The following is a 129,093-nucleotide window of genomic DNA, read 5'->3' on the forward strand; positions in this document are numbered from 1 at the left end:
AGGGAAGAGACCGATCCAGACCCCAATAAAACCATGGCAATGCTGCCAATCTACTGCAGCTCTGACCTGACAGAGTTCAGAGAGTTGTTCTTAACTACAACATCCCACCCTGTGTTGCAGAGATGATATCCTCCCACACATGTTGATATTGTTCTCCAGAAGGCGTGTGGTTTTTATTGTGCTGGTAGAGTTAGATGAAACTAATGAGTCAATGGTCCCACATTTTTTAACAGATGGTTGAGATACAGCACTTTTGATTTTAGTCAGCTGATGTGCTCCAGTGCCTCTGTGTTTTGGACTGCTTGGGATTACACCTGCAGGGAACAGAGGCTTAAAATGTCTGTGGATGCAGGTTTTGGAGTGATGGTCCTTGCTGCAGGAAGCCTTCCATGGGTTTTAAGACCCTTCAAGGAGAGTGGTGTCCTTGAAAAAGAATAAAATGGTGTCCTGAGAGTGACTGGGACATCCTAATTAGCCCCACACAGAGAGCAAGTTGACTGCCAGTGATGTCAACCAGATTTTATTGCACACCTTCACCCTCTCTCAAGCCATGATGTTCTTATTCATGCTGAGCAGTACCTCTCTGAGGAAGCAGTCACTGGTTACAACAGGACTACTCATGGCAGGCACCAATACTCAACATGAGTAAACAGCTGTACGTGTGTGATGGGATGTACACGGCTCTTCAGAGGCCTCTGGTTTGCAAGTCCAGGAATGCATGCACACTAATGCCAAATTCCAGATTAATGCCCTCAAGGTTGTGTTGGCATATCTGCAGAGCCAAAAAACAAGGTGTTTCAGTGATTTTAGTTGGGAAGGTTTCTTCTCCTCTATTCTGAACTGATTTCCCTCCGGTCGTTTTCTGGGTTCTGTTGACTGAGCTTAGAAGCTAGGAGAAGACATGTGTGTAAAAAATAGACCTCATGGTATCTGAATTCCTGCTTGGAAGTGCCCATACTGGCAGATCAGAGCATGGCAACCAGCTTGAGGACTGCAAAAGTTGTCAAGCACATTGCCATGCTTAATTTTGCCACTTTATGGATGATTCTAAGGAGTGTATTTGTAGCTTCCTGTGTTGACTGTGTAGAAAAGCCATCACAAAAGAGCTGCTTGACATCTTGGCCCCATTATGCAGATTGGTCCTTGCACCTCTACGGCCTCCAGGGCAGAGATGTTGGGCTGCCAAGTATGGCTACTGTCACCTGCAGGCACACCCCAACACCACCGATTTTGGGCTCCTCTGGCACTCAGTCCACAGGTATTTCAATAAATCCCACTCTGAAGCGTTTCAGAGGAGCTGGGAATGGGTGAAAGGAAAAACTTTGTTAAGAGAATGGAAAAATCCCATTGCCTATGCCCTCTCCATAGACTCCTGGAGGTGGGAGGGTGCTTTGAGTGGCATTTGTAGAGGCTGCCAGTCCCACATAATTCACGTAGGAAGTTTCTCACTGTTACAGTCTTCAGGGACATTTCTTCCCCCTTAGTGACCTAATTTTGGTGAATGAGCAACCGTTTGGAAGGACTTTCCTGCCTGACTTTCCAACTGCAGCTCAGAGCCAGGAGGAGCAGGACCCAGGTTCAGAGCCTCCCTGGTGGCACATGGTCCAGCCAACCCAGGATTCTGCCTGGGAGCCCCCTTCCTCTGGTGTCCTGCTGTGTCACAAGGTGACACTCCATGGACAGAATGTTGCTGGAATAAATAGATCCTTAAGATATTAAAGCAGCCTAAAGCAAGCTTCAGATCCCACTGAGAGTAACTGGATGTGGCTCACTGAACTTTCATAGAGCTTTGCCAAAAGAAAGTAACATTTTTTTTGCACAAGGCACATGATTTTCCTTTGAAAATATGTTTACAGAAGAGAGCCCATTGCTTCATCAGTCAGTGAATCCTTGATATTTTCATTTATGTGGTTTCTTATTCAACACGTGTTTGAATCATAAGACTTCTGCCCCTTTATCTGAATTTATCTACTGGGAGCATTTTTAAGAGTGAAATGTCAGGTGCATGCCAGACATGCAACAGTTTTTTCTCTGCTCCCCGACTCAGTTCTCTGGAATTTCCCTCTGCTTCCTTCTCATTTTTCATGTCCTCTTTCTAGCAGAGAAGAGATACAGGCTTTTCTGTGACCAAGGGAATGCAGTGAGGTCCTAGGACCAGCTCCTTGCTTAGCATCTTTAATCCATTGACATCACACCAGGAGATCCTTTTGTCTTCCAGATGAGAGTCTTTGAAGACTCCTCGTATTTTGTTAGCTGGTCTGTTCTGGTTTGGTACTGGAAGGCTCCCTGCAAGCTTTTGATGGGTCTAAAACCTGTCACCAGCTGGTTGTGCTGCTGAAGTGTTTTTCAGGTGGGTTTTTCCTTGGTTTTATTAACATAACAAAGGAAGGGACAACCAAACGAGTCAGGAGCATGGGAAGCTGTAGGTGCACACCCAGACCTGTCAGCAAGCACTCCTCTTGCCCCCTCTCTGGTCTGGATGTCTCTGGTTTCTGATCTCTTGTGCTGCAGCTGCATGGAGATCTGAGGATGTGGGCAAAGCTGGAATGGGAACAGAATGTCATTACTTGTGGTGAATTATTTCTTCATGTTGAGAGTAGGAGAGACTGTAAATATATGCAATGGCACAGCATTAACATACTTCTCTCTTCACAATAATAATGCAATTTTCTAGAAAAATCTCATAGAAATCCAGTACAGAATTTGGATAAGTGAAATAGATATTTGTTTTTCCCACATTTAATTTTTCACTTAAAATATTACACCTAGGTGTCACCAATAGCATGATGCATGGGCAAGAATGATGACAAAGAATAAACATGGGGGTGGTGTGATGCTGAGCAGAGGCAGCTTGATGTTTGGTGGTTTAGGCAAGGCATGTTTAGGACCAAAACACTGTATCTAAAATATATGATCTTGCACATATGCCCCTGTTAGCTGCCCCAGAACGTTCTCCTGGCTGCTGTGTGCACCGACATCACAGGCAAACGTAGCTGCTGGCATTGATGCCTGTGTCACATGCAGTGTATGAGAACAGGGCAACATCTGGCAGTAAGTACTTCAGGCCCCCGATCAGAAAATTGAGTGTAAGAGGAAATGTGGTGGTTCTGTTGCCTCCTGGGTGCTTTAAAAATAAGAAAGACTCAAGAACAAAACTATTTCTTAATGAGGCCTACATGATCTTTCCAGTATTAACACTGCAATGAGCTCAGACAGCATCTCCCCAGAGTGCTGACGCGGGGTTTCAGATGTGTCTGCAGTCAGCAAAGGCATCACCCTGCTGCTGAGGTCCAGGGCAGAGCCCTCTCCATCGCCCAGAGAGCTGAGGGACTCGGTGGCTTCAGCTCAGCCACACAGCAAACCTGGGAAGGGGACACAGCAGACCTGGGAAGGCCAGCACATGGTGACATCCTTTTTCCTTACTTTTGGATGTGCTGAATTTTACTGGTGAAGCCCAAGCTGGGCAAGAATCCTGTTCACTCACCAGCAGTGGAAGAGGAGCTGCAGTGCTAACGGGGCCTGTGACTTCCCATTAATTACAAGGTGCTGTGATTGCACATTTACATTTGCTGCTGATGACAGTGTCTTTCAGAAAAAGGTATAGAGGATTTTACATGACTTTCAGCTGGAACACAGTGTCACCAACACTCACTCTCCCAGGCTGGTGGAGCAGTTCTGATTGCTTGCAACACTTTATTAATAGACTTGCTAACATCAAGGAAAGGTTGATGAACACTTAGGATACAGGAAAGTGCCAGTGACTGCACTGGCAGTCACTGTGCTGCTTGTGCTGCTTCTGCTAATAATGTGTAGAAATTATAAATAATGTATTTTTATTTTCTGTCTGAGACAAGTAAGTGTCACCAATGGGTGGCTTTTTCTTGGCCTTTCACAACAGCATTCAGCAGCCCTGACCTCTCTGATGCTCACACCAAGGCGGGGGCAGGGGATTGAGTGCTTCTTGCTCCATGGTTTGGCAAGAGTCAATTTCTGGTAGCAGAAACCTGAGGGCTTTCACGCCTCAAACAGAAAGAGGCATGAATTTCTTTTCCCAAAGAAACCGTTATTCCAGAGGTGATGATTAGTCTTGGGTGCATTGTTCTGGAGGGGGTTATGAATTATGAGAGTCGGTCTCAACCACGTATTTGATTCTATCTCAGCAAGGTACAACAAGGCTGTCCTCAGCAAGGACATCACAGTGGTTTGAGTAGTGCTTTATGCACTTGCAGTGGATGAGAAATACAGCTGGTTAAAAACCCTTCTTCATGGGGAGGAAGATGATTTTCCATGAAAGACTAGACAGGTACTGAGGTGCCTTGTAATCACCTGGCATGAACAGAATAAAATTTAGCTCTTTATAAGAAGCAGGACTTGAGTTCCTGGGCTTGGACAGCACCTTCTCCAGGCTCTCCACACAGCTTGAGCTCTGATCCTGCTTTGCTTGTAGCCCCCAGTACACCCCTGGATCCAGTAAATCCAGCCACTGTTGGGGGAAATTAGGTGACATAGGCTTTATCAGCTCCAGACACAGCAATCTACTTCAGAAATACAAATACCTCTCCCCTGATAGGGATCAGGTCTAACTGACACAGGAACTCCCACTGGTGTGTATCAGAGCATCTGTGAGCCACAACATGGAGCCTCCTCTTTGCCTTTATTGCAATTTAAAAGATTTCCAGAGGTTCTGACAACAATCAGACTAATTAGCTGGATGCAGACAGGGGTGTGAGGCAACTACTGGGCTCCTTGATCCTCAAGGCTGCTCTGCACTGCTTGGGTGCCACAGGCAACCAGGTCTGTAGCAAGGGCAACCCGGGTGAGCACGGGAAGGTGGATTTCAGGTAACTTTGGCTACTCTAGACTCAACCCTTCCAAGGAGGCTTGACTGGCTGCTGAGCAAGGCCTTTGTGCTGCAAATAACTTCACCTCAAGGCCTGCTGTGCAATGATTTTCCATGGATACCACTAGACAGTTTCTTCCATTCCCCCACAGCGGTACAGAGTGTACTTTTTGCTTCACTTTACCCCAGTAATGGCATTAACTGCTGGGAAAGCAGACACCATGAGCTCCAGGTCTGGCTTTCTGACTGACGAGCTCCTTGGAGAGGAGTCAGCTCACTTCAGCCACATCCATGAAAGCTGCTCTGCCGGATAACTGAGGCCATCTGAAGCAGTTTGAGTACCCAGTTCTCATGCACTACATCACTGGGCAGGGTGTGGAAGGCTAAGCCGTGTGTCTGCTCATGGATTCAAGTCACTGAGCTCTGCACTGCTTGGTCCAGGCTGTGCTATTCTGTGTCAGCTGTCCCCACACAGAAAGGAACATTGGTGCTTGCCAGAGGACTGGGCTGGCACTGACGGGAACGAGTGCTGGATGAACACAGAACTAAGGGAATTGTGGGGGAACAGTTGATGGAGGGATGCAAACAGAGGGGCAAAACCACAAAGGCATTTTACTGGGTAAGCTACCTCGTTTTTTGCTTCTTGTGTGCACATATTTGAAGCAAACATTTAAACTCCTCCCTGGATTTGCACTAAGGGAAGGGACGTCCCTTCTTCATGGCTGAGTGGCCTTTCTTCACAAGCAGGACATGGGCCTGATGGATTCACATTCAGCACATTGGGTTGGGCTAACAGGCCTTTAACTGCCCTTTTCTTAATGAAGCCTTGTTAAAGAAAAAAGAATCCTCTGGAAAATTATCCTTTCCAGGTGGATGAGGCAATGACATGGCCTTACAAAGCCTGTTCAGATCAAATGGCAGCCTGCTGAGACAATAAGGGAAAAAAAAGTATTACAGCCCTGTGGGGATCTGAAGTAGGCACACATCCTGAGCAAAGCATTTTATGATCACTCAAAAAGAGTTTTGGGAAGTTTTTTTTTTTTATATATGGGCAGTTTTGATCTCAGCTATACATAGTTTTGGCCCTTGATGCTGCCAATTACCTCTGTATGATATGGATTTAAAATACTTGCTACACTGTCTTGCTAGCTGAAGGCATCCTTTTTGTACATCCAAGAGTGTGAAAAGTAGCACCAAAAAATTCAGCAAATTGGCCTTTATCCTTCAAATCCTCTGCTTCAAAAACCTCACAAGTCTCAGCAGGCTTTATATACTAAAGACTTTTTTATTTTGCTTTGGATTTGTGATTCTCTCAATGCTTAATTTTTGTGAGAAGACAAACTCTTTAGGTGGTGACATAGAAATGTGGAAATATAGCAGATGAGGGGGGAAAAAAGGGATTCTGACTTCAGGTGGAGAATATTTTAGTATTTATTAGAATAATATTTGATATTCTGATTTCAGGTGAGTGAGTAATTGAAGACATTTGAGGAGGGCTTAGTTTCATGATGTGTGTGAAAAGGCCTGTTGGAAAGCAGAAATATAAAAGTCTCGGTATTTGAACTCCTTGTGACTACTAATATTCATATTTCTAATGTTAAAAAAGTCTTATTCTCTTCAGGTAGTGCTTGTAATGAAATATCTCAAAAGACACATAAAGCACAGGAAGCATTCATGGGATTGTATAGAAACAGAAAGGCTGAGAAAGTTTTCACTGAAAAATCTTTACTTTTTCCATTCAAAACTATTATTAGACAGTGGGAAAGGAAACAAACACCTTCCCTGTAAATTGATGAGATTGTATACTTTAAAAATGGACTGTGATTTTAGTCTCACCTTTTGTAATAGGATTTTTGGGAAGCAAATGTAGACCTGAGTGTTGTTGACATGAAGATGACTCAGTCTCTCAGGAAAGCTGAGGAGAATAAGGCACCAGAGAGCAGGGCTGCTGGGCCAAGTCCCCTGTTCTCAGTGCTCTTTGCTCCTGGTTAAAAGCAGTTTCTTGCATGTCTCTCCAGGTTGTACTGGTTTAAAAACAACAGGGGAAGTTTGGCAGAGGTCTTCAGTTTGCTTTTCACTTTAAAGCAGTCCAGTTAAACCAGTGCCAGTACTTAGGGCAAATGTATTTAAACCAGTTAACTCTCTAATCAGTTTAACTACCACTGATGCTGTACTGAATTACATTAAATCAGCATAAGTGAGAGTTTAACCTGGTTTATCTACGTCTGCTCTGGCCTTTGCACCAGTTTAATTAACTGGATTTGCAATGCTGTGTTGGCCAGATGAGGTTTGGCCTCACAAACTTTATTCCACAGAGGTTTACTGAGTTTCCAGCCCTTGTTGCCAGCTTGTCCATGGCCGTGTCTGAGTGCCAGTCTGTGATACCTGCTGGGCTCCAGCTCTGGCTGCCTCTGCTCCCTTCCCTGCCCACAGAGAGCTCAGCAAGTTGAGCCTGCCCTCCTCGAGAAGCAAGGCCCAAATGATTTCCCACTGGAGGAAAAACGCTCTGGTCCCCAGGAGCAGCTGATGACACGCAGCCTGCTGCCAGCTCTTCTGACCCCGTTCTTGGCCTTGGATTTGTCATTCTCAAGGCAGTAGTTCTCAGAGCTGTTCTAGCTCAGGAGAACCTCAGCTTTCACTCAAAGAAAAGGCCAACTCCCTACTTCTCCCCTTGCAAATGCACAGTCACCACTTCGGAGCTGACTGGGTGTTACTGGCTGGAAGCCCAGTTCAGAGCCTGTCAGATCCTGAACTCCAGGCCAGGGACTGAAGGCAGGAGTCCCCAGACTCTCCTCTCCATCCTGCAAGTCCTGTCCCTGAATACCTCCCCAGACCATGCAGGACTGACCATTTGTCCCTGCAGAGGCAGCTGTGACCCCCCACACACCCTCTGTTTGAACCCAGGAACATCTGTCTCGAGCACCAGGCTCAGTCTCTGGTGTGGAAATCATGAAGGCAATTCTTTTGATGAAGAACCAAAGGGAATGACTTAATCCCAGTCTAGGCTTTTTCTTTTTTCTTTTTTTTTTTTTCCCTAAAGCCAAGTCAGAATGACATTGCTCTTCCAGCTTCTGTTTGTGCCACCACTGCTGTTGCTAACCAATGTCATGAGTTAGCATCTGGAAAGAGGAACATGTGAAAATCAAAACAAGGATATTGAACAAGAGAGATTGTCCAGTTCCCCCCTGAATTCTTCTGTTACCTATCCAAATATGGCAGAGATGAAGAAAGGGAGGACTAGGAATTAGTGAATGATTCATTAGAGTAACATAATTCATTCGGGAGCCCCAGCTGCAGAATTAATCTCCTTCAGTTCTGCTGATAAAACCACCCTGGGACTGACAGGGTTTCAGACTTTGTTCCAAACTGATGACACATTCTTAGAAACTATATTTTAGAATATGAACTCTCCTTATTTCTCCTGCCGTCTTCGTGTAACAAGGGGGCCCATTTTCAATCTGAGAACTCCAAACTTTTTTCTAAGAGAAGCAAATGCAAACTTTGGCATCTTGTGTGGGGCAGGCTGTGGAGAGCAAGGCTGTTCTGCTGAGACATGGGGTAGCTGGCCTGTTGTTCTCCCTCATAAAACAATTTTTGGATTCCTTCTCAAAACATCTGGTTCTTTCTGGCTGTCTAGCAAAGCCCTGCATGAAAACTGACAAAGCTTGGAAAAATGATCTCGCTGTATGTGGCTGCTGGTTTTCACATATGTCAGAGATATGTCATGTGCTGCTCTTGAGACAATCAGGCTAAATGATAATTCTTTGCAAAACTGTACCTGGTATATGCACAGCAAAGCAGCAGTTAAATGTCCATGAGTTTCATCCCTCTCAGGCATTTTCCACCCTAAATGGAAGCAGGATTTCCTGTCTGTTACACTTCTGAGGTCCTGTCTATAGAGAGCTGAGAGGAGATTGGTTTCTTTTCCTTAGTGGGGAAAAGGAAACACTTGGTTTGAAAGGAGAAAGGGTGAAAACTGCACCTTATTGGAGAAAAAGCTTAAACAGCATTCAGGGTGGGCAGAAACTGTGATTAAATAAAAGTGTGTGGGTATCACTGGGAGGTGGAGGGAGCTGAAGTCCAAAAGAGGGAAAATACACCTTGCCTGGGCAAAGAGATGGGATGGCAGCTGGGGAAGGAAAGAGATGGGTGACAGGCTGGGGGTCCCCAGTGTGGCTGGAGAAAAAGGAACAAGAAATGAGAGTTTGGAGATGGGAGATTTTAACTGGCATTATATGTGCTTGGTGGAGCAAAGAAATGGGACAGGGATGTTCCTGTGAGACTACAGAATCTCTCCATGGCTACTGAAGGCTCTCACTTAAATGCCCCCTTTCTTTAATACTCAATACTGAAAGCTTTTACCAAGTCTTCTGCCTTGTAGGGAGATAAAGAATGATAACAAAGTGTTGTCTTTTAGTCTGCAGGGGTAAATTGCATTCTCTTCATGAATTTCACAGTGTACAATGCAGAGTATGAATGTAAAAGTCTGGGAACTTTCTTCAAAATTAAATCACATGTCTGTTTATTTTTTATTTTGAATAGCAGCATTGACTGCTTCCTATCCTCTTCACATGAATGCACAAATAGTTGGTGCGGGGGAATTCTTGCAAACTGGGAACTCTGCTGAGTTGTGTGTCAATTTTTTTGCCTACTTATAGAGATATCAATCTATGTTGTTGCTCCCTGCTGTCAACTAGAGATCCCCAGACTGTGACTGGAGTAACATTACTGATGGAAGAATCATTTTAAACGGTACTTGTAGGCTAGAAGAAGAAGAAAAATACAAATTATTAGAATTATAAGTGAGTATATTACAAATAAGGGAAATGCAAAGGGTAATGGGGGGGAAAAGTAGCAGCTCTGTTCAATGTGCTTGCTGCACATTAAATTTTGTACCCCATGGTATCTGAAAAGCATTGCTGAAATCACAGGAAATACTGGTTCAGAATGAGGAAGAGCTGTCAATCCCGATAAACCTTTCTCAGGAGCTGCACAACCAGAGTCCTTCAGTCTCCTGAACCTTCGTGCTGCTTTCTCACTCTTGATGGGAACCCACTCTGAAAAGGCGGATTTGCCTAATAAGCTGAACACATTTTAATGGCTTTAGCAAAATCAGACCCATCATTTGAAAAATAACTGAACAATGCTAACCCAGTGTCTGCATGGCACTGAGGAGCCCAGATACAACTGCTCATGGCTTTTGAGGGGGTTGTGTTAATTTGGGTGAAAAATGAGACAGAAGTGTCACATAAACACTGAGACTGCCTTTATTGCTGGGTTAATTTCCAGCTCTGGAAAGGACTTAGCAAGGACTTGCTTTCAAACTGAGCACTCCCTGTGAGCCCTAAATCTGAATACAAGGCAATCCCTTATGAAACCTGACTTTACTTCCTAGAGAGTGTTTGGGACTTGCTTCTAGGCCATTGTCCTTTTTGGAGTTACAATTCTACAGAAATTCTTCCTGGTAAGGGTCTTAGTAGGGTTATGCCCATGATGTGAACGCTAGATTGAAATTCGCGTTCTGCCACTGATTTGATGTTTGACAAATGACCCTTCCATGTTTGGTTTTACACTCTGCCAAACTGGATAATTGTTCATGCTCACCTCCCTAAAGCAGTCTGACATTCATAACTGGAACTCAATCAAGAGAGCTGTACAGAATTCCAGCTCTAGAGAGTAACTATAGAAATCGGAACCTTGCAGCAACACAATAGTCACTTCATCTTAAATTTTACCTGATATGTATTTTGGGGTTAATTTAATTTTCTTTATAGCAATGTAATTGCAATATTGGCAAAATAAAATTAATTTTTAAGCACCGTTTTTGTTTTGGGGCATGCTTACGAATTAATATCCTGCTTAGGCACAGTGGAAGTATTGTTCTTTCACCCTGAAAGATGAACTCTAAAATGATATTATAAACACAGATGACATCTATTATGAATAGAACACTTTGTATGACTCAGCAAAGCAGTGTCAAGGTCCCAGCTAGCCCAGGTGCAATGAGAAATTGCCTCGATCTGAACGCCAGATAAAACTTTGCATTGCACAGAGGTTGCAAGACAGAAACAAAAGATCCATGGTCTGATGAGAAGTAAAGAAGATTCCTTTCTCCCTGGGTGCTGCACACAGCTCCTTCTGAAGCTGTGGTAACTCAAGTGAAGCAGCATTGCCTGGGATATGTATTTGCATAAGAGATCTTTGCTCTTTAGAACTAGTGCTATAATTAAAACAGAGCTGAAGGCTCATAAGCTGTACATTTTGAACAGCAGAAGAGAATATCTCATTTTTACACCTGGAAAAATAGAAGCAAAATCATTGCAAAGAGATGAGTCCTGCTGTTTACTGCCTTCATCAAATCATGGAGTGATTCCTCACTTGTGAAAATACAGCTCCTCAGCAACACCCCCTAACCCACAGAGGCTCAGGCTGTAAATGTAGCCTAGCAGTGGGTTTATTCTAAATTGTTTTTAATTGTTTGTTGGTTGCCTTTTTTTTTATCCTCAAAGCACTGTTAGCAAGCCTACTCCTTTATCGAGCCATCCCAGCCATCTGCCAATGTGGGCTCAAAAGAACATTCTTCAGGGCATTATCCAATTTGTTGTATCTGATTCATTAAAGTAATTACATTTGCTATTAAGTCATTGCTTGGAGTTTGGCAGCTGCATAATAATCTGAGACTTAAATTTCTGAAGCAGGCTAGAATTCCTGGGTTTATTTTATCAAATCCTCACATTGCCTGAAATGAGCAGGAGTCCTGGCTGCCCAGGTGTGAGCAGTCCCTGGTGCAGCACTGAGCAGCTTTGGCAGTTGTGATGGAGGAAAAGAATGTATGGAAAAGACACTTTTTCTGGTTTATCTGGTGTGCTGGAGTCACTGGTGTTCCACTGGCACAAAACGAGTGGTGTGATTTTGGCTGTGCCACGATGGCACCACAATTATTAGGCATCAGTTATCAACAGCATCCTCAAATGTCCCAGGCCTTTGAGTTGTGCTATGACTTCATTAAGTGAGGCCAAAGCTCAGGGAAAATGCTGTGAATGAAATTCCCTATGGAATTTCTGTACTGAGGGGGGGCCCCTGCCATCCTAATGTCACAGTAGGTAAGGGGACAGGACACAGCTGGGGAAGGTTTCTTGCCCTCTGTGTTGTAAAGGGAGATTAGAGATGTCCTGAGTCAGTCAGTGCTGATAGAAAGCCCCTCGTGAGCACAGGGACAGAGCCCCATTCCTGAAATCCATCTTCCTGCAGCACCAACCCCCAAACTGAAGAAAACAACGAAGGCCAAACAGGATCATTTAACAAGTTCTGAATGGAACCCTCTACCTCCAGGGTCTTTGAACCCCAGGAAGGACCAACACCATCACTCACAGGGGCTGAGCAGGCACAGGACATCTCTGATCCCTGACACCATCCAAATGCTCCCATGCTGAGACCTCCTTGCCACCCTCCCACCCAGCCCTCCTCCCTTGGTGCTCCCTGGGACTGGCACCTGTGTGGGTACAAAGGTGGGTGGCAGAGGCTCTTCCCACCTCCATGTTCTGAGGTTATCTGCTCTTAGTGTCCCAAACGTGCCAGGAGCCAAACTGGAAGATGAGATGGCATTAAAACATTTCTGCTGGAAGTAACTGAAGCCCAGCTGGCTTTGAATGTTCCATTTTACTGAACCTTTTTTTTTTTCCATGTTTATGAGCTTTGGACTCTTGAAAAAAGCAGATAAAGTTCAAAGGAAGCCACTTAGAGCTGTCAGTTCTGGGAACTTAATTGGAGAAGTGCAAAGTCCTGGGATTGCTTTTGTACCCGTCAAAGTAAGTTACAATAAATGTCCCACGCTCTGTCACTGCTTGATCTCTGCTGTGGGCATTCAAACCCATCACACCCTCCCCTCTAACTGAACTCCTGGCAGGGCTGATTCCTGGGTCTGCAGCAGTGCAGGAATGTTGTCTGCAGCTTGTTCCCAAGGGGAGGTGAAGAGCCCTTTGTGCTGGTCTTTTCCAGTACCTGAAGGAAGCCTACAAAAAGACAGAGAGGGACTTCTTCCAAGAGCCTGTAGCGACAGGAGTCAAACAGAGAGAGCAGGTTTAGATGGGATAGGAGGAAGAACTGTTCCCTGTGAGGGTGGGGAGGCACTGGCACAGACAAGCCGTGGCTGCCACGTCCCAGAAGTGCCCAAAGCCAGGCTGGACGCGGCTTGGAGCACCCTGGGACAGTGGAAGTGTCCCTGCCGTGGCAGGGGGTGAACGAGATGGGCTTTAGGGTCCCCTCCAACCCAAACCATCCCACCATTCTGTGCTTTTAGGGACACCCGCAGCGCTTTGCGGAGGGCGAAGCCCAGGCCGCCGCTGCTGCTGGGGGGGTGTGGGGGGGGGGCGCTGCGGGCAGCGTGACGTCACGCGCGGCACCTGTGCCGTCAGAGCAGCGTGACGTCAGAGCGGGGGCGGGGCGGCGCAGGGAGGGGGCGGCAGGTGGCGCGCACGGCCGGGCCGGGAATGGGAATGGGAATGGGAACGGGCTGGGAATGGGGCGGGATGGACGGGGCGGCCCCGCGCTCGGGCTGACAGCGGCGGCCCGGCGCGGCCCTGCCCTCCCGGCGCGGCGCGGCGCGGCGCGGCGGGACTTGTAGTGCGCGGCGGGCGGAGGCGGCCGGGCCGGCCCCGGGGCGGACTACAAGTCCCAGGCGGGGCGGGCGGCGCTGTGTGTGAGCCGAGCCAGCGGCGCGGAGCGGGGCGGGCGGGCGGCGCGGCGGGGCTCGCTCGGCGCCGCAGCCGTAACCTCCCGTCTCTCCCTCTCGCAGCGGCCGCGGCGACGATGCAGGCGGAGTCGGGGATCGTGCCGGACTTCGAGGTGGGCGAGGAGTTCCACGAGGAGCCCAAGACGTACTACGAGCTGAAGAGCCAGCCCCTCAAGAGCAGGTGGGGGCGCGGGGCGCGGGTCCCCGCCGTGCGCGGGCGCGGAGCATCCCCGCGGCCGCCGCTGCGCAGCGGGCCGGCCGCCGAGCGCTCCGTGCCATAATAGCGGCGTTGTTGGCGGAGGGCGGGCCGGGCCCGCGTTATGTAAAGGGCATTGTTGGCCGTGCGGACCCGGCTGTCAGCCGGGGCAGCTCGGCTGGGAGCGGGGGCGAGGCCGGGGCCGCGCCTGCCCCGGTGAGCGCCGCGGCCGAGACCCCGTCCGAGCGCGGAGCTGCGGAGGGTCTGGTAGCCGCAAGGTCTTGTGGCGCCTAAGGTTGTTCGTGATTGTTTGGCTTTTGGTTGAGGTTTTTATTTTGTGTGTGTGTGTGTGGGGTTTATTTTGGGATTTTTTTTTTGCGCCCGAGAGTGTGTTTGGTAGTTGCTTAGGGAGTGAAAACTTTTGCTAGGTAGGTCACTTTCTTCCTAGAGTGGTTCTTCCCTGAAATAGACTCTGTTTGCTTATCTGGAGCGGCTGCATCGCGTAGATACGCTCTGTAAAGGAAAATAAGGCGGTCTGTGTTTGTTTCCCTCCCTTGTGGGCTGTTAGCGATCCGTTGTCCGTCCTACTGCTGGAAACAGAAAGTCAGTGCTCTCCCGCGCCTTGAGCATCCACCTTGTCAGCTATGGCACGTTTTTCCCTCTGTTTTTTCATTCAGAAAACCCTCCATTTCACCTCAACACGCTCCTTAGCAGCACTCTGCTGGATATAAGGTCATTGCTGCAAGTGTACCGTGCCTTTCATCAGGTCTGTTGTTAGCCTGACTCTATATTTACTTTTTAGTTTTGAATACTGCTCTTCATACGTCTGTGTATAGTGGAAAAATAAATAAGAATGTAAATGTTAAAAAAAAAAAGGTGCTAGAATGAGTTTGGATTGTACAGCCTGTGAGACAAACTTCAAAGTAAATAAATGACTTTTTGATAATTTTCTGAATCTTTCAGAAATACTGATGGTTTGTAGTAAGTGGTGTTAAAAATTCTGTTGCTGTCACAAGGGCTTACGGATGTGGGGCCAGCTCCTGTGGCCTGTCTTCATGGCAGCCCTGCCTCATGTTATACCCCTGCTCTTGCTCAGAAGTGGTGCAGGTAGTGGTGGTGATGTACAGCCTAACAGGCCATCCAGCCAAACCGAAGTTGCCAGAACTCCTTTGCTCCCTAAGGTTCTGCAGGGAAATTGCCATTACCCAGGTAATTATCTGAGAGCCAGGCTAATGTGCAGAGCAGATGGAGTTCACCAGCACTGATGGGCTCCAGCTGTGATGGAGGCAGCTGAGAGACACACAGGGCTTTGGGTTTAGTGCTTGCGTTGCCAGTGGAGTGCAGCAGTCATGACTGCTGTGCTGTGGCCCAATAGCCCTGTTTGTACCAGCTGTGTGATCTAACTGGTGTGCAGGAGTTGTCCCTTTGTGGCTGTCCTCTCTGTAGTCAGCAGTTTGTCTGTGCTTTCCTGGTGTGAGCATGGATAGCAGGTCTGCACTGGAGCTTAGGTGGCAGGTCTGCATTTGACATTGCACAGATGCTGCAACTGCTTTTAATTCCTGTGGCTTGATGCTTTGGGACCCAAATGCAGCCTTGCATTGTGCACCTCTCTCAGGGAGAAGTGAATAAACTCTCTAATGAAGCACTGGAGTATTTTACTGTCTTCTAAATGTTGTCACTTCAAACCTCCCTGGAGTGAATTTCCCCAGTTCATCCTTACCTGATATTCCTGCAGAGACAGCACTGCCCACCCTTTGGGTTTAAAGGGGTCTGTCATCCTGACATCCTGGTGGTGCCTCAAACCAATATCTGCCCTGATGTTTCCAGGACAGCTTTTTGGAGCAGTGACCAGCTCATACCAGTCTGCCTCGTGTCCCTCCACATGTAGCCATGTGTGTGAGAAGAGGCAGCCCCGAGGGTGGAATAACAATCCATGGTTTTTCTGGCAGATAGTGAACTGACATGTTAACCTCAGTGTGGAGCCTGCCCAGCTCACGTACAGCTCGTACCTCGAGGGACAGTCTCAGCTGTCTTCCTGGTATTGTGGGAGATGAAGATGCAGAGGAGTCAGGGGCCCTGCCAGGTCCATATAAACCTGTCCCTGGAGCCAGGCTGATAAAACTTGACGATAACAGGAGGCAGAAGTTGCTCCCAAACCTGTTTGTTTCATGATCATATCTCAGAGGACTTCTGTAGTCCTTCAGCTTTGCTCAGGCCTGGAACCAGTCTGACTGATGATTATCGAGGGTATCAGCATCATTCTGCTGCTTTCTCTCGTGAATGTAAATCAGGAGTAATTGCATAGCAGTGAGTGGAGTAGCAGCAGGTCAGCGTGGTGTAGTTGTGGGACTGTGGCCATGGGAATTGCCTTCTTACCCTCTCCACAGCCTGGCTCTGGAAGGGTGCCTGGGGAGCAGGCAAACCAGAGCTGATGTGAGGAGCTGAGTAAACCGCAGTCTGCTCTTTTCCCTGGTGAGAAGTGCTGATTTCCTAGCAACATTCAGGGCTTTCTCTGATCTTTCTAACCATAAGAGTTGAGAAGCATCCTTGGCTTACTCATAGCAGCTGAAATTGTGAGTACAGAGAAAATTTCATCCTGCTGAGAAATAGGTAAGAATGTCAGTGCTCTGAAACAAGAAGAAACAGTTTTGTTGACCAGTTCAACTCAGCCCTGCTGATACTGGTGTCCTTCTCTCAGTGAAACTCTCCTATTTGCTTCCTCCCAGATTGCTTGTTTTCCAATATGTGACATCCAGTTAAAGATTTCTCCTCTCCAGTATGCCTTCACAGTTATTCCATCCCTGTTTCATAATTCAGGTCTGCAATCCAAAGCCGCAAGGGGTCCAATAATAAAAGCTTTTTGCAGTAAATACTGTACTAACTTAGGCCAAGCCACAATTGAATGCTAGAGGCCAAGTTAAAATGTAAACCCAGCAAAAGCTTTAATCACAGGGGGTGGAGAGGATGCATGAGGCTGAGACAGATCAGTCAAACCCATACTTCCCAAACCCTCCCGACTCATGAGAAGTTGGATCCTTGGGCAAAGTAATACCTACATTCATGAGATCTCTGGAATTTGCCATGGCTGAATGTCTTTGAAAACTGAGATGATGTTTCAGTTGCTTTGGTTTCTCCAGAGTCACTTTTCTCTGTGGGAGGAAAATGGGCTTTCAAACTACCCAGTAAGACAATGAGGTTTTTTTTTTCCCCCTCATATTCATATTTTATTCCTCTCCTGCCATATTCACAAAGTATAATAGTCTTAATCTACAAGTACATACACTTAAATATGTATGTGTTTATGTAATGAACAAGCAAATAAGGTTTGTTTCCTGTTACAAGCAGTGTACAATGGAATCGATGGAGTTTTATTACCAAAAGTAAACACAGGTCCTGACGTGTCTGCACGCAGTCAGCAGGGCACTGGAGGATTGAGTTACTCTCGAATGTGGACACTTTAAATCATTTGGCAATGTTTTGGATGTCAAACTGGTATCTGGAGGTGAAGGCTGTGCAGCCTGCCATTGCACAGGGCACTCTGAACCAACCCAGGTGTGGCAAATGCAGTAAAGTTTTCTATATTAAATTGATTTTCTCCGTATTTTTTGTTGTCTGCAATGTGTTTCCATTTGGTTGGTCTGTGTGCCATTGCAAGCTCCAGCAAATTATTGTCAGCTGTTGTAATTTACTGCCATGCTTTTAATAAAATCTGCAGATAAATTACTGCTATTTGTGCCCTTTTCTGTTGCCTGTGTTTTTCAGACTGTTTAAAAAGCACCTGAATGATGCAGTTACTGAAGTATTTTTAGTGGAAGAAAACATTAGGAAATGCATTTAATTTGCATGATAGTTACTTAGGAGGCTTATTTTTGTTTTATGAGCAATAACATTGGGATGTAGAGTTTGTCATTATTAAAGCAGTGATGCCTTTATAAAATTCTCTTCATTCCTGCTGTCCAAAAACCTTTTCCTTTGTGCAAACCTTCAATATTTTACTTGTATCAGCTGGTGCCTCATCTCTCTCCAGTTAGGACCCTCTGTAAAGCATTCCTTTTTGGTTTTTTCCTCTTATCTGCTCAACGCTGAAGTTTTGATTTAGTTAAAGCTTCCCTTTTAATGCACAATGATTGTTGAGGAAATATTAATTTTGCCAAATAGACACACATTTTTAAAATGTATGCTTACTCTGGAGCCAAAGAGGACTCTTCTAAAGTGCCCTAGTGCCTTAGCCTGCAGATGATCAAATTTAATTTTGTAAATGAACTTTGCAGCGTGATTGAATTTGAACTTGATTACATTAGGCTTAACATTGAGTTTGTGCCTTATTGGAGGTAGTCTTTTCATATTACTGCTATTTATGGATCTTGTTCGAGTGTTTTATATTCTGGTTGGGTTCTGCAATGCAGTTTGTTCAAGCTACTGCTTATATCTGTTCCAGTTGTGCAAGAAGTGGAAAATATCCTTTATTTAGAACAGGTCACATGTTCTTGCATCCAGGAACCGTGTCTCAGTGTGATTAAAAAAAAATCAAAATGTATCTTGGAGGAACAGATTTAAAAAGTTCCTGAAATATTTTTCCGTCTGTTACAGAGGAACATTACATATTTTAAACTAAAAGGTAATAATAGCTGAGCTGGAAGTGCTACGTAGGCCAGCACTGCCTGAAATCAGTGGTAGAAGTCTGAACCGACGTCAGTGGGAGTAGAGCTAAGCCAGAAGTATGTCTCTGAAATCTCTCTGGTAACATTTTTGTGACTGAGTCAATAATTCCATGTTTATTCTGCACCTCAAATTCGCTGCACTGGGAAGGAAACCCTCACCACATCTTTTTGTACTTTTTTATTTTTGAAAACAGTCTTAAAAGGAAAGGCTGCTGTTGGAGTGTCTGTTGTATAAACACGTGGAGACAATAAGTGGTATTTCCGTATATTTCTTTACGCGGGCAGCCGATGCTGCTCCCTGTCTGTAGCACAGCATTTGCCATGGTGAGAGATCCTGGGTGACCTTTTCTCTCCTGCAAAACTCTCACTCTGCTATTTGCAGTAGGCCTTTGCTATTTAGCAAGGAAACAGAAATAGCCCATGAAATTCAGTTCAGCATTTGCTTTGATACGAACTATTGAGCGTCACCTTTTTGCTTCCCTGGCCTGCTTTCCTCGGGAGGGTTTTGTGTGGCTGCCAAGCTGATCAGAGAGGGCACAGATATTTTGAGGCTGAGCTGGCTGCACTGACTGTGCATCTTTTAGCAAGCACATGTGTTTGCTTTTTATTTATCAAGCTGCTGGCTGCATTAGTTGTGTACAAGTACATATGCATTCTGCTTGAAATAAATCCATACTTTTCTGGGGAGCAGGAAACTTCCCTAGCTGGCTGCTGTTGGTTTGCAGATTCCAGGTGATAATTTGAATCAATATATTCTGTCTCTTAAAAGGCTGAAAATAAGCCTGTGCAACCCTGCTGATGGAGAGCTGGGCTGCCCCTGGTAGTGCTCATTTCCCCACTTAGAGTGGAGGTCATTTCACAAGCTTCTGGTATAGAATTTGTGGGGCTGCTGTGAATCCATCCACTGTCATTAACAAGTAATTGCAGAGCCTCTTGTGCACTGTGTATGTTTTTATTTGGCACTTAGGGCAATGTATCAGAGGTCCTTCCCAGCACGGTGGTAGGCAGCATGACAAATTCCTCCTGTACGGTCTGGTCAGGATCTAGGAGAAAACTGGAAGTGAGAGCAGAAGAGATTTGCAGATGTACTATTTTACAAGCAAATTCAGCCACTTGAACATGTTCTCTGATTAAAAGTTGATTGGGAAAAAATCAGTACAGCTGCTTAAAAATGAGGGTACAGGAGAAACCTGTTCTGACACTTAATGATGCTGTCCTGTTCTGCGTTTGGTTTTAAAAGCAGCATGCTTGAAGACTTACAAAATGAAACAGAAGGAATAATTTTCTGTTTACTTTTCTGCTAAAAAAAATTGAAATTGTGTGTTGGCTGTTAATTGTCTTCTGTGAACAATCTGCTGTTTCAGTGTTGGGAACAAAATGAGAGTCCAACTTCCATTAAGCTGGTCAGGCTCTTAGCCATTATTGTCTGTCTCGTTCTATTTTGGATTCAAAAAGTTTTTGAAATACACAGGCTGTAACGTTTTTGCTTGGAAAAATTAACTGTCTTTTAATATAATTTTTGCTGGAACAAAGACAACATGATTAAGCAGCCTGGCATGGTAGATTTTGCTGGACAGTTAACTGTTGCATCACTATCATATTATACAAGAACTGTGATGATTTATTTTTTATAATCTCTAGTTAAACAGTAACAGCACAACTAATGGCTTGTGTGTAGTTTTACACTTCATTTCATACTGGAGAGAAAAAAAAACAGCACAGGAAAATGAATTTTATTGCATATTCACAATATAACTATGCCACTACTTTATCTGCAACAGCTGTGAAAAACCTGATGCTGCTTTGAGTGTCAAGATTGAAATATTCAGGTTCACTGGAGCCAAAGTCTTGGAAGAGGTTATCCTTGTTCTCCAGTCCATCTGGGGCAGAAGTTAAGTGCAGTTTTCTGTGTTAGGCACCCCAAGGCTCTGCTTGCTGTGGGTGGGCACTAACAGTGTGGGGTGCCTTTTGAAAGGCTCTTTTTCAGTCTCTTTGCCCAGAAATTCAGCTTGTGACTTGCATAGGCCTTAGTCACTGTTGCCTGTGGGCTTTACCTGAGAACAGGTGTTTGAGAGGTCACAGAAGTGTCCAGGTGAAACAGGATAGTGTGGGTGTCGCTGGTACAGGCACAAAAATGGTGACAATTACTAAGGAGGGCTTGCACTACAACTCTCAGCTAATACTTCAACACTAGTATGTGTTGGATGGAGCCCTTGGATGGAGCTCGTTTTTTCTGGTAACATCCCTGCTGCAAGGCCTGCTGTAATGTTTGTGTTAGCAGCTTTCTGCCAAGCATGCAAGCCAGGGGCTGGTGGTTTTTAGCTTTTTTTCTTTTCAGCGGTAAGTGATTATGTAGAAACACTCTCTGTAGGCTCCCCCCACCCTGACCTGCTGCTCGCAGCTGCTGCATGGACTGGACTGGCAGGTTGAAGGGCAAAATTGTGTTGCTGTGATGTATAATTACTTCTTCCAGCATGAGCCAACAGAGCAGCTTGCTGTGATGATTGTTACGTGTACTGCTATGTAAAACAGAATGCAAGTGTAATGTGGGGTTCGGGCTAGTATTTTAATGTTGTAATTAGCAGCCTCTAACCGTAAACAAGTTTTTTTTTAAATCAGTTCCCATGAAGATTATTCCTTTACAATACAGGCGGACATACATTTGCAGATGTGGGGTTTATGAATTCTGTGTTCCATGCAGAAATGAGCATCAAGAACAAACAAGTGCCTTTTTTTCAGACCCTTTTTCTCTTAATCTAGAGCACCTCAGGTGCAGTGTCAGGTGGCTGGAGCCCAGTCCTGCAGTTGGTATTTCATAGGGGTATTACAGCTCAGGGAAACAGTTGCATTGGGGACGATGCTGCAGCTGCCACCTCTGGGAAGACTTGGATTCATCCTCCTCAACTGCTCCCCAAAAAACACTGATCTAGATTCACAGGTAGGTTGCACCTTCCTTTGTGCTGCTCTTCTGGCACCAAATGGGTGTAAACCCACCTGAACCTGCTGTTTGGGCTGGTGTGGCTGGGGAGAGCTTGTTGGGGATCTGCTCTTCTCAGACCACCCTGTGAGGCTGCTTCTGAAGAGAGCACTGAAAAGTTGGAAGGATGTCTGTGTCTGTTTAAACCTACAAAAACAATGTTTGTGTGCAAGGATTATGTGCCTGGTTTGGCCTACTGTTACATTAAAGAATTTATTTGGGGTGAATTCTGAGAAGATCTGGGTGAATATTGGTATTTTGGGTTCCTGGAAAGATGTTGATAATCTCTGAGATATTTAGGTGCTGGAATCTTGCCAGTTTTAATGTGTTAAAAGCAGCATGATGATAACATAATATATTGTTAAAGCTTGCCTGTAACCCAAATGCTGAGATGTTGTCTCTTTTCTTTGCAAATATGTGACCACACAAACTGCTGGAGGAATGGGGGAAACAAGTTGGACAGGGGAATAGGAGTCTGGAGGTGGGAGAAAAGAAACAAGAAGTGGGAACAACCAGAATGTCCCAAGTGAAGGATGCTTAGTAGGATGGAGACTGGAGCAATCAATGAGTGTTACTAATCTTACTGCCAGCTGTCCTGTTGTAACATATAAACACATAAAACAGGAACTGCTGTGATCCTTCCTGGAAGAGAAGCAGCCAGCTAGAAAACTTGGGCTGGAGGTGCTGTTTCAGGGTGAGAAGATGGGAGCAGACTTAGGAAGCTGTCAGATGGTGAGAAATTGGGAATATGGGCAAGGGGAACATGTGGTTCTGGGCCTTCAAACTGGGAGGTCGGAATAATGCCATAGAAGTGGAAAAGGATCTGAGTGGGAGAGCCTAGCTGAGCATGTTTTGTGCACATGTACTATTTCCTTTCAGGATTCTTTGGGTTTTTATCTAAATAAAGGAGAGAGCTTGTATAAAGTATGACTTTGGAAATGCTTTTTCTGGATGTGTCGCTGCATGGTAATATGCAGCTGTAAAGCCAAATTAGGCATACAAACCCTTCCTGTAATGTTTGTGAATCTCGCTCTGGATAAAAGTTGCAACCTGAGAGAGTGAAATCAGAACGGTATTGACATGTGTACACATGCAGGAGGGAATGATCTTAGAGAAAAGTAAAGGGAAAAAAAATTAGGGGCTGTTCATTGGAAGCTGGAAGGATTTCAGGGGCCTTTGCGTCTCTTGCCCTGTGTCCCCTGGATGCCATTAACTACTGTGTTTGGGTTTCTGCTCAGTCTAGCGAGCTTTATTTTATTTGTAGCAAATATTTACGACTCTGCCCAAGCTCAGCCAGCTAAATGCACATTCCAGCTGTTAGTCTGTCTAGTGAAGCCACAGGCACGGTTCACAAGAGTTGCTGGGATCATTTATTTATTTATTGCTGTTGTATCACGAAGGTTGCTATCAGATAAATAATTATTCCACCCTTGGAGAAGGTACATTGTAAATCTGCTAAGCTGCTCCTTTGTTTGTTAGGCTTGTGCATAATGAGTTTGGAATTTAAGATTAGTGGTGTGCTGTGCAAAGTGCTCATTTTGTGACCTCATCTCGGCTGGGCTCGCCTGCCCCTCCACCTGTCACATCCTGTTGGACACTTGGGGCTATGTTCATTAGGGGAGCTTTGGGTTAGCCTTGCGTCATCCCATTTTTATGTGTTCTGCTGCCTAGTGGAATTAAAAAAAAAACCCATGAGGTGGGTGTCTGGGTGTTAAAGAACTCGGGGTTGCTTCAAAGTGAATGCTGGCCTGGAGTTGGGGAATGCCTGGGTTGTCCAGGGCAGGCTGTGAGAGGCTGCTGAGCAGAGTTGGGTGTCAGGTCCAGGGGAGCTGTTGCTAAACCCTCCTCGCAGTGATGTGCCCAGGGCAGATGTGCTGTGACAGAAATGAGGAAGAGCAGGTAGTATGACATCCCCCTGTCCCAGCTTTGTCCACTCAGCACATAGAAGTTTGGAGTTCCAGTCCTGACTGTGACTCAAGACAGAGGATTTAAAGTGCCCACTGTCCTTGGGAGTGCCCAAACCAATAAACCATGGGCTTTATGAGGTGTCTTTTTTTTGCAGAAGCTACTCCATTTTGCCTTGTATATTGTTGTTTGAACCTGGTAGGGGCAGGAGTGACTTGGTGTAACACAAGGGAGAGAATATTTTCATGGGATATTTTGACTTTGCTCCAGAATATAGTTACTGGTACAAAGTGGAACCAGCTCCACTGGAAGCAAGTAAGATGTGCTCAGAAATTAGATGGTTTTCAGCTCCATCTAAAAGGTGGTTGTCTCAGTCCCAGTCGCTGAGGTCACAGCATGACATACGGGGACCTGCTCAAAGTAAGAGTGATGATATCTGGGGCAGAGAGAGTTGGATGAAGGGAAGGAGTCCTGAAATGGTGCAGGAAGGCAAGGAAGTTGAAGGGTGATATGGGTTCTGATGCCCAAAAGGCCTCTCAGAGTGGTGTGTGTTGGTGAAGCAGCTTCAGGCAAAGGTGGGTATTAAGAGTGACGACAAATGTACGTTAGTTCTTAAGAGTGCTTAATTTTTTAGGAATGTGAAGTCATTTGTGGTACAGCAAAAGAAGCTTGAATCTGTGTAGAAACAAGTTACAAAGGAGTAAGGTGAGTAAGGCAGGAGCTGAATTAAGATTGTCTGTATCACGAACTTGTTTTTTAATTTAGCTGGTTGCACAATTTACAGTTTCAATCTAAATTGCAAAACTACTGTGCAAGTGATAATTTGGTTCCCAGCTAATGCAACATTTGATACTGTACAAAGCTGTGCTGTAGGGGCTGTTAGCCCTGAAGATACTGTGGGCCAGCAAGGACTTTGTGTTTTTTAAGTGTGTCAAGTAATGTAGAAAAGTGTGAAATGGATCTGCCTGTTAGGAAGCTCTCAAAGGTGCTGGAGCTGCCCCTACAACAAAACCAGGGTTGGCTGGAAGGGGCTTGGTGCTGCTGCTGGACATTTTCAGAGCTGGAGAGGGTGTCTTCCTTGCAGCTTTTTTGGTATTTCCCAAGGAATTGGCCAACCTTACTTTTACAGCAACCTCCTGCTTTCTGGGAGAGATCCCCCCAAGCAGGCAGTAATTGCTGTCTTTGCAATACAGTCCTCCTTTGTGGAGGAGTCATAATTATCCCTCACTTAGCCTTTCTAATGAAGGTGCTTGTAAGAGTTGTGCTGAGGTGCAAAGATGTCCATAAGGCAAAGTTTCCCTGTCTGTGCCTGCAGTGGTCTCTTGTCCCAGTATGGGGCGTGTATTCCTGGTTCTCAGGTGGGATATTCAGGCACTTGCTCTTTGAGACTGGAGACCATTTGACTTTTTGCCTTGCAGCACCACTTGAGACTATAAACAGACCTGCAGAGAGACAGGTCCAGTGATCTTGTGTTCCTGAAAGCTGCTCTGCTGTGCTGAGAGGCACTCTGGTCACCAGCTCTGTGAAAGGAAGCTGCTGAGAAAAGGTGGCTCTTGCAGTGAGCTTCAACCAGGGGCACCTGATGGTGGCTTTATCAGCTGCTGATGCTACCATTTCCATCCTCAGAGCTCTTCCTGGGCAGCCTGAAGAGCTGTTTTGGGAAGGCACAGAGGGCAGCTGGCAGGGTCCTGCTCTCCCCAAGGACTGCGAGAGCACCGCTGCGCTGTCGCTGTGCTGCAGCGCTCAGCAGGGTGGGGATGGGGACAGCCAGCAGCACTGCATGAGAAAACACACTAATGATCTAAAGAAGAAATACTTCAGGGATTTCTTCCTGTTTGAGAAACTCGGTTTAAGTACTGAGCTTTCTCACTGGGCTGTTTTCTCCTCTCAGTTTTGGGGTGTACTCAGCAGGATGGTGCTGGTTTGTGTGATAACCAGTCCCATCCCCTGCTGTGGGATAGCTCCTGCCCCGTTGCTATGAAACATTTTAGTTAGATGCCATGTGAAAGGGATGAATATCCATCTCTGACTGCAGAGAGATTTTTTTCGTGGCTCATCTCTTGCTGATCAGTTTTCTGATTCTGCTGGTAGTGGATTTGAATGATTTCAGGTGTTGTCGTGTAATTATATAGATGCTTGTTTCCCTATCTGTAATTTAATTCCTTGCTTTGAGATTTGTTAAATAGCATGGCACAGAAAATTGCAGTATCTCTTCTCATATCTTCTCAGTGGGTTTCTTTTCTGTGGCAAGGACTTTCACAGCCCTTGAAATTCTAAATCTGTAATCACTATTTAATCTAAGGCAGTTTTCCCTGTGTTTAAGAGCTGCAGAATCAGGCTGTGCTTTGGAGAAAATAGCAAATTTGCTAAATTTGGCTGCTTGCAGAGTCATTCAAAGTACATAGGTTATTCAGCAGGTGCTCTTTGGCTTCTTGTGCTGTAGGGAATGCTGTGTTTTGGAGGTTAAGTGGGTGGGAATGCATGTAGCACAGGAAAAATTGAGTGGTTGAACTGCATGCAGTTTATTTGGTGGTGCTTACTGCTGCAGAGCACCCCTGGCAGCAGAAAGATGGGTCCTTTAGAACTGCAAGATTGTATTGATTGTGCTGCATTTCTGCTGGAACAAAAATATAATGGGCTCAGCATTTGCACTTTCCACTTGTGCATTGTTTTCTGTTTATTTTGTGTATTTAGAAAACGCTATGCTTTGCAGACTGCTGGTTTAGTATTTTCTGTGGAATGAAAACCATCTGGATAATTTAACTGAATTTTATTGAAGTTTTTGGGAGCAGGCTCTTTTCTGTTTCCTGGCATCTTGTTAGAAGAAGATGAAAATTTGAGTTAAAACTTCAGGGAGGTGTCTGATGTGCTGGAATTTTAGAAACAATTTGGGCTTGTTTGAGGTTGTAGAAGTAATTGAAATATTAAAATGATGTATAGTGTCTCCCAAAAGCATTCTGCCTGAGCAAATCCCTGAATAGACTGTCCTCCCCCTAAATGTACTTTAAATCCTTGGAATAGTGGGAGCTGCAAGCTAAGAAAGCATCCAGTGTTCAGGATGAGGCTTCTTTGAACGAGATCAGACTTAAATGCCAGCTGAAGTTAAGCATATGTTTAAAGATCTGCCTCAATCAGACCTTTGTTCAACACAACACTTCTGTGTAGTCTTTATTTCAGAATCCTAAGTAATTCAATTGGTTTTGTACTAGTAGTTTTCATCTTGTTGCAGCCCCAGGCCTATAACAAACACAGGAGGGATCCACCAAGCCTGAAGCATGTGAGCTGTGCTGCTCAGAGCTATTTGTGCTTCGCTTTCGGCTCATGGGTTGAGCTCAAATCCACGTTGTTGGATTGGGAGAAAGTGTTCAGCATATGGCAAGATCCTAAATCTGATGTACTTTCGAGCCTGACACTGTGATTTTAATATGTTCCACTTTCACTGAAATACTACTTAGCAAAGTGAAAAATCCCACTAGAAAAAGATAAATTCATAATCTTTTCAACATGAGATGCAGAATTAACTGAATTTTGGTATATAGTCTGTTTAGCAGAGGATGATAAGTATCAACTGGTTTTTATTATTTTTTTCTTTTTGAAAGACTTAACTGCCCATTTAGTTTCTAATGTCCTGATGATAATGTTTGAGATGAGTATTTAGATCTACACAAACTAGCCTGCTGTTACAGGGAGTGCTTGTGTCACTTCTCTGGAAAAGGAGCTCGATAGGACCACAATTTTCTGGATCCAAAACTGGATTGTTCTCAAAGCCAGCCACAATGTTGTTACATTTGATGCTGGGTGTCACAGGGGCAGGATCTGAAAGTTTGGAATACAGTTGTTTCCCACTGTCTGAAGCTTTTCCCAGACTCAGTCACTGATGTGACACCTCTGCAGATCATCTTGTCCAGCTCCACTGCTCAGAGCCTTGTCATGCTGGATTTTGAGTATCTCCAAAGACAGAGACTTCACAACTTCTCTGGATGACTTCTTCCAGTACTGATGACCCTCACAGTGAAAAAAGTGTGGAGCCTTTTTTTTGTGTTTTGGGTTATTTTTTGAGTTATACATAAACTGTTTCCTGACTTCTTTGTCAGAGTGCACAGAAGATAGACTATGCAGGAGGCTGCACATCTCCCCTAGCTGCATTCCCTCAGCTTTGCTCTTTGAAGTAAAACAAGGTGCTGCATTTCTTAGCTAAACTATTGGATTTTGTCCTAAAAACAATGGATTGTGCAGGTCAGGCTTAAGACCTGGTGGGCAAAACTTCTGCATCCTTCAGTCGTGGCTCAAGGGCTGCTAAGTTTTCTTCCTCATTTTGATTTAGCCCTATTTGACACAGTTTAGTTTTTAGCTCTGCCATTGCCCATTGTGGATGGATGCAAAGCACCCTACAACATAACCTTGCATTTAATGAGTAGTTCAGCCTCAGAGCAGAGGTTGTGTCCAGTGCTGCAGAACTGTGCCCTGGTGTTGTTTGTGCAGAGCATTCGACAGATGCTCATCACTTGCGATGTTATCTGGACTGTTTAACATGTATAATAATTCCACCAGGCTGTTGACTAAAATATTCCTGTTCTTTGATGCACCAGCACTAACTTGTCTGCTATGAATTCATACACTGAAGTTGAAATTACTTCCAAAATAGTAAACATGAACTTTGGCCATTTCTTGCTCTGGGATAATTCTAGAATCTGTTCCTCGGTGAGCCGTGCACAAAGTGGCTTTCTGTAACCTGTAGCTGTTTCTGTTCATCAGGACAGCACACGATGCATTTTGGCCAAGCTATATTAAATATGTATCAGATGGAATTGAGCATCTAATCTTTAGCTGGGACTGATCTTGTCTTGGCTCTGTAGGACTATGCTTTAGTTTCATGCAGATAATTTTTGACAGCTTCAAGGGCCAACAAACTGGAGATTTTAAAGAATATGTTCTTTAGCATAAAGAAGATTTTATTGGAATTACTGGAAAAGTTTATTTCAGAGATGTCTTCCAGGATAAAATGAAGTGTAGCAATTAAATAAAAATCTTCAATGACACTGTGAATAACGAGCAAGAAAAGAGTGCTATGTCCTGCCATAGCAGTCTCACTTGATTTACTTGGTATCAGCCATCAAGGTGACCATGTTTAGTCTCCAGTCGGTGTTTTCTGAGGCTGCCTTAATTTCTTTGTATTCTCCGGCTCTGACATGTTTGGATAATTGCAGTTGACTGGCAACAGCAAAGCATCACATGTAGAAAATAAGCCATATTTACTGTTCCAGACTTCGTTTCTTTTGCATTTCCAATAACTGTTGAGAAATAAGCAGAAAGTTACAGGTGATTTTCCAAAGCAGCATTTTTTGGGGAAGAGATGAGATTTCTTAATGCCATCTAGAAGCTCCAGAGGAACCCAGGACCCTGTAGATTCAGTGGTTCTTCTTACTTCATGATATTAGATGAGGATGGTATTAGCATTTATGCAATTCTTTTGGGCTTTTCTTGTGTAGATGAGAGTGTCTGTGGATGGTTAACAGTGAGCAGCAATACCTGCATAAGTCAGGATACTTATGGCATGGTTAGCTGCTCAGTGCTTTGGTGACAGAATTAACACCGTGTGTATGCTGAATGTTGGCAGATCTTGATAGCAGTTTTTGCATCTACCTGTAATTCATGAAGTGAGAGCTCTTTTTTACCCATCGCTTTTTGTTGTCTCCTCATGTTTATCCCAAGGCGTGTGGTGATGGCTTTTCGTTGTCTCCTCATGTTTATCCCAAGGCATGTGGTGATGGCTTTTCGTTGTCTCCTCATGTTTATCCCAAGGCGTGTGGTGAAGGCTCACCACCTTTTCCCAAGGTGGTGTGGACGAGGCAGGTGAGAAGCAGGTGGGGGAGAGGTTTGGACATCTGCGTACAAAACCATCACAAAATGGCAAATGCAAGATTCGGGGTCAGGAGTCCTTTCCCTTGTCATCTGTGTAAAATGTGGGATCCTGGGAGGTCTTAATGTGTGAGCTGCAGCTCGAGTAAAGCTGTTGGGGCAGTTTAACTTTGCAATGCTTAACTTCAATTAAGTTGTCAAGTTTAGCATTGCTTTAGGCATTAATAGAGTTTTACTCTCACTTAAAAATCTGGTTTAGTAATTAACCTCCATTTTATTCTGGAGTTCAGAAGGTGCTCATTTAGTGCAGCAAATCTAATGTCATGTGAATTAAAACATGAAAGATATGCAGTAATGAGAAACTGAAACAGGGTAGTGCAGAAATTTGATTATATGCAGTTTACAGGGAGCTGAGTTCTTAATGAGAAGTGTATTAAAGGCACAGTCTTGCCTCTGCACTTGCAAGGTTAAGGGATGTTCTGAATTAAATTGGGAGTTAGTAGTGGAGCTGGTATTTGTCACATTGCACACTGAGTTTTTGTTGCACTGAGGTTTTATTGTACAGCTGTTTCTGAAATCTGGACACGGGATGGCTGTGACTTTACAACTACCAAAAGGCATGAGGCATTTGCAGGGGCTAGGAGAGATGTATAAAGATGAAGATCCACTTTTCTGTTCTAATGGAAGTTTGAACCCCAACTCCAGCATATTCTGCAGAGTTTATTGTTGAAGAGAGGCACAAAAGGTGGTACCTGAAGGAAAAATTACACCTGCTGGCAGCAGAGTTGCCATGAAAGTGCACTTTTACCAATTTGTCATTGTCGACTTCAGAAATGTTGTCTGTGAAGATGCAGAAGGCTCAGTGTTTTCCAACCATCTCCTCTCTGATATAGGTATGTGAAATCAGAGGCTTTGTCTTCACTATCATTTGAGTGATTTGAGGTAAAAAATAGCTTCTTATCACTTACTTAGCTCCTAGATTTCCAAGGCAGTATTGTGGGGGAAAAGTTCACCTCACGCGTGTCAGAAGGACTCTGCACTACGCGGGTGTGGTTTTGTGCTGCACCTGATCTCTGCAAGGTATGGCTGTGCTCAGTCCTGAGAAGGACCTGGGCTGCTAAATGACTGTAAGGAGAGTTGGTTTATCTCACTGATTCAGTGGGAAGGGACCACACATGTTCAAATATGAAAGGTTTTCTGTCTGCTGACAGAGCTGACTTGCGCTATGGCCACACAGTTACAAGACCCAACCCAAGAGAGGATTGAGAACCAGACTGTGGGCCAGACTCCTCCTGCTGTGGCAGCTTGCAGTTATGCTGGGTTGGATGGAACTTAAAATTGTGTTGCTGACCTTATAAAAACATGGTAAAAATCATGTGTGAATTGCATGGTTGCTGGCCTGTGGTTCTTTCTTTGTATTCAGTTGAATTTTGCTGTCTTAAAACCAGCATTGCAATAGAAAGTGTGACAAGTACCACGCTTACAGCAGTGGCACCTTTACCAGTGAATCCAGTTTGAGGACTTTGTGTCTGATTCTTGACATACTGAATTTCTCAAATGAACAAGAAGCATATGCCAGTGGTCTGTTAACCTGCCAGGGTTCTCTTCTGAGCTTTATGCTTACTCCAGAGGAACCATGACCCAAAAATACAGGCTCACCGACCTAATAATCTTACAGCCCAAGCATAGTTGAGTTAATTCTGTGTAATAATTTACTGCTGTCAGCTCTACAGCAGGAGTTATCTGTGTGCAAAGTCCTGGTTCACAGCAAATACCACGTAATGCAGGTTAGCACTAACCCCTCTGACTACAGACTAAGCTGAACTGTCTTAGAACATGCTGGCTGTTGTCTAACCACACACTTGGCTGCTCTGTCTGCTCTGCTGCTGGATAGTAACTTGTTTAGCCAAGGGATTTTGATGGACTGCTGGAGTCCTCCTGCCACCATGGAGGCCTGGAACCATTTGTGTTGACTGAAGCTGTGATGGCCTGTGTTAATCCATTTTCCATGGAAGACAGAAAGTGTAGATAAAGGATGAAATGGGGTTAAATTCTTCCAGTGAGTAGCTGCTGCTGGTAACTGTGGACTAGTTTGACAGGGTTCACATCTGTGTTAACTTTCAGAAGACAACATGAAGCTATTATGTAGTTACTACCCACTCCAGGATCTGCACATCAATTAGGAGAGGCTGCTTACTCATGCTCCTCAAAAGTTGTGCCAAAATAGCTATTACATTATGTCAGAGCCCATATTTTCATCCTGAACAATTAATCAGAATATAAACCTTGTTTCTCCTCAGCAGCTTTGAATGTAGACCTACTACTTTGATACATGGTGCTTTCAGCTGCACTGGTTGAAGAGGGCTCCTCTGCTGTTGACACACATCAGGGAAATTGTGATGAAATGTGATATTATTTTGTCAGCAGTATATCTGGGAAGCTCCAACAACACCATGTTCTGTAAACAGCTTTAGTTCCATGTGTTATGACTTATTCTACTGTAGCACTTCGGGTCCCTGCTCGGGACGCAGCATCCCGTGCTGCTGGTAGGTGCTGTGTGAGCATGAGGGGAGGTGGTGGGCTGCTTCACAGCAGCTCTGCCATCTCAGAATAAGCCACAAGAAGCAGATGGCTGCAGGGGGAAACAATGAGGCAGAGCTGTCAGCGTGATGGGATGGAGTCCTTGCACGCCCACTGCCTTGCTGTTGGCAGAACCCTGCTCCATGTCCTGCCCTGGAGAGAGCTCTTGATGGACTTGGTTGGGGCAGGTACACTTAGAGGTATCACTGAGGATTTTCCTTTGTTAGTGGGATAAAGCACTGAGCAGGTGTTGTTGGAGAAATGTGGCATTGTTGGTGACCAGCTTCCAGCTTTCCTTCTCGAGAATCGGGAACCTGGGACTCTGGATCCCAGCCCTGTCCCTTTGGGTATTTGTGGTGGTGTATTAGAGCCCAGAGATTGATGGCAGCAGGGCCTTGGATACGTGTAGGGTCTCAGGTAAGATGTGACATGTCAAGGAAGTGATGCCTGTGGTGAAGTGACAAAACCTGTTGTAACGAAAGCAGAATATTTGCTTTACTGATGCTTCTGGTTTTACACGTGGAGGAACATGGAGACACATTTGTCTCCTCATTTTCCAGGCTGTTCTCCTATAAGAGCTGCCTGATAATGCTATTCAGGAGCTCCTCTTCTGGAAATATTTGTACTGTGCAGCACAAGACCTGAATGAGGATTCTATACAGAAAACAGTACCATCATGCTGATGGCCAGACTAAGCTCTGTGCTGTAATTCTTGATCCTAATTCACAATTTTCTGTCTTTTTTGTCTTTTGCCAAATACCTTTAATGCAGGGAACATTGTAACTCAGAAAAGGTGGAGTATGATAAAAATAGAAGCACTTGCTCCAGTTCTTCCATATGTTAATGACTGGATTTTCAGGCAAGAGATTTCCAGTGAGGTGTGCCAGCAGTCTGAATACCTGCATGTGCTGTGGCCTTCTTTCCATGAAAAAGCTGTTTGGATTGGAGACAAGGGTGAGGTCATGGGGAGTTTGGTATCTCTAAATTGGATTCAATTTTGTGTGATTTTATAAAAAAAAAAATTTATTAAAAAATTAAGTATTGTAATTCCTGAGGTACTTGCAAGGTTCTTGCTTTGGAAATTCTGTCTTGCTTCCATTTATTTCTTCTCCATTGTAAAATTGTGAGTACCTAACTTCAGCACACTGGAGGCCATCTGGAAATAGCTGGAGCAGGCTAAATTGCACGTTACTTTCGATAAAAACTTTTCAAAGACCCTTTCTCAGGGGAAAGGGAAGGATGGAAGCCTGGAAAAAACGTCAATAGGAAAACCAGAGAGAGATTAGGGTTCAATAAATAGGAAATTATGGTAATGTTTTCATTGAAAGAAAATGCACAGGCAGAGATATTAGATGATTGAATACAAATGTTGAACCATCAAAGTGGTCCCTTGCCAGTGCCTGTTCTCTTGGTTTATTCTTTCTTCTACCAGCTAAAGTATATGACTTCAAGATGCAAATCACTTTTCCATCATTTCACAAGATACCTACCTAGATTAAAATAAAAGTAAACACATTAAATTAAATGATACAGGCTTGTAGGGAAGGTAATAAGCTTAAGCAGGTAGTTAACACATGTTTGGTATGGAGGTAGATTGAACTGGAAGGCTCAAAGATTGGGCAGTTTCACGGACAAACCAGACACTGAGGGCAGCTGGACTGGGCTTGCTCTATCCCTTATTTAATGACTGTGGATGCTGGAGGGGAGCAGAGCACAGAGAGTAGCTGGGCTTGTGCCCTTTCCCACTGGAGACAGGGTGCTGAACAGGACAGTGTGACTCTGCCTCTCCCATGCCCTTGCCCAGCACCTGGGATCTGGATACCACTCAGCCAAGCTCTGGCAGGTTGGATGTCTCGTTCCTTCTTTCTCTCTTTGTTTCCAACCCAGGAACAACTCCTCAAAGTGTGGACTAATGAATCATTGCAAGTGCTTGATGTGTTGGCAGCTCCTTGCCACCCAGCTTCACACTCTGTTCTGCTGCTGTAATTTTAAGAAACTATTGGAACAGTGCCCTCCTCCCCCAAAAAAAGTCTATCCAGAGATCTGGGAAGTAATGTATGCAGTCCTCCCCCAGTTTATTTGTACCAAGCCATTTGGGTAGGCCTTGGTGTTAGTTTTAGCAGCAGAGCAGGTTCTAGTCAAGGAATCAAAATCTTGGGTATAGTTTACCCTGAGAAGGTAATTGAGGGAGTTATTCCAGAATTGATGAAAACAAACTCATCTGAGTTGGGAGAATCCACTCCAAGGCACCAAAATCTCCCAAGTCCATAAGAAGGAGTTTTGCTTTACATGGGGTATTAGTCATTATCCTGTCAGTTGTGTTTGGTAGTTTGAATTAGAATTTATGTAGCAGTCTCTCACGCCAAGCTGTGTTCTGTGTTCATCTTTGCATGTACAGGAGACTTGCTTGTTCTCCCAGTGTCTTAGTTTAGTTGAAAAATTGAAATCTGTACTTTCATCAACTATATGTCATACTGTATTTGACTCACAAAGTCCACATCATGATGTACTTCAGTGTGCACGTTAAAACAACTTAGTCCAGTGTTTCTAAAAGTCTGTGGGGAGCAGATGCCTTGTGAGGGGGACCTGTTTTCCCTTGGCTTGGCTGTGGGGTCAGTAGGTTGTATTTGTGCTTTCAGCAGAGAAGAAATAGGGAATTATGGAAGTCTGTGGTCTGCTCCTGACTGGGTACTCAATGAATCTTTGAGTTTCCACCCACATCCCTGTAACACCTTGACCCTTTGCTTTCTGAAGCAAACCACAAGTCACATTGCAGGTGAGCCTGGCCAGAGGAAGAGTTTCCGTTTTACAGAGGGGTGAAATCAGGGACAGTGTTTCATCTGGAAGTTGGGAACTGGGCCTTTCCTTCAAATCCAGAGGAACAGTCCCCTTCTCCAAGAGCTAAAACCCTTCTCTAGTATTTGAAAAGTTGCCTGCTCGCCTCTGCTAGTGTTCCTGCCTTTTATTTTCCTCCATTTCTGCAGCGTCAGGAAGAAAAAATAAATCTGTAATCCAAGTAACATCCTAAATATAGAAGTGCTAGTTTACGAATGAGAAGTCTTTCTGATGGCTTCAAAATGGTTTTGTAATAAAAGGAAATGTATTTGACACTGCCAGAATTTACAGTCCCACCAGAGACTTGTGAAAGAACTGCTATACCAAACAGCCTGGGCTGGAATGGAGCTTGTTGACACGTAGGGGTTACTGAAGGGTATTTCTGGCTGTTGCCATGAGGATGGCTTAGCAAGAAAAAATACCTTCTCTGCGACTACTGTAGGGCTTGTCTGTACCATCAGCTTTAAGAAAAAGTATTTTAATGGATGGTGGTTAAAGGGGGAGGCCGCTTTTCAAAATTGGTACCAGGATATGGCCCCTAAGAGCCAGGATGAAGGGGTTCTGAGCAAATCTGGTGTGGGTGGTACAATCTAATACTGCTTTTGGCTGTCTAACTGAGTAAAAAACAGTTTTTCTGGAGTCCCTGCAAATTTCAGGCTTTATTTTTTTTCTCCCTCTCTTTCTCCAAAATCTTTCAAACTTAGAGTCTCTCATATGTTCAGTTATAATTGCAGGAAGATGTCACAGTGGTCTTCAGGTGCACAGAGACCCTTCTCAGCCATTTGATGAGATTTCAGCTGTGGGTTTAGAGGTGAATGGTCTTATTCCATTTGATAGCAGTTATTTACAGCAGCATCCAGAGATGCAGTTCTGTTTGGCACTTAGAGGCATAACCACAAAGGAGTTAGCAAAAATGGGTAGTTTGCCATGGCTTCTGCTTGGTCTACATTTGGAGGCACTGTCAGAGTGTTGGGGAGAGAGGAACCTTCTACCCAACTTCTGAGAGTGTCCAAAAATAAAATGGGAGGACTTAAAAAAGTGGCTGATGATAGAAGGGAATAAATAGCCTGTAATGAACTTTTCCCCTGCCAAAAGTAAGAGTGAAATAAGATGGCTAAAACAAGTATTGGAAGCTTGATCAATATAATTGTCTATAAACTGGTGATCTAATGCTTCATTGCCTTCAGAAGAAGTTCCTGTCTTATTCACTGTCACACACGAGGTTTGCACTATATTATTTTCATCTGCAGGCCTCTTAAGGGCTTTATGGCTTGCCTGGGAATCCTATGTTGCTGCATGATCAGAAGAAAATGGAATGTCATGGGATACAGAACATGGAGGATTTGCTTAAATGTTTTCCTAAAGATCAGCTCCCCATGCAGCGGTTTAAACAGCAAAACCCCCGTTTTAAAGCTTTAGTTTTCATCCACATTTAGGCCTGTGATTGTATAACCTGTTTCTGTGGGTGCTGGGGCTCTGCTCTTCTTTTTGCTGTGATTTTAACTTGAGGGCTTCTGCTGCCCTAACACCACTGGCTCTTGTTGAGTCCCCACTGTGCTGGGGACCACCAGGCTCTGCTCCCCCTTGATACGCAGTGAAAATACCTCCACGAGCTCTCGGAGATGTTTCAGGTTACATAAACCAGGATTTAAAATAGTATCTTTTTCACAACATTTGGAACACGTGTTCGTGAATATAAATTTTCAGCGCAGTGCCAACAGAGTTAGTTTAACAGATGCAGAACTCTGTTACTAAGTATAGTTTCTGCAGTTATCTCTCCGCACAAATTTCTCCCTGGGCATTTGCTGTGTGCTTATCAACACTGCAGATGATCATATGCATGTTCTTTTTTTTCAGAAAACAGTCTGCAAGCTTTCTGCTTTCAGAAGCTATTGAAAGCACGTTCTTCTGAAGCCACATTGAGTTTCAACTGATGAATCAGATTTCTGCATGGAAAGATTTGGGTACAAACACAATAAGAAAATTTAGCAATACTTTTTTTTCTTGTGGTTTTTTTTTCCATTCTTGCTTTCCCTTGGTAAACAGCAACACTTGCTGGCAAGAATGGGAATAACAGATCAATCTGCTTATTTTCAGTTGTCGGATTCGTGTGTGTCAGTCATCCAGCTCTTTTCCAGCTGTTACCCAATGGGAATTTACCTGGTGGAGTGGAAGATTTAGTATCTTGGCAAAAGATCAGACTCCTCCTTAGTGACATTAAGCCCACAAGAGAACCTGAAGTCAGCTTCAGATTTTATTTCAGTGAAAACCGAATTCTTGGAGTTTTCCCACCAAAAGAAAATGCTCTCATGAGTTAGCCAAACGGGATTTGGTCACCAGTAAGCTCAGGAAACTGTATTTAAACAAGAAAGAGGGAGTTAATTGAAAGTTGCCTGTTCCTCTTTTGCCAAGCAGCAGGACTTTTGTAGGGTGTGAAACTGTGGTTATTAGCCAGGGTTGAGGGGGTTTGTCTCATTCATTACCACGCACTGTTAAGAGTAACTCTTGGTTCCTCTGTTCAAACGATGCCTCTGTTGCCAGTGCTGTCAGGAGATCTGCTTCATTAAAAAAAAAACAAAGTCCTGGGCTTGGTATGTTAGTAGCCATTGAAGGGGAACATAAAAGAAATACAATAGGAACAACATACTGAAAAGAAACACGGCTTTTAAGGTTGTTGAGTGCTTAATTCTTTTGTAATAAAAGAGAATTCAAGTGCCCACACACAGTAAAAATAGGGCTGGGGAAAAGAAAGCATCAAAACTAGCAAAAAGGCTTTGGGTTTGCTGAAGTAAAAGGGAAAAATGGGGAAAAGTATCAAAACCCCCTAAAACTAACTAACCAAAATAAATAAGAAAACCTTTAACCAGACAGAAAGCCCACCTTGTTTTGGTGGAGGTTAAAGGATGTAACTTGATTTGCCATGATGTACTTTCTGTCCCATCACATCTGACAGGTGGCAGTGGAACATGGAGGTTCTGCATCAGGTGTGAACACTGCAGAATTACTTGTCTTCTGTCTGCTTTGATGTCCAGTAACTTATCAATGGATATAATTTTAGGGAAACATTGGTGTTGAGGTTTTACGTCTCTATTTTTGTACACGTTTTAGGTTTTGTTGTTAAGATTGTGTTATTTCTTGTAGGTGGGACAGCACAGTCCTAAATCTTTGGCTGATTAAGGAAAATAAAAGAGTTTCTATGAAAGTGTGTGGAGTGATGTGTGTGGCTTTGCTTGGGAGAGGGAACCCTTTGCCTGGCTCCTGTGGACATCACTGCTGTTGGGTTGTTGCTGGGGAATTGCCTGAGTTGGATGTGCTTGGGTAACTCTGAGGCAAGTGAGCATCTGCTAGAGTGGACACAGCTCTCTGCTTTGGGAATAGCAGGGGATAAGCTTCCCTAATAACTGGGTTTTTTACTTTCTTTTATTGAACTTGGTAACAGCTGTTGTGAAGGTTGCTGGGATTGGTGGTGTGGTCTGTAGTGTCAATTCTCATTTTACTAATTCAGAGTTCAGTTTGTTGGCACCACTGGCTGTGGTAGGTCCAACCTCCCTAGTTGTCCCTTCCCCACCCCGCTGGTTTCAATGAAAAACGGATTTTTCAGCAACTTAAAACTTTTTCTGTAGGTGCCATTTCTTTCTACTCACCTTTTTCAGACTTCAACATTTGTGGTGCAAAAAAATCTGTGCTGGGGTATTTTCAGGATTCCCTAAACAAGGAACTTCTGCTCCAAGTCTGGCCCTTTCCTTGCATAAAGACCACCTGTGTTGTTGGATTCTGCGTGGATTCATCTCCTTAAAGTAACTTTAGGGGCTGCTGTTGGGAGAAGAAAACATTGCTGGGCCAAGGAATCTGGAGCCTGCTGTCATGTACTTTACTTGTCTGCGCCTGGGGGCAAAACTGATTCCTGAAGTTGTGTAGGACTTCCCCCTTGAAACAGGGAGTAGGAATATGGGGAGGCAAGGGAAAGGTTGGGATTTTCCATATCCTTGTGCTTAATTTAAGACACTGATTCAGCCAGCCAAGGGAGACAGTTTATCTGTTCAGCTCTGGTATAGGCGTTGCCTCTTCTTGTGCCAAATAGCTTTGAGGATGGGAAGAGACGACATGGTCCTTCTGGAAACCTGAGAAGAATTTTGGTAGTTAAAAAGAAATAAAATAAACTTGAATCTGCTGAGTTTGCGCTGCCATTTACACCTACTAGAAGAGAACAGGGATTACAGCAGAGTTCAAGAAGAAAACCTTGGACCTATGAGTATGTAATATTAAGGAAGCCTTTTATTTCTGACTGATCTCTGTACCTTGGTATTTTCATGTCTCCTGGAGAAGGCTACTGTGTGTGGTTTGTCCATCCAGCAGCTGTGGTAACCCATAACTCTAAAGTGTTGGCCTGTAGGTCTGAGATTAGTGTTGAAATCTGCAGGTTTATTTCTGAAACACGATACAAATGTAACAACTTCTGCAGATCAGCTATAGATTAGCAAATACTTGGTGAGTCATTCCTTCCCTTTGCTGCCTTTTTTTTTTTTTTTTTTTTTTTCCCCTTAAGCATGTCATAAACGTTTAGGAAAGCTCATTCATCCCAGATAGGTGTGAAATCAATCTTTGATGCATAGGGCTGTGACTCAGGGAGTGGAAGCAAAAAGACTACATGGTGTAATGTCTGCTGCTATGCTCTTGCCAAATGCCATGAGCTGAGGGGGAAATCTCTCCTGCACCAGTTTGTTTGGGAGATGCTTTGAAGATTATGGATCTCTTCCATGTAGCAGACACCCAATTAACTGTGATTAGGAGTGTTGTAGGTAATAGCTCTGCTATGAGGATGAAGAGAAGATGAGAAAGATGAATAGCACAGGATGTGCAGGTATTGGCTGGATGTGTGAGGGGAGGTGATGGGGTATTGGGAGTCTTTTTCCCCGTGGAACAAGACAGCAGGGGAGAGGAACAAGACAGCAGGGGAGCGTGAGACATTCCAGCCTGGAGGGAGCTTTTTCAGGAGGGTTTCTAGGGCAGGTGTCAGCAGCCTGGCTGGGAGCTGATGTCAAGGTGAGTTTCTGCTTCATCTCCTTGCTCTGGCTTCAGTCCCTCTCTTTGTTGTGTATGTGCCTTTGGCCCTTCTGATGGAATAAGTGGGACTGCATCCCTACAAGATCCTTGGGTCTTTTATGCAGCACAAAGGGGAACTCAGAACCTTTAGAATCTGTCTCTTGCCCATTCTTTCTGGCTTGAAATTAAGTATGTCAAATATCTTTAGCTGTGAGAACTTTCCTTATCCTTCCATGTCCATCTTCTGTCCCCAGGATGCTCCCCATCCCTTTCTTCTCATACTTGCTCTTTCAGCTTGGAGGTGGGTTTGTCTGTTAGTAAAGGGAACTGGCTTCCATAATTTCCTACATGTTCTTCACCTTTTTCCTTCCCATCTTAGAAGTCACTTTTCCAGATTTGTCTCGTGTTACAGCCCATCTGCTTCCCCTTCCCAAAGCTTTTGCTGTGTCCAGCAGATCAAGTTCCATTATTGTTATCTTTGTGAGCCATTTAAAATGATTTTGTTAGGGAACTGTGCTGTAAGTTGAGAGATGGCAGAGAATGGGTGTCATGTTTTTACAGCTCTTGGTGGCACACAGGAGCCTCTGCATTGTTCCCAGTGGATGCCATGTACTCTGGAGCTTGCTGTCCCAGGCACAGATTCTGTCCAGCCTCTTGCACTCGGGCAGCTGAGGCTGATGGAGCAGTTCTCAGGGCTCTCTGGAGTGCTGAGTGTGTTTGAGCAGTGTTGCTGTTCTGTAATTGCACGGGGTGGACAAACAGGCTGCTTATTGCTCCTGTGATTGCCCAGGAAATGTTCTGTCAACTCCACCCTTTTTTCCCTGATGTGTAGCACATCCCTCTGATCCAGTGTTGAGCTAAGCTGGAGAGGGGAGCAGAACACGGGGTGAGTCATCTCACAAAGCTTTTGCAGCAGGTGTCTGGCTGAATCTGCTTACCTGCCTTTCTTTCCTCATAGTCATTTTTTGCTCCATCTCTCCAGTTTCTTTGGGTTGTTTAACAAGGTGCTCTTAATAGAAGGAGACTTACTAGGTTATTTTTTGCCATCTGTCTTCCATTCTTTCCCTCGAGATCTTCAGCTTGCAGTGCAGGAGATAAATTGGCAGGTAAAGATGATTTTGAGATACTTTCTGCTGCAACATTTCTATGGCAACTTCATTCAAAGAAAGTGACAGGGAAGGGTCAGCAGAGCAGCACCTGGGGAGGAAGGAGAGGGAGGACTCCCAGCCACAATACTGTTTCAAGTAAAACTTTATATTGGCTTTGTTGCATCAAAATGAGTTGACCATTTCATATGGAAAAGATATTTCTCCTTCCTTCAAAGGGAAGAAGAGATTCACAGTATGAAGTGGTTCAGGCTTTTTTGTCATTATTAAAAAAGACAAACAAACCTTTTGGCTAGCATCTATTGTAAGGACTGCTGCTGTCTCCTGGCACTCTTCTGTCTCCCCTCATGTTTCTTATGTTGTCTGTCTTCTATAATTAAAGTTTTTCAGGACATGAGTGGTCATGTTTGCTATTTGTGTGGTGCTGTTTGTACAAGATGCTGATTGATGTTGACTGCTCCTGTGCTCTGTGGCAGTGCAAACAAGTAATTAAGTAGCAGATAGAGATTTGGTGTATGTATGAGTGAATGTGCATAACCCCCCTGATATGCTAATATGAAGGGGGAAATACAGAGCTTTAGGTTTTGTGACTTTGATAAATAAACTGTTTTCAGATAGTGGATAAAATACCCAGTGTGCTCAAGGGAATGTGGCAAAATAGAAGCCTGAGCACAGGAAGCTGTCAGGAATTGCAGACACGAGTCATTCAGTAGCTGCTTTGTTTGATACTTTTAAATGTTATTGTAACTTTTTATGCAGATGGACAAACCTTTACCCATTTAAACAATTAATTTTGTTCAAATGTCAGTAATAGAGTGTATTAATGCTTTTGGTCCTCATCAGTTTTTTACCAGTCAGAAAGAGAAAGCTGTAGTAGGGTCTCCATTAAGTCCATTTTGATATAAGTCCACTCTTCAACTCCTCCATCACTGGATAAATGCTGAATGGTTTCTTTTCACAACGTAAATCTTTAAAGGGAACATAACTTGTTGGTGGAAACCATCTAATTAAAAGTATTAGGAGCTGTGTTTATTTATAACGTGTATGAATAATTATTACTCAAAGTCTGGGTATTATTTTCTTGGGAAGTCCCTCATTAGAAACTCTGCATCATCAAGGGTGAACTGCACTGTTACTTAACCAGTTTCGGTTTGCGTCTGGGCAGAGGCACCAGAAGAAAGCTGCAGCAGCAAAAGGAACATGCTGTGAATATGAAAGCAAATTTTCCAGCATCCCAGCATTTTTTGTAATTATTTTTATATATGTGTCTGGAGCTTAAGCACTGGCAGTGCTGAGCTGCTTGAGCAGTGCAATGTTATGTGTGTGGAGTGTTGCTCTGGGTGGTGCAGGGAGGAAGGGGGAGAGCAGTCAGGGAGTGGGGGTTATTTCCTTCCCTTAATGCCAGTGCTGCTGAGCATCTCTGGGCTGCCATGCACCTTCTGCCAGACTGCACTCCCTTGGTGCAGCTCTGCTTGGATTATACATCCAAGCATTTGGCTCCTCTCCATTTCCTTTAGAACAGGGACCATTGTTTGCGCTTGGACAACAGTGGCTGTGTTTTCTAATTCAAAAAATGCCTTATAGAAGAGGCCTTTATCATCATCCCTGCTTTGCAAATGGGGAAATAAAGAGAGAAGGGAGCAGCTTACCCTCAGGTGATGGAGATGAGCAGCAGTGAGGAGCAGGATCCTTGTCCTTGCCAAGTCCTGTAGTTATTTCATCTGATGTTAGTGCCATCAAGTAAAACTCTCCTGTGAGCTTGTAAAATAAGAGTTTATTGCAAAATATTTCAGAACATTAACAACCTTTCCCTCCATGCAGCCATAACTGGATTAATTGCAATTACTGGTAATCATGGCCTTAAGCTGCTGGCAGTGATATTCTTTGACAGGTAGGGATAGCTCAATAGTCAGTGCTGGAGCTTGGAGTTGGAGAGGCCTGGCAGACAATAGCAGCAACAGCAGGCTGCTTCTCATCCTTCAGGTTCCTGGGAAGGGAAGTTTCTGTACTGTCTGCTCATGGCTGGGGCTGGGAAGTGCTATTCTGGTGGTCCCGTGCATGGAGAGTGAACTCTGACTAGCTCACTTTGTGAATCTACTCTTTAGATTTTGTTACACAGCACTTGTCCTTTCCTTAAACAGAACAAAACCAAAGCCTTTGGGGTTTCTTGTCCTTATTTCCTCAATTCTTCAATGTTGTTTTTTTCCTACATTACTTCCCTTTTTTTAAGAACTGATGGTTAAGTTCTTCCTGAGCCTGTAAATACTCATCTCCTGTCCCATCTGTCTATCTCTACATACACCCTGACAGCTATTCTTCCATCTTTACTACAGCGATACTCAGTTGTGCTGTTCTTCCATCTTTACTACAGCGATACTCCGTTGTGCTGTTCTTCCATCTTTACCACAGCGATACTCCGTTGTGCTGTTCTTCCATCTTTACCACAGCGATACTCAGTTGTGCTGTTCTTCCTTTTTTACTACAGCGATACTCAGTTGTGCTGTTCTTCCATCTTTACTACAGCGATACTCCGTTGTGCTGTTCTTCCATCTTTACTACAGCGATACTCCGTTGTGCTGTTCTTCCATCTTTACTACAGCGATACTCAGTTGTGCTGTTCTTCCATCTTTACTACAGCGATACTCAGTTGTGCTGTTCTTCCATCTTTACTACAGCGATACTCAGTTGTGCTGTTCTTCCATCTTTACTACAGCGATACTCCGTTGTGCTGTTCTTCCATCTTTACTACAGCGATACTCAGTTGTGCTGTTCTTCCATCTTTACTACAGCGATACTCAGTTGTGCTGTTCTTCCATCTTTACTACAGCGATACTCAGTTGTGCTGTTCTTCCATCTTTACTACAGCGATACTCAGTTGTGCTGTTCTTCCATCTTTACTACAGTGATACTCAGTTGTGCTCTCCTCACTTTCCTGGCGCTGCCTTTTTTTGCCTCTTACCTCACCTACCCTATCTCCTACCTTTCTCATGCTGCTGATGCTTCAGACTCCACCTTTGCCACATCCCTTGGGATGGTTCCTCACCCTCTGACTCTGTCCTGACAGCTTCTTCTCTGCATCTCTTCTTTTCTTGCATTTTTCTGTGCCCTTTTCTCCTGAAGGAGGTGGCCTCTTGTGCTACATTCCTCCTTTTGTGTTATATTTTCTTCTCTTCACTTTATTCTCTGCCCTCTCTTTTTACTATTGAAGAAATGAAATTTCTGTAGCTTTGTGCCTTAATAGCCAGGTTCTTTGTGTTTTCACAGTATAAAGGAATCCCAGCTCTACCTCTCTACGGTATAGTTTATTGTACAGCACAAACCAAGGGTAATCCCCACAACTCTTGTATTGTGAACTTACTTAATTTGGGGAGCAAAGGATAGGAAAATAATACAGAAACAAAGACTGGTAGTAGTAGCTAGAAATTCAGCTTGCAGGACAAGGAGAGGCTGCTCTCTGTATTAAGAACTTTTTGTTCAAAAGTGGAAATTGTAAGGATTTTGCTAACTGTCCACTTTTGAGACCAGGCTAGGGTGGAGAGCAAGCACTTGTGGCAGGACATGTGTTTGTTTTGTGTTCAGGATAGGGTGACAAGTGATTCTGACCTCTCTGTCACTTCTTTTCTTTTATCCTCTGTTTGCTATCCATTAATCCTTACATCCATGACCCAAACTAACCATAATGTGTGCTTTGTAGCTGTCATCTCACTGTGATTTATTTCTGCCTGTTAGCTCAGAGCTGTTTGCTTCTGTGGCTAGAAGTGGGGTAACCAGGATCTAGCATGAGGGCTGTACTGCATGATGCCAGTGATGTTAAAGCATTGCTGTGTTTCTGTCATGGAAGAGGAGGAATTCAGCCTTGAATTTGCATGTTCCCATCATACAGCAAAGGAAAACTGAATTGGAAGCTGAGGCTTGACTGTATTTTTCTATTCTGTTCATAAACTATTATTTCCTGTCAGCCACCTCCTCCCTCCCCAAGACTAATAGAATTTAAGCAGTCAGCTTTCCATCTAAGAACTGGGCTCCTAAAAAATGCAGTGGAAATGAATCAATTAATGCCTTAAGAACTTTACCATAGAAACATCTCAGTTCTTCCACAATAGCAGCATTTTTCTTGGTTTATGCAACGAGTAGCATGTGAAAAAAACCCTGTGTTGTAAAGATGATCCCCATGTTGGCATGCTATTGCAACAGCAATGCACTTCATGGTATTTTAGGTTTGGTCAGCCATCAAGCAGTGTTTTCTGATAGTTTGGTAGTTTTCCTTAATCATGTGATATTGTAGATGCTGGAACTGGAATAAAACCATGCAGAGCTCACAGGAGAGAAATGGCTTTGTCCCGTGCCCTGTCTTGTGTGAGAAATACCAAAACCAAAAAGGTGTGTTTTGGAGCCTGGTGGTGGTGTGAGTGCTGTGAGCACCAGGAAGCCTAATGAAGAATTTGTCTGCTAAAAGCTTGTGCTTCCCCCTCCAAGTGTTGCTGTTGATCGAAAGAAGCAGTCTCCTTGCAAACTCTGGAATTGCTCATGCCCTGTGATCGTTGTGGCTGCCAGCACATCGCTTTTTGTTATTATAAGAATATAACTTTTGATGTCTTGGCCGAATGTGTTTGTTCATCAGCTGCTCGTAACAAGTACTTTGTAGATCTGCATCCTGCAGGCATCTGTCCTGGTTTTCTTTATATTTAGGCAAGGCAAAGGAGCTGTACTGAATACTGTCAAGATTGACCAAGGGTGGTCTGGGCCATCTCCTTTGAGTCTTGGAGTCCTGGCCCAGGATCTTTAAACAATGACTTTTCTGTGTGAGTGCCCGAGTCCAGCTCCAGGTTATCTGCAGCCTGTCATTCTGAGTGTTGGGGGGTGAGGGGTAAGAAAGACCAAGCTGGAAGGAGGAAAAGAGGATAGAGACAGGCAGGCAACTTTCTGTCTTGAAGCTCAAAGCCTGACTGAGGGAGGAGATGTGAAGAGTGGGGGCTTCTGTAGGATTTGCTGGTTTGTTTTCTACATAGACATTGATACTTGTGCATAGTCAGTGACTGACAGTGCAGCTGAAATCAGAGGCAAGTGCTGGGGTCTCCCCTCTCCCCACCAGTGCTCTACGCCGTGCAGAAACTGGAGAGATCATGAGTGTTTTCTTCAGGAGTTTTGGGAAGACTTGCTGTGTCAAGATGTCTGTGCTGCAGTGTCTGGTGGCCTGAGTGACACTGCCAAATGGACTCCGTGCTTGAGTGGCTCTGACCACTGGCCAGATCTTCACATGTCCGAAGGCTTAGTCACCTATTAGGTGATGTTTTTGAAATATTTTTATTTTAGTTTATTGAACAAGGCTTCCTAAATTATTCCAAAACCTATGGAATATTGTTTGTCCTTAGTCCAATAGAAACAGTCATTTTAAAGTATGTAGAGAAAATGTTTCTCAAGATATTCTCTGATATTTCTGTTGACTGAAATTGCTTATTAATTTGGTGATGCAGCAAGGCTGCTGTCTGGACTAGATCATCTAATACACCCTCTACTGCTCTGCTCAGTCAGTGTGTGTGTTTCCTTAAAAGTGCTACAAGAAGCAGAGATATAGCTGGAGCACCTAGTCTGGATTCAGGGACAAAAATAAACATGACATTATTATATTAGACTTGGCCACAGTTCTGACTGGTGGTGTACTTTGATAACTTAGACATCTAATATTTTTAAGCAGACTTTAAGGTTCACAGGCTTTTCTAGTTAGGTGGATAAGCCTTTCTCAGTCAGTTTTTTCTTTGATGTTCTTGTTTTGGTGTTTGTATCCTTCTCTTAAGGCTGCAATTACAGAAAGCCAGGTTTGTGCTTTTCCCTGCTCATACCAAAGTGGCACTTGGACACAATGCCCTAGCTGCCAGCTGCAAATGCTTTTTTTTTGGTACAGCAAGGTCAAAATTACACAGACCTGCAATCAGCTCGCTGTGCTACCTTACTAAAGCATTTTTGTAGCTCTCCTACCTCCCTTCGTGCACTGAAACACCTAAATTTAGAAACGCTGAAGCCCAAGGGTTAGATTGTGCTGTGAATTTGCCACAACTCATTTGGTGTGCATTAGGCCCATTCAGACAGTTCAATGGCAGTTCCCTTTCTCCTGCTTGTGTTTTGGGAAGCCACGGGCTGCTTGCCAGCAGAGTTTGGCCACTGGGCTGCTTTGGGTCCATGTCACTGCTGTTACTCCCACTGCTATAGCAATAGCTGTATTTATATTTGCAGTATCGCCAGCTACAGCCTTTCTATTTTAAGAATCCCTGGCATGCTGTAGCCTTTCCAGAACATGATTTGCACTCTTAGGAAGAATGAAAGATGTATCCAGCAGAAAGGAGCAAGCTTGCAGAAGTTTGGATGTACATCAAGTTTCCTTGGGGCGTACCTTAAGAGAAATGATGGCTGGTTATGAATTATGACTGCTAGAAGATTTCTGCCACTTACAGAAAACTAACAAGGATAGATTCTGACTGATTCTGATTAATTTTTTCCAATGCGTATACACTGTTCGAGTACTTCTTGTTTTCAGTTCTGAATAACTATTAAATCAGTATTGTGGATTTGTCACTGAAACTGGTGTTCAGTAAAGAAGGTGCTTCTCCAAGCCATAATCTTTTCCTAAACTTGCTTAAAGGTGATAGAAAGTGCTCTGGCACACTGGCACTGCTATGGAATAGCAATGTGCTGAACAACCTGTGTGTGTGCACGTGTTGGGTTTGAGCAGGAAAATTGCTGAAGGTTGAGTGTTGTTTCAGGGGCAAAAGGGGAATTCAGCCACTCAGTGCAGTCAGATTTGATCCATTAGTGTTTAAGAAGGCAGTCAGGAAATTTGCTGCCTCCACATGAAGTTCTGTGCTTGATGAGGAGAAGAGAACATGTGTAAGGTTTCAGTGGTTTCTTGTTGGCTCAGCTAACTGAATTTTAGTAGTTGTCAACATTATTAAAAGCTTACATTATATCTCTAGTTAATTCTATTAAAAGAGCTTGGCTGGGATGAACGTTCAGTCTCCGAATCTCTTAAAATTACTGCAGGTCAACAGACAAACTTACAAGGATTAATAAAGGATTTAACAACAAGGGCCTAGAGAACAAATGACTTTTGTAGAGCCCATGTGGCAATACATGCACAGAGGGGTTACTGAAGAGGATCAAGAGTCTTGTTGCAACTATAAATGTTCTTATTAATCTTTCCAGTGGGTGATGCAGTGCCTGGGCCACATCGTTCTTGAGCCTGTGGCTGGAACCTTTCTAATGTGGATGAACCAAATACTTTTAAGTATATGACAAGTAAATTAAGAGACAAGGATTGAATGTCACCGTTTCTGGACCAGAAATAATTTGGGTTGGAAGAGACTCCCAAAGGTCTTCTGGACCAAGCTCCTTTGTCTGACCCCTGTGCTTTGCCCTTCTAACAGCCCCAGCTCTAAACCATCTTGGCAGTGAGCAGCCAGCCAAGGAACCAAGACAGGCCCACTGATTTCAAAGGTATTTCCTTTTTGTCAGAGGGCTCAGTCATACCTGGGCTGTGGGGCTGCTGCCTTTCCTTCCTAGTGCCAGTGCCGGGCACTTCCCAATGCACTTCACAGCCTGGATGTTCCAGGTTTCAGAACATTCTCAGCTGTACTGATAGGTACATCGTGGGTGGGAAGAGTTTGTTTCCTATTGAAGAAATTAATTACTGGTAACTTCCCACATTCTTCTTTCTCGGTTTTGTCACTGAATATTTTCCAGGACCTGGCGGTTTTTTTCCGGTAGCAGTTTTGGCTGGAAAAGCTATAGGCTGTTTCTCAGTGCTGTTCACTCAAAAGCAGCTAATATTAAGAGGAAAGCTCATTTGCATTTTCAGAACTTGTGGATGATTAATTTTTTGGTAGCACAGTTTTTTTTTTTTCCTTTATTTAAGTGCTAACAAAATATGTGCATGTACAAAAGCTGTGTTTGAGTGCACAGAGATTAAGCCAGCTAAAAATAGCGACTTCTGTGACCCTGCTGGAATTTTCTTTAAGCTTGGAAACACTGAAGTGTGTGTTTTGTCAGATTTGAATCATGAACCTTGAAGAAGAGCTAATGACTTCTTATTTCTCACCCCTAATCTTCAACTAGAGCATTCTTTATGTGAACAGCAGATCAGTCTGAAACTGTACCTCAGGCTTCACTTACCTTATTTAACTTTGCTTACTTGCTTTGTTCATTGTAACATTTTTTTCTGCTCCAGTGAGTGTGTTTATGAAAATCATTATTTTCAACCCTTATTGTCTGACCCATGCAAGCTGTGCAATTGTTACTGTGAGTGACAGCTCCCCAAATCTGCCTTATTTTCTGTTGTACTTCAAACCAAGCTTTTCCTCTTCAACATCTTGTAACTCTTCCCCTGATGAAATGTGTGGCCTTCTCTGATGCTCCATCTTGTTTTCCTGGCAACTTAATGAAGAGTTTTTGAGCTGGGACTAAATGATCAACTCAGGACAAAAGCTGTATTCTCTGCTGCCTGTCCTGGTGGATCTGGTTGTAGGTAAGGGATGGCAAAGCTCTGGTTTGCTTTTGGGGCTGAGATTCAGTTCTGGCCTTCAAAAGTGTTACTAGGATGTGCTGCACCCAAAGTGGCTGGGGTGAAATTAGCATTGCAATTAATTATGTTTTATCATCAAAAGGTCAAAAAGTGATTGAAACGCCCCAGTTCAGTTGAAATGGAAATGTTCTGTTTGCAAGCAACCGTAAAACCTTGCGCGTCCCTTTTTGATGCAGATTTTCTTTCAGATATATTAGTATTTAAACTATAATAGATGTTTTAGTAATTGGTTGAATCCTCGCTTCAAAAAATCTTTTCTTTATATTTGTCTCTCTTTCTGTGTAGAACAGAATTGCAAAAAATAAATTCCAGTGCTTGACTAGCTCTTGCTTGGCATGAAGTTGTAGAGCACTTAAAATTCCTCATACAACAGCTTTAATTGCTTGCTAATCTTGCCTAAAGATTGGCTGAGAATGTCGGCTCAGTTCTCCTTTTGCTTATTCTCAGTAGCACAGACTGCAAATGCTTGGGGAAAATGTATGGGTGCGTTTACTGCAGAAGGTGGGTGAAGGGGTATGGAAACACTTGCCTAGAGGGCAAACTGTTGACGTTTTAGTAGTTGGTTATTGATCTCTATCAGCAGCCTGACAGTTGTATGCCTTTTGTAGAATGAGTTAATAATTTCTTGGTGTGGTGCAAAATCAACACCCAATTGACCCGAGCCCCTGAGTGTGACCTCTGTGGAAGGGGATGGTGTGAGATGCTGGGTTGGTGTGAGATGCTGCTCTCAGCACGTCTGCTCTGCTCCACGGAGCCCTCCTCAATGAGCAGCTCTTCTGGACAAAGCCTGCCCGATAGCTGTGCCTTCCTCTTTCCTTCCCACGTTGTGCTGGGCTTTGATGAATGTGTTAGTGCTCATGTTGGTGGCTGTTCCCTTTTTTTAGAAACAAATCTTACCCACAGTAACTCTATATCCACGGTGAGTAATGGAGAAATCATTGCTCGTTAATGATTCACTTGCAGGTTCCTGTATTGCTCTTGCTCACTCACTGGTGTTGCTGTTGGCTCCTAAGTGTTGCTCAGCCGAGCACTTAGACCTGATTTTCACAGTTTCAGTGGTGGTGTTGTAATGACAGGGTGGTGGGTGGCTGCCCTTGGTTACTGGTTGTCTGGTCCAAAATGTATCCCTCCAGAGCTCTTCCTGATGATGCTCTTGGCAGGATTGAAGAACTTCTGTGCTGTTGAACCTTTCAACTGCTTGAAGACCACTTTTACCAGCTATTTTTTATTAGTTTGCAAAAACTGTTGTTGAGTGTTTGCTTAAAACCACCTCATGATTTACCTCTCCTGCTGTGTGTATCCCCTCTGTGCTCAAAAGGTTAAATACTAAACTTGAAATTTCCATTTTGAACCTTATTTTCAGGTAGAGTTCTTATCCCAGCCTCTCCAAAGTGTTTGTTTTCTGTGTGCACACTTGGTGATCCACTTTCTTGGGAAATGCCAGTGCTTTGCTGCTGCCCTTATAGGAATGGTGCATCTAATCAAGGAGCAAAAGCAAACTTCAGCTTTTAAAAACTCAGAAACAGAATTCTGAAGGATGCCTGGGGTCACAGAGTCCAGTCCTTTGTCTTGGTCGTGCCTGTCATATCCTCCCTAGGCTGATTGAGTTACGCAGACAGAGCTTGCCTAATAATTCAGCTTCCTATTTTGTAACAGTCATTATTGTAGGCTGTTTCATGGTGCTATTGTTCAAATAAACTAAGGAAAAAAATAAAAAAGGGCTCACACAAGAACAAGAGGATGCTTTCGATGCTTTTGGCTTGGTTACTTCCTGTGAAAAAAAACCATTTGCCATGCAATGCTTGGGATAATTCAGCAGCAGTCAACCCAATAACAGAAATTAATAAGCTAAAAACCTCTAGGAGCTTTAGGATGGAAAAATGCTGTGGCTTGATTTTGAATATTCAGCAATTTTTTTTTCTTGATGTCTACTCACCTTCCAGCATGGGCAGCCAAAGCTGAGTGGCTCCGAGTCATTTTTCAGCACCATTTGTAGGATAACAGAGGCTTTGGGCTTGGTTGTGCTGCCTTTCAATCCACGATTGGTGTAAAACCTACACCCCAAAAAAAGGAAGGGAAGAGACATGGCCTTTGCTTGGCCATGGGCATGAGTATGGGAGGAGCAGGAGGCTACAGCAGACCCCAGGCCAAAGGGGGTGTGTGGTGGGAGGCTTTATCAAACAAAGCCTGGCAGACTTGGGGTGATTTGGGACGCTGTTATTTTTATTGCTTTCAGAAATTCCTGTAACTGATTTGATTGCAGAGAGGAAAAGCAGAATTTTGTACCGACAGTAGTTCTTGTGGCTTTTCTTGTTTCTTTTTCTCACACAAGGGAAGGCTTTCCTGCGGTCATTCTCCCACTGTCACTTCACAGCAATGGCTTTATCCCCTCTCTGTTTTCTTCCTCTCTTGCTGCCCTTCTCCACTTTCTCTTCCCCACACGCTGCCCTTTCCCTGTGTGCCACCTGTTTGCTCCTGGCACAGTCAGGGCTGGGCAGGAACCGGGAGCTGCCCGAGCTCCTCTGCCTCCCTGAATCCATCAGCTCTCCTGCCAGGGAGCTCAGACCTGCCTCTGCCTTCCAGTTTGTGCAAGAATATCTCTGTTCAGATTTATTTTTTAATTGAACTCCCAATGTCTCAAATGAAGGAGCACAAAACATGATTTAAAAAAATTTTTTTTGAGGGAAGCCCCTTTGAGCAGCCTGAGATCGCTCCACATCATGTTGATCACAGAAATTGTTCCAGAGTCCTGGGCCTAAGCTCATATGGGAAAACGGCCCTGGATCAATGAAAGAAAACATTCAGCAATGTGCATTTTATACAAGCATTTAAACTTTTTTTTTTTTTTTTTGGTTTTGTTTAGTAATAAAAGGAACAAAGCTATTATTAGTGACCATGGGCTTGGGAGTTTGCTAAAGCAGCAATAGTTACTCATCTGTTTTCATTTGCAGAAGTGTTCTAACAAAGGCAGCCACAAATGCAGCAGCAGGGTTAGGAGGTGGATGGTAGGAGTGGAAGTGCAGTTTCTGGAAGCCAGTGCTTACTGAGACCTTTCTGTTTAGTCTTGGTTCTGTGGCCACCAGGAGCTCAGGTCCCAGGGAACTCTTGCCTTGCCTTGGATTGAAACGTGAAAGGATGAATCCCCTGGGTAAGTCTGTGGTCTTTTTTCTTCTCTGAGCTGCAGCAGAGCTCCACAGAGCAGTTGTCCCTCCTGGTGCCAGCCTGGGGTTGTGCCTGCACGTCAGTGCCTGCAGCTGGCTGGCAGGGATGGAGGAGAAGCAGTGGTATACGATCATTTTGTTTTTAGTTTTCCCTCTCTCCTCCTGGCCCAGGTAGGAAGAAAATAGAGAAATTACCTGACTTGGAACCACAAAAAACTCCAGTATTTTCTTGCTCATTTCTTTTTCTTTTTCAAACCAGCTGAACAAGCGTGCACAAAACCTTTTGCATGTGCTTTCGTGTGCAGCCAGCTGGGGCAGGGTTTGCTCTGTGGCAGATGCTGTGGACTGCAGAGCTGACTCTGTGTGTGGTGGGATCCACGCTGCCTGCGAGGGCAGTTTCCTCAGGTGCTGCAAGGGCAGGCAGGTTTTTGGCTCAAAATGCTGTGCCGTGCCCGAAGATTCTATGGGAAATCAGAATGAAATAGTGCTATTGATTTCCTTGGGTTTGGGACCATGTCCCACCTAAGTTTGGTTGTGATGTGCTGAGTACGTGCCTGAATTTAATGCTGGAATTAAATGCTCTGTGAGAATTGCTGTCTAATAATCTCAACCAGCCTCTTTTTCTCACAAATCCTGCAGCAGTTAAAAGTCTGATTTGCAATTTGAGTTTACATCCTGAGGTTGCTATGACAAATACCACGAGAAATATCTTGAATAAGTAACAAATTACAGGAATTGCTGTTTTCCCACATGTCTGCGTGCTGAAGATACAAACTTAAAACCATAAAATTGCAGAAGACCTAACTGGAAAGGAGAGATGCAGAAAGAAAACCCTTGTTAGTGCACAGGGATCTGTCGGGGCAGCTAAGTCACAACCTAGAAAGTTGCAATTATTTTTCTAGTGTCAGAAATGATACTGGGATACCAGATAAGCAGGGGAGGAGTCATTGAGCTGCTTTATCGTGCTGCTTACAGAAATTTGAAATTTAGCATGATAATTGAATAAAAGGTCTTATCTGTAGTTACGGTTGTTAATGGTCAGAAACTGCCATCTAAGAGGACAGATTATGTAATTTGCACCAACACTGTAAATACATTTTTTTCCCCTGGATTTCATGCAAACATTTTTTAAAAAGCAAACCTTCTCTCTGCACTGAGTGAATAATATTTTGGTTTCAAAGATGCCAAACTTTGGGAAGTAGACTGATAAAATAAGAAAGATGTCAAATTTGGTGATATTTTTACACATGGCATGTTGGAAGGCTTTTTTGGTTTTTAGGAGTGGGTTATTAAACTATTTAATGGGTTATTAAAATTTTTCATTTTCTAGTTTTCTTTTTTTTTATTGGTTTGAAGGTTTTGCAAGCATAATAAAGTATGTAGGCACAAAAGTTTGAAGTGACCTGGCACTAAAGGGAACAAAGAAACCTTCACCCTCTTGAAACAGGATTCTGCACACAGAACTCCAGTTTGCTTGGTTTTCCTCCATGGCAAACAAATTTTTGAAGTTTACTTTGGCAGGAATTCCCACCACCATTATGTTAAACAGAAATGGAAGGGTGTTTCCAAGCAGCATGTTTCTTTGTTGCCATGAGGAAATACAGTTTTAAATCTGTTTTCTGTAGGCACTTTGTTTTGTTTTTCATTTCCTTGTCTCCTTCCCATGCGTCTATAGCTTCCCAACACCACTGGGAATCCTAGAATTATAGATTGGTTTGGGTTGGAAGGGACCTTAAAGATCATCCATTTCCAATCCCTGTGCCATGGGCAGGGACACTTTCCACTAGACCAGGTTACTCAAACTATTTTAAGATAAATTGTTATATTCATTTTTTTTAATTGAAATGAGGAAAGAACTTCGTTCTGGCTTGAACTTCACTGTTTACATTTTTTTGCATGTGAAATGTTAACTGATACAAAACTGCCTGCAGGTTGGGATCCACCTTAGATTTGCATATTTGTTTTTTTTTAGTACTATAAGGAACTTTATTACATTTAATCTCAAATGAAAAATGATAAAGAGGGTTTTTGCTGTAGAAAACCTATCAGTTTTCTGCCAACATATTTTTTTTTGGTGCTCTAGTGATTTTGGAAAACCTTATAGAAAACCCCTTGTGTATTGCTTCTTGGAGGGTAGTATTTGAGAGGTTGATAAAATGATGCTGTTGTTGAATAATGCAATGAAAAAATGATAAATCTGGGAATTTTTGTGCTTAAAACCTGTTTTTTCACCAGGTTAAGGCTATTCAGCCCATCCCTGCTATCTCCAGCTGTTATTTGCATGTGGACATGGAAAAGGATTTTTTTCCACCCTCTCAAACATTCACTGGAATCACAGTAGCCTTTTACTACCTTTTTATTTTTAATGGCATTATATTGAGATTTTTCTTAACTAAGGAGTGGTACAGTTTACCTGAAGAAGTAACTGTCAGGCTGGTTTTGGTGCCAGCACCTCCCTTCTGGCACTTGCTAAAGCTTCATCTGCATTTTTTGTCCCGGGCCACCACAGTACCAAGGTCTTGGACCTGGTTGAAAGCCCTTTGGCCTGGGAACTGCTTTATTCTGGCTGACTCTGCAATCCCCAATTTACCTGATGCTGGTTCTGCAGAGGCATGTGGTGGGATGGGTGGAGAAAATTGATTATTATGGTTTTTTGCCTAGGGCTTTTTTCCTCTTGTTTCAGGGAATTTCTCAATCCCAGACTGTAAAGATTTAATGTGCTGGCTTTTTAGTAGTACTAAACACTTGTAAGATTTTTGAAAACATACATAATCACTCAAATATTAAAGACTTCAGTTTCAAACAACTTGGATAAAGACTTAATTTAATCACAAGAATATATTAATGTATTTGCTCTGCTTTGGGTTTTTTTCAGGGTAACCTTTTCAGCTTAGCATTGCTGTGTATTTTTGAGATCATCTCTGATTTTCCCGAGTTACTTTTAATAAATGATTTTAGCAGCAGGAGCTAGTGTAAGTGTCCTTAGAAAGCACTTGCTCTGCCAGACAGGAAGGTGTTTTTCAGGTTCCGTACTTTGGTTTTATGTACTTAATTATTGCTTTTTTTCAGAATAAATTAGCCTGTATTAAAAGCACACTGGAGGCTGGAGTTCTTTGTTCCCAGGCTGGAAATAACATGGTCAGTGAAGGTGTTTTCATTATGCTCCGCTCTTGAACTTCAGGGGAAATTTTGGATGGCATGTTCAGGATGTTGAACAGTTACAGGCTGTCAGAGGTTTGGGTTTTCATGCTGCTGTAACAAACCGAAAGGTTCTTCTCTGCTAAGCCTGTGAGCAGGTGTTGTAAGAGCCTGGCAGCTTCAGTTATGTCAGTGCTGGGTAGGTTAACAGGACATGGCTGTTGGCTACAGAGGATGGAGCATCTGGGATTCAGAGATGTGGTTTCCCCTTCTGTCTGTACTGCCCAGGCTGTGTGTCCTCAAGGGGCTCTGCTCTAAAGCCTTGTGTTGGAAGCCAGTATGGGTGATGGTGGCTGTTGGACCCTCCAGCTGCTGTCTTGCCTTCAAAAGATATCCCTCTTAAATCTGCTATGGATGAAACCTGCTGCTCTGCATGCCTTCTGTCTACTTTAGGACGTCTCTTTTTGTAGTAGCTATTTCTTGAGTTTGTTTGTTTTGGGGGAACCTCTAATCTTTAATTTAGAAAGGAGGGGTTGCATTTTTGAGGTATTATTTGCTGCTTTAGTTCAGCACGGTGTATATGAAGGCAAGTGCTCCTGTGTGGAATATTCCAGCACTTCTTCAGATCCGTCTGCTTTGCCAAAGAGTTTGCTTTGCTCTGCATCTGTCCTTTTGGCTGCAGGGCATCTTCTGTGTGCAGGAAATGGCTGGACATGGCACTTGGTGCTGTGCTTTGGTTCACAGGTTGGTGGTTGGTCAAAGGTTGGACTTGATGATCTTAAAGGTCTTCTCCAACCTTACTGATTCTGTGATTCTGTATCCTGCAATTCATTGCTGGCTGCTTTATTCCACAGTGACCTACTTTGATTAGGCAACCAGTCTTTATTTGCAAAGGAGCATGTTGTTCCTTCGCCAGTGCTCCAGCTGGAAATGGTTTCAGATCTGAACTTCTCAGAATGAGACTGCTGATACCAATTTAATCTTGTTCATGGCTGGTTTATATCGCTTGGTGATGTGCCAGGGTTGTTCTCTCCTGGGTGTTTGTTTCTATGCTGTATTTATAGACAGCAACACTCACTCCTGTCAACCTCCAAACTTTTCTTTAGCTTCCCACTATAACGTGGGCTTGTTTCCCTTGTCCCCTCGATTTTAGCTCCATGTTCTTGGGCATGTTGCCCAAGCAGGAGCCCTTGCCCACATGGCACACACTGGCTTTGCACTTGGAACACCGTGCTTCTCCATCCTCTCTGGCATTGCCTTGTCTGATGCAGCCTGAGGCTGCTGCTTTTTGTGCTTTGCAGTGCTTGGCCACTTGTGACATCGGGAGTGACTCATTCCCCTGGGCTCCTCTCAGTCCCATTGAGTTTAAACTCATCAGGGAAATACAGATGATGTACCATATCCTGTTGTGCTTTGAAAGATCCTAATGGAGTTGTGGCAGCTCACCAGAAGGATGAGCTGTTTCTCTTGACCTGTGATCTGAAACAATACAGACCAAATCCAACAGATACAAATCAAGGGGAATTTTATCCATGAGTTGCTTCCCCGAAGTGTCAGTGGATCCAAGGCTGGAGCCTGAGCAGAGGCGTTTGGAACAGATGTTTCAGGTTAATAGAGAAGAGACTGAACAGCTTATTTTGAAAGAAAATAACTGGGAATATGAAGAGGGATACAGGAAAGCCAGTGAGCAATTCAGGTGTATAATCTGGTAATAAGCTTAAATGCTGTCCCTTTATAAGGGGAGGAACAGAAGTGTAATTTGACTGTGGTGTGAGCTCAGGCAGTGCCTTGCAGCCATGGTAAAGGCTAGTGGGAGCTCAGCATGGATTGGGACTTGGAATTATTGAAATCTTCCATTCTTCAAAGATGGCAAAACAAGGCTGTGTTAAAATCAGAGAGCCAGGAGGGCACGGTGAGAGCCCAGGTCCTCGCTGGCATCTTGCTGCTCCTGAAGCCACTGCTGCAGACTCTTTATTTGGGGTGATGCTGCTGTTTCACCCTTCGCCTCTTTACCCTTTTTATCCCAGCTCAGGGCACTGCCAGAGGGCTGGGGAAGAGGGGACAAAGCTCCATCTAGTGTGGAAAGGGAGATGTCTGGGAGCTGGCCAAATGAGAAATCCTACAGAAGCTGCCTTCCCCTAGTCCAGGCATGGGGGTTGTTGGTTTATTTTGGCTGTTTTTGTTTTGGGGTTTGATTTGGCAGCTTGTGTATAGGATTGCAAAGTGCTTTGGCTGTGCAAGTGTTAATTGAATAACTCTGGCATTGACAGCTGATGTTCATTTTTGGTACTCTGAAGGTGTGTGCAGGATAATACTGGCTTTAATGCAACTTTAAGTAGTCTGTAGTGTCAGTTCAAGGCAAATTTAAATATATATCCTTCTACTGAGATTAGGAATTCTGTAGCCAGGTTGTAGCTGTATGAAGGGAAGTGACATAGAAGTTTAACACTTCTAAGGCAGAATATCTTAGTTTAAGATGAAGTTCAAGATTTGTACAAAAATAAACTATGGTAAGATAGATGATAAAAGCTGTTATCCATTATACTTGCATTATCTGCTTTTAAAAACAAGAAAGAATAGCAAATAATCTTGTTTGTTCTGGAGTTTGTAAAAAAAAAAATTATTTTCCTCCCCTGAATACTTGTAAAGCCAGTTGCAGTTCCTGAATGTGGAAGGGAAAAATATTTTCAGTGTATTGAATATATATTGGCAACTAAGTATCAGGCAGACACTAAATTTCTGAATTCAATAACGTTTGTATGAAAAAAAAAAGCTACTACAGGTTAATCCAGATTTCTTATGTGGGTTATGAAGGTAACAATCCACCTTATTCTTATCCAAGCACATGCTGCTTGTCCTCCTGCCTGCAGTACGTCAGTGCCAAAGACCACTGGGCAGAATTGGTCCCTGCCCGAAGTGGTAGAGCAGTGTCATCTGTGGGAACCTGGGATCAAGCATCTCTGTGGGTTTTCATTGATGTTTTGGGGGTTTTCATGATTTCCAGCTTGTTGGAAATATTGGCCTGCCTTTTATTTCCAGCGTGTTGGGAATACTGGGGTTTGTTCCTGCTGGAGGAGGATCATGAGGAATAGAAAGTGGTGAGTGCAGAGAAGGTGAAGTTTTCTTCCACACTGGTAGGCTGAGGTGCAGGCATGGTTTGTAGCACTGACTCTTCTGAGCCAAGAAGCTGAAGAAGTGGCAGGGTCACTTTGCTCCAGCAGCGTGTTTCCAAGCATTTGTTTCCCCCAAAGGTGCAGCTGCAGGTCCTGACAGAGAGCTGCTACAATACTGCTTTTTAGGGACAGCAGTACAGTTGGCTGCTGGGCTCCAGCAAGTCTAGAGCCGCACATCATTTCCAGGTGACTTTGCTGCATGTTTATGAACCTGGCTCACTAATGTAGCACTGTACAGTCGCCTGCTGAAGCCTGAAGTAACAGAAGGTGTGAAATGCTGCTCCACAAAAATGGTGAGTGCTCCAGCAGGTACTTTGCCAAGGTCACAAATGCTAAGTAAACCAGATTAAACAAAACCCTGTTGCAGGAATGCATGATTAACTATAGTCTTTGCAGGATTTATTGGTTATAAGCTAAGCCCTGCCTTTATTTTTTTATCCTAGTAACTAAGGCAGATGTGAACTTCAAGTCCAGTGAAACATTTTTTTGGCTCCTGCCTCTGTTTACATGATTCAGGAGTTCGCAGTAGTTCCACAACAAATATAGCTTTGAACAGAAATAGCCATTCAAGTGCTGTGCTTCTGGCAGTGCAGAACAGATTAGGAGGGTCTAACAGAAAGGCTTGTAAATAGTTTTGAGTTGGCTGCTCTTTTTTCAAAAGTAAACCAAGGGCTGTAATGTATTTTGAAAAGTAAGAAGTGCTGTTCCTGCTACAAGTGGCATGGACAACATGGCTCAGTTGTCACTGAACTGTGCAAAACATGGGCTGTGCTGAACAGTTTTACTTGAGAAAATCCCATTTTCTAGAAACTCAGCAGCTGTGTTAATTTTTGAGATTGTATTTGGTTGCATAAAGTTATTTCTGAAGATTGTTCCTGATGTCTCCTCTTTGAGATGTCTTATGTGCAGCATAAGACGTACAGAGCAGAAAGGTGATTGCAAAATTAAATTAAGGCTGTGTATTAGCAGGGCCATATTTGAGGTGTTAAAAGACCTATAAATAGGTTAGGGTGGATCTTTTTGTATATATTTTTGACTTTGTGAAATCAAGAAGTATAAATGTTGCTTGCATGTTTTTATTTTGAATGAGACTTCATTCTGTACCGTGGTTTTCATTTGGTATTTCTTTTATTTACATGTGATCCCATGTTTAAGTAATTATTTTCCTCATTCTCTCTCTGATGTTCATGAGCAATTTCTGGCTTGAAACAAGATGCAGAATTATTTTGATGAGGGAAGAGGAGGAATTATCATAAAAGTCCTTGGAGATGCACTTCCCCAGTGCTGAAGGCTTTAAATCAATGCCAGATATTTCTGTGAAAGACTGCAGTTCCTGCAAATGTGACAAATTCAAAACAGATTTTACAGCTGTGGGAGGGCAGGTGAAAAGGTCCCTCCAAATAATATTTGCACTGTCCTGCCCCAGCCATCCTGCCCCACAGGGCACGCTCTGGGGTTGTAAGCGCACAGAAACTGTACCCAGCTTTGGGAATCCCCTAACTTGGGATTTGAGAGAGGTACTGCTGACAGAAGGGCTTTTTACTGGGTGTGCCTGTACTGAAGATGCTGCTGACAGCATAGCAATGATGCCTGATGAACTGAGGAGGTTTGCTTCCTCCAGGAGCCTTGTTTTGGAGTTCTCCCATGTCAGGGATGTTGTGGGGGCATTGAGTGGCCTAAGCAAGGGAATTGAAGGCCACCTGTCTTTAGTTGTTTGCAGTTGGGCAATTCCTCCATTTTGCTTCACCTCAATTAGCAAGTTTGTAAACATAACTAATGTTTCCTTACATGGACAGCTGGAGCTTATCCCACCTTCCTGTCTGTGCTGTGAAAACCCAAGGCAGCAAGTCTGGCACATCTGTCCTGCAATTGCAAATAGTAATTGCAGTGTAAATATCCAAGTGGTTGGTAAAGTAACTTGTTGCCGAATAAGGGCTTTTTTTACTCTCACCCCAAGTTGTTCAGCTTGCACAATCCTCTTTGCCCCAATAACTTTTCCACAAATAGATAAAAAGGTAGAAGAAACATGAACAATGCTTAAGGGACTCTACAATTGAAGTTTGTTCCAAGCATGGGGACGCTGAGGAATTGGTTTATGCAGCCTGGGGAGTTGCTTTGTTAGAAAGAAGAGTTGCTAAAGACATTTGCTGATCTGATCAGGTCCAGTAATGAACAGCTAGTGCTGTGGCTGGAGACTGAAGTGAGAGTTTGCATAATATCTGTCCAAGACTGGTTTAATGTTAAAATTATTACAGTGATGGGTTGTTTGTTCCCTTGCACGTTGTTTTTAGTGTTGTGAGCAAGTCCTACGTGCTGATAATGCTGACATACCAAGCACAGAATTCATTGTGTGGATCTCATCATGACTATTTGGAATTCTTAATCATTTAAAGCAAGTCTTCCATAAACACTTTCCCTTTTGCTCCTCGAGATCCTGTTTGCTCAGCATGCCAGAGCGAGGATGTCATCTGCAGGAGAGGAGATGAGATGAGGCTTCCAGCTGCCTCATCCTCTTTGGAAGGCGTTGAATAGTGCTGTAACAGTGGAGTCAATAAGCAGAAAACCTTGGATGAATGGAAGGGTTTAGGCTGGGAATTGCTGGTCCTGGTAAGCCTTGAGGGACACTTTTTAGCAGGGAAGGAGTCTGGGCGTGTGAATTATGGATACAAGCTGTGGACACTACATCACTGAGCCTTGCCTTCTGCCTAAAACTGCCTCTGTGAATAAACTTGTTATCCAGCTGTGGAATTATGTAGATAATTTCTAAGCCAAGATATGATAGAAAGGTGCTGTGAAGCCAGACCTGGGCACTGTGTAGTTGTAAAGTATCAAAAATTGTGGTGGTCATACGTCATCTTCCCTGTCAGCGACAGTGTTATCATCGCTGTTTACCCAGATAAAAAAAAGGTAAATTCTGCATTACAAAATCAGAAACTACAGAGATTGCTAGCGGAGGAGCCTTATCTCCTCGCTTTTTCTTTTATCACCTTTTGGTTGTTTTAGCAATCTGGCTTTTTGTTTTGCAAATTTATGTAGAGCCCTTTAGAGAGGGAAGTGCCCATAGATGTGGCGTATGAAAAATGGTTTAAAAAGCCTTTAACAAGGTCAGACTTTTAAGTGAAAGGCAAATCTGCATCATGCCTTTTTTTCTTCTTTTATTTTTGGTAACATTTTCTCTAAGTTTGTGATGGAGACTTTTAAAGTTTGAGGAAAAGCATCAAACCAATATTGGGTTATGCAGTCATCTACATTTTAAATTCCTCTAGCCCTTCATGGGACGTTTTTGGGAGCTTGAGGTATTTGTGTAGCTGCGTGTTCTTTTCCAGCCTGTTTGAGCCGAGGTGGAGCTGGGGAAATGGTGTGTGCGCTGTCACATCGACTCCGTGCCATTAGAGATGTAGTTCAGGCTCTTGAGAGATGCATGTCCAGTGGTTCCTAGGTGGAGGTTCGCCTAGGTGAACCTTGAATGCGAAGAAGTTACATCCCAGAAAACAAATTTGTCTTGCACCCACCCTTTCCCTTCATCTTTTTGGCGATAAAGATCGTGAGAAAACGGTGCTGTTACAGACAGCCCTTATCCACTGATGGTGTTAATGGCCTGATCACACCCCTTTTAATTAATGAATGGGAGAAGTGCTTTCAATGCCAGCCCGCGTCTTCGGTTTCTCCCATTCCTTGCGGGGCGGTGAGGGTGGTGCAGCCCCTGGGATCCGCTCAGCCCACGGCGGTGCCGGGAATTTACCCCGGGTCCTGCGGATCCAGGATCCACCCATCAGGAGGCTGTGCGGCGCTCCCGTGCAGGTGAGGCGGGATGCAGCAAGATGCTGACTGCAAACTCCTGGGCTGTTTCGGAGTCCTTTCGTGGTACCCCCTGGCCGTGCCGCCTCAAGCCCCTTGTTTTCTCCTCGGTAGGTGCTGGATTGCACAGGTCTGCAGTGCCGGGAGCCGCTGCTCCGTGGGGATTGGAGTTGCCAGGTCCTTATCTGGAGCCTCCCCTGGAGACACAGCCGGCCCGGGCGCTGCTTGGCTTTCACCCGGGGGTGCTCAGCACAAGCCCTTGGACACAAAATTTGGGGGGAAAGATGGAAGCTGTCCAGATGTTCATGCCCTGCTCCTTTGACAGCCTCTGTCTGTGAGTGATGCTTTGCCGGGGCACCGTGAGCAGATGATTGCGGGGTTGGTTTGGTGTGGTGGAGGTGGTGCTCTGGGAATTGAGGATTACTGTGCTTGGGACTGTCCTCTGCAGAGCCACAGCAGCTGGGCTGACCAGCTCGGGTACTGACGGTGGCTTTCAGGAGGGGAAGACTTCAAATATATGTACATATTTATGTCTCTTGTTCTGAAACTTCATGGAAAAACCACAGATTTGGGCTAACAGAGGTTCAGTTTCGATGTAAAAACACTTGGTGTGTTATCACTGTTAAAATATGGAAGTCTTTGAGGATACTTTAGGTTTGCAATTTTTCATCTCCCTTTTATCAGCAATAGTAGTAAAGGATTGTAAAATGTGACCTTTGCAGCTTCTGGATCGAACCTCTTAATTTTACCTTGTTCCTTAATCTGGACATGATCAAGCTTTCCAGGCTATACTGCAAGCTGTGTCCCCAAGTAAATGGGCATTCAAGCAGATCAACTTACGGCATTTTATTAAGTCAACACTCATGCAAAAGCCACCTCCAGAGCTTAATAATTATTTACTGAGTGCTCCTGGGTCATGAGAGAGGTTTTCATTAAGTTCAGAAAGCATTATGTTCAGCCACTTGTGAAGGTGTGTTTTAAAGACAGGAAGAAAAATGGAAAACTACTACATGGTGTACAACAACTTAAGAAAATTCTGAGGATTGAATATTTTTTTTTGTGGGGTTATGTTGGAGGGGTTTTGTGTGTGTGGTTTTTTTTGTTTGTTTGTTTGTTTGTTTTTTTTTTTTTGAAGCAGGTTGGTCCCCTGAATTAATTTGATTTTAAATTCAGCCCTTAGCTCCTTGGTGTAGTAGGTGTGCATGGTGGATGGATGTTGCAGGGTTCTGCCTTCCCCACCCAACCAGGTGCACTCAGTGCATCCAGGCAGATGGGTGGGTGCCTTTTGGGCTGTGTTCTGTTCTGTGGGTGCAGCCCATGGTGCAAGGCAAGCAGTGCAGGTCAGGCTACAAAAGCATTTGGAGGCACAGAAAGCATTTACCTCGATGGTGGAGCAGGGTCAGGCAGCTATTTCTTTAAACATGTAACCTTCAAATGCGGAAACCTTTCATGTAGGAGCCTGAAATGTAGTCCTGGCTTTATTATAAAGGCTGATAAAGGTCTCCACACCGTTTTTGTAACTGCTTTGTCCTTGGCAAGTCAGGACGTAGGAGGGTGCCAAATCTTGGGCTTGTTTTTTTTTGCAGTGATACTTCAAGCAGCGCCAGGCAGTTGGCGCGGCGAGCTGAGCGTCGCTGTAACCCACAATCAATTATTAAATGTTAGGAATGAAGTACAAAGTGCTCCAGGGAAAATGCTGTAGTAGTTGCAATCCCGTACCTTGGCTGAAGGGGAAAAGGGATTGTGTAGAGGTTTTTTTGTTGTTTGTAGACTTTTTTGTGTTTTGTATTAGACTTTTTTTTTATTTTTATTGTGGTGGTGTGTGCAATCTGGCTCCTCCTTGCATTTATTTTTTTTTCTTTTGCTATTACTCGCTTTTCTGCCACTCCTTTCTGAGGCAAACAGCATTGCTGGCTAGCAGGTCAGAAGCTAATACAGACATTGTTGCTTCAGCCACATATACAGTCCGGGGAACAAAAAGTTTCTTGAGGTTTTACTGCTTGGTAGAGAGGTTGAAAACAGAATTTGTACAAGTCAACTTTAATTTTGAAGAAACTCTAGTGATTTTCTACAAGTGATGTTGGGAGCTGAGTGCTGGTCTCCTCTTAAAATGTCTTCTGGAGGTCAAGTATTTAAGTATCCACCATTATAGCATAGAACAATCTTAATCTTTAAAGCAAGGAGATGAGAGGTTGCCAACATTTCAACTCAAATGTGGATGCCTTTATTTTCTCTATGAATAATTATCAATGGGATAAGGGTAAGACATAAACAAAAGCGTTTAAATCTGGTGTTATTTCTTATCTGTGAGATCTGATGTAGCTCTGTGGATTTCTTGAGGTGCTAAATCTGCTTTTCTTGGCTGATTTCTCAGTGGACTAACCCATTAAACAGTTGGCATGAATGGAGGGAGGAGAGCAGCAGCCTCCCTCTTATGTGCCATTTCTCAGTTAGGAGCAGGGTAGTCCATCCTGCCCAGAAGAAGTGGCTTTGAAGGCTCTTTGTCTAATTGTCTAAGAAACATTACATTGGAGATTTTTTTTTCTTAAAAATATTCAAAAATAGTTAAAGTTTCTAAAGTAGTTAAAAAGCGAATTTGAGTTAATTTTTTTCCACTTCAGAGTTTCCAGAGTTTCTTAATCAATGCAGAGATAGTGCAAAATAATGCTTGTACATCAGATAACTCATAACTAATGCATGTGAACCAGAGCATTTGTTTGATCAATTTATAGAATCTGAAAACAAAACTGTCCAACGAAAGATGAGTTTTTCTTTTTGCCCAAGGGGACAGATAAAATAATCAGTAAACATCTGGGAAGGTTATGGTTTCTGTGGGTCGATGACAACAAAATCAAACTTGATTTTAATGTGATCAGTTGCCTTTTATTATGTAATGGTTACCTGCATAATAACTCATGTATGCAGTAGCTAACATTTCCCAGGCTTCTGTGCAAAGGATATGTAATTTAAACTATTTAATAAAGCTTTATCACTTCATGATTAATTGGATTGCCTCATGACACATAACTAATAACTCCCAGTCTGTATTGCACTGTGCTTATTAGAGTGCTAATGGATAACTGGTTTAATCATGTGTCAATTAAAAGGATGAGTCGGTTTCATTTATTGCAATTAGATGGTTTCCATAAACTGTTTGCAGGAAGTATCTGAATTGCATTGTGTATTAGCTGTGTGTGGGCTCTGCTCCTGGCTCCACGTAATCTGGGGGTGAATCAGTTTGTGTAGGGGAGTTTTGGATCCACGTGTCCACTCTGGATTGCTCTGTGGTACATGGCACCGAGCGTGGTCACGAGAGATCTGCCCGTGCGCAGCATGTAAGGGTCAAGAAGCTTTAAAAATGACCATTTTCAAAACTCTCTGGATGAAGCTTTTGAAATAACAAGTTTTTAATCGCTTCTTTGGTTGGAAATTGAGTTTCTGACAACCCTCCTGTTTGCTCTGTGGAGGTACATGGTCATGAAACCCAAACCAACCATCTTCTGTTCCTTCTGTTCTGTGCTTGAGGAGCTGAGCAGACATGGTGCAGAAGGGAAGCTGGATGGGAGAATGACCTGTGTGATGCATGGGACAGACTTAAAGGAAGATATACCAAAGTTTCAAAGTGTTTTCCATGTTTGATCAGTGCCACTCATGGCAGGTGGAAGGAATGCTGGTGTGGGGAGACTGTCATGCACACAGGAGGAGCTTTGCAGACACCTGGGAATAAAAGACAGGAAATCTGTCCATGTTCCTTCCCAGTGCTTGTAACAGAAGCATCTGGTTAGGCAGGCAGGTGTTGTGCAGCAGCTTTTATCCCAGAATAAGCATTATTTGAGCTCACCTGCACTGATGGTGTCATGGTTGGGTGCCCATCTCCCTTTCCCAGTTCGTAATGGGTAGGATAAGAGGAGACGGCCCCAAGTTGTGCCAGAGGAAGTTTAGATTGAACATTACAAAGAATTTCTTCACTGAAAGAGCTGCCAAGCACTGGAACAGCCTGTCAGGGAGATGGTTGAGTCACCATCGCTGGAGGTATGTAAAAGACACATAGATGTGGCACTTGGGGACATGGTTTAGTGGTGGGCTTGGCAGTGCTGGGTTAATGGTTGGACCTGATGATCCTGGAGATATCTTCCAACCTAAACAATTCCATGATGCTGTGGCAGTAGCTGCAGTCTGGCAGCATGTGGCTGTCCACACTCTGCGTTCAGGGCTCCCCTGCCTCTTTTCCATGTAAAATACTGAGCAGAATTGCAGAAGAAATAAAGCCTGGGAGCATCTTTGTCCTTTGGGGAGGAACTTGGCAGAACAGCATTTTCTGGGACTGTTGTCTCATTAAAAGACACAATACTTGAAGCTTTTGTTTACCATTTTTGATCAACAGTAGAGCCCTGCATCACTTGCAGGAAGCTGGAAGGACACTTGGTGCAAGTAGGTAAAATAGTTGTGTGAGCAAGATGAGCTTCCTGGCAGGAGCTGTTTGAAATGCTGTGGAAATAATTTCTCCTTCTTGCTCCTTCTCTTTCCCCAACATTTTTGTATATAGGAAGGTTCTTCTGAGATGGTTTCCAGCACACTTGGCTTTGGTAGGCGGAGAAACAGTTCAAAATGCAAGAAGGTGGGAGGAACTGCTGGGTTACCAATTTTGCAACATTAGGTATCTGTAAAAATTGCCAGTAGCACACAAATGAGAATGCTGACAAGTGTGGTACAAAATTGGCCTTTTTCCAGCATGAGGAGAATGAATCCTTCCCTGAATGCAGCATTTGGATGGCTTTTTTTTTCTCATGTATTACAGTGGTCTCTGAGATGGGATGCACAGTGTTATTAGTGGGCAGAAAGAAAATACGAGCATTTCAGCAATACATGTATATAGTTCATAAATAAGTACATTTATTTTGGGGCTGCATGTTCAGACATTCCTGGTAGGAATGTATAATCAGAACAATTGGGAGACCACTGATCTATAACTATCCTGGTCATGGAAATAAAGCATTTCTTCGGTTTGGAAATGTGAAAGTGGTTTAGATGTGCAGCCAGAAAACAAGCTGCTGGATTTAGATGTGAGAATGCTTCACCCTTAATTGAAAAGGGAGTGTTTTTTACAAGTATCACAGTCAATGACTTGTCTTGAGCAGCTAATTAGTACGATTATTCCACAGCTGCCTTAGTTTCACCACAAAGGTTTTCTCTTGTTTTATCAAAAGGATCAGTGTCTCTGTGAATGTTTCAACATGACAGGTCTTAAATAGCAAGATGGTCCCCTGCCTCCCTGCCCCCAAAATGTGTGCTCTGGAAGAGCGGAGTTTGATCTTTTGGGGCAGTAAGCGTGGGTTCTCCTTTTTTTTTTTTTTTTTTTTTTGTTTCTGTCCTGAACTGTGTTCAACATCAGTCCTAAAAAAAGCCAGAAAACTTCCAGCAGAGCTGACTCTGGCTGTCAGAGCACAAGCAGTGCTCGGTGCCCGCAGCTTCCGAGCAAGACCTGGAAGGGATGCTGGCTCCCAGACTTGTGTGTCCTGCCAGCATCCTGCAGGTATCTGCACTGGAGCCAGAGGTGGGGGTTTCACGAGCAGCTTCCTCCTGGAGCCAGGAGGGTTACTGCTGGCTTGCCAAGGCATGGCCCATGGATTTTGGTTCTGTGGGCTAAGAAAATGATGAGTTGCTCTAGAAAGTGTCCCCGCAGTCCATGGTGAAGTCCCATAGTCTGTCCCATGCTCTGCTTGCCAATGGCTTAGATTTACCTCTTAGGTGGTGAAGCTGTGCTGTGTGCTGGCTTGGGCCAGCCTGTTGCTCTTTGTAAAATATGACTGGAATATAGCTGTTATCATTGTTTATTTTGCCTGGTTTTTGTATCTGACGGTGCTTGGAAGATGCTGGGGGGGCTGGGGTGGGAGTTGGGTTTTTTGTAGAGGTCTGTTTTCTAACTCTGAAAAGTCACTGCCAGCAAGCCCAGCCCTAAGGTAGCATTATGCAGGAAATAAGTGAACTATGTTTTGTTGTGTTTTCATGGGAGAGATAGATTTACTTTACTTTGAGCTAGGTCATTGGACTGGATTATTACCCATACCAATCATTAGACTTGCTTCAGCTCCTTATTATTATTTTTCTTCAGAAAAAAAAAAGGAATAAATGTGCCTACTACTGTCTATAAAAGCATTTGTTTTTCTCGTGGGCGGTTGCTGTAAAATTTGAAAGAGCAAATGGCTCTTTACAGCTGGATGTTGGCGTTTGGGGAATGGTTTGGCTGTAGTCAAGTTAAGGCAGCCTCAGGTGGCTGCTAAGTACCTGAAGTAGGTTGGCTCTGAATTCCCCTCGCGGTGCCGCGGATCCTCACCCATCGCGCCCCACGTTCCCCTGGGACTCCACCAGCTCTGGCCTGGAGCTGCCATCCTGCTTGGTGGAAGCTGAGCTGTCTTTCTCTGGTCTTCCCACAGCAATTCCGAGCATCCTGGCGCTTCCAAGCCTCCCTTAAGCTCCTCCAGCATGACCTCACGAATCCTGCTCCGACAGCAGCTCATGCGTGAGCAGATGCAGGAGCAGGAGCGTCGGGAGCAGCAGCAGAAGCAGCAGGCAGCCCAGTTCATGCAGCAGCGAGTGCCCGTGAGCCAGACACCTGCCATCAACGTCAGCATCCCCACCAGCCTGCCCCCCGCCACCCAGGTGCCCATGGAGGTCCTCAAGGTACGCACCTTTCCGCTCAGGAGCTCCTCAAAACCCGCTTTATTTCACGGGAATGGGGTTCTAGGCATTTTCGGCAACCAAGTTTTGCAAATAAGCTGCGCTCTTGGCTTAGTTTGCAGCTTGTTTTGTTGGGCTGGTAGCAAAGAATGGAAAAACTTTTTAAAGAAGTTTGTGTAACTTTTGTTTCCTTTCAACTTTGAGATCTCCGGAGCGAGGTTTTATAACAAAACTTAAGTTTTCCATCGTTTTCCCTTTGGAAAATGCTTCTCCATCTTTCTAGTGCTTAATTACTTTCAATACAAAGAAATTATTAGTAGATAACAAATCAATGTTTTGGTTTTTAAAGGAAAACAGTGAAATAGTTTTGTAAGATGGAGTCAAAACTCTTTACAAAAGAGCTCCTCAGAAAGCCTTAATCTGAAATATGGGTGAGTTTCCAGCTACTTGCAACGAGTCTTTGTAATCCTTTTTTTGTTTAAATGACTTGTTTGCTATTAGTAGCTTTGGATTCCTTGTCCCACTGGAAACTGTGGGAGCTTGTTAGTGTCCCTCTGTCAAAGGGGATGTAGCTTGCTAATTACTCAGGGAAAAACGTGAACAGCTATAAGAAAAGAGATAATTTCACGCACTGCTTAAATTCAAGTAGGCTGAAGCACCGTGAAATGTGTGAGTAAAACAATGTCAAATGTTTTGGAGAAGTTTGCTGACATATTTCATGAAAATATTATTTTCACCAGTTTAGTAGAGTTTGCTCTGCTTTATTGCTGGATCTTTTTATTACAGTTTGTTGTTTAGTCAGTGAGCATATTCTTACCACATAAGTTAGCTGAGCTTGGTGACAAACTGCTTGTGTTGTGCTTGTTGCTGTTGTATACCAATGATAGCAGTCAGAAATTCAGTTTTAAAGTAGACTTGCTGGCTCAGGATTTTGGGGGGGGTCTGTGTGACAGGTTTATGGGGAAAATACGGGATACTTCAATTTATTGAATCTGCGTTATGGTGTTATGTTGTCAGCACAAAAAGTAGCACTTGATTTGGGATAGTAGAATCATAGTCCAGTATGTGATCTAGGAGCAAAAAGGCAGCAGTTGAATTTTGAACTCTGTCTCCATACACACACATTTCCATTAAAAATTAAATATAATATTCTTTGAGCACGTGGGCATATGTCTATAGTAAAGAATCTGAAATGTCTGGGAAGAATAGTTTTGTTTAATGTTTGTGTATTACTCACGATGTTTGTGTATAACAATTTCTTCAGCTTGTTTCTAGGTTATGCCTGTAGTTATAATTCAGATCCAGCAGATGTGTAGGTGCTATGAAATATGCTTTTTTTTGTGATGCACCTAGCTAAATAAGCATATATTACATTTTTTACATCCTTTCATCCTAATCTGCTATAAAATGGATTTTAGGGTATTTTTTAAATACTGTGAAAACTTGTAGGAAAGTGTTTATTTTTTGATGATATTTTACTGATCAGGAAGGAGCATAACACCTTGAAGAAGCATTAGCTGTTGTCATTATTGTTCATTTTGCAAATGCCTCTTTCTGTGGGAGAGGAGGGAAGGCAGCCCTTGATTTCTGAGGGACAAACTTCAGAAATCTCTGCAGCCAAAAGATGATGCAAATGGGCTTCCTGGGACCTGGCTTGTCACAGGATCTGTGTGCAAAGCTGTAACCTGCTGGAGCATTGCTAGGAAACTTCACCCTCAGGACTTAAACCTGACCCCTCCTCCCTTAGGATTCCAAAAAAGGTATTTGTCCCCCATTTCCCTCTGATGGAGAAGGATCTCCTGGAAAGAGGTAGGACACCTCTTGTCCACTTGTCTTTAGCCCAAATAAGAGTGCATGACCCTGTCAAATAAAAAATTAAGAGTATGTGTCCTTAAGCGACTTGTAAAATAAAAATAGGTGCTGGCAACAGGTATCTTTTGGCAATGGAATTCCATTTTGAAGGGGATAGTTGTGGAAATATGAGCAACCTGCTGGACCAAAATGATGTCTTTCTCGTCACCTACATTTCCATAAGTAACAGTCAAAATTGGCAAAACCAAGTCCTCTTGGACTCTGCCTGTGAGAGGAGAGAAAAACTGCAAAACTGAGAAAAACAGCAAAACTGCTTCGCATAGTTTTGCTGAATGTGTTTTTGGTGGAGGAAAGCATTCACCCTTTTACCCTTACTCATAACAGTGGACCAGTTCTGTACAAAAAAAAAAAAATTAGTACAAAATTCCAGGTTTGATGTCATGATCTTCCTGAAAATTGCCACTGAGGCTTCAGTGAGAGTAAGATTTGGTGAAAGAGCCATATAATTTTCTTTGTGGTTTTGGGTGGGATTGTTTTGGGTTTTTTCATTTTTTTGTGGGTTTTTTTTTTTTTCAAATAGGATATTTGGCTCAAAAGCTGAGATTAACAATAACTCAGGATCTTCCTGGTGCCAGTGTGCTGACAGCCAGCTCTGGCTGCAGTGACATCATTTCCCTGCAGCTGCTTTTTACACTTCAGTTGTTTTTTAGCTGTAGACAAATTTTCCATATGAGCTGTACAGAAATTTTAATAGATAGGGAGCTGAGTTGCTAGCTTTACTATCTAGATGGTCTGGATTTAGTGGCCTTAAAGAATGAGGTAGACAAAAAGGGGATTTTTACACTTTCAGAAATGTTAACCTGCAAGGCAACTTTATTTAAAAGTGATCTTTTTTCAATGTTACTTCATAAACAAGACCAAATCTGGCAGCTGGTTTTGTGTTTGTTTGTTTGTTTTGGTATTTTGCATCAAAAAATCTCACTCTAAGCCTGTTGAATTTGTCAGTATTTAGTGGTTTTAATTATGTTGTGTGACTTGCCCTTTCACCCATATCTCACAGTGTGAGAAGGAGAATAATACTTGCATATCTGAGGATGGTAATTCAGAATGACTGGTTTAAAAAGAAGACAGAGGTGTTAATGAGCTTGGATTTTATATTTGTTTTCAAGATGTCCATTTAGAAACAATACAGAAAGAGAAATATGTACTAATCTATGTCACGTTGCACAGGCATCTCCAAATTGCATAACATAGTATGCTCAAGGCCATGTGAATAAATGGGATTTCATTTTCTTGAGTAATGACTTCTCATTGCATCACTCCTCTGCCAAGTAATGTAGCTTGGCAAGGTAGGAGATGACCTGCTGGAATTCAAATTTTGCATTGCCTTGTGCTGCCTAATTAAGAGATGGACTGGGAGTAGGTTTGATGCTTTTGGAACAGTATCTCTTCAACTCTAATAGCAAAAGTAAGATTTGTTACAGCTTGTGGTTATACTTCTGCAGAGCTGGGGGTGGCTTCATGGGCTGGCTTGTCTTTGGGCACCTTCTCATCCATCTCCAACACTGCAGAGAGATGTCACCAGGAATTCTTTGCTTCTGCTGCAATTCGCCTTCTTTCTCTGCCTTGGAAATAGGAATATAACATAAAAAAATATTTACTGGAGTAGTTTCAAGCCCTAGCAAATCCCATTGAAGATGAGATCCCATAAGGACCCATTCCTTATGTTTTTATTTATTTATATTTAAAAGGATTAGCATCTTTGCAAAGAGTTCATCTTAAAACTGAATTGTAGGTGTGCTGTGTGACTTGTATTGCTTTGCCTGATATCTGGATCAAGCTTACTGTATAGAAGAAGTACGTCACAATCCCCTAAATGCTTCGAGCCTGCCTGCCCAAAAGCCAATGTGGCATTGCAGGAGCTGAGGCTGGTGTGTGCCCTCCATGGGAGCAGCAGCACAGGAGCATCCTCAAGAGGCAGCAAAGGAGGCTCAGGGCCAGCACCGGCCCACAGAATTGCAAATCAGTTCCACTGAAAATATTACCAGTTCTTGCAGGATTGAAAACATTACTGGTGGGCAGCTGACACCCAGCCCTCTGCATGTGTCACTAAGCAGATGGAAGGTGGAAAATTAAGGGTGAGCATTTCTTCCCTCTGGCCCTCCACGTTACTTGTTGGCGTTTCCCGGTGCGTGGATGTGACACTTGCTGTCATGTTTCTGATGTGATGCACCAGGTCATGGGTTTATGGAACCTAAACTGGGGATGTGCTCTGCGTCCCTGTCTCTGTGGCTGGATGCAGATACTCCCAGGGATGAGGTTGCTGCACATCTCCTTCTTCCTGAGTGTTGTCAAACCAAATGCATAGCAAGACAGAAATCTGCTGGACTTCTCATACCTCTTCCTCCTTCTTTGTCTGCCATTGGGGTTTGAAGAATGTAACTCTTCTTTGGCACAGATGGGGAGATGCTTGATACTACTGCCAAGAAGAGCCTCAAGGGCTGCAGTGGGAGGCTGCAGTGGGAACCCGTAGTGGTACACGTTTCTTTAGAGAGCTATATAAATGCTTTGCAGGTAGTAAGGTGAAAGCAGGTCTCCTCACCAGCAGATAATGTAGTAGGTCCATTTCATCCTCTTTTAGCTTGTTTTTGGAGAATAAGAAAACAGTTTCATTGCTCCAGGGGATCTGGAGAAGGTGGTCCTGCTTTGGGGACATGTTGAGGTCTCTGCTTTCTGGACAAAAATCTCTACTTGTGCATATACTGCCAGCTCTTGTTAATAGGGCAGCTCACCCCAAAATATACACATGTATATTTTATATATATGTATCTAAAACCATATATATGGAAGCATAGGCCCACAAACTCATTTTTAATGTTTGTCATTAAGGCATTTTAATAGTCTATCTCTATACAACAATGCTTATAGTATGCTAAATATTCAAAAATTTGTCTGCCACTAAAGCCCTCACTTCCGATTCCCCCTGCTAAACTGGGTTTGTGTCTTCATGGTAGATGTTAATTGCTCTTTTGGTGCCAGAATTTCATCATGGCCTTTCTTTCTTGTCCTAAGCAAGGTGAAACTTTTTCAAAGCCTAGAACCAGATCCTGTGTACTGGATTCCCTCTCTTGCTTTATTATTCCAACATCTTTGCCCACCTCATGGTAGCACTGTGGGCTGAGCACTGCTGATACCAGTGGCTGTGGTTGTCTCCTGCTCAGTGCCATTCCATCGATGTAGTTTGTGCTCATCTTTCCCTTTTCCCACTTTTCTGAGTGGACAGGAGTGCAGGCAGCCAGCCTCGCCTCTCTCCTTCACCCTCATGTCCTTACTCATTCCGACTTTAAATGTGCCACCACAATAATCTCTGCATCAGAAACCCTGTATTTCTTCATTTTTGAAATGCCAAGCATTTCTTCTGTTTGATTTTAATGACAACTGGACACATATCAAAAAAAATACCTCCTCCTATTCTTTTTCCAGTGCTCTTATTCCAGAGTGTGACCTGTGGAAGCTCTGCCTGGCAGGAAATGCTCAGCAGCTGGCAGTAGTGTTCTTGGTGTAATAATTACCATAAGACTTCATTGTGTGGAGGACTTATCTCACAGTTCTGAAGAACAGAACAATGGGATGGCAAGATAAATGTGTGGTAGTGCCTGCCCCAGCAAATGTGTGTTTGTGGACATGCTTATCTGATTGAAAGTTAATTTAATCTCACCTGACAATGGTAGATAGTAGTGTGTGCTGGTGTGTTAGGTAAGCCTGGTGTGTATTTGCAATCAAGAACTTAGACAAGTGATTTGCCAGACTGAGTCTTGGTGTGCTGCAGATAAAACATTTAGACTAAGGTTACTTACTCTTGGTGACATACCTTAAGTCATCAGCAAATTCTTCATAAAGAAGAACTTGCACTTAACTACAGAACTACTAAAGTCTGCCTTGCCTCTTCAGCCTTCATGTAAGTAAAAGTATCTCTCAGGCCTTAAATCTTTTGCTTGCTCAGTGGGTTGAAAGCTATTTTAAAACAAGCACTGGTGCTTGAGGTCTGCATCAGTAATAGAGGTAAAATGTAAACTCTTGCTTAACACCCAGGGTATTAGACATTAAAAATGCATGGAATTCGAGGGGGCAACATACTTCTGTGTACAAGCATCTGATGGTTGACTGCTAGTGCAAAACGCTGCTCTCTCCCTTTGTCCCAAATGCCCTTTTCCTACGCATGCAAACACATGTGTTGCTTGGCTCTTGAGAGAACTGGTTGTTGCTGATGAAGGTGTCTGATCTTTCCATCTTGTTTCTTCAGCTGTGGTCACTGTGTCACAAAAATGCAGCTCCCGAAGTTGTGAGACAGACTGTGCTGTTTCTGGGGGTGAGAGGATTTCTTGGGAAAATGATGTGAGCAGAGTGGGAAAATAGGTGAGAAACTGCTCCTCGTCACAGCGCTATTGCCTTGCAAATTCACAGTAGTTACCTGGAAGTTTGAAATAACGTATTTGGCACAGAGGAAAGGAGGATATACTCGGACAAAATGATACAGATAGCTGGAGATCCAAGCTCTGATTGCTCCTTGGAAATTCTTGCTGGTTTATGTCCTAGTTGGTGGTCTTGAGGATTTGCTGTCTTCCTGCTGGCAGGGTAACATCCACAAAATTAAGAAGAGCTTGCTAAGTTCGGTCTGTTACAGCTTCAAAGCACTCTTTTTTTTTTTTATGGTCTAGACATATTATCTGCTGGCTGAGTTACCAGACCTTGGGAAAATGGTGGTTCACCACGTGTCAATGGCTGTTTTGGACCTGCAGAAGATGAGTTAATCTTGTGCAGATTAAGGTTTGTAGGTGCCCATAGTTGTGGGTATTAAGAGCATTGATGAGGCTCCACAGCCCCCAGCTAACAGGTTTTAGCAGCTTGTACCAAGTCCTTTGTCAGGCAACATGAATTTAATAACCACCTTACTCCTGGAGCCAAAGCTGTAAGAACAGGGTGAGTGCTGGTCACTGCAGTTGTGTTTGCTGAAGCCATGGCTTAATTTAGCAGAAAATAATACCCAGAGCCACACACAGTGCTGGAAAATGTAGGGGATGGGGGGAGATCCAGGGGGGCCTCTGCTGACACCTTTGATAGGCGTTAAATTTTAAATGTGAAAACTCAGATCTGCTTAAAGTAATCGTTGGGTATTAGGTATACTCACAAATATTTCAGTTCTTCAGCTGGTTTGGCAGCATTATTCTCCAAGATGCTGAACCTGTGTAGTGAATGAATTCAAAGTGACAAGCTGGAGGCATTCCTGCCATTCAAGAGAGGCTTAAGGAATTTCTTATTGGCTAAATTACAAATATGTAGCATTTTGCCCAGCACTGCATGGCAATTTCAACCTGCCTGACCGTGACAAGATTAGTACTTTTCTTCCCTCTCCCCAGCAGTATTTTTTTTTTTAAATTAGATTAAGAAGTACCAGGCAGAGATGCAAAAGCTTGAAAGAGTGAAAACCAGCCTTACCTTGAATGATTCTGTCTGTCATTGGATTGGTTCCTTAATTAGCCCCATGTCCTTTAACCTCTTGAGAAATAAGTAAGGGATAAATTTGGGGATAAAGACAAAGACGCCTGGAGATTTACCACACACCGCTAGGTAATTCATCAAGGAATGTTGGTAATTAGCCCTGCCTCTTTCCTTTCTGGCTCATTTAATAAAACTGGTTGATTTAAAATAATGCCTGCTGGTTCATTATCAACTACTTTAAGAGCCAAGTTATGAACTTGAAACAAAACCCAGTATTGTGCTGTCTCCAAGGACCTGGCAAGTGTGTTTTGTTTTGTTTTTTATAAAAAAGAAATTGCTCTGTCTGGTCATCAGTCTCCCCAACTTGATAATTAAATATTACTTTGTTTGGATTACCACTTGGCTTTTTGGGTGTATTTATTCCTGGTGTCTGCTGCTGAGAGGCAGAGAAGAGGGAAAAAAATCCCAACATCTTGAAAAGGTACGTGTCAGATTGTATTAAGAAAGCATGGCCTGATGGAATTCAGCTGAATAAGGACTTTACAATAGTAGTAGTTGTCCAGTTGAGGAAATGGGCAACTGTTTTAACCCTTTGTCTCTCAGAAGTGAGTGCCAAATATGTGCCTTATTCTTTGAGCAAAATGATCCATTTTATTAACCCATCTCTTTAGTGCTTGTAGTGGAAATTTTCCCTGAGCTAAGGACAGAACTCATCTAGCTTGTATTTGCTTGGGAACCCATGCACCGGTCTCTCTTTTTCTTTATAGATCTCTACATAAGATCTCTCTTTTTCTTTCTTTCCAAGCATTACTTGGAAATTAAATGAGAGGATCAGGCTGCTCAACACTGCTGCCTTTGCACTGTCGGGGAGAATATCTCAGCGTCCACTTTGAGTTTGTTACAGCAACAGTTGCTGGCCAGTGGATCTGGTTGGGTCAGTCTGCCTGAATTAAAGAATGAACTTACTGTAAATCTTCCTTTAATAATTAATGTCAGTCTTAGGTTGCAACACTTCTGAAACTGTTGTGGGCTAGAGGAAAAGCAGGCATTCTGCTGACAGAATCCTCTGTAAGACTTTCTGAACATGGAAGCTCTCAGTATCATTTGGAGCAGAATTGGATGTAGTGTTTCAGTGCAAATAAGGAAGAACATCCTCCTGCTCATCTTCTATCCATCTCCTTTCCATCCCCTGGGGTAGTCCTAATTCTGGGGGATCTTGTGTTCCATAGGTGCTTTTGTGACCCAGCAAAACTACATGTCTGCTTTTATATGCTTGGCAGATTAGTAAATAATAAAAGAAATTAAATGTGACGGCCTCTGTGGAAATAGAACTCTGCCAGTGATCCTTTTGTCACCAGTGATAAAAATAACTTTCTCTTGCAAACAGCTGCAGAGAGGCCTCTGGGGTTATGGGGTAACAGCTCAACCCTGCAGGTTGTCACTGGAAGTTCTGCCACTGGATGCCAGTTCCCTACTTGTTTTGAGACCTGTTAATAAACTCTGATAATTTAAATTGATTTTTAACTGGGTTTGTTTTTTTCCCCAGCTTATAATGATGTGGAACAGAAAATCGATTATCTTTATTTATCACCAAAATAACCCCCAACAAACAAAACTCTAATACCAGTTTTTGTCAAGTTAGAATATCCACACCAAATTAGTAGTTTGAGTTTTACACATCATAGTGTTATAACATACTGGAACAATATTTATTATGGACCTCTGTGACTTTGTGTCCTAGACTTATTGAATGTCAGTAGTTGAAGTTCCAGTCAGTTGTTTGAAAATTCTTGTGTAAGTTATATAGTGCAAACAGATTGTTTTTGAGTTGATCCCCAGCAGCAGGCACTTCCACATCAACGTTGCAGTAATTAAGCAGTAACTCATGGTGCTGCACTTCCATAATTTCTCAGCAGATGGCATTACGGTTTCCAAGACTGTATTCCTTGGGAGAGTTCTCAGCTGCCATGGAATTCATCATTCTAGACTGTTCCCTTCACCAGTGAGGGATAATACTCAGCTGTTAAGCTTGTTTTGACACATTGTTCTAATTGTGTTGTTTGGTTATGTTACTGTATTTTATATTTCCAGAGGTGCATTTAAGCCAGTAGCCAGGTAAAATGCTGTATGTGATAGTTATTGCATTCAAAAATTAAGGCAGGCTTCCTGTTGTTAAGTAAAACTGCTACTGGTGTCCAGCAGAAGTAATAAACTTTGTCAGCAGGTAAGACTAGAACATTAAAAAAGGTTAAAAGACCATGTTTTCCATTGAACATTCCCAGTCCTTAAAGCTATGTAAGACACAACTGTTCTGCATTAAATTCTATGCCCTTCCTGCTTTGTGCTACAAATCCTGGTTTTTGTAGAAAATGTCAGCTAGTGAAAGAAAAATAATTTGGAGCAGTATTTGATGCCATTGTGGAAACAGTAACAAATATTAGTGTGTTCCTAAATAAATGTGGCTTGCAAAGCATAGAAGGCATCAGCTGGTTTTGGGCACCCCACCTCTGTGCATCCCTGGCTTCTGACCATGTTTTTGTCACTGACCTGGCTGGAATCCGTGTCCTATCTCCCAGTGGACACAGTGACATCAGCAGGAGCGTGTCTTGCGTGTCTAAAGAAACCAAAGTTTCAAAGAGCTGTTTTTTTTTGTCTTGGAACAATGTGCTCCTTGTATCTATCTGTGTGTCCATGCTCTCCTTCTGAGTGCAGAGAGGGGCAGATCTGCTCACCAGGGAGCACCGCAGGCCACGCCGGTGCCGTGGATCCGGAATGTCCGGCAGCGCCGCGAGCTCGGGGCACCAGCGGCAGCCAGGCACCTGAAGTTATCCTGACCTACAATCCAAACCAGTCCATTAATCTCAGAGGAAGCTTGTAAGTTAAGCGAGGCGAATGAAAGCTTATATTTCAGGCTGCCTTCCTAAAAGTCACCCAGAAGCTCCTGGTTGAAACGATCAAAATTTAGTTTGGGGAAGTAATGGTTAGCCATGGATGGAATATTTCTGTTCTGTCAGAGGAAAGTATCAATAAGCAACTAATGGAAAGTCTCTTCTTGGAAAATAGTCCCTTCCTTGAAGACATTTGAAGGCTGAGGTGTAGCAAACAGCCTGTCTCCCTCTTTCAGGTCTTCATAAAATTTGTGCCAAGGGTCTGCAGGCAACACACTAAACTTTGTGTTTGAGACTACTTCTAACTTCCTCAGGCTGTGATTTCTCTGCTTGTTTTTTTTTTTCTTCTATAGTTGTGTGGATTTCTTTTGGGTTGTTTTTTTTTTGTGGATATGGGCAGCCCTGGGATTAATATTGTCAGGAAAAACTTATTCCAGTTTACTAATATCAGTGATCCTGAGTGCCATTGCCCTTAACCAGCATCTGTGTCCTGATAGCACCTAAATGGTAAACCTGCTTTGGGGAGACAGCTTGTTTTTACAGGGGGGGAGGAAGACCTGCTGTTAGTTCTGCTACAGCCTCATGTGAAGTAGGGCTGTTCTGCTGAACAATGTTAACATTTCAGAAACTGCTTTAAAATTAATTATAATAGTGCTTTAAAGTTAACTTTTGTCTTGTGAAACAGAAAATTCTGAGAAGTGAAACTTCTGTTTAAAAAATCGTGGCAATCATCTACATTATCATAAGTTACTGATTGAAAACTTGTCCATTGAGCTGTCTGAAAGCACTTTTTCTGTTGTAATAATTTGTCTGGTTTACAATTCTGCTTCCTGACTGCCACCAAAACCATACTTTGCTGAAATACCTGTGTTGCAAAGAAACAGTTTGTTTAGGGAGGGAATAAAATGACCTTGAATGAGTCAGCACTTGTGTTTAGCGATCGTAAGCCTTCTGTGCTTTGCTTTCCAAAAGGAAATGAATTCTGGACCACAGGCACCATTCATTGCAGGGCACTTAATGGGCTCCATTCACATGAAAGTTCATATATTCCTTAAGGCTTCAGCCCTGCGTGGTTTGCTGTGTAAAAGGAAAAATACTATTTAATCATGCTACTTCGGCTTTTCTAAAGAGTTTTCCTTTTTGTACACTGGCTTTTTGAGGGAAGGAGTGATTCCTTCTGCTCTGGAGTGTCGCTTATGCAATTAGTGGTCACTCTGTGCAAAGTGCCACTTCCTCCGTGGGTCACTGTTCCAAATTGCCTTTCCCTGCCTTTCCCTCATCCAAGACATGGGAAGAAAGCTTCCAGGCAGGGCTTCTGCAGGATTATCCTTAGAAAACCCTTCTCTCTGAACTTGAATCTTCCCCAAGGAAATGTATTAATTCTGTTTATCTGCTTTTGTTAAAGGCTGCAAGGACTGAGTTGGGTCTTGATGGCTCTGCATGATCTGAGCACAGAGTCTGGATGCTCCCCCTTGGGTGCAGAGTAGGGAATGTGCTGATTGCTACTGGAGCCAGAGAACAATGACAGAAAACTGTTAGAGGAACACTGTTCAACTTTGCATTTTCTTCTCTGGTAGCTGCAATTCCAGGAAACATGCCCAGATAGTTATTGGTGTCAGCTGTACGTAGTCAATAGGCAACTTGATGGGGTAAATCAGAAGCAGCTTTGGCTGTTACTCAGTCATGGAGTCCTGCAATGATCTGGGTTGAAAGGAACCTTAAACAACATCTAGTCCAACCTCGCTGCCATAGAAAGGTGACTTTTACAGAATCAGTTTAGTGGTTTTGATTGCCTGGGTTGGTGTATTCCTGCAGACATCTGTACCTGTGTCACAGAGAGCTGCTGCTGTGGCAGGGCAGGAACAAGCAGTGGAACCTGCTTGTGCCCTGGCACCTTCTGGGGCTGACTCTGCCTTTGGTGTGGAGCAGCAACGCGGTTTTGAATTCCCAGTTGCCCCCATGTATTACATATTAGCTTATTTTTGCTCAGTGCTGCTGATGAGTATTAATTAGATTCTTGTCAGAGGAAATTAAATCAGGAGACCTCATGTTATCCAGCCACTCTTGGGAGTTCAGTCTGTGAGAGCAGACTAGAGCTGGTCTGACACCAGTGGCTTGAAACACATCGTAGTGTTCTGAACCATTCACCTGTGGGTCCCACATCTCAGACCACGCTGATGTCTATGGATGGATATACTGGCATCTCCTTGGCTCCAGCAGATGTTAAGATATCCTAAACTTTCACTTTTCATCTGTTCAAACGTCATTTAAAATAAACTCCACAGTGTGAGCTTATTTGTATTTTTAAAGCAAATTAAAAACAATTTGTTCCATCCTGTAGTGTTATGCTAAAATGGGTTTATACTTGAGGTTTAGAAAAAGGCAAAGGAGGTGGGGAAGTCTGTGTTAAGATCTCGTTAATCCCCATCTACTCTCTAATTACATCCCTAGCTCTAGCATCTGGTTTCCTTGAATTGTGTTATGTTCTCATGCAGTTTCTTGAGCAGCTACAACCTTGTGTGTGTTGTCAATCAGTGATGCGAGGTATGTTGTGAAATACATGTCATCATATTTGTATTTTTCAGTGTTAAAAGGAGATGCATGGTTTTTTGCATAAATACATCTTTAGTGAAGGATGCTTTGCCTGTTTCCCTGTGTGAAAATCAAGCTGTTCTTGCAATAGCACTTCAAGGGTTACATTACTTCAAGGGTCAAGTGCGGTTTAAAATAGGATTCTTCTGAGACCAAGCCTGCAGGCCCTGAATTTCTTTCTCAAAAGACATTTTGATCTTCTGACAAACTATTACTTCTGAATTTCTTGGTGCTTCATATTTGCAGCTAACCTTTGGAGAACTGGAATGATAACACACACTCTTCTTTGTGTTTTGTGAATGTGCCTCCCCTGGTGAGTCGATGGCTTGTGCTTTTTTGAAGTTCAGATGAAATCATTAAAAAGAGTTTTCTGTAAGATGTTTGGAAAGATGGAATTTTTCTGATGTCATGTAATAAAATGTGTTTCCAGTCCTGCAGAAAGAGCCCTAACCCTTTACCTTGACAGGACAGAATCAAGAGCTCGTAGTCCCTTGGAAGCTGGAGGGTTTATATTTACTCTCATGCTGCAAATGCTGCTCTGACAGGTTTGTGCATATGCTGGAAAAACACCATGGCAGAATTTCAGACTCTCTCTTTATATAACCTGTTTTTCAGTCCTAAAATGTTTGTGATAGGGAACACGCTTATGCAACATCTGTTGAAGTAATGAACCTGAGTGCAGTTCTTTATTACAACTGCAATATAAACAGAGCTCCTCACAGCTGACTGGGGTTTTGTCCAAGATTTCACTCCTTCAGTTGATGGTCCTGCCAGCGCCCCATCCTTTGGCCTCATTGAGGGTCATTTATATGGACAGCAGCTTCTCATTTCACAGGGTAAATAATTATTTGCCTGCCATATGTGAAATAACATGAGGAGGAGGGTTTTCAACAGCTCATCTCAGGAAGATGTGGAGGGGCAGGTGTGGGGAAGGTTAAAAAATCGGCCAAGGGGGATGTATCTTGTTTTTGTAGGTATAAAATAGATTGTGATGTCATGGCTCCATGCATGTAAAGCTTGAGATCTTAAAGGGCTGAATTGTTGGCATCCTTGTTTAATAAATGAGCCCATGTTACTCTTGGTTTTTTTTGGGAGCCAGACGATAGCTACTGTCTGACTGTTGTGGGAATAAGATCATGGGGTGCAGAGACGAGGTCATGCAGCCTAATGGCTCTTTGTCCTAAATATGTCTTTCTGTTACAGAATTATTATGGTGACATGCCTTTAGCTAAGAGATAACTAAAACACTAAATTCCATTGTGGTTTCTGGGTTTAAAATTAAGAGTGGAATAAGCATACTTAATTTCTTACTCTTGTTACTTTTAGTCTCTTGTGGCTGCTGTGATGTCTGCTCTGGCACCTACTTTGTGAGTGACATGTCAGGAAAGAAAAGATGTGATGTTGCTTAATGGAAGTGTTGGACTTAAGCACTCCGATCCCAAGGAGAAGCCACCATCATTCAAAAGTAACCCTGACAGTATGGCTTTCAGTTTGAATGCTCTGTGTGGCATCAATTTGGCCCCCTGGGTTAATTCCCCTCCAGCGTGGTGTCATGCTGCTCCACACAAGGAGTGACCCACCTTTGTGGCTTGCCAAAGTCCTCAAAAAATCCCTGTTCTGGTATTTAGCAGAATGCTTCAGATCAGAGCCAGTTGGGTTTGCATGAAGGTGACTTGGATTATCTTACTTTAGTGAACATGATGATCAAGCACTCTGTGGGACTGAAACTCTTTTATTATAACTCAGTAGGTTTTAATACAGTAATAAATAACAGCACAGCTCGTTGAGCAGAAGGATAAAAATCAAGGAGTTCAGTGGTAAGCCAGCTTGCATTTCCTTCATGTAAGTGAAGTCAGCGATTTATTATTATTTTAGGCTGTGTCTAATGGTCATATTAGTGGTGTGAATAAAATGGATGTATCTGGAGTGCTTTATTCTTCTGCTTATTCAAGCCTTCCATATTGGGGCTGACATGAGTCATCATCAGCTGTAGGCAAAGTAGTATAGAGCCCAGCTAAGTCCTTCTAATTCATTATTAGCTGTAACATGTAGAAGCTCAGGGCATGTTACCGGTATAAAACTGGTTTGAATAAATACCATCTTCATTCTCTTGCTTCTTCTGGTGGCTCTGTGTGTTTGCTGTAAAGCAGATCCCCTCCAAACAGGTTTGTTCCAGGACTAGTGACCTTTGTGCTTGTAGCCAGTGTGTTGCCAAGTGTTTTGTTAAAATAAACAGTCCTTTCAGAATTATTTTCACTCATATTTTGGGATGCTTTGAATTTTTTGGTTGGAAGACTTTCCAGTTGATGTTGAAAGCTGTTCCAGCGAGCACTGTTTGGGTTTTGGTGTGTTTGTATTTTCACACTGGGGTCATGATTGGTGGCATGCTCTTGGTATGTGCTGTGTAAGCGACCTTGAGAGCAACCCAACATGTCCCGTGGAATTATGTGAACAATGAATGGAGCAGCCTATCACTTGATCTTTTCCAGACAAGTAGGTCAGGATTGTAGATGTCATTGGACAAGTAAGCAACAAGATGTGGAGGTTGGGCTTGATGACCTTTAAAGGTCCCTTCAACCCCAACTATTCTGTGACGTCCTGCTGATGTACAGTGTGTCCCCAAAAAGAGGAGATTTTTTCCTGTGATAACCCAAGAGTTGCATTTGAGTTTACAAATGGCTTTTATTTAAAAAGGAAAAGGATACAACTGTTTCTCTGTGTGGCATTTGGGTGTTTGATAGATTTTGATCTGGTGCCATCTTTACATCTTTTGTGTTTCAGTGCTGAATGTTGAAGTTTTGTAAATAAATACTTCAGTAGCCCATCTTTACATCTTTTGTGTTTCAGTGCTGAATGTTGAAGTTTTGTAAATAAATACTTCAGTAGCCCACAGGCAATATTCTGAACACCAATTCATTCTCACAGGCTAATGCTGTGGATATGAAAGACTTGTAAATCAAGCTCTCTTCTTGCTTAGCCTCAAAATGCCAACAACTGCACTCCTCAACAGTGGAACTTATCTTGGCACAGGTGTGTGTCCATTTGCTATATATTTGAGCAACCCTTCACAAACCTTATGGTGACAAATGAGACTAGCTTTGATGGTATCAGGTTTTAAGATTTATGAAAGCAACAGGTTAGGTGCTTTTCCCACTCCTATACTTCTTATCTATAGTTTGGGCAAAATAGTCAATTTTAAGTTAATTTTCACCTGTGAAAATCAGTATTGCATGGTACATTAAGAGAAGATCATGCAGGGGCAAAGTAGATTTACTGCATTAAAATTTTGAAGCTACTTGAATTTTATTTCTTAAAGTCTGGACAAGCAAACAACCTGTGCCATTCTGCACATGGGTAACTCTACATCTCTAGGAAGTTGATGAGAAGTTTCATTTAAAAGTCAGCATGTGCTGTCTCTCCTACTGTTTTAAGCTTAGCTGTGGTTACGTTTTACCCAACACCTTTTATAAAACTGGTTTCAATTTTTGCCATTATTCATTTTTTACGAAGGTGCCATTATTTTTACCCAGTCCCATTTGTGTTCTTCACATTTGACAAATGACTGATGAATGAGCAACCTGAGCAAAACCAGGTGTGGAAAAGGATGCTTCTTCTCCCTTGTGGAAACTGCATACTCAGGGCTTCTCGGGAGCTGAGGGAAAACTCATGTTCCTCCTTTTTTATAGCAGAATGCATGCTTTCTCAGGTTTGGGCTCCAGAAATATACCCAGAATCTCCAAATCCTGTGTACCTGTGAAGGTTGATGTGATTTAAACAGCACTCTGACCCGTCAAGGGCCTTCTGAGCCGAGGATGGGCATTCTGCACCTCTTCCCTGCCATGGGAAATGCAGTGAAGTCATTAAAACACCTATTTTTGCAGGTGTCTTACAAGCACTGGAGACCTGGGAGCTCCCGTGCTCTGTCCCTCAGGTCCAGCAGGGGTTACTGTGGGCTGGAACAGTGCCAGGGTCAGTCACCCCTGGGAAATGTCACTGACCTGCCCAGGCTGCCAGTACGTGACTGCCACTCCAAGCTGGCCTGGCCAGTGCCGTGCTTGGCAATCTCTGAAGGAAGATAAGGTTTGACAAATTCTTCTACCCCTCTAATGTGACTCTTTCAAGCCAGTAGTGATCTGTGTTAGAGTGCTCTGGTAAATCTTGTGTTGGTGCTGCTTGGGCTATAGCAAAGATGAAGGCTTGTTCTCGGGCTGTGGAAGGCTTTGCAAGGGGAAGCTGGCAGAATAGGTGGCTTCAGACCATCTGCCTGAACTGGTTTTGGGCTTTCAGGCAGCTGAAATATCTGTAGTCCTATGACTATGCTCCTTCTTGAGTTCACATCTCTATGCCAAGTCTTGCAAGAGATTTTGGAAGCAACTTTATGTCTATCTTTGACAGTTCCTGTGAGGAGGAGTCATCGGTGTCCTACTGTCAGTAATCTCAAACCCTCTAGTGCTGATGCAGGTGCTGCTCAGCTTCCTTCTGAGAGAGAAGGATGGCAGAAGTGGACCTAAACATGTGGTGCTTGAATTAAGCTTTTCACCGTGGTAGTACCATAACTCAAACTTGTGTGTCAGATGTAGTTGTGTGGCTGCTGTTGCTGCCTGTGAAGTCAAAATACTTACTCTCTGAAGCACCTGGGGTAGGTAAAATCGTTGCAAAATATTTGTGCCTGACATTTTATGGAGTCAGTTGCTTGTCTGTCCTAAAATGTTGCAGTGTTTTTTGGTATCTTCTCAGGAACTGTATAAAATAAAAATTTATGGCATGTGTGTTGAGAAGCAAACAGCTGAAATGTTGGTTTCCTAACAGAAAAGTAGCAAGACTTCAAAGGACCTAATTCTGTCTGAAAGCCACACTTGTAGAATGGCAGCCAGCAGGCCACTAACATGCAAATGACATCAATTCCTATCTCCCTGAGTACATTTGGCTAAACTCTCTTTAATTTCCTTAGATACCATTGTCATGTGTTTCTATAGCTAAAGCACAGTTTTTAAATACTAATCTACAAAAACTTTATTCTTGTTTGCTTCGTGGCTTTCCCTTGGATGAAAAATCACATTATGCAGAGGAATTTTTGGTGATGGACTAAACAATCCCTGGTTGTGTAAATGATGATAATTCTGCACAATGTGCCTTTTCTTCTTCATAACTTTGTGCTTGAAGATGAGTGTTGGATTCACTTACTTAGACTGTAATCATGATGCCAGATCTTAAATAACTTTCTCCTATCTGCTTTGGTTTTCAAGTTCAGAGGGATTTTGGGTGAATTAGGTAATCAGAGAGTTTTGTTTGGTAACTGATACAGTTTCCTTGTGTTTGCTGTGTCCTAAGGTGAAATGATGGAGTCAGTTCACCATGGTTGTCATTCCCCATTCGGTACAAGTTACTTTTCTTTTTCTTGCTCTTGGGCTTTCTGGTCAGTGTTGTTCTGGCCATTTCTCCTGGGAAATGGGCTGAAAGAAAGGGGATCAAATGTACTTTAGAAAATTTGGCATTAAGGGGAGAATGGCAGCTGGAGAAGTTACTGAAAAGGTTTATCTATTACTAAATTCACAGTTGGCCCTATGGGGAATCACAACCCAATCGACTTAATTTTGATGACAATGTGAATGAGGTGGCTGTTCCATCTTGGAGGACTGGGAAGGTCTCAGCAAGAGGACTGAACTTCTCATGTGAAGCTACTTCAAGCCACTGACGTTTGTAGGGGTGGAAATGTGATGTTGTTTTTAAATGTTTGAATGCAGCATGTGAGAAGATGTCTTTGAGGATGAGTTAAACCATTGTCTGGTTGTTTGGATTGCTCCAAGTTTTGTGGTAGGAGGGTACTTCCTGGCATTGCAGTGAAACCCATGATCAATATTTAATGGAGTTAATTGAAGGAGTTTTGTGTTCTTTAGGATTTTCAGACTTAGTGACCAAGCTATGGTGAATATGATTTTATGGATTAACAGAATCTTGAACCTACTGAAAAACTTAAGGAGAATAAATCACTCTTACTGCAAGTGGCACTAATTGATTGTCTTTCTCAGATACCATTCTCCTCAATTTTTTCCCTAGTGACAAAGAACAGACACTTATTTATATAGCTCCCTGTTTTTATTCAAAGTCCTAGAAAATAACTTGTTCCTGCTGTTGATGGGTTTTTATACTTGGAAGGGATAGGTTGAAGCAGCTTTGAAGCCCAGGACTAGCATGGTTAACAGGCACGGTTGTGCAGTGGACACACTGAAGCCTGGAGCCCTTGCAGAACACATCAGTGGATGTGATTTTGTCTCGTTTTTCTTTGGGTACCGTTAATTGTTAAATGACACAGAATTTTAACCTTTCTTAAAAATCCCATGACATTTAGCTGTCTAGGCAACAAAAAGTTCTATTGAACTGAGAAAACTGACCCAAAAGTATTTTACTTGTAATTGTAAACTGTAAGTCCTAAGGCAATTTGCTTGAAACAAATGGTCTTTTTAATTAAAAAAAGAAAAAAAAAAAAGGGAAAGTGGGGTGGGGAGAAGAGTCTTCCTTCCCCTTGATTCACTGTCTTCTGAACATCTCTGGTATGTCCCTGCTTAAATAAAGCATTGAGAGCATCAGCTTTACTGTCACAGGAAGCTTCAGAAATATTTTTTGGTGAGAAAAATCTTCTGTATGGTTTTGGGAACAGGAATATTTTCCTTCCCAGCTTGTGGTGGCCAGAACAGCCTGGAGCTGCTGGCATTGGAATGGCCTTCGGTCACTTGTGTTGCACCAGCAGAGGATTTTGGGGCATCTTCACCTTTGCTTTGGAAGCAGAAATACTTGGAGATGAGACCAGTTAAGATGGTGTGATTTGAAGTAGTAACTGCAATGGGAAAAGCAATTCTTGGTGTTCCACCTTCAAGAAGTACTCTCAGCACCAGATCTGCTGGGTTTGTGCTTGCTTCCAGAAGTTACCCATTGCAGAGAAATCAAACCTGTGCAAGGACAAATTCAGGAGTGTATCAGCAACCCAGACCAACTAACTGAGCCTGGTTATCTTCATCCAGATGTACCAGAGACTCAGAGCTTGAGCCTACAGCAATTAACTGCCTCCCAGCTATGGTTGAATTTGATAGTCTTAACGGCCTTTTCCAACCTAAATATTTGTATGATTCTATGACCTTGAAGCTTTCCTAGAGGACGAGTGGTAGTAATGCCACAGTTCATTAAATACTTTTATTCTGGCGTAAGTCCCGTTTTTATTGTTAGCCATTTAATTTCTGGATTACACTGTGCAAAACACATTTCCCAAGCCATTAGGCTGCCCTGGCCTGTGCCTGCCCAAGAGTGAGCTCTCCTGGGTGCCTCTCCAGAAGGAATTTGGTTACTGCAGCACTATGCCAAGTTCTTGCCATCATTAGCAAGTCATTAGTAAATTAAGTCTGAGTGATTCTCATCAAGACTGGACAGAAGGAGCAATTATCAGCAGTATTGTTTCAGTTGTTTGTGTTGGCTTCATGCAGAGGAACTACTTGAGCCCTGTGCTTTGCGCTTAAGCACACAGCTATGCTTCATGTTTAAATTCCTGAGTCCTTGATCACTTAACAGGAAATATTTTTACTTTTGGAAACTGAAGGAAGTGTGTGGGTCTACTCAGAGGTTCTGTCACTGATGTGTAATATAATGCGGATTTTGAAGAATGTCGTCTGAACTACACCTAAAATTCCCACTGATATGGTGTGTGTGCTTAAAGCTAGTGAAAGCCATTGATTAAATGTTTGCTTGATTGATATCAGACCCAAGGGCTGGGAAATCCGCTCTATTTATATGGGTTATTACTGTTCTTTTCATAATGTGGAAGAAAATAGGCAGCTAGTCAGATACTTGAAGTGGATGTATGCACTGGAATTAGCAGTCAGATTTCAAGATGAGAGAAGGTATGAGAAAGCCTTTCCCTTGCTTCAGATAATGTTGTTCTCCAGGGTATTCCAAAGTGTGAGGGATGAGTGCTGAGTAGTCAGGGTGGCTCCATCCAACACTTTTCTAGCCCAGCTCAGCCTTGTAGGCCTGAGCTGGGTTACACATGGGTGCAGTCAAGTTGATTTCTTTCTACTGCCTTTCTCTGCTTCATCTGAAGTAAAGAGATCCTCCTCAGTGCTGCATGGCAAGAGCAGATGGAGCTTGAGTGGCTGACAGAGAGACTCAGTGCAGGAGTCTAATGCTGGGGCCAGCCCGTGGAGATGCTGCTGAGCTGGCATTGAAGGCTCTTCTGGAACAGAACCAGTTTTGGGGCTCTACTTCTAAGGCAGTGTTTTACTCTTGTAGCCAAATTCTTGTGTTACTATGCTGTGATAAATTTAGCTTTTTTGCCATCTTAGCTCATTTCTGAAGTACTACAGATGATGACAATAATTTTTATATTACTTCTTGTTTGTCAATACCAAAATGCCCAAAAACCAGTGTTCTATTCGATTGAGTAACAGTACAGCAAAACTTTGGTTGAGATTGCTAGAGATATATGATTGGAGATCCAGAGGGTTTGGTTTCAAGTGGGTTTATTTTTTCCTTTCATGTCCTTATTCAGTCACATTTCTTAGGAAGTGTATCCAAACCAATAATTTGTCATCTTGCACTTTGTGTCTCATGAATTTGGACGAACAACAGGAACTATTCTTCACCCAAAATGCTAGAAGGGGCTGAGAACCAAAATTAGATCTTAAGTCAAAGCTTTTATTCACGGTTTCAAGTTCAGGGTAGTAGAATTTAATTGTAGGGTTTTTTGGGGTTTTTTGCAACTCTTTGCTCATGAGATATTTTGTCAAAAAGGAAGAGTGCTTTATGGCTTATCTACAGAGTGACTCTGGGGCATCTTGGGAATTTTGCCCAAGAAGGCACATTTAGGTTGTCTTTAATGTAGAATCTGCAGAACAGGATGCTCTAGGACAAAGACAAATTCTCAACAAACAGCATGGAGTCCATTAGCGTAGTCCCCACCAGATTTCCATGATGGAAATCCTAAGGAAACTCAAGAGAGCAGCCAGTGACAAAACAGAGAATCAAAGTCTTCTTCGTGTCATTTTGGTGCAACTTAATGACAAAAAGGCAGTTCAATGTGTTCTTTGGTTCATGACTAGACTTTTGCGAGCTTGTGACACATGAAATCAGAACTTGCCTTTCCTGGCATGCTGAGGGCAGCACAGGCCATTAAAAAAATAAAATTAATAATTGAGTAGCAAAATAAAATATTTTAATGTAGAATGGCACAACAAAATCACAGGGAGAGTATGTTCTTGTGAAATAAGTTTGTATTTTGCCAACAAAAATCCTGTCAATTAGGCAGTGTGTGTCTCAAAAGTTGACATGTAGTGGATTCAGTTAAATATGTTGGTATATATTATAAATAATGTAGTATTTGGTGATACAGGGTTGAGATGTGGATCTTGGAACTTTGCTGGTGTCTCTCCTGGGAGTGTGAAGGGTGGACAGGCAATGGGCAGAAAGGAGAGACTTTGCTCCATCCTGGGACAGAGAACAGCAGGGGTACCTGATGCCTGCGGAGGAAAAGGAATGTGCAGATTCTGTCAGGCAGTTAGGGATTGGTTTTAAAATAACATATTCAAAGAGAAATGTTACAAAAAACCACTTGTTTACTGACAACTTCATCTTCTTAGAAGATGAAAATTTAGTGAAAAATAGACTTACCTGGATTGTGTCGCTCTTAGCACTGATGATAGGAAAATTGATAATGCCGTTTGGGGCTGACAAAGTGCTGTGCTTTTCACAGGACAGTGTTGTCTATTGATACAGTTCAACAAAGCAGATTGAACTTTCTAGAAATGCTATCTTATTGTGCTTCCCTGTAAGCTGAGACTTCAGAAAATAATGCCAGTTGGGCAGTTTTTATGTGTTTGAGTACGTTCAAGGAGCTGGATAGAAAGAAGTAGTCTGGAAGGTGTAGGGACTGTGCCCAAGTGCAGTTGGAACATGCATTAGTCCTTTGCCAGCCATGCCTGAATGGGAAAACTTCTTGCAACTCTAGATTGAGACAGAATTAATGGCTTTGAAGCACCAGGGAAGCTGAGGATGGGGTAAAGCTTTTTCAAGTGCTTCACGTTCCGCTGCAGGTCCTGGGTTATGCTGGGAAGCTGAGGACAGGACTGCAGAGCCCTGTGGGTTTATCCAGGGCACCCACTGCCAGGGAATGTGTGTTAGACTCATAGGGCATTTATTCAGTTATTTCTTACTCTGTACTTAAAAACTTTTAACCTTACTGCTAAAGAAAACTACCATTGTGTGTTAGTACGACTGGAACGAAAGCTGAATAGCGAGTTAGCCTTGAGCGAACTGTCAATCTGACTTTGATAGCCCATCACTTAAAAGGTCCTTTTATGTTTATGAAAAAGCATGACATCAAAGCCAGGGGGAAAAAAATACCAATACTTAGAGCTTAACTTAAACTTGCATAACTTCCAAGAAGAGGCCTTGTGTGAACTGTTTGTTTGTCCACTTGCGTGGCTAATTAGTGTAGGTTACTAAAAGTCTGAGCAGTGGCCATCAAGTTTCTTCTGCTCTTCTGGGGTTCATTGTGCTTCCATATGTGGATCCCTCAAACTGGAGTAGCATAGAGGATATTGCAGTCGCTTCTTTTGCAACCTCTAGGTAGCATGCTGGAAATGCTTGAGTATAACCATTATCAGGTGAGTTGTTATTGAAGACTTATTTTAAAAACTTGCTAAGAAGGTGTACAGGAAACCCTTTTCCTCTGGTGTCTTGGGTGCTTTATTTAATTTCTTTAATTCCAATAAGTGGGGGCCATGCATAGTCACTTGTAACAGCAAAAGTCGCTTTAATGGAATCGTTTTAAAGCAAAATAACTTCTCATCCTGTTGCCATATTTTGGGTTGATTTCTAGCTTCCGATAATAATGTTAATGATCAATGAAAGATGAGAGAGTTTCCAGGATATGGTGGAAAATTTTAGTGGAAAAAAAATGACCTTTATTCTCTCGCTTATTTAGAGTTTCCAACAGTTGTTCAGTATGAGGATTTTCATATTTTGTATGTAAAAAATTCCTAAGTACTGAGAAGCTTATCTTAAATGCAAAAATAGCTGTTACTGGCGACAGTGATTGATCTGAACTGAAACACTTCTTTTCTTGCATCTTATTTGCATGATGTGTTTATAAACAGGCTGCCTTATTTGTATATGATTTAGGCTGTATATCTGAGGTATAAATAATCTGTAGGCAGAAAAAGGTGTCTTTGTTTCTTCTTTTATTTTAACCAAGGTATTAATTAAAAAAAACCCCAAACACTCAAAACCTAAATAACCTTTATATCTTTTATATCTCTGTTATTTGATACTAGATTAAGGATAGCAATCCATACTTCTTGATTTTAATTGTTAGCTACTAACAAGTAAAATGAGTTCTGCGGTACAAGTAATTTCTCCATATTTTAGTGAAAACTAAATGTCACATAGCTGAAGGTCTGAACTTAGAACTGACTGTTCTGGAGTGTCTGTATCAACTGAAAACCCGAGCGCTGGTCTTAAGTGAGAAATCTCATGTTGTAGAAAAATAGCTGGAACTTCTTGGTGTACTGATAGTAAGTCAGCTGTTGAAGGACCAAATCATAAACTGATTTCTTGCCACCAAATGCGAGTTAGTGAAGCAGTGTGGACTTCCTTGGAGTTGTACAGGTTTGTGTTTTGTCACATAGCTGGTCCTTATGTCACAAATCTGTAGCTCAGATCCATAGCACCTGCAGTGATGTTGTAAAACAATAAAACCCTTTTATCCTTTTTAAATTGTGTCGTACAGGTGCAGACTCACCTTGAGAATCCAACCAAGTACCACATTCAGCAGGCCCAGCGGCAGCAGGTAAAGCAGTACCTCTCTACCACTCTAGCAAATAAACATGCCAACCAAGCCCTGAGCTTGCCATGTCCAAACCAGCCTGGGGATCATGTCATGCCACCTGGGACGGGGAGCAGCGCGCCCAACAGCCCCATGGCTATGCTCACCCTCAACTCCAACTGTGAGAAAGAGGTAAGAACTCTCCTGTTCGTGTTTTCAGTAAAACAGAGCTGACATCTGCTTTAATTAAGTTGTTTTAAAACCATATTTGCTCACTGTTAAGATGTTCTGTTTGTCTTTTCTGTTCATCGTGAAAATGTAACTGCTACCTCTGTGTCTGCCTGATTAATAGACGTTTTTGGCAAAAAGCCCATGTCCCTCTAGCTTCCTCTTGTTTGAACCATTTTAGCTAGTTTATACTTACTAAAACTACTTTTCTTGTTTCCCACCCTGTTGCTTGATGCACACAGTGAATAATTGACCTTTGGAGAATACAAAGCAGCTTTGTAAGCTGTAGCTTTCTGGAATAATGTTATTTATGGCTTGTTCGTCTAAAAAGTACAAAGAGCATAGCAAAAATAACTGAAAAAACACAGAGCTATTTTGAGATATTTTAGGTATTTTTGTGGTAAAATTTGAGCAAGTCTCCTGCATAGCTGGAAGGCCAGATTATCCCAGCTAATATGCCCTAAAATGTTACTGATTGCTGTCCCAGTGCTGCAAATATGAGACTTCAATGGCCTATGTCTAGAAGTCCTTTGCAACCTTGTCTTAATCTTCAGTGGCAAAAACTGAGTTAGATGTTACATGTGTGCTCAGGCTCCAAAGGAAAATGGTTGGGAAGATATTAACAAATATAAGAATCATGTCAGAATTTTTGTAACATAAAAAGTAGGAGGCAGTTGTGGAGTCCCTCATTCCCCATTCAAGATTTTGTGCCAGATTTTTAGTACAGATGCATTCCATGAGCAAAATATTACCCAGCTTCGAGAAACAGTTATTACAGAACATATTTTGCACATGCAAGGGTAATACTTGTACTCCATCGTTTTGAAAGAAATGAAAATGAGATATTTCCATCCTATTGTCCCAGCTGTACCCAAACACTTTTTTCTTGAGGATATTTACAGCTTCACTTTGCTGTGTCATCGGGAACATGTGTGCATGACGCTATTTCATTCGTGCTCTTTTTGGGACTGAGACTGTGCCATGAACTCAGATCCATGCTTTGCTTTTTCTTCTTTTTTTTTCTTTTTTTTTTTTTTTTTTTTTTTTCTTCTTTTTATATCTGCAGGGATTTTATAAATTTGAAGAGCAAAGCAGGGTTGAGAGTGAGTGCCCGGCTCTGAATACACACTCACGAGCATCATGCATGCAGGTACTGGATGACACAGGAGGTGGAGCACAGGTCCCCTTTCTAATGAGCATGTTTCTTTCATGATATGTTGAAAAATAAACTTACCCCACAGTGTCTTTAAGAAGTTGAATATAAGATGTATTTAAGGTACAAGACAGCAATGTTGTTTATTAGCATTAGTGTCAAAAGCACATAAAGATACCTGGAAAAGGCTCATGCTGTTCTAGCACTGTAATGCCACAGCAGAAGAACACATAAACCATTTAAGGTCTTGCATCAGGAAGTATTTTCTAACTGGGTTTTCCAAGACTGCATGGATGTGGTTTTGCCCTGATAATCCACAAGTCCACATTTCTATGCAGATCACACTTGTGCTTTAAAAAATTATATGAGAAGGCTTTAATCCGTCTGTGGTAATTCATCCTCAGTAATCGCCCTCTTATACTTTCATTCTTTTTCTTAAAATGAAGGGGGTTTTATTTCTTACCAGAATCATTAACAAGACTTCGGGTATGGGCTGTAACTGTTAGTTCTTTTCTTGCCCTCACTTCCAGTCAGTGTAATTTGTTGTGATCACACTTTCTGGAGCTGATAAAAAAATCCCATGTACTGCTACTTTTACCATCACCATTATGCATTGATTTGGTAGATCTCTGTCATTTAAGCTCCATTTTTTATAATGAGCAAAAAGGAAATAGTCCTGTCCTGAAATAGTCAATCCTGCTGGACAGTTTGGAGCATGTCTGTAGGTGCTGTGAAGGGCTGTTTCCTCCTGCCTGTGCAGGAGCTTATGGAGGCACCTTCCAGCCCAGCCCCCGAAAAAAGGTGTTTTGTACCACCTAAAATCAGCTCTGAGCTGCCCCTGGGTGGTGCTTCCTGGGAGGAGGGTGTACGAGGGACACAAATCCAATGGATTCTGCTCTTGGGGGCCAGCAGCAAATCTTTGCTCCCTCTCCTTCCATGCAGGTGTCCAGGGCTTGGCGTTCCTGCCTGTGCCCAGCTTTTGGTCCCATTTTATGGAGGGGAGGCAGCAGTGCTGCAGTGGGGAGAGGGAGTTGTGTCCTTAGAGTCACTTATTCCACAGGCAGCTTCCTCCTCCACTGCTGCAGGAGGAGCAGTGTGTCCGTGGGCAGGTGGTGCAGGGTAGCTGCTGGTGGGAGGAGGGGGTTGGACCATGAATCCTCAGCTCTGCCATGACCTGAGTATCCTGCCAGGACAGCAGGAGTCACAGCTGAAGGATTGCCCCGCTGCACAGGCACCTCTGCTGTGTGGCTGAAGTGCTTCGTCCGGCTCCTGTGTCCCAGTGATTCTGATAACTGTTCTGTTTCTCTTTGTCCACCTCTCTGCTACAGATGGATGATGTGATTGATGATATCATTAGTTTGGAGTCCAGTTACAATGAAGAAATCCTCGGCTTGGTGGACCCAGCCCTGCAAATGGCAAACACGGTACAATGGTCCTTTCCTTCTGCTTTCCCTGTTGAGTCTAACTGGTTTTCCTTGAGAGGAGCCAAAACTGCAGCAGGACTTTTCTTCCTTGCAATTAAGTAGTTATTGCATTGTTCTACAGAGAGTAATTAGTTTTCCTTTGAGGAGTTTAAGGTGATACAGTTACAATGAAAAACGTGAACGTAAAAATACAAGCTGTGGAGTCAGGTCGAGAGAATACAAAGGACAATTTTACTTTTCTGATTTCCAAGATTGCAACAGAGGAGTAAACTGTGCTACCAGGAGTAGCTTGTTCCCACTGATATTGAAGATTGTCATGGGCTTTATCCTGGGCTTCAAAAAAGAAAGAGCCTCTGGCATCCCAGGTTCCTGAATGTTGTCATATTCAAGTAAGAAATTGTCTGCTGTGTGTTAGCATTCCTATCCAGAGACAATTTGTTATCTCAAACATCACAGCTTTATCTCTGCCTGATTTCAAGTGCAGAGAAGTCCCCAGCTAGACGGCAGGAAAGATGTTACAGAATTTAGCAGGAGGAAAAAAAAAAATTAAAAAAGCAATCTTCCAAACAAAGAAAAGGGAAGGAAGAAAGAAGGTTGAAAACTGAACAGGGCAGGGGACGTGGGAAGCCTGTGATAAAAGCCAAAAACACCGAGGTGCAGAAGGCGCTGAAGGAAAGCGCAGGTGTCCTCCAAGTGGCTCTTTTGGTTTGGTTCACATTGCTTTGAGAATTAATATAATCATGCTTCTGGCATAATCTGATTTTGATCTTGTGTGGAGGGTAGCTCCAGTGAATTTTTTGCCTTAGGCTTAAGTGCTGTTAGATCTGGCTGAGTAGATGTCTGCCAGTGCTGGCGTCTGTTTCTGTTTCATCTGGTGCCAAAATTTACAGCTTACCACAGAGCATTGATTTTGTGGCATAGGTTTGCATTTGCTGACAGTAGTTGTCTGATGTCATGTTAACCTGGTCCTGTGCTCCCACAGATTCCCACAGCCCTCTCAGAGACGTGGTGGATGACGCAAGAAGCGGCCCACCAGCTTCCCTTTCTAAATGGAGCCCTTTGAGCACACAGGGAAATAGCTGCACGGTCCTGCTGGAGAGAATAAACTTTCCTTTAATCTTAGATGACTTGCAAAGTGCAGCTGTCCTGGAATTTGAGAGAAAACCTCAAGGAGCTGACAAAAGATAGCCTTCAAAAAGTTAATCTGTTTTTCGATTTATCTATTTTTTTTTTTTTCATTGAGGGATGTGGTCCTTCTGGAGTCCTTTCTCTGAACTACCATTGGATTGGGACACATTAATTCAGAAGGGGCTTGGATATCTTTATGCTGTTCTTCTTTTCTCGTTTCACAGGGACCCCAGAGTGGCTCTTTGCTTCCAAACAGGGATAGAAGGATACTCTGCACTCTTTTGGTGCAAGGAGCCCCTGTAGTCAATATTTAGGGTAGTCTGCATCCCTCTTGTGCTTTGCTGTACTTGCTGCATGGCAAGAAGCCTTGTAAAGACTGCCTGATCCACATTTATTGTGGAATTTCAGAATTTTCCCACTCTGTGTGGTGGAGTCTAGAAAAATAAGGATATGAAACAGTGAAATTAAGACTTCTTTACTGGTAAGTTTAAATAAGTGGAGGAAAAAAGCATATTTCAGTCTCTGAATCAGCCTAGTACCAGTCCTGAAGAGATGGAAATTGAACCATGTTTCTCAGCAATTGGTTTAGGGAAAAAAAACCAAGCCAGACACTTTTCTTTTGGGACAGGACTTAGCTCTTAAAACATGCAACATGTTATTAATAAGGAATTAAAGCCTACAGACGGAGCTAAGTCGACGTAGGAGAAATCAAGAGAGGAAATGGTCTCTAAAGAGACACAAGCTATAAATAGCTGTGCTGAGTCTGTGACAAAGGCAGTTGTTGTTCCATAACCAACAAAGAACAAAAGGACCAGTTTGTTACAGTTGGTAACAGTACTTAATTGATAAGCAAAATCAGAGATTTCTGTGCAGAGCAAGCTAAGGGAGTTTCCAAGTACCTTGAATTGAAAATGGCCCATTGCAGTCAACTGCTTGTGAGAGTGTTTTCAGTTTTGGTGTTTGGTGGAATAATATCTGTGGTGGCAAGTATCACAAAATGGTAACTAGTTTATAGAGAAGGTTTTCTGCCTGTCACCTGCTAATTGAATTAATGAGTACTATGTAAAGTGCTCTTGTGGAGATGACAATTAATTCATCCAGCTAATCAACTCCAGCCAGAGCCTGGCCTGGAGAGCTCTGTGAATAGGTACAGCTCCATTTCTAAATATGGCTTTCTTCTGGAATTTAAACTCCACGGTAGAGGAGTTTTGTTACAGGGGCTGCTGCTGAGCTTATGCTTGTAGGTCAGGGAACATCACAATACATTGTGGGCTGCACGAGCTGGGGTGCAGAACCCATTCCAGTGTGTACTGGTACCTTAGGAACAGCCTTGTTGATCACACAGCTGATGTCTCAGTGATTTTAGACAGAATGTGGGTGCTTGTTTTGTTGGAGTAGTGGAGGAGAAATGAAAGCCTCAGACTCCCCTGAATGTACACTATGATGAATCTGCAGTCATAATTACCATATTTCAAATTTCTGTTATATAAAAGCCATTATTAGGAAAAAAAAAGAAGCAGATGCAAAGTGATAGGAAGATTTAAATTTGTTTTACTTCATGTTTGTGCAATTTGTGATGCCAAGACCTTGAAATATGAAATCTCCCAAGTGAAAGCATTTTCAACCATGCTGTTTCAATGAAGATAACTTGCTAAACCTGGCATAAGCCACCCTTCCTTCATTTACTTTTTGGAAGAGTAAAGGTAGATGATCTGGCTGGTGCTGTATTTAAATTCCTTCTTAGCCAGAAATAGCTAAGAAAGTTGTAAGGAAAATCATATTTAGGTTAGAAACATGCTAGAATTTGAAGAAGACAGGGAAGGAGCTTCCTTAGCTCCAGAAAATTCCACGTCTTTCTCAAGTTTGAGATTCCAGCTTCCCTATGAAATGACTGTGGAAGTTTTGACATTTTCCCATCTTGTACTTGTGGATGGTGATGAAAGGCTCGACTGTCTTAAAGCCAAAATGTTTGCCAACAATGTGTATTTTTTCCAGTTTCTTCAAATAAGAAACAATTGAAATAAATGCCCAGGTGTCACTGCAGTGGGCATCTAATAAACTCCTTTTGGGCTTTTTTTGCCCCATTTAAGTCTAGTGGCTGCTTTTGTGTGCTCACCACACTGCTCTCTTGTGCATCTCAAGCCAATGCCCTCAGCACAGGGGTCCTCTGCCCTTTCCCAGTTCCCTAAACCCTGCACTAATGAATATTGGGTTTACCTTAGTCAACTGATTTTATTCCTCTGGGAGCTGTTATAAGTGAGGATGTGCCTCAATTTTAACTTCTCTTTAGCTGCAGGTATTTTAAGTGACATGGCCCAGAGTGTTGCATGCACTTGATGTTTTTTGGGAAGGAATTAATGTAAGTTAGTCCCAGAGATGTGACCTGCAGCCATCCTGGAGAAAAGGCTTCTCAGGGACTCATACTGAGCATGGGCCATGTGTAGGAAAATGTTACAACTGAAGCTTTGACCTGTGGAGTTTGGATGCTGGGGAAAGTGGTCGAAGAAAGGAGCTGATCAGGTTCTTTGCTCATGGATCACTGATTTAAGTGGAGATTGTTGGCATCTCCTTCCCCCTAATGTGAATTTCTCTGATAAGCATTCCTGCGGACAGCTTTAGCAACCATGCACATGTGCATGTTCAGCAGTTGCTGCCTGTCTTCTCTGTCCCCTTTTGTGATCATTGCTCACACTGGTCCTGTTTATTGACATGGAAATCTGGCTCAGTGTTTGACACCTTTGAGGAAAAACAAAAAATCAGTCACAAACTGTTGTAACAATCAGGGTCCCTGTTGCAATAAGGAAAGCAGCTTGGTGTTCTCTATGTTTCATTACAACCTGACTATTTTACCCAGGCTTTGAGATGCCAGTTTGAGATGTCTAACAAAAAATCTTTTTTATTTCTAAATTCCCTGAAGTTCCTAATTAGATTTCACATGTCTCGTTATGAACTTCAAGTCCTTGGGCTACAAACAGGGTCTTTGTGCTCTCCCCATGCTTAGGAGCATGAATAGGACAAGCACATCCAAGTCAGAAGGCTGTGTGACGCTCTTGCTGTGTCAGTGTCAGGGATGTGTTTGGGGGACCCAAAGACACAAGGGTCAACCTTGTAGAGTAGTGAGATTGAGTGGTCACCCTGGCACTAATGTGGGCAGGTCACAACCAGTACAGCTGTGACCTGAGCAGCACTATCAGATCTTCCGTTTTTTCCTTTTTTTCTTCTTAAATAAGGCTGACTCATAATGAGAATTCAGTTACATTTATCCCTCTGTCTCTTAAAGTTTGAGGCAGGGGACTTTGGTTTTGTTGTTGGCCATTATCTGTTCTCAACAATCATCAGCATGGCTTCTAGCTGGTGGTATTTTACATATCCACTCCTGTTTAATCTGCTTCCATATGGCAGAGAAATTTTCTTAGGTCCCAGTCTGGCAAGGCCCATCAGTAGGAGTTTAATAGTCCTGGCTGTGACTCACTGCATTGTATTCACCAGCATTATTTACATGGGTGTAAAGTTGATACCTACTCTAATCTCTGCAGGATCAGTGTCTTGGAGGGATTGGTTTTCTTTGCAGCAGTGATGATTAGTGCTGCCACTCAGATAAGATACCTGAGTGTTTTATACCTGTCTTTTCAAAACCAAATAAGAGATGGGTGAAATAATCCACTCGGGATAATTGCAAGCTTCTTTAAATATGTTTCAATATTAAGGGATAGCTTTGATAGATCTCATTTGAAATACTGTCCTATTTCTGTATAAATCTACTTGTTTAAATGCCTAAATAAACACAGCAGAGTGAACAAATAATTGAGGAAACTTACTGTAAAAATAATCTTCCTCCTTCTGGTGCGCGTTCTTGTTATGTAAGGCGAAAAACAAAGTAAACTGAAATGTTTTCTGTGTAGGTAGCTTTCAAATCACATGAAAAATGTGATTAATTAATACAGTGTTCTTCTTCCAGCATGTGACAACTTGCAAAGTGCTTCCACTCACGTATCCCTGGAAAAAGTGGGGGGGTTTCTCTGGAAGAGTTCTGTAGGCTCTTTCAGATATGAGAGAAGTTTAAGGGATATATATGTAATAGTATTAATGAAAAATAAGGAGCAACAATGCAGCAATGTCATCAGCATTTACCTCTTCTGTTACCTCTTAATATTTTAAATCTGCATACTTTCGAGGAGAGAGAACAGAATTTTCCCAGGGTAGATGTTTAATCCCTCATGCCCATGAATATCTGTGGATTTTGCTGACCTTCTTGCAGGCTCTGTTTGCACTTGGAAAAGAGCACAGATTACTTAGCATATCCTGACTCTGTTCTTCTGTACAAAGGCATTCATAAAGGCAAACCAAATGATCTTTTCCCTTGTTTGTCTTTTCCAGTTGCCTGTGTCTGGCAATTTGATTGACCTTTATGGCAACCAAAGCATGCCTCCTCCAGGACTAAACATCAGCAACTCATGTCCAGCTAATCTTCCTAATATAAAAAGGGAGCTCACAGGTAAATACATCTAAAATACCACCTTGGAGTAATAGTATCTTTTGAATTCAGGTGATACTGGACATAATTTCTGTTATGAGAAAGAATATATGGGTGAACAGTTACTTTCAGCCTGTGTTCCTGTGTGGGTGCATGTGTGTTCACTGTCACAAGTTCATATAAAGTCCTTAATTGTTACATTCACACCTGCACTGTCTTGTGTTCCAGGAAGCTTCCATGCATCTTTTCTAGAGCTGTTTTCTAGTTTGGGCTTACTGTTTGCTCTATCAACAGCAAACTTTAACAACTTCACAACTGGAGTCTCTGTGGGATTCATGTTGAGTAGTGATAAACATTGGGGCTTTACTTCAGTAGGGGAGGGCAGTAATGAGCAAATAACCTGTTACAATGTGAAGTCTGGGCATGTAGATCCTTTAAAATGTAAAATTAGCCACTTGGGGGATTGGAATCTGATGATCTTTAAGGCCCCTTCCTACCCAAGCCATTCTATGATCCTTGAATATGCATCACTAAATTAAGATGAAAATTAAATGTTCCTTAAAATTTTATGCCAGTTCCTGCAGCAATGCTCTGAACAGGCTGTGGGAGGCAGGGGCAGGAGAGTGCGACACTAAAAACCACTTCTTCTCAAGCACATGTGTACAGGAACAAGATAGTTTGAAGCAAATAAGTTTCATATTCACAGGCATGTTTTATTTCTGCTCACTTGGAAGGATATAACCACACATAGGGTACATATACAAAGTGTGGTTGTCTGTAGGCTGAATAAATGGAGAGCCACTCTAGAACTGATGGCAAAATCATATTAATGCCCAGAAATGCCTATTCTTAAGCCCAACAGAGAGTCACTGACCATGCAGTAGGGTAGGGGCCTGGTTTCTTTCTTGTCTGTCATCTATCTGGTTTTCTGTTGTGAAAACTCACAGGCTGACTCAGTTGCAAAGCAGGTTCTAGGCAGAAATTAGTTTAAGCAGAGCAGTTTTAATAGGCCAGGAGGAAATGCCACCTCTCTGAGCCAGCAGATATTTGCATTTATAGGACAGCACAGAATTTGAACTCAGCACCAAAAAAAGACACACAGAGCACACAATTATTTGTGGCTACTGGAAAAAAAGCAGCTTGTACAGAGATGGAATTGTTTAAGAGGAGGGTGGGAAGGGAGGAGAGCTACTCAAAGTCCTGCATTACAGGCAGTTTTGTTGCCCCAAGTATAGAAAGCTCCAGGGGCTGTAGGCTGCAAACTCAGCCCAGCTTGGATGTGCAGACTGGTGGATTTTCTGCAGGTGTTTGTGTCAGGCTTCAGGCCAAGAAGGCAGAAAGAGAGGGGAAATTGTGAGTGAAGTGGTCTTTTGGCAGTCCTCAATACATCAAATACATCAAAACAGAACTGAAATAAGTTTAATGTCTATATGCTACACTTTCCTGCACACACAATTAATTTAGGTGAGTCTTTTTCTGATCAAAATAAAGTAATACAGGAAATAAACTTACTGGCTACAGTGAGGGATTATTTTCACAATGGAATGTGTGATAAAAGATGATGCACTCACTGCTCCTTCACTGACTTACTGTGGAACTGCAAAGTGCTTGCTGGTTTGGGGATTTGAATGCAGTGGGGCAAGGATTAATGACCTCACCTTTTAAAAAAATGAAAAGGGGTAGAGCAAAGATAAAATACTTGAAATTGCTTGAGAAGCTGAGAACCAAATGAGAACTGAAAAAAAGAAATTTAGTTGTGCTGTTGCCTGAACTATTGCATGCTGAAGTTAATAATTATATTATTATTATAGAATATAATAGCAATAATAATAGAATAATAAAAAATAGATAATAAGTGTGTAGAGCAAGGTCAAGGGCAGTTCTGAGTTGAGGAGACAAGTTCTGTGCATCATGGCTGCCATTACTTCTCTTTTTGCTTTTCCCAAAGCAAGAACCATTGTTTTCCAACTTCATTGCTAAGAAAGGTGTTGAATTTTTCACCTTTTTTTTTTTTTTCTTCATATAATAGGAACAGTTAGCATAGCTGGAAAATACACTGTTGTTACCAGGTCACTTAAGTTATCCCTTGAGTGCTGTGGTGATGTGTGTGCACGTGCCACCGAAGGATGTAGCCTTAATTTGGGTGAGCAGAGGCTGTGAGTCCTGCCTGTGTCACATCCTGAGCAGGCAGCAATGCCCTAAGCATGCTGTTCCTCTGGTTCAGCTCCCCCGGGACACGTGTGCAGACATAGCAGAAGGTATGCTGGATTTCAGCACTTTGTTGTCCTCAAATCCCTTGCTGAGTCAGGGCCTCCGTGGGAAACATTCCCATCGTGGGAGTCACCCTGGGGAGTGTGGGAAGAGATGCTCCACAGGTGCAGAGGTGAAGCTCGGTCCCAGCCTTGTGTTTTGGCATCCACGAGCCCTTCTTGCTCCTTGGGATGGGGGTAATGATTGGTGTGGCAAATATCCATCAGGCTTCCCGTGCAGATCTTTCCACGCTGTGATTGAATTATTTTAATTCTAATTACCTCATTCACATGCACAGCATGTATTTTTCCTACAGAGTCGGAAGCGAGAGCGTTGGCTAAGGAGAGGCAAAAGAAAGACAATCACAACTTGAGTAAGTTTTGGTTCCTCACATTTTGCACCAATTCTTGGAATGATTTTGGGTATTAAATGCTCAAATACTAATGTTTAAAATCTGGATGAGGTACTGCATGTAGTATAAAGCACTAGATCATTGTGTTATGCCCATAGATCAAATATCTCAAATTCTTGTGATATGTGTCCTTAAATCTACTATTGAATTTTAACTCTATTTTTATTTATTTTCAATAAACTAAGTGAATGAGTGGTTGTTATCAATGGAATTGCTGAGTTCAACATATGACCCAATTGCTTTTAACAAATCCACCTTGCACAATTTTGCTTTTAATTTTTTAAAAAATATTAGCTATCTGGTCAATTTGTGACTTTAAAGAACAAATGGGTCCTCAGTATGGCAATTTTATAAATTTCATTTTAGAAAGGAGCTCATATTTCCAAGTTGGAAAAAAAGTGTTTTAAAATAATGGCTTAATAAAGGATCCATAACTTTTCTTTTTATACTTTATAGTAGTAGCAAAAAATAACTTTTTCATGCCTTGAGCCACTCAGAAGCCTTTTCCATAGCATGAAAAGGTAATGCAGGAAAATTGATATTTAAATTTGACTTTTGGATCCTCAGAGTTGCACATTGAAGACTACTTGAAAAAAGAGACTGTGCCTTATGTCCCTTTTTCTGTCTTAGGATTTCCTTGAGCATCTAAATATTTGTCTCTGAATTTGTCTGTGATCCTTATCCCTAGAAATATGTTTGCTTCTCAGTCATTCTGATTTTTATTCTCAGTTAAACTCTGCAGTCCCAGAATTTACAGTATAGACAGAACTTCTGTCTTAGTGTGTCCAGGTGTAGGAGAGCAAAATCAATTCTCACTGGATTTTAAGCTTCAGGCAAACATTTCAGTGGTGCTTAAAGAAATCTTCGATAAAACACTTAGTAAGTTGTGATTAAATGTGACTACTACTTGTAACATTTGTGCTGTTTTTCCTAAAGTTGAACGAAGAAGAAGATTTAATATTAATGATCGTATAAAAGAACTGGGCACCTTGATACCCAAGTCAAACGACCCGTAAGTACAACATGCCCAGGGAGACTGTGGGAGGGAGGAGGTAAAAAATCCTAAGGGAGAACAAGAATTTACAAAAAAACCCAAAATGCCTATGTTTTCTACTTGCTCTAACACTCTGTGACAGCAGAAATGCTTGAAAGGTTCCATTATATTTTTTGAAGATTTTTTGGAGGGGTTCATTTTTCCCCCTTTGGAACCTGCTTGTGTTTATATTAATTAGATGATTTTTGTCTCAAAGCTGGGCTTGGTGCTGGGAGTGACTGACTGCCTTACCAGAATTGTGAGGATGGGAAACCTTATGCTGGTCTGGCTGCTTAGATGGCTGCATGCTAAATGATTCTTTTAATTAATTAGATGTTACAGCTTGACAAGATAGAACTGGTCCCTGTTTCAGTGAAAATGGAGGGCAGTTTATCTGGGAAGCCATCAGAGTCCCCTTCCCTCCAAGGGGAAAAAAAAGGAAAATAAGGAGCATAACTCTGTGCTTGCTCACTGATGATTTGTCAGTGTTTGCTGTAATTTCCCAAATGTTGTTTGTGATAATTCTACAATGATTTTGCTGCATTTAGCTTGTATTTACACTTTCTCAATGCTGATTCAGTAGCAAGGAACCTTCCTTGCTCTGGAGTTTGAAAGTCCAACTAAATCTGAATCAATGCCCCGTGATGATTTTGAGGAGATTTCCCAGTATTTTGAGGCACTTGCTTGTGGAGCAACTTCACAGCTACTCTGCAGAGAGGCTCTGCAGCCTCCTCCAAGGCCAGCAAGATAGTATGTCTCAGTACCGACCTACAGGACAGGTGGATCTTTGTGCTGACAGGCTGCAGGAAGATGTTTTTTGCCCATTTAGAGAAAGTAAGATGATGTGAGGAGATGGTGATGCAGCAGCCTCTCGCTCTCTCTCTCTTTCTCTGAAGAAAACGTGCTTCCCAAGGGCTGTGCTCCAGCCCCCTCTAGTGCACTGCAAACGCCTTCTGTATCCACAAACCTGCAATAAATAGCAGCTGGGTCTTATGTCTGGATAAGGTGCAGTCACAGGTACAGGTGTGAAGGGACCAGCTGTGAAACAGAGCCTCACCTTGTCCTTTTGTGTCGTTCCAAAGTGACATGCGCTGGAACAAGGGAACGATCCTGAAGGCGTCGGTGGATTACATCCGCAAGCTGCAGAGGGAACAACAGCGCACCAAGGAGCTGGAGAACAGGCAGAAGAAGCTGGAACATGCCAACAGGCACCTGCTGCTCAGAATACAGGTTTGCTGAGAAATGAGCTGCAAATGCTCTTGGTGTTGCAGCGTGTGATTGCAAATAGTGGTGGCTTGTGGGGTGCGGGTTCGGCAGTGCTGAGATGTCTGCAGAGATTTTTCCAGAAAAAGCCAAAGATATCTTACTTAAAAAAAAATAGAATCCTAACACTCTAGTAGAAGCACTTATGAGTGGTCTGTTTTTGTTCTATCATGGCCAGCGCTAGTTCCAGACCATATCATCAAAAATATTTATATGGTAATACATTCTTCTGTTTGCCAGGCCTAAGGCATTGGGACTTCATGTATCATGTAGTTGTTGATAGTCATGAAATTAAGTTCAGGTCTTCGGGAGTTTTTCCTGCTGCTTGCAGTCTGTAGGACTGTACAACAATTCTCCTCAGCACTGAAAAGCAGTAGGTGGCATGAATATGTCTTCTCTGTGGGTTGTTGCCTTGTTAGATTCACCCAGGTTCCCAGTGTTCTGAGCTACACAGAAATGTAAGGGTGAAAACTCCATTTCTCTAGCTAACTCCTTTGTCTTCACCTCAAGCTGGATAGGAAACCTTAACCTTGATGCCAACACAGGGTTTTTTTCTGGTTAGCCACCCCTCTCCATAGAAGGGTAATTAATGAAGTGTACCAGAGCTGGGTGTAAGAACACCTAACATGGAGATGGTGATTTCCCAGATATCCTCGTGCTGCTGCTCCCCTGCAGCACGAACAGCTGAGCTCTGCATGCAGCTGTGGCCTGCCAGGAGACCCCTCAACAGCCCAGCTAATCCACCAGGGAGATAATGAAGCTGCAAATACCTGAGAGTCAAGTGTGGAAGTAAACAGCTTTAAAATAGAACAGGCCAAGTTGAGCCTCAGCACAGTTTTGTACTTGGTTGAGCAATCTGCTGCTAGAATGAGATGATAAAAACACACAAGCCTTCTGCAGAGCAGCATCGAGCAGTGGTGTTTCAAAGCTAAGTGAGATCACTTCTTAAACATCTTTTATCTTGCTTTGTATTACCCATCTGCTCTGGCTTCTTCAATCAAAATACCAGATCCTTGAATAATGGGCAATACATATGGCAGCAAATAACCTCAAGTGTGTATTTTCCCCTTTTGTGTTGATTCTGATTAAGCATGGAATAAGGAACTCCAGATTCTGGCACGTTAGCTGATGGAAGAAGTGCTTGCTCATTCCACCTTCTCTTCTGATCTTGCAGTGTGCCATTGCAAGCTTGTTTTAGCCTGGAAGTGATGGAAAACGGTAATAATCAGCCTCAGTGACAGGAATATCTAGAAACAGCGCAATCACATCTGAGATTGTGATTGCCTAATAGAATGCAGAAGTAGAAGTAAAACATCTCTTTTACTGATGTATTTGTGAGAGAGCATTTCTGCATGATTAAATGTGAAGGTGAGATTTAAACTTTCCATGGAAATTTGAAGAATCCTGGCTCTATGTGAAGTCTGAAACCTTTCTGTGACTTCCTTGTGATTTTTCTGCACGGGAATAGTGTTGCTCAGTTTTGATTGACCTCTTCCAGCTCTGCTAGACTTGTAGAGTGAGAAGTGTCCCCTCCAGAGTCTCACCAGGGATTGATAAGGATCTCATAGACATGCTGTGCCTTCACATATGACTTTTTAAAAATTACTAAAAACACATGCTTCTGCTAGTTCTTTTTTTTTTTTTTTCCTATTTTTAAATGTTTTCCTCACCCTACCTGATGCCAAACCTGTCTATCCTGGCACTGGTTTGAGAAGAAGCCTGAGGGGAAACATGTCTGTGCTGCAGGGTGCTGGGTTTTGGCTCTGGTGTAGGTGCTGAGGAGGAGTGTGAAGGGCCTGTGTGGGATGGTGTTCACCCACCTCTTCAAGACTCTGCTGTTCAGGTGAAAATCTGCAGGGCTGGAGTGTGCAAGGGACAAGCACTTGTCACTAGGGGAAAGGGAGGAAACGTGTACAGGAGAAGGAAACTGGAAGTTGCAAGATGAGCATGGGATGACAGATTTTATTTCCAGATTTTCCTTTAATTTGCTCCTTATTCTCCTTCACAGGAACTTGAGATGCAAGCCCGGGCACACGGACTGTCCCTTGTCCCATCTACAGGCCTTTGCTCCCCTGACATGGTCAACAGGGTCATCAAACAGGAGCCTGTGCTGGACAACTGCACCCAAGACATGATGCCACACCACACAGACCTGTCCTGCACCACCACCCTGGACCTCACTGACGGCACCATCACCTTCAGTGACAACCTGGGAAACGTGACTGAACCAGCTGGCACGTACGGCGTTCCTGCCAAAATGGGATCCAAACTGGAAGACATCCTGATGGACGATACCCTGTCCCCCGTGGGAGTGACTGACCCACTGCTCTCCTCCGTGTCTCCTGGGGCATCAAAGACGAGTAGCAGGCGGAGCAGCGTGAGCATGGAGGACACTGACCATGCTTGTTAGCATCTGTTGGCACACCTTTCATAAACTGCTTTGGTTCTTTGATCAGTAGATGAAATAATTTACCTTTTGTAGAATTTTTTGATTTTTTCCCCCCCTTCTTGTGCTTCATCAGTGTGTGTGCGTGTGTGTATATATTATATATATAGAATTTTTTTTAGATTTTTTTGTGAAGAAACTTGTATATTCTATTTTAAAACTACCAATGCCTCCAAAATATTGTACAGCATATGTACAGAATCTGTGAACTGGATTCGCCAAGAACTTTGAACTGGTCAAATCTACTCAAAGCAATAGAATTACAGATGAAGAGTCTGTTTCTACGGGGCGGGGAGGGGGCAATTGTAGGATTGTAAATGCAACCTATTTACTTGGAAAAAAAATGTAAAGTTTAAGAATGTAAAGAAACAACAACAACAACAACAAAGGTCCAATTTGTAATTGTATTAATTGAATAGTGCTGCCTTAAAGATACAGTGTCCCTCAGATGTTGGTCTTACATGACAAGTGTTTAGGGAAAATACCCACCTGACTTCACTCAGAAAACAAACTAAACCCAAGTGTTAAGACATCCTGATTGTGTTGATTGTGATATAAAATGCTGTTGCTGAAACTGCAGGGAGATGTGAGTGTCTCAGAGTGTTGTTTAATTTTACTCTGAGCTGATTTGGGGTTTCCTTTTGATCATGGTTCAAGTTTTTCCTCTTAAATTTTTATTTTGTTTTGTGACACACATGGGTGGCTTTGCCAATGGCAAACCAAGCAGGAGCACTGTAAGTTGGGATACACTCTTTGGACAAAAAAAAAAAATTATGCATATTATCAGCTGGGCACATTATGTTGTACATATCTAATTGGCTTTTTTTTTTAATTGCATTGTACAGTTTCTTTTGATTTGCATGGATTCCTTAGTTATCCTCAACTTTTTGTTTTAAATTTATTTGTATTTCATTTGTAAGATTTTTGCCTCTTAATATTGCAGCAATTTTTTGACATTTTTAAAACTCATTGGAAGTTTCCTGCGTTCTTTGTAAACACTTGAAAGGAAGCTTTTATGCAGGGTTCTGTGTTTTAAGAGAGATTTCGAGAATATTTTGTATATTACAGTCTCACTTTGAAAATGTTTTTAAACGCATTTAAGGTAGAGTTAAAATTTAGATTAGGTAATAAAACAACTCTGTAGAGAAACTGAACTTACATATTTATTTTTAGTGATACAGAAAAAAAGTAGTAATATGCTTGGAAACATAACTATGTAGTTAATATACCCGTTAGAGCAATTCGTGTTCTATTTCAGCACTGGGGCTGACATAAGAGAAAAAAAACAACAAAAAAAAAAAGAGTAAATTACTGTATCTGCAAATAACTGTTACTTGATAACAATGTTATTAATTTTTAACATGCAACCATGTTGTAAAAGTAGTTTGGTGCATTATCTACTCAAGTGTAGTCCTATGCAATAACGGTAGTTTTCCTTGTATTATATCCAGCCTAGGTGTTCCACGGAGGTGACAGGTGGTGTTCCGAGCTAGACGGAGGGAATGGAATTCTCCACAGCAGCCTACAGCTGACTGGCAGGCATAGCTCGTTCAGAATGAAGTGCCTTAAACTCTAGTTGTAGTCTTCCTCGACTAGCACTGACTGAAGTGTGGCGTAGACAGAGCTTTAGGGTGGTGGTGTACAGGGCATTGAGGTGTAGCATGGTGCCTACGGATAGAAAACCAGAGCTTCCCTTTCTCCTTTGTGCTACACTGGAAATTACATAGGATGAGTGCAACGGTGAGCAACTTGAGTGCCAGTTTGGCCGGCTTTCCAAGCAAACCTTGGGCTCAGCAGGTGGTGTTCAGAAACCAAATGTGAACTGGGTAGGACGGGGTGGCTGGGGATAGTGAGGGGAGTTCCCGCAGCGCAGCTCGCTGAGCCCTCTCCCAGACATTTCCCCAGGAGGGCTCCCTGCCTGGCACTGCTGCTGTGGCATGGGGGGCAAGGGCTCCTGGTGTCCCCTGCCTGGCACCACTGCTCCTGGTGTGGGTGGCAAGGGCTCCTGGTGTCCCCTGCCTGGCACCACTGCTCCTGGTGTGGGTGGCAAGGGCTCCTGGTGTCCCCTGCCTGGCACCACTGCTCCTGGTGTGGGTGGCAAGGGCTCCTGGTGTCCCCTGCCTGGCACCCGTGCTCCCAGCACAGGGGGCTCGGGCTCTGTGGGGCTGTGGAACTCGGGGTCTGTGTTCCTGTCACTCTCCCCATGGCTGTGTCCAGCCCTCCCTTCCTGCTTGAGCCGCCAGCCATGTGTTAGTGTTGATGCAAACACGGGGTTGTGGCTTTTTTTCTTTCTTTTATAGTTTTTGAAGGAGGAGCTGGAGTTGGGTTGTAACGATGCCTCTCCCCCCTCACCGCAGACAGCTTTTGGGAATATGTCTTTCCTAGGGTAGAGAAGCTCTGGCCCAGGCAGGACCCAGGAGGCTGCAGGATGTGCTGTGGTCACCGTGGTCTTGGGGCAGGAAAAGCCCCCAGTCCCTGCAAGGCAGCTGTGCCATAGCTCTGAGTCAAGTGTAGGGGTACAGGCTTCTGGTGCTGCTGTTTGGCTGGGGTGACAGGTAGGAAAATATGTAAAAAATGGTCGTAGCTGTGACACAGGGCTGTGTTGCCCTTCCCCAAAAAATGGGGCAGCTCTGCAGCGTTGGTACAACAAATCAGGGTGTGCATGCTGGAGTGTAGTAGCTGAGAATCACTGAATGTATTGAATGAGGCTTTTGGTTTGGTGCCTGCCCTAGGCATTCAGAAACTCAAGTCTAGACTGTGGTGTATGAATATTTTTCAAGCTTATGTGAAACCACTGGTACTCGCTGGCAGCCATGACTTCTGAATTTTGACTGCGTGGAGGTGAGTTAGGATTCAAGGCCAACCATTCCATCTAGAGCTGGATTCCTTGGCAGAAGTCTCTGTGGCTGCAGGAGCTGTGTTGTGTGCTCCTATGCCTTGCGTTTTCTGGGGTAACACAAAACTTGGCTGTGCCCTGCTCACTCTTCCCCCCGTGTTTCCTTAGGTTACAGCCCTTCTCTGAGCCTGCCCACCCTTGGAATGGTGACACTGCAGTGGGGACACCTCTAGGAGACACAGACCCCCAGTGGGTGCTAATGGGAGGTGCCTTTGCCCATTTTTAGCATGGTGGAGGGTGTGGCTGTGACATTTTGCAAGGGTTGGTGGCAGAGGACAGAGGCAGCAGCCACAGGCACGGTTTGGCATGGCCTAGGTGGAGTGAGATGGACAGAAGTTGTTGCCCGGTCTGGGGACGTGTGTGACGCTGGGCAGCGGTGGCTTCCCTGAGCAGGTGGGTGGGGAACAGACCAATTCTCACTTTGCCAAAGCCATGCAACAGGCAGGGACGTGCAGAGTACCATGAAGTTCTTCCTTACTGCTTTTGGCCTATAAAGCAATATTTAACTCTTACAACCTGTAAAAGCAAAAAGAAGGTACATAAGGAAAGCACAAAGCACAAAATAATGCACTTACATTTATGTTGTTTGACATAAAATGCACTGGGGGGGAAGCTGATGTTGATAATAGTATAAATACCTATATTTCTTGAAAAAGTGACATTAATTACTGCCTCTTGCTATGATGCTTGGTACTGTAATGTTGATATTCATCTGCTGTTGACTGCAGCAATAATTTGTGTATGGTCCATAGCACTGTAAATTATGGATCAATATTAATGTATCCAATGAAATAATTTGAACTGTTGTTCTTGATAGATGGATTAAAGCATTTGGTTTTTCACATACATCTGTGTAAGTCGCTCGTTTTCCATGTGAGTGGATCTTGTTTTCCTGTGCAGTTGAAGTCTCTGCAGTGCTTCTGTGTCTGTGACTTGGCCATGGATGTGTCCATGTCCCTGACCTGGTGTTGGTTGGCATCCTTGGTTCCACCAGAGCTGTCCAGGTGTGTTTGTGGCAGTCATACAGGGGAGTGAAGCTACAGACCAGACCCCACCTGGGCTTTGCAGGTGCATGCCAAAGTGGAAAGACCCAGAGCTTATGGTCCAGAGTAAGGAATAATGCAGGTGGGTTTTATTTAACACAGCCTCCTCCCATGGGCTCTTGTCATTTGCCTCCCTCCCTCTCTGCCCCTTGGAGCTCATCAGATGCCCTGTGAGGTCTTGGGGTACCTGCCCCCCTTTGCCCTGCTGTCACTCCTGCACGGTCACCTGTCCCCAGCAGTCCTACACAGGAGCACCTCACCCCCTTCTCCAGCTGACCTGTGCATGGTGGGATCCCCATCCCTTCTCCGCTCACTCCTCCCAAACCTCCTCTCAGCCAACATGCAAACAGCTGCTCCTGGTTTCTGCTGGTGAGGAAACAGCTACAGTCTTGTTGTGTCTTCCCATCTTCATTATTTCTCTGTGTCTTTGTTGCTCTCATCCCTTCTGGTCCTGTTCTTCAACAGCCTTTTGCTTCCTGTGCTCACAGCATTGAGTTCCTGCTCTCTGTGGACCTTGCTGCAGCAGAATTGGGGGTTATTGAGTGTTGTCTCAGGGGGCTTGAGTCCTGAGTGTAAACAGGAGTATTGAATTTGACCAGTGTCTTGAAAGTTTGATACCTATTAGAGTAGAAAATACCTAGTTCAATTCGATTAAAAATTATTAGCTCAATTAAAAAAACAACCCAACAAAAAATGCTTGAATCTACTAGAACAGCTGAACAGTCCCACTCCTTTGTAGAAGATACTTCAGTAAAAGCTTGTGAATGTTTCCAACAGGTTTTGTAATGTAATTTCATAGTACTAGAATGTGGTGGTACTGCATTAGAAAATCTATTTATTAGCAGCCTAGGATGTAATTGCTATTTTAAGTTTGAGTTCTTAGATGTATTTTGGCTTTGCTTTTGGTGGTCAGTTGATTTTTTTTGTGGTCAGCTTGGAGTGAAGTTCTTGCCGTGGGTGGCAGCACCTCAAGGTTTTGGCTGGGTTGGAGAACCCAGGAGGAGCAGGAAGAACACCCCTCATGGGGATATTGGCTGTAGGCACTAGATCTATGTCAGTAAAGGGTTGGTGGCAGCTCTGCTTAGAAGCCTTTTCAGTTGTGTTGGACAAGCCTGAAAAATTCAGTGCAGGGTAAGAAAGTGGATTTAAAAAGTAAGTGCAGGCGTGCCTGGCGTGATCTGTTTCGCTGGGAATCCCCGTGTCTGGGCTGGGGGATGCTGCAGGGCTCAGCTCTGTGGTGTGGTGGCACAGCAGGACGTTGCCACCGTGTCACCTCATTGTGCTTTCCTTCCCAGGAGACCTGGGAGTCCAGCAGCTCCCGATGCCAGGAGGGAAGTGGTGATGGCTCTGCCTCAGTGGGTTCAGCTGTGCTGCTCATTCTGCTCTCACATCTGGGGGTGGTCCCAGCACTGAAAGTTGTCCTACACTGTTGCTCCAGCTCCTTTGAAATGCATTTGTTTAAAATTGCAGGGGAATGGCTTGGAAAAGTGTTCCTGAGTTATTAAAATCAATGAGGCTTGACAGGATGCTGGCTCACAAGTCAGATGTGTGTGCACTGAGCAACACCATTGTCTTTGCCTGTGACCTGAGCTTCACCCTTCCTTGAAACTGCTCCTTTTCCAGCTCAGTTTCTGGGCGTGATGCTCTTAACAGGAGCGGTGCTCTGGCATCAAAGAGGCAAGTGATGGTTCCTGTGCCAAACTCCTTTGTGTGAGTGCTGTCCAAGAGCTGTGCAAGGAAAGGAGAAGGCTGCTATGGTCAGCAGAAAGGGCCAGGGCATAAAAATATTTATATGCAATATTTATGCGCAAAGTATCTAAATATCGATTGTTCTTTTATATACATATATATATATATAAATGTCACCATGAGGTTGATGTCCATATTGAGGATGCTGCCTCAAAGCAGGGTTTGGTGGATGGGACACAGGGCTCAAGGGACTCTGGCCCTGCTCAAACGCTTTGCCTGCTCTCTTGCTGTTCAGAGCTCCAGAGCTCCCTGCTCCCTCTGGCTTTGCTCCTGTGTGCCTGTGACAGCAGCAGGAGTTAAGACTTGGATTAAAAGGATGGGGAACAGCACACTCTTGTGGGGCTGTGTCCTTCCCGGCACAGACCCACCAGGCGTGGATTCCTGTGCTCCATCCCGGCAAACCCACCCTGCTGCAAGGCGAGTTGTGATTTACTGATGTCGTTTGCAGATTGTTTTCTCCGAGTGCAGCGTGTAATTCCCACCAGAGGTATCAGCTCCAGGCAGGCAGGCACAGAGCAGGGGAGCAGGTGTTGTATGGGGAACAGGGCATTGCTCTTGTGTTCAGCACTGTTTCTTCAGCCACTTCAAATACATTTAGTCAAATTCTTTTAATGTCTTCAAGACCTTTGGTCTGATCCTCATTTTACACTGAGTACACTGAATGCTACTGTTCACTGGGCATGAGTGATTGCTGCTTAGATACTCCTTTATGCATTCCAGAACCACAGAATCATAGACTGGTTTGGGTTGGGACTTTATTATATTCCTCTTCTTTTTTCCATGCTCAAAAGCAGTTTATAGAGCAGGTTGTTGCAAAAGAAATTACTTCAGCACTTGTAAATTATAAAATAATTTCTTATTCTTTGACCACTAAAGTAATTTTGCTCAAACAGATCCATGAAGAACTTGCACTGCAAGGACCCAGCTGGGACTTTCTGCTTTTCTCTTTGGAGTAATGCATCATAAGAGAATAAACAAGAGATCTTAGGTCCAATATATTAGTTCTGTTTGAAAAAGCAGGAACTAAAGCAAAGCTGAATAAATGGAAACAAATTAAATTCATGCTAGACATTTAAAAAAAATGCACCTCAAACAATAAGGGGTATTTTAAAAAGTCACTGTTTTATTAATAATACTTTCCACCCCTTTCCCTTGATCTTTTGATGACAAGCCTGGCAAAAGCACTTTTTATCAGACACTGAAGCAATTTTGCTGCTGTCATGTGCCTTTCTTGATACACACATATTAGTCACGCAGCCGTTTTATGTTCTTTAGCATATTTTAATATATAATTAAAAATGTGCCTGTCTGCTACCAAGCAACCAAGCACGTCAGGGACTGATTGTGTTCTGTCACCCACAGCAGAAGGGAGGGTAAAAAATAATAATAATCATGTGTTCACTTTTCAGTCCTAATTGTGCTTCAGCTCCTTGGATGTGTTGTCACAGACACAACCACTGGCTTCTGAAGGCAAAGCCAGCATGGGGGAATGGCTGGCAGGTGACCCACAGCCAGGTCACTGTCACCAATAGCACATTGGTCCTGGATGCCGGGCTTTTAATGTGCAAGTGTGTTTTTGTGACTCCTTGTAGTTCAGTTCACTTTGACCCTGCTAAGCTGCACCTTGGCTTTCCCTGGAAATGGAGTTCCAAATGCCTTTGGGCTACTGAGAGTCTCTCCCTGGACATTTAAAATAAGCAGCTCAAGTTGATGTTTGTATTGTACCTCCTCCACTGAGGTAGATGGGAGTAGGACACTGTGCTGCAGGACACTGACTTGGGCAGGTGATAATCCTGTGCTTCATTCATTTCTAGGTTATCTGGTGTGAAAAAATGGCCCACACAGCTGCTGGAGAGGATGAGGACCATTTGTGAGTGTGCCCAGGTGATCACTGTAAGCACAACATTAAATGGCTCTCAGCACCTTTGTCTCTCAGACTGCTGTCCCTGAGGCTCTCTCATGCTCCCAAAAAGTTGGGGTCACAGAATATTTGAGGTTGGAAGAGACCACAGTGGGTTATCTGGTTGAACCTCCCTGCTTGATCAGGGTCATCCCCGAGCACAGGATTGTGTCCAGACAGTTCTGGAATACCTCCAGTGAGGGAGACTCCACACCTTCTCTGGACCATCTGTTCCAGTGCACAGTCACTGCACAGCAAAGTTCTTCCTCAAGTTCAGGTGGAACCCTCTGTGCATCAGTTTCTGCCTGTGTCCTCTTCTCCTGCAATGCTGCTGGGCACCATTGAGCAGAGCCTGGTCCATCCTCTGGCTCCTTCCTTCAGACACTCATGGGGCCTCACCTGCTCTCCTGTTGCACTGTCCCTGTCTGTTCTAGCAAAGCTGGTGGGGTGCTGGTGGATCCCTGAGAGAAGCTCTCCCCACACAGTGGCTGCTGTCAGAAACCCGCTGAATGAGCCTGTGTTTGGTGCTCTGGAGAAAGGAGACAAGTTCACTGATATCCTCAGCCCCAGCTTATTTAACTCTGGGAATTATGGGTTTATTTTTAAGAAGTTGTGGCTCTGAGGATGTGCTCTAAAGCTCCTTGGTAAGCTGGTACCATCTGTGTGAAACCCTGTCCTGAAACTGGAGAGATGCACTGTTCTGGAGAAGACTGAGGAGGGCTTTCTGTGTAGTTTTAAGCACCTCTTCTCCAGGCTCAAGGGGAAAAGGGATTTATTATGTCAGCTCTATGCCACATTTCTCCCGTCTGTGTCTCTCAAGCACATGCAAAGGTACTCAGGTGCCCACTGTGGGCAGTAATGCAATCATTAGTTCAAAAATTTTTCAATTTTAGTAGCTTTTATTACTTCAGCAAAACAGAAGCCAGCACATTAGCACAAACTGGTGTGGGACAAAAACACCAGGGGAAAAAACAAATAATGTTGTAAATAATTCAAAGGCTGTTTGTTGATTGCAGTTCCTTTGGTTGGACCTCCAGGGAGAGGGATGGCATTACTTTTACATTTTTCACCATCAATATACATTAGATAATCTGCTCTGAGTCTGCCAGGATCCTGAGACATGACACTGCAACTTCTTGAAGACGATGAAATTGCTTGGAGTCCTCTAATTTCTCTTGGTTTTCCCCAGCAGGCCTTATCTAACCAGAAGAGGTTGGGATGGGAAAGGAACCAGGGTCTGACAGGTACAGGGAGCCCTGTGGCAGATTTGGGGACACCAGGGGGTTCTGCAGTACTGCCAGGAGCCCAACTTTGTTCTTAGGCAGCAAGTGCTGCAAACTGTGCCCTGTTTGTCACGCCGGTGGCTGCAGGGGTTACAAAGTGAAACCACCACAAACATTTGGGCAGCAAGAGGAGACTTGCCAGCATGTCCTCAGTATCTGAGAGTCCCAATACAAAATGCTGCCACTGCCAGGAGACAGCCCCCACGTGCTCCACAGCAGCAATATTTACTGATTTGTGACTTGTGATGTTGCCTTTAATCAGAGTGTGTCATTCCCTTAGACTGGGTGCAAAGGCTGGCAGATGAGCTTCTTTGTTTTGCTCTTTTGAATGAGAGAAAACAAGAAGAACACTGAGAAGAAAAGAATGACCAGTGAAAGTGATAACCTACTTGAAATATTTTATGTAGCATAGAAATTTTGCATGGTGCCGTACCATGGTCTGTGAGCCAGCTACACCTGCTTGTGTCAGGGGTCCAAGCACAAGCAGTGGTGGGATACCAGTGGCAAGGTCCATGGCAGTTACCAGCTTGGATTAACTAAATAAATGAATAATCCTGCTCACTCTCCCTGAAAGAAGACCATTTGCTATGAACTACACTACTGGCACTCGGTGGTTTCACTTGTGAGCGATCACTTCTTCAGCAATAATAGATTCCCATTCAAACAAAGCAATTGAAAAAGGCAAATCACGTCAGATGCCAATATTCTGCTTGTTCCATGCAGCTCTGGAGTGTATGCAGTGTCACAGGTGCTTCTGGATTAATCTTATTCAAAATTCAGTTCTGCCCACTACCTTACAGTGGCAAACAGCTCAGGCTTGGGGCAGGACCATCACCTTGGGCTTGCAGCTCTTCCTCCAGCCCCATCTTGCAGTCCTTGACCCACAGCTCGTATGCTCTTTCCAGGGTCTCTTCACTGGTGTCATTGAATATGTCTGAAAAATAAGAGCTGTAGTTAGTGGGACATCCAGAGGAGCTTTTCCTGCCCGGACACACTGACTGACTGTGGCAGAGTTACTCCAGTTTGTGAGAGCCTTTTGTCTTGTGTGTAGAGACTGAGCTTCATGGAAATGGTGTGAAAAGGAAAGAGATGCCAGAGATCACAACCTGGTTCCATGCATTGCTTCTGTGTTAGGGGATGGTTGGCTTTTATTTTAAAATCTTATGAGTATTTCATCCCTGATACTGATCAGATATTTAGTTTGAAAGTATTAGTTCTAGGCACAGTAAAAAGTTAAATTCCTTTTGCCAAGGATATTTAACAAATCTTTTCAAGTATAGCAGAGGAATTATTTTTCTCTTTTCCTCTTGCTGGTTTGTCTGCCAGAGCACTGCATTTCCCTTTGCAAAATGAATTGGTTAATCATAATGAAATTAATTAGAGCTCAGCCCTTAATGGAGTTCTGGGGCTTGTACACAGGAGGGATCCTCTCGATGGGTTTACTGAGATGTGAAAAAGAGCACGAGAAATGCACAACTGCAAACCAGAGAGCACATTTCCCAGGCTGTCACTGCCCGCCAGGTGCCCCCTCGGGGGGCTCCCTGGGGTCCCTCGCGCCGTACCTGCCACGCCAAGGCCGGTGGGCAGGGGCATCCGTGGCTGTCCCCCGCTGTGCTTGAGGCGCTCCCGCAGGGCTCTCTGGATGAGGGCCCAGCTGCAGCCGCTGTGCCAGACCGGCAGCTCCAGGCCCCGCATGCACTGCAGGATCTGCTCCTTCTCCTCGGCGCCCAGGAGCCCGCGCGCGTGGGCCACGTACGTCATGAATGCCATGTCGATGTTCACAGCTTCCCCGTGCATCAGCGACGGCAAAACCCTCTGCGGCACAGCAAAGGTGGGTGGCAGAGAAAGGTTTGGGGTGGCAAATAGGAAACAAGTGGGGTTTATTTCTAAAAGTGTCCCTGCAAATCGACATTTGACTCACTGCGGTTGCTGGATGTTGGCATCTTGTGATTTATGGGTTGCTAGGATGATCCGTTTTGCACATGATTAATCGCAGCTAAAATCTCCCATAGGGGTCTAGGATTTAATTCTCCTCCCGTCCAAATCAGTGACAGAGCGCCATGAGATGGAGGGATGGGCTCTGGGTATTGGATAAGATGTAGGTGTCCCCCCTCATTCCTCAGTGGCAATTTCTCCCCAGCAATACGGGCTATGGCCTCCACGCCTTTGTGCTGTTACAGTTCGTGTTGGTGATTTCCAGTGGCTTCACTGGAATCTGGTTTTCTCTGAGCTTCAATAAGTGCCCAGTAAGAAGCAACAACTGGATTGAGGTCTGAATTGGAAATGGGTGGAGGTGTGGGGGAAATGGGGCAGGAGGAGTCACTTTGACACCAGGCTGGTGTGTTGGGTGACCTAGCATGTGCATATCTGGAGTTTCATCTCCTTTTCACAAGGTTTTCATGAAGCCTATTGAATGGTTTTATTTTATCTTTGAAGTGGATATTGTAATATAAAGTCTGTCACTCACCATTTCCAGCTCTGGGCTAATAAGGTGGCCAAAATCAACCAGTCTGTCCAGGTCATCCTCCCAGAGGTTGGGAGCCAGCTCTTCCAACATGGTTTCAATGGCAATCCTGGTAGTCTGCAGTGCAGCATCCCCATGGTGAGCAAAGCTGTTGCAAGACTGGAACTTAGTGTCCAGTAGATATTTTCCATGGCGCTTGAGCAGGTCAAACAGCCCTTTGTGTTTCATGAGGGCCATCTGGGACAAAGAAGAGATAATTCAGGATAATTATCTGATCCTTGTATGTGCTGTTGGAAACGTGTTTCAGTAGATTGGACTGCAATAACATATTATACCCTAGTTCCCCTGCTGCTGGGCAGCTCTGCCCATGCTGGGGGTTTGCTCTATGCTCCCACGGCCCAGCAGGTGGTTTGCAATGAGCATTGGTTGTTTGTGTTCCTGGAAGGAAACTTGGGACTGGATGGTGGCCATCCCCAGGACAGGGACTGGGTGGTGGTGACCAACACGTTGGAGTTGCTCTTCGGACAATGGAAGGAGGGAAAACACTGCAGTATAGAGAATATGAGGGCTTAGAAGTGATGTCCTTGTTAGAAGTACATATTTTTTTCCCTCTCTGACTCAGGCATTAGCCCCACCCCTGCAGTGGGGAATGGTGACCTGAGGGTTTCACAGGGCCTGCCAGAAACCTCCAGATATCCTGGGGATTTCTCACAGTGCAAGCACTGAAAATTGCTGTTGATGAACTCATCTCTAATACACTTTAATAGCTTGAACTCCACTTTATCAAAAGTTTCCAAAGCTCTCCAGACATAAAGCCATTTACTGTGCACTTTCCAGGTAATTTTAGAAGTAGAATTTGCCTCGCAGGAGATTGATTGACCACTCTCGACATACCCACTGAAGTAGGTGCAAATGATCTTGCAGATTATTAATCCCCAGCATAATGAGCCTCAGATTCTCTGCCAGGAGTTCATTACAGATTGCTATGGATCAGCCTCAATGGAAAGTTAAGGCTTTTCTTCCCTGGTTTTGCTGTGTCTCCTGTGAGTTTCTGCTGTTTCTGGCTGTGAGTTTTGGAGTTTCCTCCACAGGGTAAGCACTGGACACTGAGTGTAAGGGATGTTCTAACAAATTTAGCAGCTGTAAAAAAAATATATATATAGACTTAATGAGAGTTAAAAGTCCCCATCCACCCTCAATGGCCCACCTTGATTCCTCTAAGTTGTTTATACCATGCCATGGATGCTGCTGGACATTTTGCTTTCCAATACTTAAAAGGAGCAAGAAATATGAGGACAGACTTCTTAGTAGGGCCTGTTATGCTAGAGCAGGGATAGTGGTTTAAACTGAAAATAGATAGATTCAGGCTAGTTGTGAGGAAGAAAGTTTTTACAGTGGGGGTAATGAAACCCTGGAATGAGTTTTCCAGGGACTGCTGGATGCCCCATTCCTGGAAATACTCAAGAACATGTTGGATGGGGCTTTGAGCAACCTGACCTAGTGAAAGGTATCGCTGCTCATCGCAGGGGGATTGGATTTGGTGACCTCCGAAGTTCCCTTCCAACCCAAACCCTTGTATGACTTCAGTTTTGAAAACTGCATTTGCGAAAGTTCATACCTTTAAAATTTCCCCGAGGCCATTGGAGATGTGTCGCCGAGGGATGCTCTGGAGGAAGGATCTATCCAGGAAACTCGCCACAGGGGGCGTGTAGCCCCCGAGCTTGTTTTTACACTGAAGAAAGTTCACCCCAGTCTTGGCCCCCACGCTGGCATCCACGTAGGAGAGGAGGGTGGTGGGGACCCGAATGTAGGGGGTGCGTCTCCTGTAGAGCGACGCGGCGAGGCCAACGATGTCCAGGCACACGCCCCCGCCGATGGCGATGATGGGCTCCATCCGCCGGTCCAGGCTGAAGTTCTGGACCTCGTGCAAGATGTTCAACACCAAGTCCATGGATTTTGTTTCCTCAGTGGTTGGCAGGGCGAGGATTTTGTGCTGGACATTGTTCTCTTCGAAGTATTCTCTGACTTTGGAGCCGTAAAGTTTGTCGACGACTTCGTCTATGACGATAAAGCGCCGCAGTTTCCTCTTGCTGGCCGTGGCGAGCTCTATTTGCTGGGGGTCAGTGATGTGACCCCAGAGCAGAGTGGTGTTAGAGGGTTCCAGAATGTTGTATGTTTCTACCACTTTGTAGCAAAAATAGATGGGAGCTTCAATTATCCAGGAAATCCCACCTTCGGAGATGCACTCACCTCTGGCAAGGATCAGAAAACATGGTTTGAAATCACTGTGTTCCTAGTTTGACCTTTGCATGTCTGAACTAGTTTAAGGATTTTGCTGGGAGATAAAGAATATGGAGTCTCCTGCCCATGCACTGCAGAAACATGGGGCTGTGAGGGTGGGTTACCTCCCTGGGCATCAGGGCTCAGCAATTTTATTCATGGAGAAGCTCTCTGAGGTCTTAGTGAAGAGTTAAATGCCTGAACTCCTACATAGCATTAAAAAGATACAGTCCAGAAGGGCTGGGACATGTTTTTCATGCTAGAAGTTGAAAACCTAAAAAAAAATCAGCCAGTCCAATCATTTCAGCTTTCAGAAAGGGAGTGGGGAAGAGAAGAAGTTGCCAAAATTTTCCACATTTGTGGAAGAAGCATCCTCTGATGGTGTATCTGGGTGGTAGGAGTTAATTTATTCCTGTCTATCTATACACAGCCACACAACTCCATTCAGACCAGTGTTTCTACAATGCTTGAGTTGAACTAACAGATCTCTACCTCGAAATAGGTGTGGTACAAATAGGAAGTGCTCGTGAAGAGGGAAAGAAAATTATTTGGGGGCTGGGAAACATTTCCACGCTGGAGTTTTCAAGGGTAAAAGCCAAAGCTAGTTATCTATCTAAACTAATGAAAAACACAGCCCTACAACCCCTTCCTTCTGTGGGATTGGCAAACCAGGGACAAAACAAGTTGGAAATCAAATAAGAAAAAAAAATAAAACAGGCAGAAGGAAATAGCAGAATGTATTTTATATAAGACTGTTTCTTGAAATGCATTTTGGTAAAAAATTAGTTTCTGTGATATTCATTGGATAATCAGATTTCCCTACATGCCCAATTTCTTTTCACATTCCTGAACATTAACTTAGAGGTCAAAATAGATGCTTCTCTGCTTTCTTTACCAAATTGTCTCTAAGTCTTTAACTCTTAAAGTCTCTAAGCCCTTAAACTCCATAGCTGTTAAAGAAAACCAGTGAGGATTTACACCTTCCAGAAAATTTCTTCTGGGCTTTTCAAATACGATATCAGAAAAAGCATTGTTGTGTACATTTTAATGCACCATCTTATAGCTGTACTTAACTCCATGTGCATTCATCTCTGGTGTGTGACCCTTCTGAGAGACAGGATGGTTTGGAATATTATTTGGTGGAATCAGCTTTGGGTGCTGGATGGTACAACCAGTACTCATTGCAACCGCTCTGCTGTACGAAAATTATAGGGGTTTTGAGGCTGAACATGCCCTTGTGGGAGCATATGTCAGCTGAGGATTTTTCTGCGCACTCTTGGGCCCTAGGTTAATCCTTCCTCCTATTGAATGAGGTCCAGCAGGCTGTTTTTGGGTCTGCCAAAGTCATGCTCTACCTGCTGCAGCTCTGCAGCTCCTGCGCAGTCACTGCCAGCGCTGGCGAAGGTCCCTCTGACCTGGCTGAGAAAAGGGTTAGACTTGTGCCATTAAAATCTGAGTATGACAAAAGCTTGAGAACTTCTGACATGCAGAAGAGAGCCACATTAAAAAAGATCTGCATTATAAATGGAGCTCCATGTGCTTGTGAAAAGGAGTATGCTGTAATTAAAAGACAGTTAACTGGAGAGATGCACTATCACCAAAGAGCGGTGTGTATCCTTGGGGGAAAGTTTTGTCTTTGCTCTATCTCAAGCAGCATTAGGTGACTTCTGCAGTTTGAGGGATGTGTTAAGGGTTTTGCTCCTGTCAGTGACAGTTTATTTTTCCCACCTACTCATTTCATTTGTCTACAACCACCTCTATAAACCCATCTGTCTCCCATGCCTCGGTGTGAGATTTTGCACACACAGATTGAAGTTTCACAGAACTGGAGAAAAAGAGCCCAAGTGCAGCATGCAGATGTCCCTGTGTAAGCTTTGCAGAAGTTTAAAGAAAATTCCTGTCTACAAAAATGGAGGCTGTTGATAAAATTCCCTCTGTAACTCTGAGCTGTGTCAAGGAGCACTGCATCTGCCTCTGCTGCCATACTGGCCATATTCCCAAGACATGTTCACAGGTTTGTACACATAGGTCAGGTTGGATGGGGCTTGGAGCACCCTGGCCTAGTGGAAGGTGCCCCTGCCCATTGCAGGGTTTGGATTAGATGACCTTCAAAGATCCCTTCCAGCCTGAACTATTCTGTAATTCTGTAAATCTGTCATTGCGGGTTGAAGCCGCCATGGCACCCAAGATGGTTTTTCCATCCCACCAAGAAGTCTGCCCAGTTTGGCCGGCCAGAGCAACACAGGCTCCTTCCTATACTCACATTTTTGCCTCAGAGAGAGTGATCTCATCCTCGTCGTTGGAAAGGGCTTCTCCTTTCTTGATGCGGCACCACGTGCTCTTGACTCGCACCAGCTGGAAATCCGTCTGCCGGGGCTCCTGGGGCATGGTGGCTCCTGGGACTGCTGCAGCACACACCTCTTCTGTCACCAGCATGCTTCCAGAAGGTGAAATCTCCCTACCCAGAGATCTCCCATCACTGGGTGCCTTTGAGGTGCTTTTTAAAGGCTGCAGGGTGACCAGGCATCAGGAGGGGAGGTCTCCTCTCCATGTGAGAGACTAATTACAAAACTGAGATTACCTAATCTGGGATGCACGTTAGGGGAGGCAGGAATGTTTGAAGACACGTGCGACTACCAGGATGGGGTTGTGTAATCAGCTGGTTTTATAATGCTTAAGACATACAATAGGAGTGCATACATTAACTTCCAACATGATGCCCTACAGCAAATTTAAAGTTATGAAAGGCAGTTTGTGTGATTCTTCACATCATTCAGGAAACTCCTTTGCTGAGCAGAGCCTCTGATCTGGCTGCAGCTCTAAGCTGCTCTTATGGGATGAAACAGGAGCAGAAGCATGGGGATCAATACCAGCTGGTTAAACCTCTTTTGAGTTCCCATCCTTGGGATTCTCTGGGACTGAGGAACAAAACTACATATATTATATATATTTTAACTTTTATGGTGGGTTTAAAAAAATTATCAGAGAGCATTTATCTCCTGATGGACTGTTTGGGCCATGAGCTGGGTTTTGATCCCCACGTGACTGGGAGATGCACAATTCACTTTTCCATGTGATCTTCCAGCTGGGGCTTTTGGAGGGCCCCAGGCTCAGGTTGCCACACAAAGTATTCCCTTGGCACACAGCTTTGTGTGCTGAGCACGGAAGATCTTCCTTTGATTTCACCAGCAGTGCCTGAAGGCACAAACCTGTCTTTGCCACCTTCTCAGCCCTGTTTCTGAAAGCTGTCCTTGTTCAGAAACAAAGATCAAGAAAACCAAAATCAGATGTAAAAGCAGAGGCAGGAAAAAATTAATCTTAAAGAACCCACTGACAACACTGTGTCATTGCTTTGAAGGCTTAATTACAGCCAAACTCACTTTGGAACCTTCATCTATCTCAAAATTAATATTGAGAAAGAGCTGCAAGAAAAATCTCCAAAGCCATGTAGCCCTGCTGCAAGAAGTGCCTAACTCCTGACTCCAGTCCTCACTGCTGGCTTCATCTCCAGATGGCAAAGTGCTTTTTAAAGACGACAGGCGGTTAACCCCATTTTGTAGAAGAAGAAAATAGAGTCTCAGAAGTGAAACAACTTTCCCAAAGTCACCTTAAATCTAGTGCGTGTGGATTAGATGGCACACTAAAGCTCGTAGCCTGTTTACCAAATACTCATCTGAAATTTTAACTCCCAATCTAAATACAATTTTTATTGCTTTCTGCAGGAACTGCAATTCTAATGCAGTTTGTTGTTTACTAAATCATAAACTAGAACAATCTTAGGCATGCCAGGATGTCTGGTTTTTTTCATCTTGTTTATTTATTTTAATTAATAACAATAGAGTCAGCACTGAGACTTCTTTTATTTGCTTTTCTTTTACTCTTTCATCAAGTGCATTTACTTATTTTCTATTTATGCTTCCCTATTCTATTCTGGGGACACTGAAATATCTTCTGTTACATTTGAAAAGTTGACAGATTAACTTTCCACAGTCCAGCTGCTTGCCAGCACCAATGACTGCCATGTCTCTGTACCTTCCATCCTGTAGAGGGGCTGCCAAGATCCCTGTGTGAGCTCCCCCAGCCTGTTTGCTTCCTCTGCCCAGCCCTTGGCGCTCTCTGCACTCTTTGCAGGTACATTGAGTCAGTCCTTGAGTGAATGAAGCCAGGGTGATACATCCCGGAGGTAACAGGTGGTTATGGGGGAGTCCATATTTCCTCATTACCTTCAGTTTGTGTTTCATCTGAATGAAAAGGAGATGGCCAGCCCACCTCAGCTCCACCACACGCTCTTTAAGGACTTTGCTTTAATTCCTCACCAGCCTTTTCTGCCCAAGCCTGCTGCAGGCCACCTCAGGCTTTTGGATCCCTTGGATGTTCCCACTGCTTGCTCCTGATGCCTCCCACAGCCAGTCCATTCCTGGGACCCTTTCTTGGGCTGCAGATCAACTGGAACCTGCCCCAGCCTGTGCAGAGACCTGGCCCCTAGAGCAGGGGTTACTCCAATGTGTGGCTGTGCAGGGCAGTGGTGACCTTGTGGTAATCTGGGGTTCAGAGTCCTGGGACATTTTTGGCCCCATATCTGGTGGTTTAGCTGGGGCATGTCTGTGATATGTAACTAGAAGGTTATGAAACTGCCAATTAATTTCTTGAGAGCCAGCAGCTTCCCAAGGTCAGGACGTGAACTTACTCTTATGTAAGGCAAAGGCACTGAAAGTCGGCTCTTTTGTTGTGCTTTTTTCATGTCAGATGCTGTTGGATCTCACCTGCTGCCTGTGCCCTGGGTGGGACAGGCGGATGCAGCCCCAGCCCGGAGCCATCCTCCCCACACAGCCGCTCCCCAGCGCTGGGGCTCTGCCCTGGTGATTGAGGGAGGAGACTTTGTCCCCTCTCCGGGCACCCAAGCACCAACCTCCTGCTCTGCAGAGGCAGCAAACCCACCACAGCATCCTCTGAGGCCAGGGGACAAGAAGGAACATGCACAGCCCTTCAGGTAAACTCCCTGTGTGGGGTGGGAAGCTCCAGGAGAGTGGTGTGCCAGGAGGGGACACCGTGTGATGCCCTAGTCCTGGGTCCCCACCTTCCCCATGGAGAGGGTACCTGCAGGCTCTGTGGCTTGGCAGCAAGGAACAGAGGGTGGGCTTGTCAGGAAGAGGAGAGAGGCTCAGCACAGGAGATGGGTTTGCAGGAATCAGGAGTGGAGGGAGTGGGACAATCCCAGGAGAAAGGATTGGTGGGGTGGTGGATGCTTGCAATGTCAAGAGAGCTTTGGCTGTGACTAATTTCGGATGGATTGTCATGCTTGTTTTATACATAATTTCTCTCTCTAATGGAGCACTGGGGTGATTCAGCTTTTCAACTTATTTTCTAGCAGTAGAACCCGTAGAAAATGCATCAGCTAGTGTATATTTTCCTTGCTTTCCCCTGAAGTTCAGTCAGAGTTTAGATCCGTGGTTCCTGCCATGAGCAGCAGCATCCCCTCTCTGGCTGCTTCCTCCTGCTCTTTCTCCTCATGCTCCCACTCCATTCCTAAGCTCCTGCTTGTCCCAGGCCATCACTGCTGACTTTGCTGCAGGCTCTGGCACTGTGGATGCTGAGGCTAAGGCTGAGCAGGCTGAGCTCTGCTGGGACGTGCCCCCTGCAATGTCTGATGGACACTTGGGTTTTGGCCACACTGCCCACCCACGCCTGTCCCCACATGGGCCATGATGTGCCCTGTGCTGGGACATGTGTTTACACACTAAGGCAAACAGGTGAGGGTTGGGATAAGCTGCTGTCAGTGCCTGAGGTGCCTTGGTGAATATGGTGGCTGGAGCT

The 129,093-nt window shown here is 43.5% G+C and overlaps 2 protein-coding genes across 9 annotated transcripts; one reads left to right on the plus strand and one right to left on the minus strand.

Moving 5' to 3' along the window:
* The first annotated feature begins 13,362 nt into the window (after nucleotides 1–13,362).
* On the plus strand, nucleotides 13,363–113,406 carry MITF (melanocyte inducing transcription factor). 8 transcript variants are annotated; one of them, XM_068202240.1, is made up of 11 exons: nucleotides 13,363–13,752; nucleotides 21,189–21,366; nucleotides 69,010–69,256; nucleotides 93,818–94,045; nucleotides 95,148–95,231; nucleotides 96,563–96,658; nucleotides 102,164–102,281; nucleotides 104,809–104,883; nucleotides 105,859–105,934; nucleotides 107,038–107,185; nucleotides 109,227–113,406. In XM_068202240.1, exons 3-11 carry the CDS (start codon nucleotides 69,059–69,061, stop codon nucleotides 109,626–109,628), a joined length of 1,425 nt encoding a protein of 474 aa, XP_068058341.1. In that variant the 5' UTR covers nucleotides 13,363–13,752; nucleotides 21,189–21,366; nucleotides 69,010–69,058; the 3' UTR covers nucleotides 109,629–113,406. The 8 variants fall into 8 exon arrangements, with proteins under 8 accessions (XP_068058341.1, XP_068058338.1, XP_068058339.1 ...); XM_068202237.1 differs by lacking the exon at nucleotides 21,189–21,366 and having other exon boundaries at nucleotides 13,364–13,752; XM_068202238.1 differs by lacking the exon at nucleotides 21,189–21,366 and having other exon boundaries at nucleotides 13,365–13,752; nucleotides 104,827–104,883.
* A 4,301-nt stretch (nucleotides 113,407–117,707) lies between these two features.
* On the minus strand, nucleotides 117,708–125,806 carry LOC137480399 (2-epi-5-epi-valiolone synthase-like). Its single transcript, XM_068201394.1, is given in 6 exon segments — nucleotides 117,708–119,469; nucleotides 120,098–120,350; nucleotides 121,003–121,236; nucleotides 122,618–123,251; nucleotides 125,543–125,793; nucleotides 125,795–125,806. Coding segments are annotated over 6 exon segments (1,524 nt in total). The 3' UTR covers nucleotides 117,708–119,329.
* Nucleotides 125,807–129,093: the final 3,287 nt, after the last annotated feature.

Source organism: Anomalospiza imberbis, chromosome 11 (assembly GCF_031753505.1).
Source record: "Anomalospiza imberbis isolate Cuckoo-Finch-1a 21T00152 chromosome 11, ASM3175350v1, whole genome shotgun sequence".
Lineage (NCBI taxonomy): Eukaryota > Metazoa > Chordata > Aves > Passeriformes > Viduidae > Anomalospiza > Anomalospiza imberbis.

Coding starts and splice junctions, on each gene's coding strand:
- MITF (XM_068202237.1), top strand. CDS start 13,649: ATGCAGGCGGAGTCGGGGATCGTGCCGGACTTCGAGGTGGGCGAGGAG. Junction 102,282..104,808: donor TATAAAAAGGGAGCTCACAG/GTAAATACATCT, acceptor TCACATGCACAG/CATGTATTTTTCCTACAGAG. Junction 105,935..107,037: donor ATACCCAAGTCAAACGACCC/GTAAGTACAACA, acceptor GTCGTTCCAAAG/TGACATGCGCTGGAACAAGG.